General features: G+C 40.6%; 1 protein-coding gene and 1 pseudogene across 1 annotated transcript; both read right to left on the reverse strand.

Moving 5' to 3' along the window:
* Nucleotides 1-25,600: 25,600 nt before the first annotated feature.
* On the reverse strand, nt 25,601-25,749 carry LOC145533590 (small nucleolar RNA SNORA72; annotated as a pseudogene).
* A 4,541-nt stretch (nt 25,750-30,290) lies between these two features.
* LOC145532779 (ankyrin repeat domain-containing protein 26-like) lies at nt 30,291-95,265 on the reverse strand. The gene is given in 32 exon segments (XM_081558533.1): nt 30,291-30,533; nt 31,663-31,708; nt 34,765-34,921; nt 34,923-34,991; nt 36,235-36,437; nt 37,031-37,318; nt 44,586-44,673; nt 45,446-45,516; nt 48,423-48,551; nt 50,175-51,128; nt 53,447-53,480; nt 55,245-55,415; nt 56,533-56,592; nt 56,870-57,021; nt 61,544-61,626; nt 62,677-62,925; nt 65,347-65,452; nt 65,547-65,575; nt 66,183-66,281; nt 68,161-68,248; nt 69,537-69,595; nt 69,895-70,024; nt 77,805-78,001; nt 78,094-78,154; nt 80,638-80,707; nt 81,839-81,872; nt 84,380-84,447; nt 85,673-85,810; nt 87,581-87,687; nt 92,038-92,211; nt 92,375-92,489; nt 94,894-95,265. Coding segments are annotated over 32 exon segments (4,563 nt in total). The 5' UTR covers nt 95,127-95,265; the 3' UTR covers nt 30,291-30,432.
* Between the last annotated feature and the right edge of the window lie 12,038 nt (nt 95,266-107,303).

Below are 107,303 nucleotides of genomic sequence, written 5' to 3' on the forward strand. Positions count from 1 at the left end.
TGAGCTTTTCCCCTCTCCTCTTCAATTTCATCAAGAGGCTCTTTAGGTCCTCTTCACTATCTGCCGTTAGGGTGGTGTCATCTGCATATCTGAGATTATTGATATTTCTCCTAGCAATCTTGATTCCAGCTTGTGCTTCATCCAGCCCAGCATTTTGCATGATGTACTCTGCATGTAAGTTAAATAAGCAGGGTGACAATATACAGCTTTGACATACTCCTTTCCCAATTTGGAACCCGTCTGCTGTTCCATGTTTGGTTCTAACTGTTACTTTTTGACCTACATACAGACTTCTCAGGAGGCAGGTCAGGTGGTCTGGTATTCCCATCTCTTTAAGAATTTTCCACAGTTTGTTGTGAACCACATAGTCAAAGGCTTTGGCATAGTCAATAAAGAAGTAGATGTTTTTCTGGAACTCTCTTGCTTTTTGAATGATCCAATGGATGTTGGCAATTTGATCTCTGGTTCCTCTGCCTTTTCTAAATCCAGCTTGAACATCTGGAAGTTCACGGTTCACGTTCTGTTGAAGCCTCACTTGGATAAATTTGAGCATTACTTTGCTAGCATTTGAGATGAGTGCAATTGTGGGGTAGTTTGCACATTCTTTGGCATGGCCTTTTTTTGGGGATTGGAGTGAAAACCGACCTTTTCCAGTCCTGTGGCCACTGCTGAGTTTTCCAAATTTGCTGGCATGTTGAGTGCAGCACTTTCACAGCACCATCTTTTAGGACTTGAAATAGCTCAACTGGAATTCCATCACCTCCACTAGTTTTAATCCTTGTGATGCTTCCTAAGGCTCATTTGACTTCAGACTCCAGGATGTCCGGCTCTAGGTGAGTGATCACACTATCATGGTTATCTGGATCATGAAGATCTTTTCTGTATAGTTCTTCTCTGTATTCTTGCCACCTCTTAATATCTTCTGCTTCTGTTTAGGTCCATACCATTTCTGTCCTTTATTGTGCCCATCTTTGGATGAAATGTTCCCTCAGTATCTCTAATTTTCTTGAAGAGATCTCTAGTCTTTCCCATTCTATTGTTTTCCTCTATTTCTTTGCATTGCTCGCTGAGGAAGGCTTTCTTATCTCTCCTTGCTATTCTTTGGAACTATGCATTCAAATGGGTATATCTTTCCTTTTCTCCTTTGCCTTTCTCTTCTTTTCTCAGCTATCTAAATATCTTATTTAAGGCTTTATGTTCCTATATGAAGTTGGCCTATGGCTCATGTTGGACACTGTCTTTGTTTGATTTTCACTTCAGATTGGGTAGCCCTCCGTCTTCTCGTCTGTGATTTGGAAGAGGTATACAAGAAGGAAATAACTGCTTGGTGGTGGCTGATAGACTTGCCCATCAATCCCTTTTAGCCCGGACTCTTCTAAGAAAGGGTAGATCTTCAATCATTATTTCAACTTTACCTCCAGTGTTGGTCTATATAGGCTTTCAATTTTGTGAACAAATTTTTGGATAGAAGGCTTGAAAATGTTATAATTTGATGCAAAGAAAATGAAGGAATGTGCTGTTTCTTACACACCTGAGTCTGGAGTAAGCCTGCTGCCATGGGATGGCCATGGAGCCCCACTTAGAGCACCAAGGCCCCACGGACAGGGACAACCTCACAGTGGAGTCGAACGATTCTGAGACATTGAATGACTGTTACAGAAATGCATGTGGACACTCAAAAGTCACTGCTGACTTTTGGCATACCAGCAGATTCTGAAAAGAATTGTTGTTGCTCAGTTGCTAAATCGTATCCGACTCTGCAACTCCATGGACTGTAGCACGCCAGGCTTCTCTGTCCTTCACCATCTCCCAGAGTTTGCTCAAATTCATGTCCACTGAGTCAGTGATGCCATCCAACCACCTCATCCTCTATTGCCCCCTTCTCCTGCTCTCAATCTTTCCCAGCATCAGGATCTTTTCCGATGAGTCGGCTCTTCACATGTGATAAGAATATATTTTAGGAAATGTGAAAGGATGTTTAAAAATACTTGCACATGTAAAGAGTGGTAAGCAGAAAGCTCACAAAGGAAGAGAGCAAGGATGTAGATTTGTTTGAGTTTGCTAATGAGATTAATCCATGTGGGAGTTCTAGGGGAAAGTGAAGTGAGGAGCACGTTGCACTGTATTTCCTAACATGAATTTTCACAAATTGCCAGGAGGTGATGTGCAGACAGATTCCAGGAAGACTGAAATCCAGTTTCTTCCCAGTCAGACAGGAGGAGGGTCTTGTAGGCAGATGCCACTTGATTTTAAATAATACAAAGAAACGTAACATTCCTTTTCATCTGAGTTTACAGAGCGGGTTTGTACTTGCCTCTCAGTGAGCCTCAATAAGTTGGATGGATGACTGGTGATGAGAAGGCTAGTGGGTGGGTTTGTCATGACCACCTGCCCTCACCCTGTCTTGTTGTGTCTTTTATTCCTTTGCTTGTTCATTCCTTCTTCCTTTTTTTGGTAACAGCTTATTGAGATATAATTCACGTATCATACAATTCACCCATCAAATGTGTTCAATTGAGTGGCTTTTAGTATATTCACACTGGTGGTCCATGATCACAGTCAATTTTATAACATGGCATCGCTCCTCCCCAGAGAAACTTCAAATCCATGAAACGTTACTACCCCTTTCCCCCAGAATGCCCAACCCCTGGCAACCATCAATTCGCTTGTCACCATGGATTTGCCTGTTCTGGATGTTACATATAAACAGAATCACACAATCTGTGCCCTTTTGTGATCTGCTTCTTTCACTCTGCATCACTCTTCTTTCACTCCGCACCTTAATGGACGTATTTAAGGTCCATTTGTAGTGTAGCGTATGTCAGTGCTTCATTCCTTTCTTATGGTTGAACAATATCCTAGCGCACGGATAGATCACATTTTGTTTATCCAGTCATCTGTTTGTTGGTGAACGTTAGGGCTGATTCTACCTTTTGGCTACTGTGAAAAATGCTGCTATGAACATTCATGTACAAATTTTTCTGTGAATGTATCAACAGTTTTTCCGTTCTCTTGGGATATATATACCTAGGAATGAAACCGCTGGGTCATATGGTAACTCTGTTTTAACCTTTGAGTAGCTTCTCTAATAATCTCAATCTTCTAATTGGAGTCTTTCATCCATTTATATGTAATGTAATTACTAATAGAATTGGATTTAAATCTACCATCTTATTAGGGCTATCTACTTGTCCCATATGTTCTATATTCCTTTTTCTCTCTCACTTTGTCTCCTGTCGCATTGATTATTTTTTTATAATCCACAGGGCTGCCCGAGAGTCTTCATGACATGGCCGTTAGTCTTCCCCAAAGTGAGTGGTGTGAAGGGGAGTGTACCCAAAAGAGAAGCTGCAGTGTCCCTCATGACCCACTCTCAAAAGTGACACACCACTTCTTCCACAGTATTCTGTCAGTCACACAGACCAACCTTGGTAAAATCTGGGGTGATCCTAAGGGTGTAAATCTCAGGAGGGTTACTAGCGGCTGTCTTGAAGGTATACCACAATGTCTCTTATCTTCTTCTGTATATTTGTTTTCTACACTTTGATTCTTCATGCTTCATTCTAAATTATTTTTTGCGGGGAAGAGTTGTCGTTTAGGTACACGTGCGTGGTTATTTTTTTTTTTTAATGTGCACCAAACACTGCATTTCAAGGTGTTTGCCAAAATCATTTGAGGCCTAGTATGCGAGCATATTCAGCCAGCTTCTCTTGACATTTGCTCCTGCCAGGCACCTGGGAGCACTGGTGGTTTAGGGTCACATCAAGAGTCCAGGTTGGTCTGCAATCCTTGCATGAACTTGTCTAAGTACAGTTCATCCCTACACCTGGGATGCAGCCCTCCAGGGTCCTGACTCAAGGAAAGGATGCTTGCACCAGGCTTCTCCATGCCCCAGAGGGCTTGTCCTGAACTCCAGTGCGGACCAGTTCAAAACTAAGGGCAAAAAATATTCAGATCTCAGCAACCCAGCCTAGAATGGGCCCCCTCCCTGGGTCCCTGTCCTCCCCTACCTCTTGGCTCATAAGTCTTCACTATCTTTTTAGTTCTCTGATTCCTTCAAAGACATGTTTCCAAAATTTGGTCCTATTTTTCTAGTTATTAATGACCACCAGGAAAGAGATTAGAGTTACCTGATTTGCCACTACCAAAAGACTTGTCCATAATTTTTAAAATAACAAAGATTAATAGTAAATGGCTCATAGCTATGAGATGCTTGTACAGGTTATGGCTGTTTGGCCGAGCAGTGTACACTAAAAGGTGACAGAGAGTGAAAATCACGAGCGTGGATTCTGGAACTAGCCCATGCTGATTCTTCTGCTTTCTAAACTTTATGTTGGTCATGGACAGTAAAGCTAGTAAGGTGCATGCTGTGAATGATACAGCTTTGATTAGACCCCTGTAATTTGGTCTCCCCGTACACCTGTCATTGAATCCACTGTAAACTGACCCCACCCCCCCACCGTCATTACACTTAAGTCACTGCATGGCAACGGCTGGTTCTCATGATCATGAGCTCCTTGCAAGTGAGAGTCACTGGGCTTACACAATTGTTGGCATACACTAGGCATTCAAAAATTGTCTCACTGAATTGGTGCCAATAATGGAAGTATACTCCAAGAAGAGTGTCAGGTGTGAGGGATATATACTAAATTTGACTACATCTGAGTCAGGCTGTTTAGCACGGATGTATATGCAGGTCTGAAACAGGACTGGGATTGGGCTGAGGGTGTGGCTACTTGGGAGCCATCAGAAAACAGACGATAATGGGAGTCAGCGGAAGGAATGAGATTGGGGGGGTGGGGACGGTGTGTGTCGAAGGACAAAGACAGTGGGCTGATGCTGCGGCCCTGGGGAGCAGTGCAGTCTAATGGGCTAGAGGAAGAAGATCCACCACAGGAGTCTACGGAAGAAGTGTCAGTGAGAGAAGAACCAGAAGGAAGGGGAGGCTATAGGTGCAAACAAAGGAAAGCTAGAGTGTGAAGGAGAGAAAGGCTTGTATCAAGAAATGCTTCAGAGAAGGCAAGGAAGCTGAGGCTGAAAGTCAGGAGTGGCCTTGGCTCGGGAAGTGCAGTGGGCACAGGGTCAGGGAGGACAGATTCCAGGGCTCGTTGGGAGGGAGCATCCATGGACCATGGCTGCTGGCTGGGTGTCCTGAGTGGAGCCTGGGACAGCGGTAGATGGTGCCACTCACTCCTCCAGGGAGCCCAGGGGGAGGGGGGAAAGAGACGGGGGTTTGTGCAGACAGCTAATGGCTTTGGGGGTCCACTCGGCTTGAGATGCCTTGGGTTTCAGGGACATTTCCATGGCAATGTTGAGTAAGCAGCTTGACATACAATCTGGAGCTCAGAGAAGAGGTCTAGGAAGGAGCTATGGATTTGGGAGTCAGAGATAAATCCGACACCTGGAATTTTCAAAGATGGGTTTCATTCCAGTTCCCTGTCCCCAACCCTCTGTAACACCTGCAGGTATATTTCAGGGGACCCTCTTCCTGATATACCCATACCACCCCTAGGTTCATGCTCCCTCGTCCCAAGTCGCCGCCTACCTTCCTCAAGTCAGAGCTGACGCTGATGCTGTTGACAAAGGCATCCCCAAAGGTGACAGACTCTTCCCCAGTCAGCATCTTGAAAATGGTAGTTTTCCCGGCTCCACTGAGGCCAAGAAGACCAAAGCACTCCCCTTCTTGAACAGTGAAGGAAACCTTGTTCACAGCCAGTGGAGGCACCTTCCTGGAATAGACCTGAGAGAGCGAAGACAGAAGACAAGACACCCAGTGAGGAGACCTGGAGCCAGCAGCCCAGAGTTGCCAGCTGCACCCCAGTTCTGCCCCCAGGGCCCCAGGACTCCGAGGTACCCAGGCTGGGATCTGCCTTCTCATCCCAGCTGCCGCTCCCAGTGGGCTTGTGAGGTTTTCTCTCTTCCTGCCCCTGCACACTGAGAACATAGCTCTCTAAGATAAGCCTCTTACTGGCTTTCCTCGAAGCAAAGAAAACCACTTTGATTTTGCCTGAGCTGGTTTCTGGGGGCTTTTTAACCGCTGGTAACTGTAGGGAAACACCTCTCTCTGTCTCTGTCTCCCTCCCTCTCTGTGTGCATGTGTGCGTGCATGTGCGTGAGTGTGTGTACATTCTTGGCTGTCTGACGAATCTCTCGGCACAGTCCCCACGGGCTCTCAGGGAGATTAGCAGGCTTGCTGTGGGCTTTCAGAGCCCACACCCCCTCCTTGGCGCCTCCATAGACTGCTTTCTAGATCTAGGAGAGACTCAACCATGTCCAACATTTAGGGCTTCTGGGGATCCATGGCTCTGGGGCCCCTCCCATCCCAGGCCTCCTAGTCCTCAGGGGCCCCCAGAAGACAATGGGAGGCTGAGGTGCTACCTGCTGTCTCTGGGTGCACAAATGAGCTCAGATGCCATCTGTTCACAGAGGAAACCTCTCTTTGAGTCTTTCCCATCAAAACTCATCTGAATCCTCTGCCAGTGCAGTAGTCCCCTTATCCCCGGGGATATGGTCCAAGAATCCCAGTAGGGCTGTGAAACCATGGGTACCACAGGACCCTCTACTTACTATGTTTCTCCTATACATACCTACCTCTGACAAAGTGTAACTTATGAATTAGGCACCGTAAAGGAATATCCGAATTGCCAGCATCACTACCCTTGGGCTTTGGGGTAAGTAAAATGAGAAGTCCTTGAGCACAAGCACTTGATACTGCAATACTGGATCAGATAACTGAGCTGGCAACTAAGTGATGAAACAGTGGACAAGCTGGACAAAGGGACGGAGGGGGACGGTTTGAGTTAACCACACTACCCAGAACAGCGCACAACTTAAAACTTATGAATTGATATTCCTGGAATTGTCCATTTAATATTTTTGAACCATGGTTGACCGCAGGTAGCTGAAACCTCAGAAAGCGAAGCTGCTGATAAATGGGCACTACACTGTACTCCAAGTCAGCGGGCAGGGTCCTGGAGCCATGATGGCTGCTTCCCTACACAAAGGACCCCCAAGAGTAACGGGGATGAAAAGTAAAGTAATGCTTTTCAAGCTACATTGGACTTTACCTTAGATAGTTCTTTAAGGACCAGTGGGTTTTTCTTACACAGATCTTCCCAAGAGTCCTTGATCCTTTTTGCTTCCTCGTCCACATCTTGGTCTCCAAGCACAGACTCTGCATTCTGTAAAACCACCTGTTTCTCCCGAGATAAGGATGGCAGGTGTCAGCGCTTCTGCACGGCCAGGAGGGGAGACATCAAGACCCTTCCCCGCAGCGTGTGAAGGCACCCCGGCCAAGCCAGCCCCCGTGCACACACCACTGCCCATTCCCAGGGAAAGCCGCAGGCAGGACTGAGTGCGTGTTGGCACGACTGTGATATGCTGGACAGGAAAGCACTGGTTTTTAAAGAAAATAGAAACAGACTTGAAGCCCAGAGGTGTCAAGATACAACAAATCCCATTTTCTACATGATTTCCATGATCATGAGGGTGGGGGAGGTGCTTTGCCACTGGAAGATATTCAGGTCAAGAACTGACACAACAAACCTTTCTCCTATCTGGCTCTTGAATGACTGAGGGGAGAGGTGTTACAAGCTGACTAGTTTCAGGGAATCCACGGCTGGCCAGGGTCACAGGGCCCAGGCCAATGCTCTTCCCCCTTCTCCCCTCAGGGCCCGGGGTCCAGGGGACCTCAGTCACCCGTCTGCCCTGAGGGCGGGTTACACGATCTCCAGGCCCTCTGACTCTGAGAATCAAGGTCACTGCAGACTGCAGGAAGGAAGCCGTGAAGCCAGCCCCTTACCTGTCCTTACAGACTTACACTTGGACCCACTCACCAATTTTTGCTTCCAGTAGAGGCCAGAAAACCTGGCTTTCAGTTTCCACAAGACATTGGTTTCAATGAGGAAAACCAGGGTGAGGTACACGAACCCTGAGATGCCGAGGGCTGTCTGATACTTCCCCACCCTGAGAGACTCCCAGGCATAGATGTTCTCCTGGACCACATAGCCCTTTGCTACAAGGGGACAAATGGACACGATCAGATTATACAGAGCAGCTAGATTCCTACGATAACAAATGTCATTTAAAAGGAGCATTACTGTCACAGTGTGGTCACTTCACCCCAGCAGATGGGAAACATATACAGTATTCTGCTTTTCTTGCTGGAACCAATGTTTAGCAAAATTTATGCAGTAAAATAAAAGACTTCTCCCTATCCATATGACAGTTACTTGAAATGCAAACTATTTATATGTTAGATTCTTTTATCAATTATCGATCACCCTGTAATTTCAACTGACCACTCACGTAGAAACACTCAGCAGCCTCAAGTCTCCTATTTTAATCTGATTTGCCTTCAGATTTTCTTTTAAATACATGTATTTTTAAATTATACAATACATACTCAACGGAAAAAAGAGACACGTCTGAGGTAGAGTCAAGGTACTTCTCTCCCCACAGCTGTTTTATCTATGTATATATTATATAATACTTCCATACTTTCTGGATATAATCTTTTAAAATACAAATAGACTGATACTATGCATTATTTTCGCCAATTCATTTGTTTTGTTTCAGTTCAGTTCAGTTACTCACTTGTGTCGGACTCTTTGCGACCCCATGGACTGCTGCACGCCAGGCTTCCCTGTCCATCACCAACTCCTGGAGGTTACTCAGACTCACGTCCAGTGAGTCGGTGATGCCATCCAGCCATCTTATCCTCTGTCATCCCCTTCTCCTCCTGCCCTCAATCTTTTCCAGCATCAGGGTCTTTTCCAATGAGTCAGTTCTTTGCATCAAGTGGCCAAAGTATTGGAGTTTCAGCCTCAGCATCAATCCTTCCAATGAATATTTAGAACTGATTTCCTTTAGGATGGACTGGTTGGATCTCCTTGCAGTCCAACGGACTCTCAAGAGTCTTCTCCAACACCACAGTTCAAAACCATCAATTCTTTGGTGCTCAGCTTTCTTTATAGTCCAACTCTAACATCCATACATGACTACTGGAGAAACCATAGCCTTGACTAGATGGACCTTTTTTGGCAAAGTAATGTCTCTGCTTTTTAATATGCTTTCTAGGTTGGTCATAACTTTCCTTCCAAGGAGTAAGCGTCTTTTAATTTCATGGTGCAATCCCCATCTGCAGTGATTTGGGAGCCCCAAAAAATAAAGTCAGCCACTCTTTCCACAGTTTTCCCATCTATTTGCCATGGCGTGGTGGGACTGGATGCCAAGATCTTAGTTTTCTGAATGTTGAGTTTTACGCCAACTTTTTCACTCTCCTCTTTCACTTTCATCAAGAGGCTCTTTAGTTCTTCACTTTCTGCCATAAGGGTGGTGTCATCTGCATATCTGAGGTTAGTGATATTTCTCCCAACAATCTTGATTCCAGCTTGTGGTTTATCCAGTCCAGACCCTCTCATGATGTACTCTGCATATAAGTTAAATAAGCAGGGTGACAATATACAGCCTTGATGTACTCCTTTTCCTATTTGGAACCAGTCTGTTGTTCCATGTCCAGTTTAGACGGTTGCTTCCTGACCTGCATACAGGTTTCTCAAGAGGCAGGTCAGGTGGTCTGGTATTCCCATCTCTTTCAGAATTTTCCACAGTTTATTGTGATCCACACAGTCAAAGGCTTTGGCATAGTCAATAAAGCAGAAATAGATGTTTTTCTGGAACTCTCTTGCTTTTTTGATAATCCAGCAGATGTTGGCAATTTGATCTCTGGTTCCTCTGCCTTTTCTAAAACCAGCTTGAACATCTGGAAGTTCATGGTTCACATATTGCTGAAGCCTGGCTTGGAGAATTTTGAGCATTACTTTACTAGCATGTGAGATGAGTGCAATTGTGCAGTAGTTTGAGCATTCTTTGGCATTGCCTTTCTTTGGGATTAGAATGAAAACTGACCTTTTCCAGTCCTGTGGCCACTGCTGAGTTTTCCAGATTTGCTGGCATATTGAGTGCAGCACTTTCACAGCATCATCTTTCAGGTTTTGAAATAGCTCAACTGGAATTCCATCACCTCCACTAGCTTTGTTCGTAGTGATGCGTTCTAAGGCCCACTTGACTTCACATTCCAGGATGTCTGCCTCTAGGTGAGTGATCACACCATTGTGATTATCTGGGTCATGGAGATCTTTTTTGTACAGTTCTTCTGTGTATTCTTGCCACCTCTTCTTAATATCTTCTGCTTCTGTTAGGTCCATACCATTTTTGTCCTTTATTGAGCCTATCTTTGCATGAAATGGTCCCTTCATATCTCTAATTTTGTTGGAGAGATCTCTTGTCTTTCCCATTCTATTGTTTTCCTCTATTTCTTTACATTGATCACTGAGAAAGGCTTTCTTATTCTACGTTTGGCTCTAGTGAATAATGCTGCAGTGAAGCGTAGTGTCCACATCTCTGTTTAAGCCCCTGTTTTCAGTTCTTTGCAGTATATACCTAGGAGGGGAATTAGTGGGTTGTATGATAATCCACTGGTTAGCTTTTTGAAGAAGCACCAAACTATTTTTTCACAGAGACTACACCATATTATATCCCACCAGCAATGTGTAAGTTTTCCAACTTCTCCACATTCTAACCATGATTATCTTTTTAATGTGTCTATTGGTTATTTGTATATCTTCTTTGGGGCTCCCCAGGGGACACAGAGGTAGAGAATCTGCTTGCCAGTGCAGGAGATGCAAGTGACTTGGTTTCGATCCCTGTGTTGGAAAAATGCACTGGAGAAGGAAATGGTAACCCACTTCAGTATTCTTGACTGAAAAATTTCATGAATAGAAGAGCTTGGTGGCTAGGGGTCAGAAGGAATCAGACAGCTGAATGACTGAGGTTACATGCATATCCTCTATGGAGAACTGTTTATTCAAGTCCTCTGTCCTCTTTTTGGCTGTGTCCCAAGGCTTGCAGAATATTATTTCCCCGACGAAGGGTTGAACTTGGGCCCAGGCCCTTGGCAGTGAAAGTTCAGAGTTCTGACCACAGGACTACAAGGGAATTCCCACCTTTGTTCAATTTTAGTGCAATTGTTTGTCCCTTTGTTGTTGAATTCTGTTGTTGATGAGTCGATGTCTTAGATATATTAAATCCTTATCAAGTTATATAATTTGCAAATATTTTCTTTCACTCTGTAGATTATCTCTTTACTCTCTTGATAATGCACTTTAATGTAGAAAGATTTTAATTAAGATGAAATTCAACTTATTTAGTTTTATTTTTTTTTACTTGTGTTTTTGGTGTTATATCTAAGCTTCCATCAACAAGTAAGGTCGTGTGCATTTACTTTGTTTCCTTCAAGAGTTTTATGGTTTTAGCTGCAATATTTAGGTGGTTGCAATTTTTAATCATAGTTGTATATGATGTGAAGTAGGGGTCCAACTTCATTCTTCTACATGTGGAAATCCAGTCATCCAAGTGCCATTTGTTGAAGAGACTGCTCCTTCCCAGTTGATTGGATTTGGCATCCTTGTCAAAAATCAATGGGCTGTAGACATACAGATTTAATTCTAGAGGCTCAGTTCTACTCCATTGGTCTATATGTCTGTCCATATACTAGTATCACTCTGTTTTAAATACTGTAGCTTTGTTACAGTTTTGAAATCTGGAAATCTCAGTTGTCCATTTCTTTTTTCTTTTTAAGGTTATTCTAGGATATCCAGGGCTCCTTTAATTCCATATGAATTTGAATATTGACCTATACATTTCTGAAAAAAAGCTGTTGAAAGTTTGATAGAGATTGTGATTAATGTGTAGACCACCTTCGGCGAGATTGTCATTTTTGACAATATGAAGTCTTCCTCCCCATGGACTGTGAAAGTCTTTCCATTAATTGAGGTCTTCTTTAGTTTCTTTCACCAATGTTTTGTAGTTTTCCATGTACCAGTCTTTCACTTCTTTGGTTAAATATATTCCTAAGTATTTCATTATTTTAAACACTAAATGAAATCACTTTCTTCATTTCTTTTTGGGAATGTTCATTGCACAAGGATAGAAACAACTGAATCTTGTGTGTTGATCTTATATCTTGCAGCTTTACTGAATCTGTTTAGTAACTTTAGTAGCTTCCTTTGGATTCACTGGAGTTTTCATACATATGATCATATAATCTGTAAAAAGATATAGTTAAAATTCTTCCTTTCTGGTTTGAATCTCTTTAATTTCAACGTCCTATCTAGTTACTCTTATTAGCACTTCTAGTACATCTTTGAATGTCACTGATTAAAGTGGGCATCCTTATCTTGTTCTTGATCTTAGAGGGAAAGATTTCTTTTTCTCACAATTGAGTATAATGTTAGCTGTGCAGTTTTATAATTTTGAGGAACTTTCCTTCCATTCCTTGTTTTTGAGAGTTTTTATCATGAAATACATTGAGTTTTGTCAAGTTCTTTTTCTGTACCTTTTGAGATTCATATGGTTTTTTATCCTTTGTTCTGAAAGTGTGCTGCATTACATTGATTGATACTCTCATGTTGAAATACTCTTCCATTCCTGGGGTAAATCCCACATGGTCACGAGGTATACTCCTTTTAATATGCTTACTGAATTGTGTTTGCTCGAATTTTGTTGAGGATGTTTGTATATCAATATTTATAAGAAGTATTATCTGTAGCTTCCTTGTGATATCTTAGTCTGGCATTGATATCAGTGTAACATGGCCTCATCAGAAGAAAGATGAGGCCTTCCCTTCCTTTCAGTTTTTTAAAAAATAGTCTATGTTGTCTGTTATCAGTATAGGCACTCCTAGCCTCATTTGGTTAGTACTCATAGGGAGTATCTATTTCATTCCTCTTATCTTTCAATCTATTTAAGTCTTTGGATCTAAAGGGAATCTCTTCTATTTAGCATATAGTTGAAACATGCTGTTTTATCCATTCTGACAATATCTGCCTCTTGATTGCAAAGTTTAATCTGTTTAGATTTAAAATAATTGCTGACAAGGAAGGACTTACTTCTATTGTTTGGGTGTTTATATTATGTATATATTATAGCTTATTATCCTTCATTTCATCCATTGATGCCTTTTTGGGGGGCAAACCCAGGCCCCAGCAGTGAAAGCACCAAGGAGTGTCCTAACCACTGGGAAACCAGGGAACTCCTGATTTATGCTTTCTTCAATGTGTAGTTTCTGTTTTTCTAGTGAGCTGTTTTGATTGGTCATTTTGCTGCCAGTGATGCCCAAGTCCGCCTGAGCAGTGGAATCACATGTAGAAATTTTTAGACACATGGATTCTGCAACTTCTCTACAAACTGTAGATCAGAGTCTGCAGAGCTATGTTCCAGGATTGCAGGAATCTAAAGTTCTCAGACTCTCCTAAGTCATTCTGATAAACTGCTTAACTGAAGTCCTTCTTGGGGACTAGAAAATTTGCAAGTGTTTTCACTAGTGTTCTACATACACATCTTTCCTTCCATTGCCTGTTGAACATTAAAATAAAGCTCATTTAGAGCGAGTCACGGAGAAGGCAATGGCACCCCACTCCAGTACTTTTGCCTGGAAACTCCCATGGACAGAGGAGCCTGGTAGGCTGCAGTCCATGGGGTCGCTAAGAGTCAGACACGACTGAGCGACTTCACGTTCACTTTTCACTTTGACACACTGGCGAAGGAAATGGCAACCCACTCCAGTATTCTTGCCTGGAGAATCCCAGGGACGGGGGAGCCTGGTGGGCTGCTGTCTATGGGGTCGCGTAGAGTCGGACACGACTGAAGCGACTTAGCAGCAGCAGCAGCAGAGAAAGTCAACACAGCAACTAGTCGAAGTCAAAGCATCACTCTAGCCAGTAATATACTTCACTCCCCCCATCCTCTGAAAAATTCATACTAACAATCCAGAAACCTGAAAGAGGGAATAGAGCTAAACATGTCATATGTAGCTTTTATCCTGTTAATCTTCCTGATTTCAAGGTTCATCTGTGGTACTTTTATCTTAAACTCCTGTAAACCAATGTTGTTGCTTTAAGAAAGTATTGGTTGTAATCAAATTTTTTTCTGTAATCAAAACAAAATACTTTGTGTATGTGTGTGTGTATGTTGATTTGGGGCCCTGAGTTTAACTGATAACACCAGGAGTTTGAGAAAGAGTGAAATACAGACACACACAGCTGTTTTAATAAGAGGAAAATTTAGATATTTTAATGTGGCCTTGCATGAACAAGGTCTTAGTTATATTCTTGCTCTTTGGGAATCAGTAGCTCCGCTTCCATAGTTGATTTTGCTAGTCTTCAAACGAAACTTAGTTTCTCTCTTCTACTATAAGTTTCTAGAGGCAGTTATCATTTTTTTTTAAACGTGTATTTATCTATTTTTTAACTTTACAATATTGTATTTGTTTTGTCATACATTGATATGAATCCACCATGGGTGTACATGGTTTCCCCTTCCAGAACCCCCTCCCACCTCCCTCCCCATCCCGTCCCTCTGGGTCATTCCTGTGCACCAGCCCTGAGCGCCCTGTATCATGCATCGAACCTGGACTGGTGATTTGTTTCACATATGATAATTTACATGCTTCCATGCCATTCTCCCATATCATTCTGCCCTCGCCCTCTCCCATAGAGTCCATAATACTGTTCTATTTGTCTCTCTTTTGATGTCTCGCATACAGGGTTATCTTTACCGATTAACTAAATACCATATATATGTGTTAGTATACTGTATTGGTGTTTTTCTTTCTGGCTTACTTCACTCTGTATAATAGGCTCCAGTTTCATCCACCTCATTAGAACTGATTCGAATGTATTCTTTTTAATGGCTGAGTAATATTCCATCTCTGTTCGCTTCCAAGGCAAACCATTCAATATCACGGTAATCCAAGTCTATGCCCCGACCAGTAACGCCGAAGAAGCTGAAGTTGAACGATTCCATGAAGACTTACAAGACCTTCTAGAACTAACATCCAAAAAAGATGTCCTTTTCATTATAGGGGACTGGAATGCAAAAGTAGGAAGTCAAGAAACACCTGGCGTAACAGGCAGGTTTGGCCTTGGAGTACAGAATGAAGCAGGGCAAAGGCTAATAGAGTTTTGCCACGAGAACGCACTGGTAATAGCAAACACCCTATTCCAACAACACAAGAGAAGACTCTACACGTGGACATCACCAGATGGTCAACACCAAAATCAGATTGATTATATTCTTTGCAGCCAAAGATGGAGAAGCTCTATACAGTCAGCAAAAACAAGACCGGGAGCAGACTGTGGCTCAGATCATGAACTGCTTATTGCCAAATTCAGACTTAAATTGAAGAAAGTAGGGAAAACCACTAGACCATTCAGTTATGACCTAGATCAAATCCCTTATGAGTATACAGTGGAAGTGACAAATAGATTTAAGGGACTAGACCTGATAGACAGAGTGCCTGATGAACTATGGACAGAGGTTCGTGATATTGTACAGGAGACAGGGATCAAGACAATCCCCATGGAAAAGAAATGCAAAAGAGCAAAATGGCTGTCTGAGGAGGCCTTACAGATAGCTGGGAAGAGAAGAGAAGCGAAAAGCAAAGGAGAAAAGGAAAGATATTCTCATCTGAATGCAGAGTTCCAAAGAATAGCAAGGAGAGATAAGAAAGCCTTCCTCAGCGATCAGTGCAAACAAATAGAGAAAAACAACAGATTGGGAAAGACTAGAGACCTCTTCAAGAAAATTAGAGATACCAAAGGAACATTTCATGCAAAGATAGGCTCGATAAAGGACAGAAATGGTATGGACCTAACAGAAGCAGAAGATATTAAGAAGAGGTGGCAAGAATACACAGAAGAACTGTACAAAAAAGATCTTCACGACCCAGATAATCACGATGGTGTGATCACTCACCTAGAGCCAGACATCCTGGAATGTGAAGTCAAGTGGGCCTTAGAAAGCATCACTATGAACAAAGCTAGTGGAGGTGATGGAATTCCAGTTGAGCTATTTCAAATCCTCAAAGGTGATGCTGTGAAAGTGCTGCACTCGATATGCCAGCAAATTTGGAAAACTCAGCAGTGGCCACAGGACTGGAAGAGGTCAGTCTTCGTTCCAATCCCAAAGAAAGGCAATGCCAAAGAAAGCTCAAACTACCGCACAATTGCACTCATCTCACATGCTAGTAAAGTAATGCTCAAAATTCTCCAAGCCAGGCTTCAGCAATACATGAACCGTGAACTTCCAGATGTTCAAGCTGGTTTTAGAAAAGGCAGAGGAACCAGAGATCAAATTGCCAATATCCGCTGGATCATCGAAAAAGCAAGAGAGTTCCAGAAAAACATCTATTTCTGCTTTATTGACTATGCCAAAGCCTTTGACTGTGTGGATCACAATAAACTGTGGAAAATTCTGAAAGAGATGGGAATACCAGACCATCTGACCTGTCTCTTGAGAAACCTGTATGCAGGTCAGGAAGCAACAGTTAGAACTGGACATGGAACAACAGACTGGTTCCAAATAGTAAAGGGAGTACATCAAGGCTGTATATTGTCACCCTGCTTATTTAACTTATATGCAGAGTACATCATGAGAAACGCTGGGCTGGAAGAAACACAAGCTGGAATCAAGATTGCCGGGAGAAATATCAATAACCTCAGATATGCGGATGACACCACCCTTATAGCAGAAAGTGAAGAAGAACTAAAGAGCCTCTTGATGAAGGTGAAGGAGGAGTGTGAAAAAGTTGGCTTAAAGCTCAACGTTCAGAAAACTAAGATCATGGCATCTGGTCCCATGACTCCATGGGAAATAGATGGGAAACAGTGGAAACAGTGTCAGACTTTACTTTTTTGGGCTCCAGAATCACTGCTGATGGTGACTGCAGCCATGAAATTAAAAGACGCTTACTCCTTGGAAGGAAGGTTATGGCCAACCTAGATAGCATGTTTAAAAGCAGAGACATTACTTTGCCAACAAAAGTCCGTCTAGTCAAGGCTATGGTTTTTCCAGTGGTCATGTATGGATGTGAGAGTTGGACGGTGAAGAAAGCTGAGCGCCACAGAATTGATGCTTTTGAAATGTGGTGTTGGAGAAGACTCTTGAGAGTTTCTTGGACTGCAAGGAGATCCAATCAATCCATCCTAAAAGAGATCAATCCTGGGTGTTCATTGGAAGGTCTGATGTTGAAGCTCAAGCTCCAATACTTTGGCCACCTCATGCGAAGGGTTGACTCATTGGAAAAGACCCTAATGCTGGGTAGGATTGGGGGCGGGAGGAGAAGGGGACGACAGAGGATGAGATGGTTGGATGGCATCACCGACTCGATGAACATGGGTTTGGGTAGACTCCGGGAGATGGTGATGGACAGAGAGGCCTGGCGTGCTGCAATTCATGGGGTCGCAGAGAGTCGGACACGACTGAGCGACTGAACTGAACTGAATATTCCGTTGTGTATATGTACCACAGCTTCCTTATCCATTCGTCTGCTGATGGGCATCTAGGCTGCTTCCATGTCCTGGCTATTATAAACAGTGCTGTGATGAACATTGGGGTACACGTGTCTCTTTCAATTCTGGTTTCCTCGGTGTGTATGCCCAGCAGTGGGACTGCTGGGTCATATGGCAGTTCTATTTCCAGTTTTTTGTGGAATCTCCACACTGTTCTCCACAGTGGCTATACTAGTTTGCATTCCCACCAACAGTGTAAGGGGGTTCCCTTTTCTCCACACCCTCTCCAGCATTTACTGCTGTTAGTCTTTTGGACAGAGAAGGCAATGGCACCCCACTCCAGTACTCTTGCCTGGAAAATCCCATGGACGGAGGAGCCTGGTAGGCTATAGTCCATGGGGTCGCTAAGTGTCGGACACGACTGAGCGACTTCACTTTCCCTTTTCCCTTTCATGCACTGGAGAGGGAAATGGCAACCCACTCCAGTATTCTTGCCTGGAGAATCCCAGGGACGACAGAGCCTGGTGGGCTGCTGTTCATGGGGTCGCAGAGTCGGACACAACTGAAGCAACTTAGCAGCAGCAGCAGCAGCAGCAGCAGTCTTTTGGATAGCAGCCATTCTGACGGGCCTGAAATGGTACCTCATTGTGGTTTTGATTTGCATTTCTCTGATAATGAGTGATGTTGAGCATCTTTTGATGTGTTAGCCATCTGTATGTCTTCTTTGGAGAAGTGTCTGTTTAGTTCTTTGGCCCACTTTTTGATTGGGTCGTTTACTTTTTTGGAATTGAGCTGCAGGAGTTGCTTGTATATTTAGTAGTCACCTTTCTTGGGCTTCCCCGGTGGCTCAGTGGTAAAGAATCCACCGCAATGCAGGAGACACAGGAGATGCAGGTTTGATCCCTGGGTGGGGAATATCCCCTAGAGGGAGGGCATGGCAACCTACTCCACTAATTGTGCCTGGAGACTCCCATGGACAGAGGAGCTTAGTGGGCTAGAGTCACAAACAGTCGGACATGACTGAATCGACTGAGCGCGTGCACACACACACAGAGCATCTTTTCTAGAACACACATCTCTAGCAGAGGAGAACCACAAATATATTTTAGAAGAAGGCTTTCATTCTTTTTGTTAGCCACAATATATATTAAACCAGCTTTGACATACAGGAGATGTTTACGATTGTGTTTATGGCTAACTGGACTCATAAGTGGGTGAGAAGATACCTAGACATGGGCACGTTCATACTGCTTACTTCCATTCACGCTCCTTTGAAGATCAGAGTGGAATTAGCTCTTTGCAATGCTTTATTATATGTTTGTGGTTTTGAAAGTGCAGTCGGTGGATTCATGCTTGGCTCGTTGCATAAGAATCAACCAGTATAGCTGGTAACAGCACAGACTCCCAACTTTTCTGTCCACGCCTCCCCCCTCCGCATCTTCTGTTCAGTTGGTCTGGGTTAGTGCCTGGAAATTAAAGTTTTCCAGCAGACAGGCATGGGAAATATTGTGCAAGAGGGCTCTGAAGAGGTGTCCGAGTGAAGAATGTTATGAATTGCTGGAATTTCAGTATGGAAGCTACCACCACAAGTTCCATGACTTTTCCCTCCAAATTTACAGGTATGACTGTGTACGAAACAAAATGTGGGTCACAGCCTCTGGAGTCATTTCTGCTGCGTTGGCAGTGGTGAGTGGCTTTGGCCTGATGTTGTACATTGGGGTGCCATTTGTGATCATAGTTTCAAATTCACCATTTCTTATTCTAGGTGAGTAAAACAAAGCATGAGGCTGCACACTGTATATGTGGGGGTGTGGGGTGGGTAAAGGAAGAGTATTTTGTTAGATTAGGCAAAATAGTTATATATAGGTGACTCTACAGATCCAAAATGAGGAATCAGGAGAAAAAGAAAATCAAATGGAATTATGTGCCTTTCAGTTCAGTTCTGTTCAGTTGCTCAGTTGTGTCCAACTCTTTGCGACTCCATGGACTGCAGCATGTCAGGTCTCCCTGTCCATCACCCACTCCCGGAATTTACCCAAACTCATGTCCATTGAGTCGGTGATGGCATCCAACCATCTCATCCTCTGTCTTATGTGCCTTTAAGAGTTGGAAACATCTAATACCCCAAATGGAAAAACACAGACCAGGGACATGAACAGGCAGTTCACACACACACACACACACACACACACACAATCCAAAAAACTAATCATTGAAAATATAAGAAAGAAATATTTGACCTTTCCATTAATCAAGGGATACACGTTAAACCAAAAGTGAGACACCTTGTCTTTTTATTAGATTAATGAATATTATAGCAAGACTGAAGGTTTGGGGAAGGTTCTATGCAAATAAACACACATTCTGCTGAGGGAAATTTGTAAATTGGTACACATTTAAAATATAACTTTGCAACAAATCAAAAGACTTAAAAATTTAAATGGAATCTGACCTGCCAACTCTACTTCTGGGAATTCGTCCTAATTATTGGACAGGTGCTCACAAAATAGAATAAAGATGTTCATTTCAGTGTGATTTAGAATAGGAAAAATCAAAAACAGGCTAATTGTATGATAGCTTATGGTGAATGATGTTGGATTTGTGATCTCCAAAGAAGAAGATTTAGCTTCTCCACCAGGGACCAGGCTTGATCACTCAAGAGCTTCTGTGTAGCAGAGTTTTATTAAAGTATAAAAAGGGACAGAGAAAGCTTCTGACATAGACATCAGAAAGGGGAGGCAGAGTGCCCCCCTAGCTAGTCTTATCAAGGCCTTATATACTTTTTTCAGACCCACTCCCACAACATACATCTTAAATGAACAAGATTAGAAGGAACAATAGAAAGATCTTACCAGACCCACTCCCATAATATACATTTTAAGATGACAGGATTAGTCAGAAGGTTCTTGTTAAGGAGAAACATGTCCTCTAGCAAGATGCATTGTTATATTCACTAAGACAAAGCAATGTAGAAAAGACCGTTTGTCCTTTTCTCCTTGGGAGCCTCGACTCCTTTCTCCTTCTCGAGGGCTCCGGATCCCTTTCTCCTCCTTGGAGACCCTGGTCTTCTTATCAAGCTACCTAGGAATTGACTCTCTCGTTTCCCCCTTTTCTTTTAGGAGGATCACGTTGCCAAGGGAAAGGGCCATTGTTTTCATTCCATAACTACTTCTTGCTGTTGAGGGGCATTGTCCCTAAGTTGTTGAGGCAACATATTCTCCTAACCATCATATTGAGTGTCTCTGATCCAGGGGCCCCGAGTAATAGTTGGAGGAGGCTGTGGCACTCGTAGGAGCCTGGACAACCATTTGTAACTTAGAAGCTTTCAGATGGTTAGAAACAAACCCCATTTTACAGTTACAGATGTAAGGCAAAATACCCATTAAACGAAGTTAAAACATAATCAAAATTAAAAGCACATTATGTCCATAGTTACATCAGTCCATTTTAGGGGTGTTAGATGTCATCAGATCAAGATGAGACATCATATACAATTATTGTCAGTGCAGGTAGACACTGACAGAGCTGAAGAAAGTCCTTTCCTTGAATGGAGAAACCCACCATGCGAAGCCTTTCCCTGACGAGGAGGTTGAAAAGCTGAAAGCTGAGTCACATAGTTATTTCTAAGATTTCAGGATCTGTGATGATATCTCTGCATGACAACAGTCTTATAGAGACAGTCCCTTCTTCTTAGGGGCAGTTCAAGCCCTCGTTAAAGTCATGGGTAAAACTTTAAACCAACTGTCTTCTGTTTCCTGAGTTAGCTTACATGGATGTCCTTTAATAATGGCATGAGCCTTTTCAACCTTTCCTGAAGATTGGGGTCTCCAGGAACAGTGTAAGTAATATTCTATTCCTAGAACTTTTGACACCCCTTGAGTTACAGTAGCTTTAAGATGGAACATTGTTGCTCTGAATTTTAGAGTTTAAGATCCCACTTACATCATGAGAAGTCAGTACAGTAAGGTTTTGCCCATTCCTTAACCTCAGGCTTTAGTGGATACTGCTTTTGATGTGAAAATAGGTAAGGGGTTTTAAGCCTGATAACAACAGGAACAGCATTTTGTGCTCAACCCACAGTTTTTCCATCAGCCCACACTCTAGGATTTACATTTTGTTCACTTAAAAGAGCAGGCTCTATATTCATGAAAACAGAGGCCTGGATCATGTTCAGTATATGCCTCCCTAGAAGGGGTGAGGGAGACTCCAGCTCGATCAGAATCTCATGAGAAAACAGTACGGAGCCCCAGCTGCAGCTTAAAAGATGACTGAAATAATAGCGTTTGGCTCATCCTGACAGTCCCATTACAGCAGTGGATCAGGAGGAGAGCAGACCAGGGGCTTCCGTGAGCACAGAGAAAGTTGCCCCAGTGTCCAAAAGAAAATCGATTGATTGCTCCCCCCCACCCCCAGTTATTAGTCCCCAGAGTTCCACAGGTGTAATTAGAATGGGAGCTTGTGTGGGGACCCTCAGGCACTTTCAGTCCCGATTGCCTTGTGAGTCCAACCACTGGCGCCTATGTCTCAGAGGGCAGTCTCTCCTCAGGTGTTGTCATTTTATAGACCAGAGAGGGAGCCAGATGCAGCTTAGATGCCTGAGGGCAATCCAGCTTGAGATGCCTCTCCTTTCCACTGTAATAACAAGTCCACCCCTTTTCACCTGGGTTACTCTGGGCACTTTTCCTCCGTCTGTTTCAGAGTGGATCTAACAGCCATTGTTGGGGCTTCATTCTTTTGCCATGTTTTTTTTTTTTTCCCTACTTTCCTCCTCGTATTCTTTACCATGATATACCATCTGAACCAGCTGTAATAGTTTTTTAAAGGCTGATTTGGTCCAAACGCCTGTTTTCATAACTTATGGCAGATATCTGGAGCGGACTGAGTGAGAAGTCTATCTTTCAGATTATTCCATCCTCTGTACTTTTGGGATCAAAGTCAGTAAACTTGCGGAGAGCCTCTTGTAGTCTATCTAGGAATTTATCAGGAGCTTTCTTCTCTCCCTGTTCTGTGTCAGCCAACTTAGCATAAATTCTTAGTGTGCACTCACTTGAGTCCTTCAAGAATACACCTGGCAAAGTGGTTCTGATCACACCTTCATTTAGGCATGCTATAGTCTGGCACGTCATGGGAACTGCTTGGCTCCCAGGAGGGAGAAGGGCTATTTTGTGTTCCCTCTTTCCCCTTGTCTCATGCTCAAGCCATTCATCTCCAAAAGTAGTGGTTTCTCCCAAAACTCAAGCTCTTGAGTCAGGAGTCAGCATCTGTCCCAAGACATACGTTACATCCAAGTAAGGTCATCAAGTAGTCCTGTAAAGGCTTCTATGAATTGGGACTGTCCGAACTTCTACTGAGACTGAGGCAACCCCTTTTGGAAGGGTGCCCTGACTCAGCCTGTTTAGTTGGGAGCCCCAGATACAGGGGCAAAGTAAGAAAAGAGGAGGCAGCTGAAGTTTCACACCCAAATCTGCACCCTTAGGACATAAGTCTGGCATGTCTCACAGAGAGATAAAGAGTAACACATATGGCACTTCTACCCATTTCTCTTGTTTTCTACAGAACTGATCTAATTGTAAAACAGTATTATAATTGAGACCCTTCAGCCAACCAGTGTTCCTCATCTTCCAAAGGATATCATGGCCACTTGGTATCAAAGAAAAAGATCAGCCATGTTTTTTTTTTTTTTTTTTTTAAACTCTGGGAATCAAACTTGTCCCTGTTTTTAAAAATACATTTTAAAGAGGTGGTTCTGGATCTGCTAGCTCCCATCCGTAAGAGAGAAAAAAGCAGCATCCACAGCTGTGGCTTCTTTCCACCGGAGGCGTCCCTCCTTGCTCTAGATGGGGGTGTAGACAGACATTCCACCGAAGTTTTCCTTCCCTGGTTGGACTTAGTCTGTCCCTTACCGACACAGGTGACTTATCCATTCCTCCCGGTTCCACCACCGAGGTGGGGTGGAGATGCACCAGAAGTAGACCTGATGGCATCCCAGACTGATGTCCAGTTCCTCTCCATTAAGACCTTTTGACTGATTTTCGCTCCTCCTCTGATGCCACCTGGGGTGGAGCAGAGGAGCTTCCTGGAATGTTTCCCAAGCTAGGACTACTAGGGGAAGCATCCATGTTCCATGTGCCTGTGCACACTCCCGAGTACAGTCCTGACCACAATAGAAGCTTTCAGGTATAAGGTTACGAACAAAAAATCCAAGATGTCTCTTCTGAGTGTCTCCACACCAGTATATGTGATAGCAAAAGAGGGAGTGGAGGGTCAGCCAGCAAGGAAAAAGTGATTTCTGTCCTCAAGTTACTAGGGCCAATCCTTCCAGTTCATTCCCAGGGACTGGACCCATATCTCAATTAACCACAATTGAAAAACAAAAAGGAAAACAAAACCATATGTACAGAATTAACAAATATCTATTGTGGAGTTTTAAAGGGAAACAGATAAATACAAATGTATGTGCCTGCTCTAGGCCCTGAAAATACAGGCAAAATATATGTCTCATGTCTTCTAGATCTGTTCTAGACACTTCTGCCCATCTACAAATGTTAGATTTATTCTCCACATTCTTTACAATGTGCTCTTGATAATAAAGAAATAACACAAGTAAAATACACCCAACTTAATGTCAAAGTACTTAAGTCTACAAGAACTTCCTTAAAAAATTCACATTTCCATGTGAGCAATTAAATAGGAGTATATTTCTTCTAACAAAGAATTTTAACCAGAAACTGGTAATAGTGACTGTCCTGCCCAGAACCAAACTAGGAGGATAAGGCACAGAATTTTGGATCCTGAATTTCCCTATGGTACGAATACAGGAAAATCATTCCCTTACCGGACGAAGGCCTGTTCAGTCACCTCCTAAACAGGCCTGCAAACTGTTCTCTTTCCCCTAGCCTGGCTCACCTCTCCTGTCACCTGCATGACCACCATCCTCTCTCAGTCCCACCATCCACTATCCACATGGGGCCAGGGTGGTCCTTAGAACACAAACATGCCGCCACTGGCCCCACGTGCTTAAAAATCTCCCCTGGTGTCGCCCTCAGCCTGCTCACTAAGTTCCAGCCACACTGGCCTTCAGGAATGACCAGGTCCCTGGGCATCCCACCCTCTTTCAAGACTGAGGGCCTTTGCACATGCTGTTTCCTCCAACGAGAATACTCTCGGCCCACAATTACTTCCTCGCTAAAACCCACTTCTTCAGGCTCCAGCTGAAGAGTCTCTTCCTCAGAGAGAATTTCCAGGATTTCTCAATCTACCAATATTTTCAGCGCATTACCCTCTCTCCCAGGGTGGTGTTTTCCTTCATGGCAGGTACTCTGACCCGGTTTACCTGCATTTAACATCTGCCTTCTGCATGACACTGTTGAGGGCCACAGGGGCAAACCTCTTGATTCTGCTGTTTACAATTGAAAGAGCAGAGCCCTTTATCAACTCATAACTGCTAAGTCAATTTCTGCTTTATTGGCTATGCCAAAGCCTTTGACTGTGTGGATCACAATAAACTGTGGAAAATTCTGAAAGAGATGGGAATGCCAGACCATCTGACCTGCCTCTTGAAAAACCTGTATGCAGGTCAGGAAGCAACAGTTAGAACTGGACATGGAACAATAGACTGGTTCCAAATAGGAAAGGGAGTACGTCAAGGCTGTATATTGTCACTCTGCTTATTTAACTTATATGCAGAGTACATCATGAGAAACGCTGGGTTGGAAGAAACACAAGCTGGAATCAAGATTGCTGGGAGAAATATCAATAACCTCAGATATGCAGATGACACCACCCTTATGGCAGAAAGCGAAGAAGAACTAAAGAGCGTCTGGACAAAAGTGAAAGAGGAGAGTGAAAAAGTTGGCTTAAAGCTCAACATTCAGAAAACTAAGATCATGGCATCTGGTCCCATCACTTCATGGGAAATAGATGGGGAAACAATGGAAACAGTGTCAGACTTTATTTTATTTATTTATTTTTTTTTAAAACAAGCTCTGGCCAGTTTTATTAAAGAAAAATTGTACATGATTTACTTTTCACCAGTCTGTTCTGGCATGCTTCTAATAATATCAGAATCACCTAAAAAATAAAACACAGTAATTTTTACAACTCATTCAATGGCAACTGGTCATCATCAAACTAGCAATGGTTATCTTCAAAAGTTATCACACTAGCTGTGCTACCATTTCTCAAGGTTGATCAGATACCTAGAGTCACAGACATTTCCCACAGATGATGCATCATGTAAATCAGACTTGGTTTATCACCAGCATTTATAAAACCAGACCTAGGCAAAGAACTAGGTCTGGGGACACATGCATGGTCTTAATATAGTAAATGTTTTAGCCTGCCCTGATTCAGACTTTATTTTTTTGGGCTCCAAAATCACTGCAGATGGTGATTGCAGCCATGAAATTAAAAGACGCTTACTCCTTGGAAGGAAAGTTATGACCAACCTAGAAAGCATATTAAAAAGCAGAGACATTACTTTGCCAACAAAGGCCCGTCTAGTCAAGGCTATGGTTTTTCCAGTAGTCATGTATGGATGTGAGAGTTGGACGGTGAAGAAAGCTGAGCGCCAAAGAATTGATGGTTTTGAACTGTGGTGTTGGAGAAGACTCTTGAGAGTCCCTTGGACTGCAAGGAGATCCAACCATTCCATCCTAAAGGAGGTCAGTCCTGGGTGTTCATTGGAAGGACTGATGTTGAAGCTGAAACTCCAATATGTTGGCCACCTCATGCGAAGAGTTGACTCATTGGAAAAGACCCTAATGCTGGGAAGGATTGGGGGCAGGAGGAGAAGGGGACGACAGAGAATGAGATGGCTGGATGGCATCACTGACTTGATGGACATGGGTTTGGGTAGACTCCGGGAGTTGGTGATGGACAAGGAGGCCTGGCGTGTTGCGATTCATGGGCTCACAAAGAGCTGGACATGACTGAGTGACTGAACTGAACTGACCTCACCTGGCCCACATTTTTTTCTTCGTATCTCTGGTAGCTCTCTTCCTGGGCCAGCCCCTTCATCTAAACGGTTCAACAGTTAAGGAGGTAGTCAAAAGAAACACTTTGAGTCTGTTGTTTCTTAAAAATACTCTACCTAAAGTCATCCTCTTGACAAAGAGGCGCATTTTGGGGTGAAAAATTTTGCTTCCCTACAATGCCTTGGATCAGATAGAAAAGGTTAACATGGAAACCCAAGGAGGAAGCCACCTGCTTCCCAAAATAGTCCCTATAAGTTTTGGGGGACTTGCTTAGATGACTGAATCTAAGACTTGGGGGACTTCGGCTGAGACCAATTTCTTTTGCTAGGTAAGGGTCTTGCTGATTAAATGTTGCCTAAGACAAACCGAAATGGCAACCCGCTCCAGTGTTCTTGTCTGGAGAATCCCAGGGACAAGGGAGCCCGGTGGGCTGCTGTCTATGGGGTCGCACAGAGTCGGACACGACTGAAGCGACTTAGCAGCAGCAGCAGCAGCAAGACAAGCCAAGAGGATTTGGTGCCCATCAACTTCAGGTTTCCTTGGACTGGTTACAGTGGCTGAACTGCGACCTAAAACTCCTCTAGGAACAAAGGGGGAAATTGTGGGGAAATAAACTTCCCTGGGGTTTCTCAGAGGCTCTTGGTCTCTTACATCTCCAGCCATTCATCTAATTAATTGCTCCAACCTGAAAGGATTCATAGTCTCATCTCCCCAAGGAGACTAAATATTATAGCTCAGGGTAGGTCCCCCAAAGGCGCTCTGTCTCATTAAGAATTTATATTTCAAGAAGGGATGAGGCCAAGATCTGGCTCCTTGAGAGATGTTGTTACCAGCAAAGCCTATGAACAGTTACCAGGTTTAAAAAAAAAAAAAAAAAAGAAAAGAAAAAACCAGCTTAGGAATAAAAATACTAACCTTCTTTGCCTTGTGCTTCGTCTGATTTCTCTTGCTCACAGGGTGATACTTTCAGAGGCCTTGCTCCTGGCCCTTCAAACCGCAGTTCCTGGTGTGAACCAGCTTGGCTGATGCTCCTGATTGGGACAGGGGGGCCATGTGCGTTGACGCTGCATAGGACACCTTAATGCAAGATGTCAACGAGCCCTGTGCAGCTGCGCCTGTCTCTGCTCCCAGAACCCTCCAACTCCACCCCTGCCCCGCCGACGAGAGCCCTATGGAGCAGCCCCGGTCTATTGGAGAGCATGGGCCGTACAGGGGGGCTCCCACCTTTCAGGTCCTTTGCTCTCAACACAACTAATTCCATTGGCAGAGCGACACTGGGCAGAAGGACCCTTTTGGGGTGGGTACCAGCTTTACTTACATATCAAAGGCCAGAGTAAGGAGGAGATCCTTCCCAGGAGAAGAAAAGGCCCTTCACAAGCAGCAGGGACAAGGTTTCCTGCCGTGCTGCACCTGCTGGTGTGGAACAACTGACCTGCTCTCAACACACGGCCCCAGGTGCAGTCCTGGGTGAGGGGGCAACACCTGTATGTTTACTGTGAGATATTTAGTAAGAACTGTGTCTCTGATTGCAATAACTTGTCCGTGCCTTCAGGATAAAAGGAATGAATACCGAAAGCCCAGCCAAAAGAAAGAGTGTCTCCAAGAGGTGAGTGACAGTGAGTGCCAAGAGGAAGGATAAATTCAGACAAACAAGGACTGGAAAGGTGTGGCTTTGATTCAGTGACGTGGAAGTCATCAGTGACTTGGGAGCAGTTTTGAGGGAAAGAGAGGGAAGACAGTCTAGAGTTGCCAGAGATACAGGCAAACCTTTCAAGAAGTTTGTTGTGGGACCTAAGATTGTCTGGTACAAGTGAGAGGGGAAGAGCGGGGTGAGAAATTTATAGAAAGGAGATTTGAAATCATCATCAGAAGATACAAATTACTGAAATAAAGCAGCAGGATCACTGGGCAGTGCAGCACCGAGACGTGAGTCGCGTGGAGAGGGTGAGGGGGGAGGAGGATCAGCAGTCTCACATGAAACTGGAGCTCTGCCAAGTCAGACACCGAGAGGACAGGAGGAAAATGGGATCAGGATTAAGTGAGCATTAGTAACTTGTCAGCTCTTGGAATTGTGGAGGAAACCACTTCCTGCACCCTCTTAGGTTCAGTGTTTGGGAATCTGCAAATTAAATTGTTAAAAGCAGATAACCATGAGAAAAAACACTTAATAGCTTTCTAGCAGTCATGTACACATTTGGACCATAAGGCTGAGCACCAAAGAATTCATGCTTTCAAACTGTGGTGCTAGCAAGTTCCCTGGACAGCAAGGAGAATAAACCAGTCAATCTTAAAAGAAATCAACCCTGAATATTTTCATTGGAAGGACTGATGCTGAAGCTCCAATACTTTGGCCACCTGATGTAAAGAGCCAACTTATTGGAAAAGACTCTGATGCTGGGAAAGATTGAGGGCCAGAGGAAAAGCGGGCAACAAAGAATGAGATGGTTAGATGGCATCTTCGACTCAATGGATGTGAATATGAGCAAACTCTGGGAGATGGTGACAGACAGGGAATCCTGGTGTGTTGCAGCCCATGGGGTCACAAAGAGTTGGACACAGCGGATCAACTGGACAATAACAACATGCAAGCTTCATACAGAAATGTGACTTGAAGGGGAGGCTACATCTGGGAGATGACGCCAGCAAATGACAGGGAGTGGGAGATGAAGGCATCTTCTGAAAGACAGGTGACTTGGGGGAGGAGGGGCACTTATGCGAGAACAAATAACATTTTGGAAAGATAAATGGTACTTTAGGAGGATATATGAGAGATAAGGGAGTTTTGTGAAAATGTCTGTTTGTCTGGTGCTTGGAACTTTTCTCTAATTTTAAGACTTTTTCCAAAAATCAAACAAAAATAGATAGGTTGATAGGTAAAGAAAAGGTGAAAAGTCTTAGGCAAATCTTATTTATCTATGAGGAACTTTTCTCTAATTTTAAGACTCTCTCCAAAAGTAAATCAAAAGTCAATTAAAACTGACTCAAATGCATTCCTTTTTATAGCTGAATAATACACAACTTCTTTATCCATTCATCTGTTGATGAATGGTTGCTTCCATGCCCTTAAGAATGAAAGAAATACATAGACATTTTCAGGTTCTTTTAAAGCTATGGACATAACTGCAATGAACACGGGTACGTGTGATTTTTGGAATTTGCTGTATGATGCAGAGATCCCAAAGCTGGTGGTTTGTGAAGAACTAGAGGGCTGGAATTGGGAGGGAGGTGGGAGGGTGGTTCAGGAAGGAGGGTTCATATGTATATCTATGGCTGATTCAGGTTGATGTATGGCAGAAACCATCACAATATTGTCAAGTAATTATCCTCAAATTAAAAATAAAAATTAGGAAAAGTTAATTCATTTAAAAGGCAAAAACTCAGGCAAATCTTATTTCCCCATGAGGAAAGATCTATGAGTGTTTAAAGTTACATGTAGCAAGTTTTATGCCACTATTAATAGTTACAATACCTCAAAATATTGACAATAGCCATAACAGCAGTAGCTAAATCTTTAGGTCTATATATAGTGATAAAAACTGGAAAATACAAAAAAGCTATCAATGAACACCACTAAATAGTAATGACATGTTTGGTTTTATGGGTGCTGTTTAAACAGCTGGTATTAGGGCTCAGTTTGAGTTTGTAAAGGGCGTATCTGGTGGCTCTTATGGTAAACAATCCAACTGCAATGCAGGTGACTCCAGTTGATCCCAGGGTCTGGAAGATCCCCTGGAGAAGGGAATGTCTCCCCAATCCATTATTCTTGCCTGGAGAATTCCAGGGACATAGGAGCCTGGTGGGCTACAGTCCATGGGCTCGCAAAAAGTCGGACACGACTGAGTGACTAACACTTTCACTTTGAACATGGAAAACTCAACAGTCCTGATGTTTCTGCTTAAAAGTAAGTTAGATGCAGAGAAACGTGGCTTAAAATGCCATATAAATTTTCATGATACACACAGAATACAAAAATATTTTCCTTTAATAAAGATTTTCTCATCATGTTTAATGGGTAAGAACTAAAATGTCATGGAAACAGTCCAGTAGGGAAATTTTTACTATTGAGTTATCAAATCATATATTTTTTTCTTCAAAATCTATATATATCATTTTGACGTTTTCACAGGTAGGTCTTGATATAGATTTGATCCACCTGTAGATAATAGGGAGTAAAATCTAGAGAATTCAGATTCAAATTCAGCAGCACCTGGAAAGAGATAGAATTATATTCTTTATCTAGAATACTTTAGTTCACAAAGTATTAGCTAAAAAAAAAAAAACAAAAAAAAACCTGAGACCTTTCGTAGTGTTCTGAAAAATGAAACATATCTATATATGGCATGACACAAAATAGAAGATAATTGCATTATCTGCCCATGGTTGAATGTGTGGCTGAGTATCAGAGCTTCTGGTTTTCTCATTCTTCATTCATTTACTCAGTAACTATGTGCGAAGGTGCTGTAACAAGCACTGGAAGTAAAAGATGAAGGTGACCCAGTGCACCCTGAAAATGATATGCTATAAAGTGGAAAAATAGATGAACAGGCGATTTCCATACAGAGTCATAGATACTAAGACAGATACAAAAGACGGCACAAGGAACACTCAGAAGGAACGGCCTGCTTTGTGTCAGTGCTGCCAGCTTCCTGGTGGGGGCGCTGTGGAAGCAGAGGCCTGAAGGACAGGAAAAAGCACAGGAGACGGAGGGGAGAGGCAGGTACAAAGACCGGAGGTGAGGAAGCCCACCTGTGGGATCCTACAGTCTGGCTGGTTAGATGCAGAGCTGAGGGGCAGAGGAGGGGGGTAAGGAGATAAGGCCGACTACTGTGGCAGGACCCACACTGATGTGGGTGGTTGGAATTCTTCCTGAGGGCAAAAGATAAACTGGTGACAAAGTCAGTGACTGAGAAATTTTAAAGTCACCCATCAAGTGACAGTGACACAGACGTAATTGCTTGAGTCTGGGGTTCCTAGCCTTAACCACTACCAGACACTTGAGAAGCTGAACTCCATGTTTTCTGAGAATAGTGTCAGGGTGCAGGCTGACAGTTCCACAGGGATGGAGGAAGTAGAGGAAAGATATAGCCAGAAATGAAAAGGAATACATAGACCTTTTCAGATTTTTTTAAAAAGCTACGGAACATAATAAATAAATAAGGAATAAGGATATTTTTTACTATGATTGCTCATGTTTTCACATTTTTCATTAGCTATGTATAAGAAAAAGTATGTAACATAGCATTTGTTATACAAACAATGAAAAGAGATGCCACTTACTCTACACAGTATTTCAGAAATCAATGTCTAAATTTAATTCATACGTTTTGGCAACATACCTTCTTCTAGTTCTCTATTTATACGCTTTTCCACCTTCCGCTGCATCTGGAATAAGTCAAATATTATTTATGCTTAAGTTAAACAAGAGATATTATCATAGAAATGACATACAACTTACTACATGTGACATTTAAATAATACTTTTAGAGACTAGACCTAACTTGAAGATTACTTAGCAGAAAAATAATCACATAAATAAAAGAAAATGAATTTCTACTTACTTTGCTTTTAGATAACAGAGCACTTATATATGGAATGCTATTTAGATTAATTTCATAAAAGTACAATAAATGTCAGTCTATTGAGTACACATAATTTCAGAGGTTACGGAATGACCCATAATCCTAGTAATGACCCACAAGATTACTATCTTCTCCTCTAACAGCTCTTGCCCTAAATGTGTACTTCCGAGACCTTTATTTTGATTTCTAGGTAAGGGTCCGTGTTCAAATGGAAGAAGTAGTTTGAAGTTGAATGTTAACAAGGAAAACACATCTGCGATTTTCTTTAAACTTTTCCATTTAACGAAAACATAGAAAGGTGAGAAGATCATACACAAGAAAACAATGTACCAGCAAGATTTAATTTCGAAGATGTTTAGTGAGAAGAATTCTCCCATGAGTGCTAGTTTCCGAACTATGTCTCATAGAGGGGGAAGGTCCCACAGGGGTCACTGCTGGGTTGAGAAACAGAAGTCACAGCTGCCAGGGTCTCTGAACGCTCCTTATCTAAAGGGCTCTATACTTGTCTCCGTTTTACACAATACGGTTCCACGCAACAGTTTTTGTTTTGTTTTGTTTTAGTCAAAGTTCCTAATTCTACAAAAGTAGTAACAAAGCCAATGGCATTCTTACTGAGTCCAGAGTCCTATGCCAGCTACTTCCTCATATTAAGAAAAAACACATAAATCCTAATTAAAACATAGAGAAATTGAACATGTAAAACCTTATTATATAGTTCAATAATGCTTGTGGCATGACATGACATAGTAGCTTTCTAACTAAATGATATGTTTTAAAGGCATGAGCAAGAATAAATTTTTATCGAACTCCTATTTGTAGCAGTCTATATAGTTAATTTACACAGCATAATGGTTTATTAAACACAGGACAGGGAACTTGAAGGAGAAAATCTTGAGTTGAATCAAGCAGGCCAAAACTGAAGAGATTCATCCTTAAAAGGATGTTCGTTTCCTCCAGATAAAACCTGGCTTATTAAAATTTGTCAACAAATGAATTATCCCCATTTTGCATTATTTAGGACAAAATGTAAAACACAAAACAGATCTCTCTTTACTGTCTAGCATACTTCTATCCAAGCTCTCATCATTAGTTGGTATATACAAAAAAGTATGAGTATAATCTCAACTATAAATCTGGTCAGAAATTACAGTTGAACTTCATTTCCTCAGCCTGAAGTTTCGAGGGGAGGACTTATACTCCTACCCTCCTCATGAGAAGCGAGATTTACCTAATGGGTGAGTTTGGGAGAAGGAACTAAGAAGTGCTTGTTTGGTTCTGAATCTCTTCTTTGAAAAGATGTATGTGCCCACAGCACTGTGAACGTGGGTCTGCAGTAGGCAGCCTGCCCCAGGGACGGGGCTCAAACATTTGCTTTCACCTCTTAGGCCTGCGTGGGGAAGTGTCTGACTTGGGATGAAGTGTTCGGAGGCCCGCTGTGACTGCACAGCTAAAGCATGTCCACCAGGTTCATGGCTCTCAAGAACTAAGACCCAACACAGCTGCAGCGCTGTCAAAGAAACAGATTGCTTGTCTATGATGGCAAGAAGCCAAATGAGAAAACAGGTTGAGATTGCATTTAACAAGGGCTACTTTTCTCTGAATGTTGAGAGTTGGACTATAAAGAAAGCTGAGCGCCGAAGAATTGATGCTTTTGAAGTGTGGTGTTGGTGAAGACTCTTGAGAGTCCCCTGGACTGCAAGGAGATCTAACCAGTCCATCCAAAAGAAAATCAGTCCTCAATATTCATTGGAAGGACTGATGCTGAAGCTGAAACTCCAATACTTTGGCCACCTGATATGAAGAACCGAGTCATTGGAAAAGACCCTGATGCTGGGAAAGATTGAAGGTGGGAGGAGAGAGAAGGGGACGACAGAGGATGAGATGGTTGGAAGGCCTCACCGACTTGATGGACATGAGTCTGAGTAAGATCTGGGCATTGGTGATGGACAGGGAAGCCTGGTGTGCTGCAGTCCATGGGGTAGCAAAGACTCAGACACGACTGAGCGACTGAACTGAACTTTTCTCTGCATCACCAACATCATGAAAACACCATCAAAACCATAAACCTGTGTGCACTGACTGGATATTTTAATCATAATGATGACACGATGAAAACTAGTTCCAATTTAAAGACTCCCCTTCATTACTCGCTTAGTCATCATTCACCCAGGTGCTGTCAAGCAAAAGGGAGCTTCATTTAAAAATTTTTAATGTTTGCTTGAACTACAAATTTAGAAACATTCTACAATTGCTCAGAAAGATATTTGTTAGAAATTTATATAAAAAGGCTGTAAGTAAAATAGCAATTAAAGATGTATTCTTGTGTAAGAAAATGACAAAAAATGATAACCCAAAACGACAAATTAATCTTTTGATTTAGTATTACAAGTTTGTTTAATTCACAAAAAGGATTTGTCCAGGATTCCTTCCGATGAAAAGCACCCATATGTGGTCAGTGTTCAGACGCCCGTCAGTCGCTTATGCTGAGGGGCAGAGAGCCTGCGGTGGGAGCAGCGGAGCCTGAGGGGACTGTGAAGCGCGGCCAGAGTGAGACCATCAAAGAGGAGGCCAGACACCTGAGAGAACCCTTTCAGTTACCAGGGGATAAGAGTTCATTTCTGAAGTAGAATCTAAAGGCAGCTTTTCAAGAAATTGAAGAGGTTCATAAGGATCTCTTAAAAATAGACATCTAGGACAAAAAAAAAATCATAAAATTTTTGTCTCCTTGATTAGCACAGTTAATTATGGCTTTTACTTAGTGCCCATAAGTCAAATAAACAGCTCAGAAGTTCAAATTAAAAATAAGAATCATTCATATCAGAAATCCTAAACCCAAGGAAAAAAGATAGTAGAACTAACCTTGAGCAAGTAAGTCGCCGTGCTGTTATTTGAAGGGCGTGGAATTGAGGTAGAAAATCCTACGTTTGCTTTTGGAGAAAGATTCATATTGAACATTGAAGTATTATTGAAATTCCCAACGCAAGGGGGCTCCAGGACTGGCCTCGTGGTGAGTGTTCAGTAAAGATCTGTTCTGCTCTTTCTCCACCTCAACTTTGGTGCTCATCTCTAGCAGCCTCTCATTAGTCCTGGGGAAGATGGAAAACACCAATTTCATTCATGCTTCCCTACATGACTGGCATTTTTTAAGTTGCCATAGAGCAAATGGAATTCCCATTAAACTGTTTGAACACTGAAAAGACAGTGACACTGTAAACAGTGACAGTTGTAACCTTGCTCTAAAGAAGTACACATGTGTCTGGGGCTCCTCAAGTGACAAGTCACAGTGGGGAGACCAGAGAAAGGGTGTCAGAGAGAAAGGGAGGTGGGCTCACAGTGACCCCTGCTGCCTCTGGGACACACCTGCCTCAAGGAAACAGTTTAGGGATGAAGAAACACACCTCCCACAAAGCCATTTTCAAGTGCTTCCTTTCACCACCCTGGTACATACGTTTCACTCATGACCTCGGAGAAATTAAGCTTTTGGCTCTGAGGAATCACCTAGAGTCACAATCTCGAGGGGAGGACGAGAAAGTCAATGGGTGACAAAAGGGCTAAAACAGCCCCAGGAACAATGACAAGCATCCCCTGCTTTTCCAAAGCTCATTTTAGGTTATTTCACTTCTACGAAGGGCCTACATAAGGCACCTGCTTTTCATAATAAAAAAAAAAAAAATCTGAAGAGTACTTTTGTTTTCATGTAAAAAGGCAAAAAGCTGAAACGGCGTTCAATGCATGTTTTTACAGCGAGAGGTATTGCGCTCCACAAACAGGGAGACCAGCCCCTCCGGGATCCGTCCCCGGAAGCCTCACCCCACATCCCAGCATCAAGGTGCCACAGCCCTGAACCTCGTCTGGGAGCACCCGTGCTTTACTCGTGCATGTTCATTTCAGGCATCTACTAGCAGAATGCGTCCTCGGGTCCCTGCTTCTTTGCTCTATGCTGCTTTGGCTTATGAAAGGCTTCCTAGGAGTGCTCTGCTTTCAGATAGTAGGGAAACCGGGACTCGGCACTGCAGGTGCGATCTGCCCTTTCCATCGTCCACACACCCCCTCAGTCAGGTCACCATGTTATTTTTAGGCACTTTGTGAATTATCCTGCCATTCACCCCTATGTTTATTTCCCCCAATTTCACAACCATGCTTTTACATAGTGTAGGAAAACTTACAAGGATATAGTATTACTAATTTGTCTTAGGGTGCCCCTTTAGCAGTGACTATCTAGTTAGCTTTCACCGCCTACTAATTTCAGGACGCTGGCTCTATAAAAATTAGGCTTTAGAGACAAATTAATGAGCTAAATTTATTTTGTGATTATGTGTTTTGACTTACTCGTCTAGCTTATTTTCCAATGACTTTCTAACTTTTAGTTGTTCTAGGTAGAGTTTCTTATATTTTTCCAACTCTGCTTGAGAAGTTTTCTTCTTGGAGAGTTCAGATTCCAACTCTTCAATGCTGAGTTCCATCTGACTTTTTATGGAAGCATTATTATTCTCTCGTAACTGCTCTAAGTTTTCTTGAGATGCTGCTTGTACCTAAGTCAAATTTTAAAAGATTTATTTCTTTTGTTAATGATTATAACCTGAATAATTACATTTGTTCCTTTAGTTTTGAGTCAGTATTTCAGAGAGCGATTTTAAATGTGAAAAAAGAAAAGTGGAAACTTTAAAATAATCATGGTCAATGTGAAATGAATTAAATCTAAATTATAAAATTAAAGTAGAATCAATGGTATAGTAGTACTTATGTAACCTGATAATTCAAAGAATAAGAGGATCAACTTAAAATTTTAAAAACTGAACAAGACAACTTGAGAATAACTCAAGAGGATGGTACCCGTTCTAAACCACAGTATTTTTTTTCCTCCTCATGGTCTTGTTTTATACCAATTGGTCTTATAAGTAAAAGGATCCTCTAGTGAGAATCATTCTGAAAGATCAATTTAGTGATAACTGTGATGGAAATTGAAATATTTCTCTCTTCAGGGAGAGAAAAGGGCCCCCTTCCTTCCAGAAATCTACAAAACAAACTGCTCTAAGGGAAGCAGAGGAAACACATAAGCTGTATACATCCAAAATGTAATTTACAGTGAGGTGAATTCAAGGATATGACAGATCAACAAATTAACTTGTAAAAACATGTTTTCTTTTAATTTCTCTGACAGATCCTGTCTCATTCTTTCTTCCATCTCCTGTTTATACTGCTCTACTTGACTATGTTCTATCATATTCATTTCTATATGACTTATGAGGTTCACTACTTTTTGCTCCAACTTCTTTTTATTCTTCTCTAGTTTTTCACATTTCTTTTGCATTCCTTTCATAGATAACAACTCCTCTCGAAGAACTTGAATTTTTGCATTCTTGTGCAGACATTCTGAACATACAGTTTCCAGCTCTGCTGGAAGATCATCAATCTGCAAGAATAAAACAAATACCATTTGGTAATGAGGGAAGTGGACTGAGCCCAGCCTAACACAAACCGAGGATCAAATAAATATGATGGTATCTGTATTGTTGAATGTAGGACCAGGAATTACTCAGAGAATCAAGAAAGAAGTTCAAACCACCAAGAGTCACAAAATATATTCTTTACTGTTAACATCTTTGTCACACAACATTTGCACTTGATTTTACACTCTTTCATTGTTCTGTAATAAAACTTTTCTATCTTTCCTCCATGGAATGACTGCAAGTCACTCCTTAGTAGAACGTCTCTTATTACTCCTTCCCCACAACGTGTCCCATGATTTTTAATGAAGTTTGAGGTATACTGTATTGAGTTATCCAGGGCTGAGTTAATAAATGCCTCCCAAAAGAAGACTGTGAAAATAAGACTCTAATTAATAAATCTTGTAAATATGGATTCTAATCCAATAAGCCTTTTTCTGAACTAGAAATAGTTTTTGCTCATTTGAATTGCATTCCAAAGAGAAATGATTCGCAAGGCTAAAGATATCCCATCTCCTAAGAGTTTAGTGAGATGATCCATATATTTTTCTGAACAACAAAAAAAAGTCTCATTCTTGTAACCCTTTGTTACTTTCCACAGAATAAGAGAACATACTAAACAAAACAAACAATATTTGCTGGAATTTCAGTGACACAGAGTTGGAAAGAACTTTCATTTAGACAGAATGATTACTTGGTAGGTCGAGGTGAATGGAGCTGGTGGTTTTCAAACATGTCTACAAACTCTTTGACACTTTTGTCATGAAATTCCCTCCCCTTATGTATGTGCTGGCCTCAGTAACTGATTCTAGTGGACAGAGCCTGGGGGAACTGCTATGCGATTTCTCAAGCTAAATAGCTTCTGACTTTGGCTCCATGGGGAAGCCCACTCTTAGCATCAGTCACCATGTTCTGAAGCAGCCCAGGCCACATACTGAGCACATGTCAGTGTCCCCACTGACCACCCCCACCTAATGTCCCCTCCAAAAGCCAGCTCCAACTGCCAGACGTGTGCATGAACAAGTCTTCAGATGACTCTGGTCTCCACCTTCACGACACCCTGGCTGATGCGACTGGAGAAGAAATGAGCTGGGCTCACACTCACTGAGCCTTGCCCCAACGCAGACTTGTGAACAAAGGAAATGCTGTTTTGAGCCACTAGGCTTTGAGGTGGTTTCTAATGCAATTTGTTAACAGTAAATAACTGGCACGGATACTGATATTAAAAATGGGGTTCAGTGCAGTTCAGTCGCTCAGTCATGTCTGACTCTTGGTGACCCCGTGGACTACAGCACGCCAGGCTTCCCTGACCGCCATCAACTCCCAGATCTTGCTCAAACTCGTGTCCTTCGAGTCAGTGATGCCCCCAAATGAGGTACTGCCATTAAAAAAGAGCTGAAACATGTGAGAATGCCTTTGAACCTGGAGGTAGGTGGGACCTGAATGGATGCAGAGAAAGGAATGAAAACCCAGTGGGCTTCATGACAACTGTCCACAGAAGCCTGATGGCCCTTGAAGAGGCTGCCGGTGACGGCTTCTAGGCAAGAGGAGAAGCTGACACTGACACAGGGGCGGAGACTTCTGCTGCGAAGCAGCTGAAAGTACATCAGTGAGGGAGAGGCTGTCAGAACAATGAAAAGTGCTGTGAAATATAAAGGAGCCAGGACTCACTGGGTTCAGTGTCTGCATCCCCTTTACAGCACCTCCACATATCCAACTGTCACATGATGCTAAAGGACAGAAATGGCTTCTGGGCTAAGATCAAATCTAGGGTGCTGCCAGGAAAACATGGTCTAAAGGTAACACCTGCAGACTGTAAGTGGAAGACCCTGGAAAGACTTAAGGTGGTGCATCAGATGCCTTTAAGGATCTTAAGAGCAGAAGAATGTTACAGGTGTCATCCTGCAAAGTTTCACAGGAAGCCCAAGGTGCAGTGCTTCCTTCAAAAAGATTTTTGAGGGTAACTTTTCCAATGGCATGAACCCCAATCAAATTCACAGGACACCAAAAGCTTTAAAGAGAACCTTGGCAGCAAAAACACCGCTTGCTTGCTTGCTTGCCTGACCTAACAGAGACCAAGTGTGAGCCGCCCAGCCATGTCTGACACTTTGGGACCCCACGGACTGTGGCAGAAGGGATAGGCTACCCACTCCAGTCTTTTTGGGCTTCCCTGGTGGCTCAGCTGGTAAAGAATCTGCCCACAATGCGGGAGACCTGGGTTCAATCCCTGCGTTGGGAAGATCGCCTGGAGAAGGGAAAGGCTATCCACTCCAGTATTCTGGCCTGGAGAATTCCAACGACTGTATAGTCCATGGGGTCTCAAAGAGTCGGACACAACTGAGCACTTTCACTCTCACTTTCTCCAGGGGATCTTCCCAACCCAGGGATTGAACCTGGGTCTCCTGCATTGCAGGTAGATTCTTTACTGTCTGAGCCACCAGGGAAGTCCAACCGAGACCAAGACATACAAAATGAGAAAAGGCCTTTGGGATTTTCTCAGAAGTTTGATAAAGAGGAACCTGGCTTAGGAAACATGACTCAGCTACAGACAGAGATCATTTCTTATGAAAAGGACGGCACAGAGCTCAGAGTGTGAGCACAGAAATTTAAAAAAAAGTATTATTTCTCATGGGTTCATGAGTGATATGCATTTATAGTCAACGCAGTTTATAAACCTGATGCCAGTCAGGACAGACTTCAAAATGACTTTCCTTCAAACAGCTTAAAATAATTTTTCATCATTTTGTCATCTTACTGGAATTTAAACTGCCAACATTTATTTGTTAAAAATAGGGTATTTTACACATAAAATCGACCATCTGCTGATGTCCACGTGTAGAGTTATCTCGTGTTGTTGGAAGAGGGCGTTTGCTATGACCAGTGCATTCTCTTGACAAAACTCGGTTCGCCTTTGCCCTGCTTCATTTTGTACTCCAAGACCAAACTTGCCTGTTACTCCAGGTATCTCTTGACTTCCTACTTTTGCATTCCAGTCCCCTATGATGAAAAGGACATCGTTTTTTGGTGTTAACTCTACAAGGTCTTGTAGGTCATCATAGAACTGCTCAACTTCAGCTTCTTCAGCATTAGTGGGTGGGGCATAGACTTGGATTACCGTGATATTGAATGGTTTGCCTTGGAAACGACAGAGATCATTCTGTCATTTTTGAGATTGCACCTTAGTACTGTATGTCAGACTCTTTTGTTGACTATGCTGGTTACTCCCTTTCTTCTAAGGGATTCTTGCCCACAGTAGTAGATATAATGGTCATCTGAGTTAAATTCACCCATTCCAGTCCATTTTAGTTCATTGATTCCTAAAATGTCAATGTTCACTCTTGCCATTTCCTGTTTGACCACTTCCAATTTACCCTGATTCATAGACGTAACATTCCAGGTTCCTATGCAATATTGTTCTTTACAGCTTCGGACTCCACTTCCATCACCAGTCACATCCACGATTGGGTATTGTTTTTGTTTTGGCTTCGGCTCTTCATCCTTTCTGGAGTTATTTCTCCACTGATCTCCAGTAGCATATTGGGCACCTACCAACCCGGGGAGTTCATCTTTCAGTGTCCTATCTTTTTGCCTTTTCATACTGTTCATGGGGTTCTCAAGGCAAGAATACTCAAGTGGTTTGCCATCCCCTTCTCCAGCGGACCACGTTGTATCAGAACACTCCAGCACGACCCTTCCATCTTGGGTGGCCTGACACGGCATGGCTCATTTTTTCACTGAGTTAGACAAGGTTGTGATCCATGTGATCAGTTTGGTTAGTTTTCTGTGATTGTGGTTTTCATTCTGTCTGCCCTCTGAGGGATAAGGATAGAGGCTTATGGAAGCTTCCTGATGGGAGAGACTGACTGTGGGGTCTTATTCTGATGGGCAGGGCCATGCTCAGTAAATCTTTCATCCAAGTTTTTGTTGATGAGTGGGCCTGTGTTCTCTCCCTGTTGTTTGGCCTGAGGTCAACTATGGCAGGGGTAATGACGGTAATGGCCACCTCTTTCAAAAGGACTTGTTCATGCACTGCTGTATTCGGTGCCCCTGACCCCCAGCAGGCCACTGTTGACCCACCCCTCTGCAGGAGACACCTGGACACTCACAGGCAAGTCTGGCTCAGTCTCTTGTGGGGACACTGCTCTTTTCTCCTGGCTCCTGGTGCACACAAGGTTTTGTTTGTACCCTCCAAGAGTCTGCACTGGTCATAGCAAAACACCCTCTTCCAACAACACAAGACATGACTCTACACATGGACATCACCAAGCGGTCAATACAAAAGTCTGATGGATTATATTCTTTGCAGCCAAAGATGGAGAAACTCTATACAATCAGCTAAAAAAAAAAAAAAAAAAAAGACCAGGAGCTGACTGTGGCTCAGATCATGAACTCCTTATTGCCAAATTCAGACTTAAATTGAACAAAGTACAGAAAATCACTAGACCATTCAGGTATGACCTAAATCAAATCTCTTATGATTATACAGTGGAAGTGACAAACAGATTCAAGGGATTAGATCTGATAGACAGTGCCTGAAGAACTGTGGACGGAGGTTTATGACATTGTACAGGAGGCAGTGACCAACACCATCCCCAAGAAAAAGAAATGCAAAAAGGCAAAATGGTTGTCTGTGGATGCCTTACAAATAGCTGAGAAAAGAAGAGAAGCTAAAGGCAAAGGAGAAAAGAAAAGATACAATCATCTGAATGCCGAGTTCCAAAGAATAGCAAGGACAGATAAGAAAGCCTTCCACAGCGATCAATGCAAAGAAATAGAGGAAAACAATAGAATGGGAAAGACTAGAGATCTATTCAAGAAAATTAGACATACCAAGGGAACACTTCATGCAAAGATGGGCACATAAAGGACAGAAATGGTATGGACCTAATGGAAGCAGAAGATATTAACAAGAGGTGGTAAGAATATACAGAAAAACTATACAAAAAAGATCTTCATGACTCACATAACCACAACGGTGTGATCACTCACCTAGAGCCAGACATCCTGGATTGCAAAGTCAAGTGGGCTTTAGGAAGCATCACTATGAATAAAGCTAGTGGAGGTGATGGAATTCCAGTTGAGTTATTTCAAATCCTAAAAGATGATGCTTTGAAAGTGGTGCACTCAATATGCCAGCAAATCTGGAAAATTCAGCCGTGGCCACAGGACTGGAAAAGGTCAGTTTTCATTCCAATCCCAAAGAAAGGCAATGCCAAAGAATGTTCAAACAATTGCACAACAGCACTCATCTCACATGCTAGCAAAGTAATGCTCAAAATTCTCCCAGTGAGGCTTCAACTGTACGTGAAATGAGAACTTCCAGATGTACAAGTTGGATTTAGAAAAGGCAGAGGAACTAGAGATCAAATTGCCAACATCCATCTGTTGGATCATAGAAAAAGCAAGAGAATTACAGAAAAACATATATTTCTGATTTATTGACTACGCCAAAGACTTTGACTGTGTGGATCACACCATATTGTGGAAAAATTCTTCAAGAGATGGGAATGCCAGACCACCTTACCTGCTTCCTCAGAAACCTGTATGTAGCTCAAGAAGCAACAGTTAGAATCGAACATGGAACAACTGACTGGTTCCAAATTGGGAAAAGAGTACATCAAGGCTGTATATTGTCACCTGCGTATTTAACTCCTATGCAGAGTACATCATGCGAAATGCCAGGCTGGAGGAAGTACAAGCTGGAATCAAGATATCTGGGAGTAACATAAATAACCTCAGATATGCAGATGACAGCAGCCTTATGGCAGAAAGCGAAGAGGAACTAAAGAGCTTCTTGATGAAAGGCAAAGGGGAAAGTGAAAAATCTGGCTTAAAACTCAACATTCAAAAAATGAAGATCATGGCATCCAGTCCCATCACTTCATGGCATATAGATGGGGAAACAATGGAAACAGTGACAGATTTTATTTTCTTGGGCTCCAAAATCACTGCAGATGGTGACTGCAGTCATGAAATTAAAAGACCCTCGCTCCTTGGAAGAAAGGCTATGATCGACCTAGACAGCATATTAAAAAGCAGAGACATTACTTTGCTGACAAAGGTCTATCTAGTCAAAGCTATGGTTTTTCCAGTAGTCATGGATTCATGTGAAAGTTGGACCATCAAGAAAGCTCAGCACCGAAGAATTCATTCTTTTGAACTGTGGTGATGGAGAAGACTCTTGAGAGGCCTTTGGACTGCAAGGAGATCAAACTAGTCAATCGTAAAGGAAATCAGTCCTGAATATTCACTGGAAGGACTGATGCTGAAGCTGTAGCTCCAATGCGAAGAACTGACTTATTGGGAAAGACCCTGATGCTGGGAGTGACTGAAGGCAGGAGGAGAAGGGGACGACAGAGGGTGAGATGGTTTGATAGCATCACCAACTCGATGTACATGAGTTTGAGCAAGCTCTGGGAGTTGGTGATGGACAGGGAAGCCTGGTGTGCTGCAGTCCATGGGGTTGCAGAGTTGGACACGACTGAGCAACTAAACTGACACATAAAATACTAAATGCTATGAAATTTTTTTTAAAGTGTGGCTATATTTATATTTTACTTTCTAAAGATGCTCTAAAATAATTTTCATCAGTGGTTTAAGATATTCCAGGATAAATATCATCTTACTAAAGTAATCTTTGAAAAATTCCCATGCACACCCCAGCTCTTTTTTTAAAAAAAAATCCAACAAAGGAAAAATACATTCTTTCAGAAACACTGTTCTATACAGACGTAGTATTGATTCCTGGTGAAGAGAATAAGCTACAATATTAAAAATGATTCATTCTCAAAAATCTCACAGAAGGGTTAGGATTATAAGAGAAATTCAGAATTCTCAATCAAATCATTACTCAAATTTCTCGACTCTAACAGATGTTTGTGTACCAATGTTCAAGGCAGCATTATTAACAATAGCCAGAAAGTGGAAAAACCCCGACTTCATTGACAGAGGAATGAACAAACAAAATATTTTCTATATAAAATATTGCTTTGGGACTGGATTGTCACAATCTTTTAAATTAAAATCTTATCACAAAAATCATTAATTTTATGAATTCAGTTCATTCCTTCTATAAAGAGTAATTATGCTATTAGTAGCAAGCAGTATCAGTAAAAATACCATAAACTTTTTAATCAATGAGACTTTTCACATTGTCCAAAGTATTCTTATATATTACTATTAAAAAAATTAAAATTCTTCCTCAGTATGACAGAAATTAAGAGGTTGACTTACCAATCTTAACAGGTTTTTCTGAGGCTGTTCGATTATGCCGGCTTGCTTTTTGACTGTAGTTTGTAACTCAGCATTTTCAATTTCAAGCCTAAAATGCACATTTTAAAATAATGATTCTCACACATAGGGTTTTTTGTTTAAAGATTTTTTTGAATGTGGACCATTTTTAAAGTCTTTATTGACTTACTGCAATATTGCTTCTGTTTTATGTTTTGGTTTTTTGGCTGTGAGGCACGTGGGATCTTAGTTCCCCAACCAGGGATCAAACCCACACCCTCTGCGTTGGAAGGCAGAGTTTTAACCACTGGACTGTGATGGCAGTCCTTCACACATAGATTTTTAAAATACCACACTGTTTCTGAACAAACATCTGCAGGTTCAATCATGTAGGTTTTTAGAATTTTGAAAAGTAAATGATTTGGCAACTGTACTGTTTTTCTAGTTGTGTTTTGTGGATAATGGCTTCCCTGGTGGCTCAGACGGTAAAGAATCTGCCTGCAATGGAGGAGACCCAGGTTCGATCCCCAAGTCAGGAAGATCCCCTGGACAAGGAAACGGCAACCCACTCCAGGATTCTTGCCTGGAGAATTCCATGGACAGAGGAGCCTGGTGGGCTATAGTCCATGGAGTCGTAAAGAGTCGGACATGACTCAGTGACTAACACTTGCACTTTTCACTTGTGGATAATGTGCAAAATATGGAAATAATGGGGGAAAATTATGCATCCTAAAACAGCTCAAAGCTGAAATGTTACCCAGCTTCACAATGATGTTTTTATTATCATTACTGATCTAAGTCTCATATTATACTGTTTATCTGCTTTATACTTAAGTTCTTTTCTGTGCTGCTTTAAATCATACTTTTGGATGTGATCTTGTGTTTTTTCAGCACATCTCACGGCCTCTGTATGTTGATCCTGTGTTTCTTGCGACTAAAAAGAGGAAAAAAAAAAAGGAAAAAAAACAACTGTTTCAATTACTAATAACCTAGCGAATCTGCCAATGTCAGTTTCTGTCTCTTTCATCTGCATATTGCTTATGGCTGCTCTCCTGCCATACAGCAGAGTTGAGTTGTTACAATAGACACCTTACAGTCCATAAAGTGAAAATATTTACTGTCTGCCCTTTGTACGTTACTGACCTCTCCTTTAGCACTCAAACACAAAATCACGCTTTAAATTAGATTTTCTCAAATAAATACACAAATTCATAAAATGGCCAAATGGGGAAAGACAGAAAATCACCTGACGATAAACATATATATATATATATATTTTTTATTCCAAGCTCCACATCAGCCATCACTTTAAATATCCACATATGTGAATCACCATGGCTCTTCTAGTGATTACGAGAGCTAACACTGCTGTTGGTGACAACCAGATGCTTCAGCGCCTAGTGTGAGAGGCAGGAGCTACACAGGAGCTAGATTGCACGGGTCTGTGTTCCAGTTCCATCAGTTCTGAGCTGTGAGTCCTGGGGCAGATTACTTAACCTTTCTGTATCTCAGTTTCTCCATCCATAACATGGAGACAGTGGTAGCATCAACCTCAGTGGGATGCTGGGAAGATTAAACTGGGGACTATACACAATGTATTTAGAAGAGGACGTGGCAGATACTAAGAGCTGTTTGTAACTGGCATTATTACGGTCGCTGTATTTTATCTGCAAAACAATTTGATACTTCAGGCAGACGGCATGCCAATGGAAGTGGTCTTCTACACAAGTCACCCTGAAATCCCTCTCCATACCATTGCAAGTGGCAGTAAGGGGGAGCATGAGGCCCAGAACACACGTGTCCAGTACTTCAAAACCGTTCACTGACTCCACTAACCAACTAGTACTTATTTCCACTTAACAAAAATTTGTAACTTACTTCCTCTCTGTACTACTCAGTGGACAATGACCACCGGTTAATATGCAAATAGCACCTCCTGGACAGAGTGGTACAGAACTTTACATGACCGTCAGAGGAAGGGTGAAGTCACTGTCATGGAAATATTACCCGACTGCTAAATCAAAGTTCTGAGTCAATTCATTCCCACAACTGTTAATGTCTAGCAAGTACTCCAGTGAGAAAATTAAGGTTACGAGGTACGGACACCAGAGAAGCTATTCCCAGAACTTTACAGTTGGCGAAAGGCTAGAAATCTGTAAATCTCACTTCTGCCTACACAATGAAGGAAGGCAAATTTACACTTTTCTCCCAGAGTCAGGGAGAAAAATGAACATTTAATTGAACAGTTCTCCTCTATTAGACTAAGCACTTTCAATTGTGCATTTAGTTGCTTAAAATACATTTTAATAAAAGTTTAACTATACAAACATCTTCAAGAAGAAATAACTGGCATGGGATGAAGTACTTAGTTGTGTCCTAACAATTGTTAAGCTACACTGTTTTCCATTTATGCAAGACAAGTGCTGTGCATATCAATAAATAGTCCCTGTTAAACCAAGGTATACCTAGATCAGATTCTCCCTCATGAAAAAAAAAAAATGACAACAATGCAAAATTAAGGGCCAAATTGTTCTTCACAGACTAGATGACAGGGCTGAAGAGAAAAGGCTCGATGAGAGCTGGACAGTCAGGGAAGCTCTGGAGGAGGAGAGACTGGGCACCAGGTCTGAATAAACGGAGGACTACCCAAGAGAAATAGAAACTGTGAAACAGAAAGGACAGTCTGAGCAAAGGCAAGAAAAGGAGAAATCAGCCAGTGAACTCTGAGGATAAAATCCCACCACAGGGAAATAAAAACATGCCCATCCAGAAACGTATAAACCAATGTTCACAGCAGCATCATTCATAGTCACAAAGTGGAAACAACCCAAATCTCCATCAACTTATGAATGGATAAATATGGCCACGTACTGTTTATTGTTTGACGGTCAACAGAAATGGAAGAACTGATACGTGCTATAATATGGATGAACCGCAAAAACATGACATCAAATGAGAAAAGCTAATCCCAAAGGGGCATACTGCATGATTCCATTTATATAAAATACCCAGAACAGGCATGTCTACAGAGACAGATATTAGACTGGGGGTTGCCTGGGGCTGAGGGACATGGTGGGGGGGCCATAGGAGGTAGCTAAGGGATTCAGGGTTTCTTTTGGGGCTTGTAGAAATGCTCTAAAACTGACTGTGGTCACAGGTGACACCTATCTAGACTAAGAGATACTGAACTACACACTTAGAATGGGTGAATTATATGATACGTGAGTTATATCTCAATAGCTTTTTAAAAATCCAAAGGCACTATCTAGATAATGTTCTTAATTCTCTATTTTCGATGTATGTACTATACTCCATCTGAGTACCTCCATGCTTTTACAATGTATCTAAAATGAAAAGAAGGCAGTGCCTAACTTCAACCGGTTTGTATAATATACTTTCTGCACAAGTTATTCTGAAATGCACGAAATAAATATATACAGAACTCCACCGCCATTCACAAAAGTGAAGATGAGAAATGATAATTTTCTGGAACATTCCATTAAACATTATCCTCTGATTTTATCTGGCTTGCCTCATCATGGTTAATACAGGCATCACGAAATAAAATATTGTTCAATAGAAAAAAAGAGTCTCTCAACTTGTGTGAAGAATGATGCACATTCTCCACTTTCCTAATGGTATAAAATATACAAAAAAATACATATAATGCACATGGCAGAATGAAAGTCAGAGTTTAAGAAATGAGTGCACTTAAATATTAATAAAATTATAGTAAATTACTAGTAATGAAAATAAAAAAGAAAGCTGTCCATGAAAATCAGCATCCTAAAACACTTCATCCTACGTATTAACTGTTGACACATTCAATTTCACACATACCTGACTTGTGAGTTGATGTAAGTTCTTTAAATCCTGTGCCTCAACTTCAATGAACTGCAGGGACGCCTCCGACGCAGACCGCTTTTTGAGGTTGTCAGCCAGTTCTTGTTGAAGGTGTCTCACAACTGCCTAATAAGATGCTCTGTCACTGAGTTTATCAAATCACTTTACTATTACGCTATGTTAGTGATAAATGACTCCAACATATGCACTTTGAAAACTATCACCATGGACAGCAACTCACTTTCTTTTCCTCCTCCCTGAATGTGGTTATAGACCCAGAAGGGCTCCCCACCAGCCTTCCCAGTATTAAGTTCCTCAGATGAAGGAGGCAGCCCCACTGTCCACACCCTGCCCCTCCCGATAAACCTGCAGAGCTTCACCACCTCACGTCCAGAAGGAAACGGGTGTGTAGGTGGGACAAGCGATGGAAAATTCCACACTGTGGAAACATTTTTCCTATTAGAGGCTTTGATTAACATCAGAGATCTTCACATATTCAATCCAGTGCTCAGATCTTTCCAATAGATTCCTTCCTCAGCAGAAAAATGAGGCCATTCCCTTGCTGCTTATCTATTTTATATCTAGTTGTGTGTCTATGTTAATCCCCAAGTCCTAATTTATCCCTCCTCCCCACCTTTCCCCTTGGCTAACCATAATATTCTGCAGTCATCTACATGGGAAAGGATCTGAAAAAGAATGGATATATGTATACCTATAACTGAATCAATTTGCTGTACATCTGAAACTAACACAAAATTGTAAATCAACTATATTCCAGTATAAAAGAATAATGAAATTTAAAAAATGAGGTTGCTCCCATTCCTTCAAGGAGCCTCGATAACCTGGCCTCCACCTGCCTCCAGACCACAGCCCCTACAACCCTCTCCCTGACTCACTCCATTCCTGCTGCTCACGAATCCTCCCACCCTTCATTTTTATTGGGCAAACTGGTATTCAAATGACAGTAATTGATCCTTAAAATGAGAATTATGAGCAAATTGTTTGTAAAAATGTTCTAAGTAAATAGCATTAATAGCAGGGGGAAGATTAAATCAAGAAGAGCTTGGTTAAAGCTCACCACTTGAGTCCTAAATTATGACTTAATGACAAGTATATTTAAATGACTTGTTAATGGATTCTCAATTTAATGACAACTCTTTAAAGAGTTGAGAGGTCATAAGAATAAATGATTCAAGCCTGAAATGCGTTCCAAGTTAATTCAAATTTACATGAATAAAACTAAAATTATACCAACATATATGACAAAAAGGTATGACAAACTACTGAAGCCAAAGTACGACATATAAGTAATAGCATCTGGGAAACCTGGAATTGACTGTCAAGGTAATCCATGTAACCGAAGCTTAATTCCAAAATATTCAGTTTAGGTTTGAGCGTTTCTTTCATCTGCTTCATCATGATACTGACATGTGGTTACACAGAGATTAAAATTATTATCTGAATAGTAAAAGAGTAAATTACTAACACCTGTCTATATTAAAAATTTAGAACTTAATCTCTGAACATTTCATAAGCAACACGATGTCTCTACTCAAAGTGAAGTATCTCTCAGGTCTAATTTTTATTTGCTGGATACAAGGTGTGCTTTTTAGTCTGTTTTAGAGACCATAGATTCACAGCCTGTGTAGTTTTTATATTCAGCTAGATTCAACATTTGGCCAGAATTAAGAATCATTTTGAATTTTCTTTCAGGAAGTCTGAGAATTATTTCTCCTTCTGGGTACTTACTTCTCTTTCTGCTTTCTCATTTTCATACTGACACATTCTCTCTTTTAAATGATTCCTTTCGTTGACTAACTCCTTGTTTCTTTCCTCCAGCATCAGACCTCGTTTCTCACTTTCAGCAAGAAGTTTTCTCATGATCTGCTGAAACTGGTCTTGGATGCTAATGACTGTCTTCTCTTTACTGTCGGCTCTGTTTTGTGCATCATCCAGTTGCTGTCGGAGCAACACGTTTTCACTCTGGAGCTGAGATAATCTCTCCTCTAAGGATTCCTGCTTTCCAAGGTATTCATTCACTTTGCTTTGTTCGTTCTGATACATGTGTTCAATTTCCTGCTTTTGACACTCTGCTTGGCGTAGGTCTCTCTGGACACGTTCTAACATCAAAGTCTTTTCTCTGAGATCATCTCTCGTCTGATGCAGCTTGATTTTTAGCCTGTTGAATTTACTTTCCACTTTAGAAAGTCGCTGGGAAAGCATCTCATTGTTACTTTTGAGCTTAGCCATATCGAACTTCATTTGGTCCTGCAAGCGTAACCTTTTGTCTTTTGCTTTCTGGGAGGCAAGTTCCAGGTCTCTCTGTGATGTGTGACCTTGATCATGATTGTGTATGGCAGGAGCCAGTCTAGAATGGCAGGATTCCACTTCTGTTTCCAGTCTTTGTTTGCTTTGTTTTGCATTCTCCAGCTTAGAGTTTAGCATTGTATTTTCAGCTATCGGAACGTTAAGCTGGCCAGTATGCTGGAATATAGTCTTTGTCAACGTTTCCTTGTTCAATTTTATTGCCTTTTGAGGATAATCATTCTCTCCTTTTACAATTTCAATATCCTCAAAACATTTCTTTTCTTTTTCCTGGTTCTGATTTTTCACTGTGTCTATTTCTAGTCTTGGCGTGGCAATTTCATCCTGCAGGTGGTTTTTGCGCAACAGATCTTTTGCTTTTCTACCACTATCAGAAACCTAAGTGAGACAAAGGAGACTTTTAGTTAGTACTCAATAAAATGACATTTCATCACTTCCTCTGAAATGAAAGACTAACCTGTATGTTTATACAATGAAAAGACTGCACCAAGTGGGTCTCCAAATAGAAAAAGTAAGGTTCGTTACAAACCTCAGACCTTAGACAAGCAGAAATTCCCAAAGGTTCAAAAATTTAATTGAAGACAATGAATCCATCAAAGGAAAAAGAAAGCCCAAGGGACTTTTCAAGAAGCTCAGAACTGGAAAGGCTTTTCTCTGAATTACAACAAACCCAGAAAGCTTAAAATAAAAGATTTATAGATCTGACTACACTTAAAAATTGCATCTGATGTGGTATATTTATATAATGGAAAACTACAAAGCCATAAAAAAGAATGAAATAATGCTATTTGCAGCAACAAAGATGGACCTAGACATGATCACTCTAAGCGTAAGTCAGTCAGACAAAGACAAGTCATACTGCTTATATGTGGAATCTAAAATGAACTTATTTATAAAACAGAAAGACACCCACAGACATAGGAAACAAACTTACAGTCACCATATGGGAAAGGGGGTAGGGGAAGGGATAAATTAGGAGGTTGGGTTTAACATATACCATTATATATAGACAAGTGTATATAAAATAACCAGTAAGGATCTACTGTACAACATAAGGAACTACATGTAATATTCTACAAGAAGAATCTGAAAAGGAATATGTGTGTGTGTGTGTGTATGTATGTGTGTTAGTCAGTCATGTCCAACTCTTTGCGACCCCATGGACTGCAGCCCACCAGGCTCCTCTGTCCCTGGGATTCTCCAGGCAAGAATACTGGAGTGGGTTGCCATTTCCTTCTCCAATGCATGAAAGTGAAAAGTGAAAGTGAAGTTGCTCAGTCGTGTCTGACTCCTAGCGACCCCATGGACTGCAGCCTACCAGGCTCCTTCCTCCATGGGATTTTCCGGGCACGAGTACTGGAGTGGGTTGCCATTTCCTTTTCCAATGCATGCACGCATGCTAACTAGCTTCAGTCATGTCCGACTCTGTGCGACCCCATGGACAGCAGCCCACCAGGCTCCTCCATCCACAGGATTCTCCAGGCAAGACTACTGGAGTGGGGTGCCATTTCCTGCTCCAGGGTTTTAAAGTGTACAAAAGTATTTTTACGACTGATGTCGCAGTTTTTACTAATTGAAAAACTGTAAATGATATGAAAAGGCCATTGATAGGGTATTGGTTAAAGAAATGACAGAGGAGCCAAGAACGGACTCTGATTTAGACACTGAAGATGACGACGTGCATGGAGTGACCGACACGCTCGCTCCAGAGCAGAGGGACTTGGTCGGGTAGCGCACTCATCGGTGGAGTACACACGGTCTTCCTTGCCTAAACCACAATCAGGGTCCCAGCTCTGCGAGACAGTCGCAAAAATTTTGAGATCAATTCCTATGGAAAACATTAAAGGCCTCTCCTTGGATGAGGCCATGGTGTGTCCCTACCTAACTGCTGTAGACAAAAAGATTTGAATTACAGATACTACTTTCCCGAGCTCTTCCCGAGAGCTTTTCGTTGTGGGAGATCTCCTGCAAGGACCTCGGGGATGGGACCCGGTCCGTGTTTGAGAGGGACATCGGGTGGGGGAGTGAATTCCTCTGCTCTGAGATGCCCCTCAAGAACTCTGCAGAATGAAGGACAATCGACTTCAAGAGTGTCTGGTTTCTACCAACTGCTGGAAAAAATCCACGGGGAGCATTCCTGCACCTCTCGAGGACGCCAGTTAACACCTGTCCTTGAGGACTCTACTGTGAGGGAGAACTCAGCTGGGAAAGCTGGAGCCAGCGCTGAGCTGTTCATGGGGCAGGTGGACTGGAGGGCTGACGGGTACAGAGGGAGGGGGTCCACGACCCTCAGCCACCTGTCCGATGGCAACGGGGAATTCTTTAAGAGTAAAGCACGTCGCCATCCTCGGAAGCAGTTTCAGATGACTGAGTTAAGTCATCAAGGTCATTCACGTAATTAATTTGTTCTTTGACCTACACATAAATAATACTGTTTCACAATGTCCTTGAAATATGTATAAAATATACCAAGTGTACAAAGGTGATAAACATCTTTATCAAAGCAAAAGCAGAGGCTTCTTAAAAGAACAGGTTTTTATCAACAGGATAACTTTATCAACAGAGTTTCTAAATTATGTTTTCAAAGTAAATGTCTCTTCAACAAAGGAAGATTTTCTATTTTGCCACTTTTCCTTTTACAAAGTATTTTTTAGAGGATAATATTTTTTAAAGTTATTTTTTTTTTTTTACTATACCTTCTTCTTTTCATATGCTGTTTTCCTTGCCGGCCTAAAAAAAACAAATGATTCTTTTCAGGCTAAAATTTAATAACTCAAAAATATAAACAATACCTAAACATATGTTTTTTACATAACATCTTTGCATTCGTAAGTAATTTCTATAAAAGGATGAAACAATAAAAAAGAGTAGCATTAAAGGATAAAGAAAATATATCCAAAATATTAATAAAACATTAAATCAGGACAAAGGAAAAGGAAAAACATAACATTACTTGCATTATGTGATAGAAGCAGTATCTATCTACTAGGGTTTTTTGCAGTTGTCATTTTTAATAAGAACTAACTTTTATGGCACTAAAACCTATCTCAGAAGTATTCCTTAAGTCCTTATAAGAAAGAAACCCATTTTTGATAACCATGATAATAGGTTTTTGAGGGCTTATTATGCAACGGCTATGCATTATTACAAACATCTGATATGCTTTAAAGGCATTTTAATCCTCATGATCATTCTGGGAGATAGGTAATATATTAGATCCTTTACATAGGAAGAAATGGAGCAAAGAAAGGCTGAGGAACTTGCCCAAGCCTGCTCAGCAGTTCACCAACAGACCCAGAATTCAAACCCAGGCCATCTGGCCTGAACACTGCTGTTCCAAAATATGCGGAGAAAGTGATATTGAAAAGTCTTTTTAAGTAATATGGTATCAAATGAATCTATATTATTATTCCATGTCTAGCTATAACTACAAATGATAATTCTGAATCTTAAAACATATCTCTAACAAAACAAAAAGACTTTAGATGTAGGCAATATTGGAAATCTACTTTCAATAAAGATTTGTTTTTTATAAAGAAATTCATCAATATGCATTCATTCAACCATTTTGCTGTTTCTTTATGCATCTGACATACACGTATTGAGCAAATAATATGTGTTAACGACACTCTTAGTACAGAAAGCATGGTTTTTGTCATTTAGATCTTTATCATCCAAAGTAATAAATTGTAAAAGATTGTTAATTTTTTCTACTGAAAATAAGCAAAATCCCCCAACGACTATGAAGTTAATACGATGTGATGTTTCAGAGTACCTTACAAAATCATAGCTACCCATGATGATACTATCAACTAGAATCATCAAGGAATGATTAAATCCTATTCAGTATAACCTAAGTATTTGTAAATTCATGACTATATACTCTTCTTAAATCTATGTAGGATAGAATTAACTTAAGTAGTCATCCACATATTTATTTACATAAGAATATTACACTTCAGAGCCAATGAACAGCCCTTACCAAAACTACATATGAACAGAAGTATATATGTACATAATAATTATGCACAATTAATTTATTGTAATAGTTTAAAGATAATGTCATACAATCAATAAGCTTTCTAATATTGGAAATGCAAACAAGATGAAACCGAATAAACACTTCCTCTGCTGGCTCCTTTCCAATAGCATACACACTACAAGCTCCCCTCTTAACATAAAACAAGAAACTCCTTTCAACTCCACACCTCTCTTCAGTTACCATCCAGGTCTCCATTGCCTGTCCCAGTAAATATCCCCTACGGAGCTGTTTACGTGTATTCACAACAGTCCAGCTTCCAAGTGGACTATTTACTGAAACGACTTCCGGTCAAAGGCACGGGTCCTCCCCTTAACCTTTCTGCAGTGTTTGTCCAGCAGAGTTGAGGATTCTCTTCTCCTGGCCTGTATACTATATTATGCAGCTCTATTTCCAGAAGAAGTATTCAGTGCTAGTATTTCTTCCCCTAGAAATAAAGAATGTGTCCATGTTACCTGCCATCATCTTGATCCACTTTCCTTAAAATGCTGTCATCATTCACGTGCAGCAGACCATCAGTCAGTGAATTGGTCTTTTCAAATATTGGTGCAATCACACGTTCTTCTGGTGTCCATTTGTCATTGTTCTTTCTCTTTATCTCCTTCCTGGGCGTGCCAGGATCGCTACTTTAAAAAATCCACAAAAAAGCCAGTGTTTTCAAATAATTCGACTGATAAAGAATAAAAAAACAATTCTTGTAAAAGTCCAACTCCTACCCATTTTAAGTGATCGATTAATCCACAAAACAGTTATGAAGTACCAACCATATGCAAGAAAACAATTTCTTCCTTCAAGCACAGATATACAATTATGATATAATATGATATGTAAGAGTTGACATATGAAAGTGATAAGTGAAATAAGAAAGGCTTTACATAAGAAGTGAAGAGAGGAGATCAAAAGAAAGAGAAAAGCCAGAAATCATTCTACTGGGAGATTAGAATGTGAGTACACAGATCAGGCACACGGCATCTAGGTTGTTTCCTAGGAACCTGAAAGGAAAAGTACAAAACACATGGAAGAAAGTAGAGAGATGCATCTGTAAAGACACTGGGAAGAACCTCAAGGGCTACACTAAAAACCTGGAGTCCACTGGCTAAACACAATGATTCTTAGACATGGGAGTCATAATTAGATTTACACTATATTTTTTGTTTTGCTTTTAAATACAGTAATGTTTAATTTAGGAATTTCCCTGGTATTCCAGTCCTTAGGAATCTGCCTGCTAATGCAGGGGGCAAAGGTTCGATCCCTGGTCAGGGAAGATCCCACATGCCACGGAGCAATGAATCCTGTGCTCCACAACCACTGAAGCCAGCACCCTAGAACCCACACTCAGCATCAAGAGAAGCCACCACAATGAGAAGCCCAAGCACTGCAGCTGCAAAGAACCAGTGCAGCCAAAGAAATTAAAAAAAAAAAAAAAAACCTCAAAGAAAAAAGTAAGAATTTAGATGATTTTTAAAATGACATGTGACACATCCACCATGAAAGAAGAAATCAAATTTAGTGGGGTGGGGGGCAGTTTACTTGTAAACCACCCACATGATGGGGTGACGTCAGCATCATGGATGAAAGGCAGGTGCTTCATCAGTTCTCCTGCCACCAACAACAATTTGGCTTCCATCCACGGACATACTCAAAGTGGTAGGAGGAGAAAACTGCCAACCAAGAGTCCTCTATCCAGAAACGTTGTGTTTGAGAAATGAAGGAGAAATAAAAACTTCCCCAGACAAAGCAAACCTGAGGGAGTTCATCACCACTAGTCCCGCCTCATAAGAAATGCTGAAAGAAGTCCTCAAACTGAAACGAAAGGATGTTCATTAGTGACAAAACAAATTTAAATATACAACACACTGGTTAAGGCAAGTATGCAGTCAAATCCAGAATACTCTAATACTGTAATATGGTGGTATGTTAACAAAGTAACTAGTATTAAGGCTAAAGGACAAGAGTATTCAAAGTAACTGTATCCCTAGTAAAATATAAAATTTGTAAATCACAAACATTAGCTCAAGTTACAAATTATTTTACAAGAAAATAACAAATGACCTACTGCTAAACATTGATATAGGCTTACCTATCAGAATGTTTATTCTCCATAGCAGGAAACTCCTGCTTGTGATTTCCTTCACTCTTTCTCGGCTGAATCAATCGAGTCTCATCAGCAGCATTGCACACGCTGTCTGATGCTTCCACTTCACTACTTTTGTGCTTCTTTTCTTCTTCAACCTTTAGTGAAAGTTTGACACTAAGGATAATTGCTATTACTTACTTCTCAAGACTCTGTTTTCAATTTATTATTTGACTCGGCATTTGCCCTGATTTTAGGTGATAAAAATATTTTTGTGCTTACATGAATTTTATCACTTACAAGTCACTGAAATTTTTGTAAAATGTGCTTCTTTCTGCTTGAGGGAAAGAAACAAAATTCCCAAAATTTCAAGAAAGGCTTTCTTAACATGATACAGTTATTCACATCCACTCTTCCCCATCTGACTGGCAGAGATAGACAAGTAAAAACACACAACATCTGTCCTCTTCCGTCTTTACCACCTGGATTTTCCCTTCTACAGTCAGATGTAGGGGATGTGACACCTTAGTGCCTCAGAAACAGAAAGGAAACTTTCTTCTTTCTGCACTAAAGCTATTCTTTCCCCACTGCCTTTTTCAATTCTTTTTTTCATTTGGATCCAGGAGATAGCAAAAACCTGATGGTGTTCACTGAAATATATGAACCCAAGTTTACCAAAACACAAGGAGCAGAATGAAACTGAGGAGTTGTTAGTTAGCGTGGAATTCTGGAATATAAGTAATGCCTCCCAATTCCACATTCAATAACCATCAAATTTTATAGCTAGAGGGTATAGAAATAACTATCTACCTTTGCCCCACTATTTACCAATAACAGCTTTAAAATCAAAAAAGTTAAATGATTTGTTCAAAACCCCTAAAGTGGCATTCCCTAACATTTTATGGTACCAAAAGAGATGATACAATTCTGTAATCTTGAATCTGATCAATTACCAAATGAATTCCTCAAATGAATCAGGGAAGTTAAAAGCGTGACTTTGGCAAAGTAATTTAACTCGTTAGTTGGGGGTAGGGTTCATTCTCCTTTTTCCTTAAAGGAGAAGAGCTACAGACTTTTTTTTTTTTTATCTTACACAAAAGAGCAAGCAAGTTTAAAAACCTACTACTGAAGAAAGAAAAATCTCACAGCATCTCAAACCTCAGTTTTTTCCTTTGGAGATAAACATTTGATTTTTTTTTTTCTCTTTTTTTGCTGAGGGTTTATACTACCTATGGGCTTCCCTGGTGGCTCAGATGTTAAAAGAATCTGCCTTCAATGCAGGAGACCTGGCTTCGAAACCTGGGTTGGGAAGATCCCCTGGGAGAAGGGAACGGCTACCTACTCCAATGATATTCTGGCCTGGAGAAATCCATGGACAGGGGAGCCTGGCCAGCTACAGTCCATGGGGTCGCAAAGAGTCAGACACGACTGACCAACTCTCACACACATTACCTATGTGACAAAATCACACATGTCAAAACTTACTACATTTTAGTAAACAACATAATGAAGAGGTCTCTCTCAAAAGAAACATCTGAGAGTGGTGATTAAAGCATATGTGGGAGTACATGTATCTGTTATTAAAAACATCCTGAAGTGGCCATGTTGGATATCTAAGTGCCCAGGGACTGAGGAAAGCAGAGAAGATCACACATAGTCAACCACAATGAAGAGATTAGAGGGAATATGTGTTTATGTCCCTTCTCTCAGTTTCTGCTTTCTTCCCAGTCTATGGAAATGCAACTTATATTTAATCTAACAGAGTTAAAAACAACTGCAAAACCCTAGCTGATCATACTTCTTAAGCACTTTCCTTGGTGCTTATTCTGGCTCAGAAGGTTACATGGTATGTAGCTAAATGAGTTTCCCAGTCCATATGAAAGACTGACAGAGACAGAATTAGATTGATTGAAGGACAAAAGCCATGAAAACAGTTTCCTGAATTCCTATTATTTAGATGGCAGAAATAATCTATTTCTACACAATTACCTATTTAGATGACTCCACTTTATTCATAAGTAGAAAATCAAAATGGACCAGATCATCCAGAAAGGGAAAAACCAAAGCAAGAGAAAATGAACCTCCACCTCTTTTGGAAGCTGAATTTTCTCTTTTTCCAAAGCCAACAACACTACTTGTAACGTGTCTATTTCCTTCTTAAACCTCTGCATATCCTTCTGTAATTCTTCATTTAGATACACTTTGGATGCTCTGTGACTATTTGGTGGAGAAGAATTCCCATTTTCTCATTCAGATTCCACACTTTCATCATCACTAGCACTGCAATTATCTGCATGCAGTAGCTTCTGGAACCACTCCTGTATTGGTTTGCTTTTCTTATTAGTATTTGTAAGGACAGCAGGAGTACCGTGACTTTTTATTTGAATTATGTGTTTCATCTTACCGGAGCAGACAAGCCACAGACAAGACTGATGTGTCTGTCCGATGTCTAATTTCCGATTAGTGGGATTTTGCCTCACATTTTCTGACATGTGCATATCAAACTCTTGGTCTTCTTTCACTTCAAATGTAACTACCTGGTCCCCTACATTTTTATTTTCTGCATCATTATAAAAACCCTCCTCATTTTTGATAAACACATGTTCAATATCTAGTTTATCACTTTCAAGGTCTACTTTATTTTCACTGAAACAAAGTTTTGAAGATGACTCACAAGCATATCCCAGGGACCCATAGTTTATTCGATGAAAAAACATTTTTGAAACTGGGTTCTTTTTGTTCAGGACATACTTGGAATACTAGAGAGACAGATACTCCAAATGCATCTTTCTCCCCACAATCAGGTATATTGTCATGTTAGGAGGTATTTCCTTTCTGTTTGCTCCTTTTTAGGGTGATCATGTAGTGGCTCCTCCTCAGGACAAACGATCACTTTGTATTTCTCACAAATTTCACCTAACTTCTGCTTTAACTCATTTGTGATGGTTTTGACTTATCTTTCCATTCTAATTTGCCTTGTTTGATCCACATTTTCTCATACTTCTCCATACAAGGAGGCCCTGAGCATACAGATCTGTCCTGTCTACCACATTCCTTATTCATTTCTGGTTCTTGAGGCAATTTTTGCAGCTGCGAGAGTGGAAGATTAATTGGGTTGATTTGATTTTCAGATGTCTTTTCTGTCAGCGTACATGTGTGCAAAATAATATAATCCTTAACTCATCCAGTATGGATAAAGAAAAATCAGAAAATTATTAAAATTTCACTGTTAAACTTCTTAAATTATATGTAACTACTCACAAATCACCAGATCACAACTAAGAAGTGAAAAATAACTTGCCTTACCCGAAAATAGGAGAAAAACATCAACTCACAAACCCAATTTTGTCACTGTTTGATTGAATTAAACAATTCATACATGTTAAATCAACCAAAAATGAATTAGATGATTTTTAATGTTATAAACGCTTCTTCCCTTAAAAATATTTCACCTCACTATATCATATATAGGGAGTCCCTACAGCATGTCTGTTAAGGTTTTTGGTTTTCTTTTTTAAGGACTAATATCTGGAGAACAGACAAACTTTATATGACCAGGAGCCAAAATCAATGAACACCAATGAGAAAGAGGAACCAATTCCTACATTTTAATGCAAATTACATATTATGATAGTGTTATACATCAATACATATTACCTGTTTACATTCAGTTATGTGTGTGCTCAGTCCTGTCTGACTCTTTGCGACCCCAAGGACTGTAGCCCACCAGGCTCCTCTATCCATCGGGATTTCTCCAAGCCAGAAGACTGCAGTGGGTTGCCACACCCTCCTCAACCCATGCCTTCCCAACCCAGGGATCGAACCCAGGTCTCCCACATTGCAGGCGGGTTCTTTACTGTCTGAGCCACCGGGGAAACCCAACAATACTGCAGTGGGTAGCCTATCCCTTCTCCAGGGAAATGCCCCAACCCAGGAATCGAACCGGCGTCTCCTGCATTGCAGGCAGATTCTTTACCAGTTGAGATACCCAGGAAGCCCCTACGATCAGTTATATTATGTTCTAGTATTCACCAAAGAAAGTGGATAAAGCATTTTTAGTAATATCTACTGATTTCCCACCCTGAAGTGAAATAAATTAGAAAGTTATTATTTGCACCCTAAAAACAAAGGTCCAATCTAGAAGCTTTGATTCTCTTAATAAGCAACCAGGTTGATTCTGTGACCCCACTCTCTCCCTGAATGTTCATCCCTAAGTCAATTATGCCGAAATCACAGGCAGAATCAATCTTTCACTTGGCAGCAGTGACTGGCGATTTCAACCTTGAGCCACTGGGAATGATTTCTCTTTACACGTATCTAGGTCAGGGGCCATCATTGTCCTATTGTTCATAATTTCAACTGCTTAATCTTATGATTCAGTATTTGCTATCACCTTCTTAATCATGTAATGAAGTTATAAAAACGGAAGAAGTAAACAAGTCAGGAATTTTTTTTCCCTCAGTTCTAAAGATGAACTATAAATTATAATAGATTCTAACAGTATTTTAAGTTTTATAATTAAAGTGCTATAAAAACTATTAAATTATTATCTATCAATTCTAAAAGGGTAATTTTGAAAGGCAATTTTATTTGTTATGGACTCTGTTACACACTGTATTGTGTTGTTAAAGCATAGAAAATGGAATTAAACCAGAAATTTAAATGTATACTTTCACTTACCTGTGAATGGTTATTTTTATCTCCATCAAGTTTTTCTTGTTCTTCCTCCAATATCATTTCCAAGTCTATTTCTCCTGACAAATCTGCATGTTTAGTTAAAATTACTTAGAATATTTAGACAAAAGACATAATCTTGATTTAAAACACAGATTTAAAACATTGTATCAAATGACAGCTTCAGTTGATCTTAATCTTCAGATGAATATTTACTTCTTTAAGAAATACTTCCAAGGATCAAAAACTTCAACAAACCATTTGGGAAATACCAGATGTCACCAGGATACAGGCACGCAAACAGCTCAAAGATTCATTCATGAATTCATCCAAGCATCAGTGAAAAAACCATCAGAAACCAAACAAAATTTCAAAATACAGGACAGACCTATAAAGTCACAGTATACTCTCTTCACTACTTCATCATAGTACCTTTTTAACAACACGCCAAGCTTCAACTGCAACATTGTTCTTGGTTTACAAAATTCCTCTTACTTTTTATGCTTTTATCAATTCGTTAATCTGAAATGCTTCCCTGTACTCTTCTGACAAATTACTTTTCATCTTTTAAGACTCAACCTGCTTTGTGAAGTTGTCCTTGATTACAGCTATCTTTCCCCAGATAAACAGGTATCTCTTTCCTTGTAGCTACCTTAGGACTTTATACATCTTTCTAGTGTATCTTTATAGATTTCTCTAGTGATAGATATACATCTAAACTGTAAATTATTTCTTCACATGTCTATCCTCTTGGCTTCTAGACTGCAGAGGACAAGCTGTTAAAAATCACCTTAGTATAAATATTCTTTATTTATTTTTTTCAATAATTATTTGTCTACCTAGGTCTCACAAAGAGTCCCAGAGTTCTAAATATAATCCTGCTACCCACTCTCAGCTGTATGCTAAATACTAGCCTAAACGAACTTGCTTCCTCCAAGCTCTCTTTGTTATTTATTATATTACTATGGTCAGAGGGAGAATGCAAACACCTTGCGAAGAGGTATCGTTTGGCTGTAGGTTGCATAAAAGGAGTCAGCACAAGGTAGATTTTGCCACAAAAGCTAATTCGGAACCGTGAGAATGATGGTAAGGCCGTGCCCGGGTGGCGCATGGCTGAGTGCCCTGGGCTTCTGCATTACCTTGTTTGCTTTCTCTGTTTTCTGGCAGCTGAGACTGGCACAGGTGATGGGACATGGAATTCCCTACCAGAAACACTGCTGCATTTTTCATCTCTTCTCTATCTATTAAGGTCTTCTGTCTGAATTCTGTGGATCTTGACTGGTTTTTGGTCATTGATTGTGACAGCAACGGACACTGATCATCAACTTTCAAATACCCAGCTCTTTGACAAGTCTCATTATTGAGGCTCACACTAGTCGAATCCCAATCTGAAAAGTATGAAAACAAAGTCTCCATTTATCAGAATCTGAGTAAGAATACAACTCTTACTACCTCGTACAAAGTCTTTCTTCAGAGAATCAGTTCCACGTCCTCCTCTCCCCTCAAACTCACTACTCCTTCAGCGGTTACTCTATCTTACATGTCACTGTCATTCATGAAGAGATGTTAACTAGCGTGTCTCATTTCTTCTACTTTTTAATTTTCTAGTATTACTTTGATTCACTCAATCTTTATTACATACTCTGTATTTCATAAGAACTTTATTATTATTTTCCTTCAACATAGAAATATTTTATTAACAAAATTTATCTCTAACCTATTTTATGTTTAATTTTGCATGACAATAGTGCGCTTTCTAGAGACCATGGTTTTAAAAACACTTTTAATGAATGGTACTACTTTAATTAATGGTAGAAACCTAGACAACCTATTAAAAAGCAAAGACACCACTTTGCTGACAAAGGTCCGTATAGTCAAAGCTCTGGTTTTTTCAGTAGTCACATACAGATGTGAGAGTTGGACCATAAAGAAGGCTGAGTGTCAAAGAATTGGTGCTTTCAAATTGTGGTGCTGGAGAGACTCTTGAGAGTCTCCTGGACAGCAAAGAGATCAAACCAGTCAATCCCAAGGGAGACCAATCCTGAATATTCTTTGGAAGGACTGATGCTGAAACTGAAGCTCCAATACTTTGCACACCTGATGTGCAGAGCTGGCTCACTGGAAAAGCACCTGATGCCGGGAAAGACTGAGGGCAGGATGAGAAGGGGAGGGCAAGAAGAGAAGGGGGTGGCAGAGGATGAGATGGGTGGAGTGCAGCGCTGATTCAATGCACAAGAACTTGGGCGAACTCTGGGAGATGGTGAGGAACAGAGAGGCCTGGCATGCTGCAGTCCATGGGGTCACAAAGAGTTGGGCACAACTTAGCGACTGAACACCACCATCATCAACAACTACTTTAATTTCAACGAGACGGTCTTTCCTCAATGTACAAATATCTTCAGAACTCATTTTTAAAGCCTTGGATAAACATCATAACCTGGAGAAGGAAACGGCAACCCACTCCAGTATTCTTGCCTCTTGCCTGGAAAATCTCTTGGACAGAGGATCCTGGTGGGCTACAGTCCATGAGGTCGCAATGGTTGAACACAACTTAGCGACTAAACAAAAACATCATAAACTTATATAAGAAATGATAGTCTTGTGTGTCACTACTTGTTTCCACGTAAAAATAGGTAAGTCTAAGACCACACTGGACCCAAAGAGCACAGAGGGCCATGAGACAGGAATGAATACACCACAAAAATATTTTCCTCTTTTTTTAAAAAAACTAAAACTGTCAGATCTAAATTTCTTAAGAGAAGTCAAAGAAACAAGCAAGAAATGTAAAAGTGAAACTTAAAACCCTGTGTCAACACAAGGGCCCCTTTATCATTTCACATCCAACCACTTCAGTGGTTTAAAATAGTGGTCCTCAAGTGTCCCCTCAGAATCGCTTAAGTCCAGAGGCCCATTGGATCAGGGGGTCCAAGAGGTCAGAACTATTTTCACAACACCACTAAACATTACGTCCATTCTCATTCTGTTCTGAGGGCACAGTGGAGTTCTTCAGAGACACGATATGTGACATCATAACACTAACGACTAATGGAATTAGCAACTAGATTGTGTGTGCTTGTATTTCAAGTTTTCAGTTTTATTTTCCAATATAGTGAACAACAATAGACTTGAACAAAGTTCCTTGGGATTCTCAATAATTTTTAGAAGTGTAAAAGGATCCTAAAGCCAAAAACTTGCAGAATCGCTGTTTTAAAAGATTATGTCTATCGAATCTAAGGTATGATTACTTCCCCTACTTCTAATAATCAAAGACACAACACACACACACACACACACACAGTCTGCTAATCAAAACATCTGACTGGTCTACATTCATCTGTGTAACAACACCAAAATGAAATAATTATAAGCTGAAAAACAACTGACATATTAGCAAGTGAAGCTTTACTCTAGGTAAAGGTCAGAGTTCAAATAAGCATTTTTGGACACTGGAAAAATCTTAGGGTCTAATAATTAATCTCTGAGAATTCCTGAGAGTATAGAGATTTCAAACTGAGAACTTAAGGGTATCGAAACATATACAGAAACATCTTGAGTTCAAGCTTACATTTTAAACATTTCTTGTTCGTATGCTTATAAATATCTTAGAGCATGGATACCAACAATAACATTTGCCTTATGTACATCCAATTCTCAATTAAATTTGCAAAAAGAAGTCAGGAGTACGAAGAGCTAACATTTCAAATATTTCAGTGTCCCTCTTTCCAGAAGGGACTTCCCTGATGGCTCGGTGGTAAAGCGCCTGCCTGCAATGCAGGAGCCAGAGTTAAAGTGGGTATCGCAAAATTTACCAGAACTAAATGTTTGTGAATCCTTCACTCCGACTGTGTTATTAGGAACAGAATCCTTCATTCCGACTGTGTTATTAGGAATAGAATCTTTTACTCCGACTGTGGGCTGAATGGGTTTGGAAATAAGTTGATTAATAAATAATGTACATATGATACAATCTATACTTCATAATTCAAGATAAAAGCATAAATGTTTTTACCTTCAAGTTAGAATATTTCTCAGGAGAGTCTAAAAGGCAAAAGGGACACAGAGTTAATTACATGTAAATATGAAAGCCAGCTGTACATTCATGGAGAGTTAGTACCGAGCAGCATCCTCGTGCTCAGCCTTGACACTGAATACATTCGGTTTCAGTGTCTTGTTTTTAGGGGGATGTTAGGACACCAGCAAGACAGACTATGAATCCACTATAGATAGTGAAGAAAAAATAGGAATACAGGTTTACCAAAGCATGCAGTAAGATTTCAAAAGTAACATTATGTTTTCAATGACTTCAGAAAATATTAAAGAGCACATAGACCAATGTGAACATGCTGACTGATGGGGAGAAAATTAATCTTAATCAGAGGAGCAAATCGTGACCCCAAGAAAATAAATGTGAAAGCTGATGGTAAGATGCAACAGTATAAAATACAGCAGTAACATTTACACCATTATACTACAAGTATTTAACATGTTCTTCAATCTGTCCAGTCATTTAAGAAGTGCACAGTTGGGATGACAGTTCAGTTGAATGTATAATTCACTTCTCATCGGAGAAAGAGGAATGAACTGATTAGCTCGAATATACACTTATAGAAAAATGGTTCATAAAAATATTCATTTTTTTCCAAACCCATGTGTGCTACTGGTATGCCTGCATGTCTTGGCTCCTCTGGTTTAGCCATCTTAAAGTTTCTCGATCCACTCATGCAAGAAGGCAGATAAGACACACCTATGAAATAATGTACAATAAATCCTCAACATCAAAATACAATTATCAAAAAGGAAATAATAAAGTTAATTGGCACAGAATTATTAGACGTTAAAAATCTTGCACATTTTAAAATCAGTATAGTATTTATTGAAAATAACAATTCTAGCATGTAGAGAATGAACCCTGTCAATCTGTTTTGTTTCAAAACTTAGTTTGGCTGGGTACATCATGCTAATGCTTCAAAGGATTTCTGTGAAACAGCTGTCAAAAAATCAGTTATCTTAAAGAAAAAAAGTCATTCCCTCCATATTGAAATTAATCTAATCTGAATAACAAATACCAGTACAACATATATCTTTGATGCCTATAGTTACTTGGAGTAGCTGGTGTTGACCCTACTTCTAGCACCCCCTTCTGCCTCCGGTATTATCGGGAACAACAATGATCTTTTCTCTTTTCAGTGCAAATACACTGAAGCCATCCATCTAGAAGGAGTTCTCTCACGTTTCCTCATCAATTCCAAACTCACCTCCCTAAGGCCTGACTTTCCTCCCTTCCTCTTTTCACTAGATTCTCTCCTCTCCAAAGGGTAATCTGTGGATCTGTGGTCTTAATTCTTCTCCCTTTACATTCTTTCTATGGATCATCTCCACCATTTCTTTTTCCCTCTTTGCTTAGCAATGGTATCTTACACCTAGAATTGCTACTTCAACTCTTTGCTTCCCTCTGGCTATAACCACTCTCCGAAAGAAAAACAAAATAGTGCTTTTCCTTGATCCTGTTCTGTCCTGCACTATCCAATGCTCTTCTTCCAGATTTCTCTAAACGCAAGGCTACACCTTTGCTACTAGGAGAGCTCGTTAGAAATGCAGAATCTCAGACCTCGTGCTCAGCATGTGCACTTCCCACAAGGTCCCCAGGCAACTAATTCAAATTTCAGAAACTCTGGCCTACACGGAATCTGCTTCTACATTACTTCAACTTAATTTATTCTCTGAAATCTTAGCCTCAACTTCCTCACTCTAACAATTCCCTCCAAACTGAAACTACATTACAAAACTGGAAACCTTCCAGTGGACTCTCTATCAGGCTGTAGGTTCCTTGGTCTCCCTATCACGTCCCCAGCTCTCTCCTTCTTTCCAGTTCTCTTATTTTGGCCTATGTGACACCATCCTATAAAGCAGCAACGTTGTGTATGACGTCAATTTGCAAACATTTACAGCTGAGCACCTATGCCCATGTTCTTCCACAAAGGATAACACACAGCTCTGCATGCCCAGGGACCTCAATCCTGAATGCCTTCATAACAATGAGGAAAACAGAAAGAGGGGGAAAACTTTGCTGTTCTTCTCTGACAAGTTTTGGTGCTGGAAGCTCACTTCATATTCACTGTCCATGTCAAATACTCTCTCTTTTTCTAAAGACCTATCTTTATTATCTTATTGCCACCTTCCCCACAGGCCCTTGCTTACTTTTCCTTCATTTCCTCCCTGTACCATACGCCTCTCTCATCATCCATTCCCTCTTTCCTCTTATTTCTCGACCTTCCTTTGGTTGCAGAGTATCTTGAAACAGAACTAGTAGTTTTTTCTTTTGTCATGTGCCACGTGGAATCTTAGTTCCCTGACCAGGAATCGAACCTCCACCCCTGCACCAGACAGTCTTAACGTCTGGACCTCCAAGAAGTCCAGAAACTAACACTTTAGCTCCTTAAACTGGATTCTCAATTTAATCTGTGGCTGACACCTGATAAGATACACAATTTCCCTCCTCTTCTCGTCTTTTTCCTCACTACGCATCTGACAGGTGGTTTGTTTTTTTTCTTTGGCCTGTTAGAATATTCCCATTTTAAGTCAATGTTCTGTCAAATAACCTTTCTATAAAATACAGTTCTTACCTTCTACTTGTCCATTTAATGTATTTCTTCCACTTTGACCTCCAGATAAATGACCCACAAACTTCTGTGGAAGCCTCTCAGAGATACTCTGTGAAAATGAATATTGAGTTGCATGAAGATTTCCTAATGCCTTTTTAAGAAAATACCCTACTTTAAAAAACTGCCTACATTTAACCCAGTTAAGACAGGTTTTGCCAAGATCTCACAGCTGCTAAATGACAGAACCAGGATGCTGACTTCATACACTGCTGACTCACCAGGCAGTGGCTGCCAGCATCGAAGACATCAGGCCCTTCTCATCTCCTTCCATAGCTGCCACCTTCAAACAGGGCATCATTACTTTATGCTACTTCAAGTACGGCTGCCATAAAGGTACTCTGCCCTGCTCCTTAAGTTTAGTCGCTCAGTTGTGTCCGACTCTTTGTGACCTCATGGACTGTAGCCCGCCTGGCTCCTCCATCCATGGGATTTTCCAGGCAAGAGTACTGGAGTGGGTTGCCATTTCCTTCTCCAGAGGATCTTCCTGACCCAGGCATTGAACCTGGGTCTAACACATTGTAGGCAGACGCTTTACCGTCTGAGCCACCAAGGAAGCCCCCCTGCTACTTACACAATCCAAAATGGTTTGTACTTATTAAAACATTGCTAAAGCAAACTGCTGTTATTATAACCTCACATATTTGTCACTATTCCCCATGTTTTTGCTTCTCTTGAAATGTTTCTTCCAGATTAACCTGACAATCCAAACATAGTAACAATTTCAAGTTTCAGGCACTATCTTGTGGTAAAAAAACCACAATTCAAAATGTTTCTCTCTGACCCTCTCTAGCAGTTTTACACATGTATATGTACCAAAGAAACATACATTTGGTTGGGAAATTGGGATTGACAGATAACACCCTACACACTATCGTGTATAAAATAGATAACCAATAAGGACCTACTGTATAGCACAGGGAACGCTACTCAATATTCTGTAATGGCCCATATGGGAAAAGAATCTAAAAAAGAGGTGATACACACACACACACACACACACACACACATATATAACAAAGAAACATTTTGCCATAGACTGACCTGAAATAATGTTTCAATTTGCAGATAAATGCAACTTCAGAACTCAAAGGGATTCCCTACGACCTCTAAGCCTTGGTTTCTGTACTACACTGATTTCATTAGGTGAATCTTGCAAATGAACAAAAGTGTACTATGTGGTAGTATTTAGCACAGAATTATTTTACTCAGTATAGGTTAAAAGTAAGAAAAAAGTTTTGAGGGGGAAATGCAAAGGTGAGAAAGTCACACCATCTCCCGCTTTTATGTTCTTATATCACTTGGGGCTTACATTTCAAAATAATAATAGAAGACAGTACCTCAGAATCCCAAGGTGATTCTATATCTTCCTCTTCTCCCAATCCTACAGCTGACTTATCTGTAAAATGCAGTCACAGATACATTAATGAGAACATTCACTACTATGAATTTTAAAGACATATATAAGTCTGTCTCTATCCACAAATATTTCAATAAAATAAAGTAGTGGAAAAGAATTTCAGAGGGTTGAAGCATTTTCAGGAAGAAAAAGTTGGTCGTAGGTGGGACACTTCTGAAGAAGGAGCAAAAGAAATGTACTTAAAATGAAATGGATATCATATTTGAATCTATACCCTTTACATGTTTTTATATTCACTTTTAAGTATAGAAAAAATTCACAGACATTCATTAACTTACCACTTCTATTATTTTTGTGTGCTCTATCAACAGAAGTCAAATGGTCATGATTCGCTTGCTCTTGGGGAGCCCTTTCAATAATATGAGTATCACTTTCTTTTTCAACAAGTTCTGACTTTGTGGCTCCTTCCTATAAAAACAAGACAAAATAAAACCAAAACCCAACAACAGAAAACATATTCATTCATTTGGTCATTCACTCCATCAGTAAGACGACAAACAATCACTGGGTCTAAGAAATCATAGACGCTGTCCTGGGAGAAGTTAGAAATGTAAAGAAAAGAGTGATTCTCTTCTGTGTTAGGCAGAGACACATGAAAACAAACAAGAGCAGAAGAGCATCCTTCGACATCTCTGCAGCTGAAGTGGACCGAGCACAGGAAGGGCACAAAGGAGAGAGGAGGCAGGTGTACCTGCGAGGCTCAAGGAACGCGGTGACAAAGGGCTGTGTCTCAGAAGACAGCGAGTGCAGAGCCGGGATGTGAGGGGATTCCAGGAAGGGGGGCCCAAACCCACACATGAAGGGTGCAACAACGTTAACAAGTCATGGGGAAAACTAGATCACAGTTACTGGCAACTGTACAGAGAGACAAAACTGGAGGACCAGGTTCAAACAGGAAAAGGCAAGTGTCATCTTCTTCCTTCAAGTGAGGGGGATCTAGTAAACAAGTAAAGGCATTAAATCATCAGAAATATGTTTTATTTTATTTGGTGCCATGCTTTTATCCAAATGAAAGGGAAAAGGCTACACTGCACTAGGGAGTAGCAAGTTCAGTTCAGTTCAGTCGGTCAGTCGTGTCCAACTCTTTGTGACCCCCTGGATGCAGCAGGCCAGGCCTCCCTGTCCATTGCCAACTCCCGAAGTTTACTCAAACTCATGTCCATTGAGTCGGTGATGCCATCCAACCATCTCATCCTCTGTCGTCCCCTTCTCCTCCTCCCTTCAATCTTTCCCAGCATCAGGGTCTTTTCTAAGGAGTCAGCTCTTTGCATCAGGTGGCCAAAGTATTGGGGTTTCAGCTTCGACATCAGTCCTTCCAATGAACACCCAGGACTGATCTTCTTTAGGATGCACTGGTTGGATCTCCTTGCAGTCCAGGGGACTCTCAAGAGGCTTCTGCAACACCACAGTTCAAAAGCATCAATTCTTTGGCACTCAGCTGTCTTCATACTCCAACTCTCACATTCGTACTTGACTACTGGAAAAACCATAGCTTTGACTAGACGGACTTTTGCTGGCCAAGTAATGTCTCTGCTTCTTAATATGCTGGCTAGGTTGGTCATAACTTTTCTTCCAAGGAGCAAGCATCTTTTAATTTCATGGCTGCAGTCACCATCTGCAGTGATTTTGGAGCCCGAGAAAATACAGTCTGTCACTGTTTCCACTGTTTCCCCATCTATTTGCCATGAAGTGATGGGACCAGATGCCATGATCTTAGTTTTCTGAATGTTGAGCTTTAAGCCAACTTTTTCACTCTCCTCTTTCACTTTCATCAAGAGGCTCTTTAGTTCTTCTTCGCTTTCTGCTATAAGGGTGGTGTTATTTGCATATCTAACGTTATTGATATTTCTCCCAGCAATCTTGATTCCAGTCTGTGCTTCATCCAGCCCAGCGTTTCTCATGATGTACTCTGCATATAAGTTAAATAAGCAGGGTGACAATATACAGCCTTGATGTACTCCTTTCCCTATTTGGATATTTGGCCTTGGAGTACAGAATGAAGCAGGGCAAAGGCTAATGGAGTTTTGCCAAGAGAACCCACTGGTCATAGCAAACACCCTCTTCCAACAACACAAGAGAAGACTCTACACGTGGACATCACCGGATGGTCAATACCAAAATCAGGTTGATTATATTGTTTGCAGCCAAAGATGGAGAAGTTCTATACAGTCAGCAAAAACAAGACCAGGAGCTGACTGTGGCACAGACCATGAACTCCTTATAGCCAAACTCAGACTTAGATTGAAGGAAGTAGCAAATATGACAGCATTTTACAGAAGAGCATTAAAAAAAAAACAATGCTCCAGAGTGGACAGCAAGCACACTAGACACTGTACATAACCCAAAGTGTCCATGAAACTGTAATTAAAAAGCCAGTTTGGCTTTAAAAGCACCCAAATAAAAATGGTAACAGTCATTCTAAAACAAACTACAGAGCCAGGAGGAACGAAAAGATTGACAAGCATACTTTAGAACAATTACTCTGGCAGCAACATAAAAAAGAACATCAGGGTAGCAAAACTAGAAAAGAATATTTAAAGATTATAGGTGAGAAAGTGAGTTATGGTGATAAGATATGAAAAATGAGAAGCAGGCAGAAAATACTGAACTCCCTGAGTGACTGGAGGCAGTAATTTCAAGGAAGTTTGGAGTCCAGGAGTTTTCCTGCTGTGGCATTTCAGTGATGCTGTCTCCTGGGATGGGGAGCACAGATGAAGGGATAGCTTACAAAGAGTCAGGGATGAGGGAAGCGTCAGGGACAATGCCTTCAGTTTGGGGTGTAATAAATTATTTTGAGGCATGCAAGGGACTCAGAAAGGATCTGGGTAAATACATTTGAATTAGAAATAGGTAAACTTATTCAGGAAAAGCATATACTGTAAAGATAATTATTTGTAAAAGATACTCACCTGGTATAATTAATGCAAACCTAGGCAGAATTCTTAACTTTTGAAAATAAAACAATACCAGGTGAAGAAAACTATGAGATCAAAATTGTCAATTATATATTTCAACATGTTCCAAGGATATAAAAATAGACTTTTACAAATATAAGCAAATACTCATTTCTGTGATATTACCATAATAAGCATTTTGAAGTTTAATGAAAAGGTTTAATTGTAAAACTCCAATTCAAGATGCGACAAGAAGACTCTCTTTTAAAATTGATCTTAAAAGACAAGTTTTAATTTGTAGAAGAGCAATGCTTATGTGAGGATGGAATTATGAGGCATTTTAAAGTACTACTATGATGTAAGAAAGAAATAGAAAACCCTATTTGAGAAGATCTCATTCAAAATTGATGGAGAAATCAAAAGCTTTACAGACAAGCAAGAGTTAAGAGAATTTAGCACCACCAAACCAGCCTTACAACAAATACTAAGGGTACTTAGAGCCAGTAAACACAAGAGAAAGGAACGACCTACAAAAACAAACCTGAAACAATTAGAAAATGCCAACAGGAACATATATATCGATTATTACTTTAAATGTAAATGGATTCAGTGCACCAACCAAAAGATACAGAATAACTGAATGAATACAAAAACGAGAGCTATATAGGTACTGCCTATAAGAGACCCGCTTCAGACCTAGAGACACATACAGACTGAAAGTAAATGGATGGAAAAAGATATTCCATTCGAATGGTAACCAAAACAAAGCCAGTGTGGCAATCCTTATTTCACACAAAACAGACTTTAAAATAAAGAATATTATTAAGAGACAAAGAAGGACTTTACATAATGATCAAAGGATCAATCCAAGAAGAAGACATAACAAGTGGAAATATTTATGCCCCCAACAGAGAAGCACCTCAATACACAAGGCAAACACTAACAGGCATAAGAGGGGAATTCAACAGTAACACAGTCATGGTGGGGGATTTTAACACCCCACTTACACCAATGGACAGATCATCAAAACAGAGAATCAATAAGGAAACACAAAACTTCAGTGAAACATTAGACCCAGTGGACCTAACTGATATCTTCAGGACTTTCCATCCAAATGCAGAAGAATCCAGTTTGTTCTCAACTGCACATGGAACATTCTCCAGGATAGACCACATCTTGGGCCACAAATCAAGCCTCAGTAAATTTAAAAAATTAAACATGTATCAAGTATCTTCTCTGACCACAATACTATGAGCCTAGATATCAACTACAGGAGAAAAATAGCAAAAAAACACAAACTCATGGAGATTAAACAATTCATTACTAAATAATGAAAAGGTTACTGAAGAAATAAGAAGGGAAATCAAAAGATTCCTAGAAACAAATGACAACAAAAACACGACCACCCAAAACCTATGGGATTCAGCAAAAGCACTTCTAAGAGGGAGGTTCATAGCAGCACAATCCTACCTCAAGAGACAAGAAAAGCATTGAACAGGCAACACTCTACATTTAAAGCAGCTGGAAAAAGAAGAAGCAAAACCCCCCCAAAAGTCAGCAGAAGGAAAGAAATCATACAGATCAGAGCAGAAATAGGTGAAAAAGAAAATGAAGGAAACAATAGCAAAGATTAATCAGACTAAATACTGGTTCTTTGAGAAGATAAGCAAAATGGACAAACCACTAGCCAGACTCATCAAGAACAAAAGGAAGAAAAATCAAATTGACAAGATTAGAAATGAAAAAGGAGAGGTTACAACAGACAACATAGAAATGAAAAGGATCATAGGAGAATGTTATAAGCAACAATACGCTAATAAAAGGGACAACCGAGAGGAAATGGACAGATTCTTAGAAAAGTTCAACCTCCCAAGACTGAATCAGGGAGAAATAAAAATTACAAACAAGCCAGTTACAAACACTGAAATTGAAAGTGTGATCCAAAATCTCCCAAAAACAAAAGCCCAGGGCCAGATGGCTTCACAGGGGAATTTTATCAAACATATAGAGAAGAGCTAATGCCTATTTTTCCAAAACTCTTCCAAAAAATTGCAGAGGAAGGAACACTTCCAAACTCATTCTATGAGGCCACAATCACCTTGATACCAAAACCAGGCAGAGACAACACAAAAAAGAAAATTACAGGCCAATATCACTGACGAACACAGATGCAAAAATCCTCAATAAAATTCTAGCAAACACAATTCAACAACACATTCAATAGCTCATACACCATGATCAAGCCGGGTTTACGCCAGGGATGCAAGGATTCTTCAATATACACAAATCAATTTCAATGTGATACACCATATTAACAAACTGAAAGATAAGAACCATATGATCACCTCAATAGAGGCAGAAAAAGCCTTTGACACAATTTAGCACCTGTTTATGACAAAAACGCTTCAAAAAATGGACACAGAAGGAACCTACATCAACATGGGAAAGGCCATATAGCATAAACCCACAGCAAACATTATTCTCAATGGGGAAAAACAAAAAGCATTCCCTCTAAGATCAGGAACAAGACAAGGGTGTTCATTCTCACCACGATTATTCAGCATGGTTTTGAAAGTCCTAGCTATGGCAATCAGAGAAGAAAAAGAAATAAAAGGAACCCAGATCTGAAAAGAAAAAGTAAAACTCTCACTTTTGCAAATGACATGATACTACACATAGAAAACCCAAAAGAAACTATCAGAAAATTACTAGAGCTAAACAGTGAATTTAGCAAAGTTGTACGATACAAGGTCAATACACAGAAATCACTTGAGTTCCTATATACTAACAATGAAAAATCAGAAAGTGAAATTAAGGAGCCAATCCCATTCACCACTGCAACAAAAAGAATAAAATATCTAGTAATAAACCTACCTAAGGAGACAAAAGACCTATATATGGAAAATTCTAAGACACTGAGGAAAGAAAAGAAAGATGACATAAACAGGTGGAGAGATATTCCATATTCCTGGGTAGGAAGAATCAATAGTGTGAAAATGACTACACTACCAAATGCAATCTACAGATTCAGTGTGATCACTATCAAATTACCAAAGGCATTTTTCACAGAACTAGAACAATATATACAATGGAATATTACTCAGCCATAAAGAGGAACGCATTTGAGTCAGTTCTAATGAGGTTGACGAACCTGGAGCCTATTGTCCAGAGTGAAGCAAGTCAGAAAGAGAAATATAAATATCAAATACTATTCGCATATATATGGAATCTACAAAGATCCTGAACCTACAAAGGTACTGAGGAATTTATTTGCAGGGCAGCAATGGAGAAACAGACAGAGAACAGACTTACAGACATGGGGGGAGGGGAGGAGGGAGAGGGTGATATAGATGGAAAGAGTTAACATGGAAAGTTACAACTCCATATGTAAAATAGATAGCCAATGGGAATTTGCTGTATGACTCAGGGAACTCGGACAGAGACTCTGTGACAATCTAGAAGGGTGGGATGGGGAGGGAGATGGGAGGAGGGTTTGGGAGGGAAAGGACATGGGTGTACCTGTGGCTGATTCCTGTTGACGTTTGACAGAAAACAAAAACAAAATTCTGGAAAGTGATTATCCTTCAACTAAAAAATAAATGCATTTTCTAAAAATGTAAAATTTGAAAATTTCATCGTTTTCTTTTTTCCCTGTAAACAGCACACTAACAGCTCTAATTTTCTATCTATGCCTTCTGCAATGGCAGATAAAGATTGAAGGAACAATCCAGACGTAAAAAAAGTAGTAAAACTATGATTATCCAAGTTGGAGATTAAAAGTTTTCCAATACATCTATGATTATCAAGCAGGATTCAATATTCACATCGGGAAAGAAAAAACAAACTAAAAAAATCAAGTAACCACAATGACTAACTTTTCGTTACAGAAGAATTTACATGTTAGTTTCACATGTATCACAAAGAATTGACATGGTAATTTAACACCTATAAATACTGAAATTAATAAAGTTGCTTAAAAATAACATGGAATGTACATGTTGCTAGAGATATTTTTAAAAGAAAAAATACCTTCCACAGATACTTTTATAAACTCTGGTGGTAATTTTTCTTTCCTTATGATTTTGTAATAACAAGTAGTCTGTATAAGAAAAAAAGCATAAATCTTGATTTCATTCATTAAATGTATGTAATTACCCATTATTTGCTGACATTCTGAAAAAAGAAATCAGAATCTCTCCAGAGGGAAAAATATAGTTCTACATTTTTTCTTTCAGATTGTCGCAGCTTAAAATTTTCTCATGTCATGAAGAGAGTTTAAGAATCTCATTTATATAATTATAAATTATAATTCTAATAAAAATTTTAGTAAAAGACAAGATAAAATGCTTATTTATTTCCTCTTTATTTTCAAAAAGATCCAAAACCTCCACCAAGATTATACCAAACAGTAAGATAAATTAGTTAAGTACATTAAGTATGTATCAAACAGTAAGTTAGTAACCACAAGAAACAGAAGGGCCACAAATTCTTAACTCATAATACATCTGCTAAGGCCTAAAGCAAAGCTCATCTAGAATTGCCTATGAATGAAAGTTTTGCTAGATTAAATAGAAGACATTGCTTCATTAATTTCAAAGTGAGAATTTTTTTAAAAAGAGAAATCACTTCAAATTGAAATGAACTTCCACAGGGAACTATATTCAATATAGATATATACATATACAAGTGTAACCAAGTCACATTGCTATACACCTGAAACTAACACAGTATTGTCAATGATTACACTTCAATTAAAGAAAAAAACAAAACCACCACCAAAAAAGCTAAGAATCAAATTTTCTTTCAGTTCTTCATAAAAATCAGCTATATGTCTTTCAGAAGAGTGTAAGTATTGAGTTTTCACGACCTCACTTTCTCCTAAGTTGAATTTGAAATAATTTATCTCATATTTATAACATAGAGTACCTCGTCTGACTTACCCCCACCATTTCTGTTGTGTTTGTAAAATAATCTGTTTCATCTGGAGCTTCATTCCGTCTCATATTCATCTTATCCTTCTTAAATGAATTCTTCCCCTTCGTCGCCCTCCCCACCTTCATGTTCATCTAGCTGTTTTTCCTAATTGCTTTGTAATTCTTTTCTTTCATAATGTATGCAAACACTTACAAATCTGAATCATGCAGATATATTGCTCTTATTATCACACCGTTTTGTATCGTGACTTTGAAGCCTTCCATTTCCGCAGTGGAATCCTTTTTGTCATCATAAGGATCAAGGGAATGGTATGTGAAAAAGTACAGGGGGAAAAAAGAGTTAAAAACAAAACAACTTACCTTTGCAGGACCAAGGCCTGCTAGAGTCTCGAGTGGTTTTGGAAGAGGATCAGGCCTTGGGAAGGCAGGATGAGAGGAGCCCTCAAACCGGGGTGATGGTTTGGGAAAGGTTTCAACCACATCTTCAATTTCACTATCAGAATCATTGTTCTCAGAGAAGGTGGCACTCTCTTGTCTCACAATGCCACATTTTGCTTCTAATACAGTGGAAACAGGGGAGAGTACATGAGAACCTGTGTAATTTCAAATCAGTGAATAACACCGGGAGGAGAGTCTTCAAATAACTTACTGTTTCTCTTGGATTGCTGAAAAGCCTTCATTAGCTTTGCTAAGTTGGGTTTTGGGACATGCTGGAGAAGAAAATAAGAGCTTGAAGAATAACATGTATCAACTTGAATAAAAGAATAATAACCTCCCCCATTACTCTATGATCTAACACAAAGAGCACAGGCTATGGAGTCATTCAGATGTGGATTCACATCCCAGTTCTGCCACTGACTGACCTTCTCATGGAGTAAGCATTATGACAGATGACATCAGAAGCCCCAGATGTTCCTCTCCTTACCCCTAATTGACTGCTACACAAATACTGTGACACCCACTAGATTATTTTCTCTACCAAAATGTTCTAGAAAAAAAATTTATCCCTGGTAGTTTAGAGTATGATTGAAAAACTAAGACATTTAAATTAATTGCTATATTTTGAAATTTGCTTGTGTGATTTCTATATGCATGAATTATCACTTGGGAAGGGAAATATGAAAGTTTAGATTTTAGTAGAACCTTATTTAGATGGGTTACAAGTGCAAACAGTATAAGCTACTTCTATTCTGTTTGTTAAACAGCTAAAGACAAATGATTGTTTCAATTCAGCTCCTTTGAAGAAAAAGGGGAAAAAAACCCAAGAGTAAACCTGTAGGTAAATGATCATGAATGAAAGCCACAAACACACTAAACAGAAAGCCATAATCAAACATGTTCACAATAGAGGCAGAGAGAGATGGACTGAAAGAACAGACACTGAAGAAAAGTATTCTGCAAGGAAAAATTTGGTTAACAGTAAAAAATAAAAAAAAAAGGCAAGGGAGGAAAAGAAAGGAGAGAGACATTCCTAGTCAAGTACAAACTTAAGGAAAAAAAATAAGTATAATAAGGTTTGTGGAAAAACACATACATTGAAAATTTATATACAATAGATCAGTAATATATCAGTATCCTTAAGGATATACTATGAACAAAGCCTCTGTTTTATGTTTTTATTAATATATAAATTATGCATTTATATTGTTCTTCAAATTTTATGAAAATATCAACATACATTGTATATAAAACATATATTTAAGACAGAGGCTTTTGTTCATAATATATCCCTAATATAGTGATTTGTATTACTCTAAAACTTTTTGTTTATAAATACTACTGTATTAGAGTTTAATTTTGCCACTATAAAAAATGTCATTTGATTGGCTACACATTGTCATCTATCACTACCTGAATGTTGTAATGTATTACTTGAGAGAGAGAAAAATTGATAAAGAAATATTCCTAACTATTCACTGGGAAAAAGAACTGGTAATCAAAATTCTGAGGAGAATGTATGGCTTGAAAAGAAACATTTAATGGAACACAAGATGGGACTAAAAAGGTCAAAAATTTTAACTAAAATTCTCATCTCTCAATTGGCGGACATTGAAAAAAATACTGTAACCTTTGACTTTTCACGTATTTCTTCTTATTTATTTCCTTGTTATGCAGGACCTCCTTCCTCAACATAACTCAACTGAACTATATTGCCTGTAACATTATATAGGATACCATTTGTCTCTTCATTTATTCACATTCAAAACCTGTTAACATGGTTCTTACACTCAAGACCTATGCTACATGCTCCAGGAGGTGCACAATTGTTTCCTGAACTCCACTATCTTACACGGATACAGGGGCTATAAGATGAATACTTAAGCCACAATAACACAAAATGTCTGAAATCTGAAGTTTTAGAATGTGACACAAGGATTCGGAGTAGGTTTTTTTTAAAACTACAATAGAAAAAAAAAAATCTCAAGTTGTAAGTTTTATCTTACAGTTATCAAAACTCTCTGCTTCTATAGCTGGTTATTATTTTAGGCAAGACATGTATTCTTCAATGAGATGAAGAGTTGTGAATATACTCTTAATGGAATGCTTAAGAAAACACAGTGGAATCCCTTTATAATATGGATTTTTAGAAACAGAATTTTAATTTCTACATCTCCATAATTTCAACTTTTATTTCAGTCTTAATGCAGAGCCAAGACCGAAAAGAGAAAGAAAAATTAAAAAAAAAGACTCCCCAACAACTCTAAGAAACCAAAATAAAGTGTCCAGGGGTGGGGGGTAGTGAGGGGAAACTAGATGATATATGCTATATAGCTTGGGAACTGAAAGGCTCCAGAAAGACTCCATGATTAGTAAAATAAGTAATTATATCCACTAAAGATATCATTATGAGTATTGCAAAAGTCATATCCTTACGGTTTAAAATTCACAGTAAGACTCTTTATCCTTGACCAAAATTCATATTTCCTTCATTGTGGGAAAGCTTTTCCCAATACAATTCTCCTGTCACTCTGTATTTTCCAGCCCATCGTTCTCTTTACCCCACCTTCAGTATTTACCAAAGTTAAAAATAAAAAAATCAGCTAGTCATATTTTTATAAAATAGTTTGCTCTGAAGAACTTTCCATTACAAACATAAAACAGTGAGAGGGACACCATTGCTGAATTTAAGAGTAAATACTACATGAAACTAAATTCAGAGCACAAAAACTAATTTCACAAGAGTGCACTTTACCTTGGTTTCAAAATCTAAGACTTCATCATCTGATGCAAGCCATGAATCAACACCAGGTTTGTTGGAAAACCTTTAGAGCATAAACATACAGCAAAAATGAGTGAGTTCATTTCTTTAAATGAAAAAAAATAAGCAAGTGAAAGTTTGGCTATCCCTGTAGTAAACAAAGTTTCTTGACATAATTAAAATTTGGCCTCTGTTTTAAAAGTTTTTTTTTTTTTTTTTTTTAGATATTTTGATGTGGACCATTTTTAAAGTCTTTATTGAATTTGTTGCCATGTTGCTTCTGTTTTATGTTTTGGCTTTTTGACCCCAAGGCATGTGGGATCTCAGCTCCTCTGACCAGAGATTGAACCCACACCACCTGCATTGGAAGGAGAAGTCTTACTAACCATCTTAACCACTGCACCCCCAGGGAAGTCTCCAAAAAAGATTTTAGTTACCTATTTCTGCTTCCATCTCTCCCAACCTATGACATATCTAGGTAAGACTCATTCTTAGTTTCCATAACAAAGACTGACAGCCAATATATTGGCAGAGCCTGAAAACCATATGTTTTCACCAAGTCCTAATAGCTGAACTGAAAATCTAATTGATGGACCGACATAACTTTTGTTTGCCCAAACTGGAATAAATAAACCTGATGACTTAAAGCAGAAGGATATGCTGTTCCTTCTCCATTGTCTGTCTCTGGTTCAGAGACTAATCTGGGTCCATCAAAAATGGCAGTCTTGGTCCTTCAGCAGGGAAATCACTTATGGAGAAGGCCCCATTCCTCCCCTCTACTGTAAAGGGAGTACAGGAGTTCCCCGCAATGTCTAAAACTTAAAATGGACACAAGTCAAAGAACTAATTTATATGTTTCACTTATATGCTACACGGGTACTTCTCAATCTTTGCTGTGGGACACGAGAGTGGATGTTGGAGCCAGGCAGGCCCGCTGTCAAATCACAGGTCAACTCATTTTAACCATGGAATCATGGGTCAATTCATCAACCTCCCCGAACCACAGTTGCCTAATTAAGTAAAAGTAGGACACAGATACTTTACAAAGCTGCTCTGATGACTCTGTGAGGTCACAAATGTTAAGCACATAATGCAGTGTCTAACCCAGAGTAGAACGATCAACAAACGTTAGCTTCTCTTCTCCGTGTGTTCTCCTAGCAACACACACAATTGTTAAAAACCCGTCAAATCCTACCTGCTTAAAGAGTCCTCTTCAGAACTCTCATCCACTATTAAAGAAAAAAGTAAGACACATTTTAAATCCACAAAAGAAAAATACAGACTATTAAAACCTTTGTTGAAAAGTATTCCTTTGGGACCACACCTGGAGACCACACTGGAGGGAATAGTGATTGTACTCTACTCGTGGGCCATTAATGCCTAAGAACCACTCCTCTCCTTTACAGTCATCAAATGCAACACAGAAAAAAAAGAAGAAAGAACTGCTGTTTACAATGACCATAATCCTAACCAAACTCCAGGAGACTGGCAGAAAAGGATCCTACACCATTAATAGAATCAGTACTATAAACTGACAATAGCACACTTGAACAGCACAGTATTTCTGGACTTCCACTCCCTGGAGCAGTGAACAGAGAATACAGGTGTCTTGCTGGGACATAACACAACTTCTCTGGCTCTTCAGTTCAGGATGAAAACGCCCTATCACAAGGACGCTCGGTCTACAGGCGCTGACCTGTAGAGTGTGGTAAAACATAGGAAACAAAGTCTTCCTGGACCTCTTTCCAAATGCAAGAGAAGTATGAAAGATATAGTGATTCCAGGTTTATAAAGGATAATCTCTTGAAAGGGAGGTGGGGGAGGGTAAATGGGTAAAGGGGGTCAACTGGGTGGTGAGGATGAAGACTAGACTTGTAGTGGTGAGCATGATGTAGGGTACACGGAGGCTGAACATTTTTAATGTTTTAAATATATATATGTATACATACTAATAAATTTGAAAAGTACAATCTCTTGAGACTATCTCCTTCCGTTGTTCAAGAGTATCTGGACCACATGGGGCAGGATGGTCCAAACAGTGCTGTGTACTACTGAGGGATATATTATATCAATCCTCCCCATTATATGGCAAATGTTGATAGAAATCATGCTTTTTCAGCTTGGAAGGCATTCGTCATCAGATCCTAAGCTGATGAACAAGGGGAGGGAGGGAAGGAGGAAGGGAGCTACGGACTCTGGTGCTGTTGGATGACATTTCCCAGGGGTCGTCATGATCTGATGCTGGAGGGATGACTCACATGCAGTGACTCCACAGGGGAAAGGAGTCCTCCAAGCTCAAGCCTGGAGGGCAGGGGCAGTGATTTTTAAATGTCTGCACCCTGTGACATCAGCACAATGCTTGGTACATAAAAGACACTTGATAGTTATCTCTTTGGTGAACAAATGAACAAATAAATAAGAATGGTTTCTTTGAAAAATCTGTTTAGAAAGCTATAGAAATTAACCAGGGACAACTCTATTCTATTCTGAGCATACTGAAGACCAAGACTCTATGTCATCTCTGTATCTCCTCTAACGTGCAAAACCAACCTACAGAAGTTCTTTGATGGATGTTGTTGTTCAGTCACTGAGTCGCGTCTGACTCTTTTGACCTGATGGACTGTAGCTCACCAGGCTCTTCTGTCCATGGGATTTTCCAGGCAAGAATACTGCAGTGGGTTGCCATTTCCTTCACCAGGGGATCTTCCTGATTCAGGGATCGAACCCATATGTCTGGCATTGGCAGGCGGATTCTTTACTACTGAGCCACCTGGGAAGCCCCTTTTGATTAGACAGAGGTCTATTTTGGTATTCTCAGACAGCTTGTACAATGTGCTAGATGCCACATCGAGGGAACATAGTGCTGTTTTTGCTAATGTGAAGTGTTTTGGTTCTTTTATTAGAATCTGCAGAGTCCCAAATTGATCTATTTGAAAATCTATTATGATCATCTTTTAACTAATGGCAACAGAACACGTTGTTCTTACAAAACTATACTATCATGACAATTATCCAATACACAGAAGAAAACATCTGGTTCTAATCAAGTCAACCTAGCTTACTCTTTTTGGATCTGTAAGGAATAAAGTTGGTAATAGAGACCTTGTTGGTACAATAGGCAAAATAACCGGCGCTTCTCAACTTAGCGTTGCTTTTCTGATCTATACTACTGGAAGGTATCTTTCAAAAGTAATCTCTTCCTGGTATGATGCACATTGGCTCAGCATTGCAGTTCTTATTGTTTATCATTTCTCATCCTAACAGGAAGGGGTTGTTGAGGTTCCCAGTTTAAACGATGGTAACTTTTTTAATGAGATTAATCACTACACAGTAACTAATAACTATTCATTCACTAAATGCAAACTATTTGTAAAAATTAAAGTTCCACTTTTATAAGAAGTCCAATTTGCTATAATATGATTATAGATGAACTATATATCATACTAACTTAAACATTTTTTCCTAATTTACACAAAAATCTAATACAGGATTTTAGGGGCTGTGATTAAATACAAGGAATTCTTTTCAGACAATACTGTCTCTGATGTTAAATTACTTACAATTAACTTCTTTAACAATTCTGAATACTAGACTATTAAGAAATTAATTTAAAAATAAAATACACATGCAATTTACACTAATTTTATCATAGTTCTTTCATTATTGAAACTTCCTCACTCCTACTTTATCTATGGTAGAATCACCAAGAGTAATTCATTATTATCAGATCACGTACCTGGGTTGCTCTTTTCGGGAGGAGTTTTAGGCCTCTTTTCTTTATGTTCAGAGATCAGTTGGCAAATGCTATGTGTTAAAAATGTGATAAATAATATTTTAACACTAATATGAAAAACAACTACCAAATATGTTAAATTCTTAGATTATTTCAGACAGACAATGTCAGCGATAATATCAAAACTACAACTGTCCCATACATTTCAAGCTTCTAAGTTCTACAAAGTTTTATTTAGCATGTATTTAAAGGAAAAAGAAAAGGAAGATGAAGTAGTCATGAACTGAAGGCAATACAGCTCAGTAGATTAACTAGATTTAGCTTGGCATATGAAAACTCGTTCAAACTCGAAAATCCTAGCTCTGTAACCAACTGCTGTTTGTTCCTAGAGAAGTTGCTTCTCTTAAGTTCAAAGTCTTCCTCTAAACAACTGGGCTCTTACTGCCTTGTTTCACAAGGGGATTAAAAGGATTTAATGAGATAACATATTGCCAAAATGCTTGCAGAAACAGTCAAAGAATGGAATAATTTGTTCTTGAACGTTATTGCTGGAACTACTTTGGAATCCCCCCAAAAAACAATGTGTGTTTTCTTATACGTTTAACATTCAAGGCCTGCAGGAAACGGTTATTAATTATGGTGATTAGTTGTTCTTTGTGGTTTGTAATTTAGGGAATCTCAGCTCTTATATAATGTGTACCTAACTTTAGAACATAATGATCCCCCATGATTGCAGCTAATCACACCAAGAGCAGAAAACTAATCACAATCAAGACCTGGCCTGGACCACTACTCTTCCTTCTCTACCTGCTCAAACTCTGAACCAGATCTTTCTGACAGTGATGCTTAATCTCCATGTTCCTCTCCGATTCACTTGGAAGACATAACCCTACTCTTACAATGGATACTGGCAAGTCCTAGACAGGGCTTACCTCTCTAAATTCCTCTCTGAACTAACTTACTTGAGATCTAAGGATTTCTGGTGAATGGCTTCCTTATGAGGCAGACTCAGAAAATATTTACGGTTGAGGCAGATTTAAATCCTTTGGAAGATTTTCATTATTACAGGAAACAGATCCCATGAGGGGCCAACCGTAATTATGGAATCTCAGGCAAGCTGACACCCACTATTCTGGGAAGGATGACAGGGAACCTACGACCTAAGGAAAGGTGCCCCTACAGGATAGAAGCTGCCTGCACCAAACTGCAACTGTCACTGGTCATGTAACAAGTAACAGTTAAAATTCTTTTTGGCTGCAGTTTAGTGATAACTGGCATTTTAATGTGAACACTTACATATTAAAACCACTAGTAGAAGCATATTCTTCTGCAGTCCATCCAAAGATATCTTGAGAAAAGACGTCAGCACCTCGCTGAAGGAGAAGACTGACTATGTTTGCAGATTCATATTTGACAGCAAGCATGAGGGCGGTTCTAAAACAACAGAGAGATGATGTCATCCTCAGGAAGTTGAGTTAACTTACAGAAACAGCTCATTTGATATGCTTTACCAAGTTAACATCTTGCCCTTCCATGAAGAGCTGACCATTTACATGTGCATGGCCATTTAAGTGTACACCCGTATAAATTACCTCCAAGGCTAAAATGAAGGGACGGAAAAGAAGCCTCCTATCCCACTGGGGTGGCACGTAGCAGTGCTCACTATTTCAAAAGTCCCTGATGAGGACTCCCTGGTGGACCAGGGGGCCCAGGCTCCCAATGCAGGGGGCCCAGGTTCCATCCCTGGACAGGGAACTTCATCCCACATGCTGCAACTGAGAGTTCCCACAACTAGGACCCCACATCGCCAAATTAATAAATGCTTTTAAAAAATAATAACAAAGTCCTTGATGGACAAGAAACTATGCTGAGGTCACTTATCTGAGGGAGGTGAGTGTTTAAGGGACGAATCCCCCATTTCCTCCTTAGTCTGATATATTATGCTTCAAAGTCAGCTAGAGGTTGGGTTAAGCAAAGGTTATTTGCAGGCTAAAACAAAAATATTAACAATAATGGAAATAAAAATAGTCACCGTAGCACTTAATGATGTTGACAAGCATGTGCTCTTCACTAAATGAAATACTATATACACACACAGCCACCTTTGAAGGATGCATTACTATTAGCCTTTTTATCAGGAAACTTATTTGCTGATGATAAGTCATGTGCCCAAGGTCATAACCCTAATAGGTAGGAAAGCTAGGAGTTGAACCCAGTCTGAATCTAAAGCCCATTATTTTCGTCTGTATCATCCACCTCTGCCGAGAAGGCCATGGCACCCCACTCCGGTATTCTTGCCTGGAGAATCCCGTGGATGGAGGAGCCTGGTAGGCTGCAGTCCATGGGGTCGCTACGAGTCAGACACGACTGAGCGATTTCACTTTCACTTTTCACTTCCATGCATTGGAGAAGGAAATGGCAACCCACTCCAGTGTTCTTGCCTGGAGAATCCCAAGGACGGGGGAGCCTGGTGGGCTGCCGTCTATGGGGTCGCACAGAGTCGGACACGACTGAAGCGGCTTAGCAGCAGCAGCATCCACCTCTGACTTATCTTTGTTAAAGGAACTGTTTATCCAATTAAACCTATCATTCTTCCTTCTACCTTTATTTAAAATGAAAACATCAAAATGTACTAGAAATGAAAAAGGATAAAAACTGATGAGCCCACAGTATCTGGTGACAGTGATTACTAATCACTTTTTTGTTGTTGTTTTAGTCACTAAACTGTGTCTGACTCTTTTGCAATCTAATAACATCAGTATTCTTCAAAGAAAGTAATTGAAAGCAAAGAGTCATCCAAAAGACAAAATCAAGTCCTTTATGTTTAGTATGCATCTTTTAAGGAAAAATAGATACAAAGTAGAGGTTAAACAAATATTATAAAAGAATTAAGAAATTTGATACTGTCATAAGGTAAACTAAAAAGCAGAATCCATATTTTATAAAGCAATGAAACTAATATGAAGTCCCTCAGCTACTACAAGATCCACCAGAAAAAAGAACAGGTTGCATATGACATCACTCAATATTATAAAGGAATACGAATCCTGCTACATAATTTTTCACGATTCCCAGTCAGAATAATTGATTTTCTACCTAACTGATGATGTATTGATCACAAATGAAACCTCTTATTAATTTAATCTTGATGTTAGCACCCGAGAACAGCACAAAGGTTTTTAAAAAGAAAAAGAACAACTGTACCTTTTCGTCTTATCAACCGCATGTATATCTGCTTCTTTCTTTACTAAAAACTCCACCATTTGCTGTTTCCTTTCACTTATGGCAAGTAAAAGGGGTGTGAGGTCATCCTGTAAAACAGGAACAACCATTTCTAATGTACACAGTTAACCTATTTCCAAACTGAACTGAAAATCATGCAACAGATTCTCTGAACTTAAACATACAATTCAGAAAGTAAAGAAAAGGGAGCCCCTCCTCCTCATCCTCTGGCGCGCCTGCCTTCTATCTCTTCAAGATGCTCCTCCTCCTGGCCTTCCCTGGGGGCCCAGGGGCTAAGACTTGAGCTCCCAAGGCAGGGGGTCCAGGTTCCATCCCTGGTAAGGGAACTAGATTCCACGTGCTGAAACTAAAGATCCCACATGCCCCAACTAGACCCAGTGCAGCCAAATACGTCTTTTGAAAAGATAAATAATAAAAATACTCCTTCTCCACCTCTTCCAAAGATGAACCACAGAGTCATTCTCTAAAACTCACTTTCAACATTTACTGGTTCCAGGATCTTTGCTTCTATCGTAGTATTTATCGTAGTATTTACTTGCTCTATTACTACTCTCAACACTCCTCCAGGGAGAATCAATTAGCTACTAAATCAACTGCATATTTTAGGAACAATGCTGAGGCAGGAATATACAATATTATCTGTAGCATGCATAATCTATCCAAGGATCACCAAGAGTAACCTCATGAGGTTTACAGACATTCCAATGGGAATATTCTCCTCTACATGAACATGCAAAGAGAAAGGTTGTTTTGTTTTCTTTCTTCCAAAAAACCAACTGTGGGCACCATGTTTTTTGGCTTTCTCAGCAAAGTCTCCTGGACTTGAATCTTACTCTTTCTCCCTTGCTTGTTCCTTCCCCCACCCTTAAGTTAAACTGATAGGTCAGCATTAGTTAGATGCCATTTTGACGCAGAACAACACCGCTTATCTTCAAAGACCTTTCTTGATAACTCTCATGTGATTACCTCCAGACCTCCAGGAGGAAGCTTCCTTAATCCCAGAGTTCTGGTCTCTGTCTTGCTTTACTGTTCTTAGTTAAAGATTACAAGGTAAGTTACCAATAAATATGCACTCAGTGTTTTCTCGGGAAGTTGCTCTTCCGTGAACTCTCCCTGCGCTCTCTCTCATAATCCTGTGTGTTTGTGAGACTGATTCAGTGTGAAACCACCACAACCAACTTAAAAATGCTAATTTGAAAAATTCAATCCCATCCTTAAGAGATTCTTTTAAAATATGAAATCAATTATAGATTAATTAGACTGTCTTTAAAACCTTGAAATAGTTATCAAAATAAACTATAAAACAAGAATTGGAAACTCAAATGCTTATGAGGGAAAGCTGGTAACCTGAGTAAGTGAAAAGGCCAGGTGAGGCTGGCAAACCCGTGAACACATGCCCCATACAGAAGGGGAGGCCTCCACATGCAGACCAAACAGTAGAATGGGCTCAAGGGGGACCAGATTTAGTTCTCTGAGAAGCCTGAAATGCAGACTTCTGCATGAGTTTGCTAAATGTTAAGTGTTGACTCAGTCTGTGGAGGTAGGTAGGTAAGCTAAACATATCCAAGGACTACATTTGCTCTGTAACCCACTTTTGGTTTTATGTTTGCTGTTTCCAAACAGGTGGGTATAAAGCAAATATTTGTATATGAAAGCTTTCTTTTCTTTAGTATCATGTGTTTCACAAGAAAAGTGGGTCTCAATATGTAATAAAAATTGCTATTGACTTCTAATTCTATTAAAATAAATTAAAAAAAAAAGACTCAAAATTCCCACTTCAAGAATGTTTCCACTGCTTGTTAAAACTACAATCTATTTCCAGAATTCTCCCAGATTGTTAACCAAATGGATAATGAGTTCCTAAGACTGCTGAAACTAAATGATTAAAACAATCCCCATCTGTACTAACTTCATGGGTTTTGATGTTTAAAGCTATCATCTTGCTTATGCCAGGGCTCAGCAAATCTAACAGACACACTGCAAAAGTCTGTCCTGCTGACACCAAAAGAAGGCTCATGAATTACTATGACTGCAGTCAGGAAAACCCTGCTGCTAACAAACATCTGTTGACCTAATGACCTGGTTGATAACAGAAGGTGCAACAATCTTAAAGGGTCAGACTCTACAGATGAAGTAACTTCGCCATGAGCAAATCTCTAAAGACTCTTGGAGTGTCACTGAATAATTAGTGGTTGGAAGGAAAAGGAGTTATATCATTCGGGCAAATAGATATTGCCAAAAATATTCCTTTTAAATTCTCAATCACAGAGGCAGAGGAAAAAGTTAGGCTAATACTGTTGCAAAGGAGGGAGCTGATGGAAATAGCTAGCATTGATCAAACTCCAACTCTTCTATAGATTACTTATTTTTGAGATAGGTGCACTTAGAAATTATACTTAATCACTCCATAGTTCTTCACCAAGGATTGTATCAGAATCTCAAGGAAATATTTCTAAATACACATGTCCAGGCCCTCCTTTATTTATTCCACCAAATCTTCAGGGAACAGCCTAGGCTTGTAAATTTTTTTGTAAACTTTCTCAAGTGATTGTGGTTTTCACCAGCACAATCTAGCTGAGAATTAGTGCACCAAACATTCCAGTCTCCTCTCTCACCCACATGGCCAATTCCTTCCCTCACTTGAGGATTTGAAGAAAAAGAAAAGTGTAAGAGGTAAGAGACATCAAAACTGCATTAAATTTTCCTGGGTAAATAGTGGTAGAACAGGGACTAATAACCACAAAAGGCAACCTGATCTCATTGTTTATAAACCCCTTACTTTCCATCAAGACCTTTGAGATTGAGAGCAGAGTCTAGACTCTTATCTAACTGGCTGTTTCTGCCAGAATAGGATAATATTTCTGTTAAATGTTTGTTCTTCTCTCTTCTTTCCAACTTAATCACCACCTGTTCACTGCTGATCTGATTTCTGCAGAGTCTTCCTAAAATTGATATCTAGGCAAGTCTCCAATTCACTCAATCTCTTTCTCAAAACAACAACTTTTATCCCTGAAACTGAAAAGCACCTTACCGAAGTATATAAACTGAAGGAAAAAAAAACAAGAACGAAAACCTCGGGACTTATGTGGTGGTCCAGTGGCTGGGTCTCAGTGCTCACAGTGTAGGGGGTCTGGGTGCGATCCCTGGTCAGGGAGCTAGATCCTGCATGCTGAAACTAAGACCTAGCACAGCCAAATAAATAAATATTAAAAAAAAAAAAAAGAAAACCCTCTTCTTGGCATACCCCAACTGCCAAAATTTCAACTTGATCTGCATTTTTCACCTGCTCACTCCTCTGCCTTTCCTTTTACCCTCTGAAGACTTGGGCAATGAGAGAGAAATCATTTTTATATAAATCACTTTTCCATAAAATTGGAATGTGTTAACAGCGGCAAGACTTCTATTACGTTGTCAAATGCTTGTTTGAGTTTTAAGACAAAGTCTATTTCCAAGGCAAATTTTGCTTTACTGTGTTATTTTAGACTAATTAGAAAAAAAAATTTTTTTTCAGTAAGGGAAAAATACTTGGAAAATGTTTTACCTTTAACAAGTGCAGTGTTATCACAAATATCTGCCATAAACACAAAAAAGAATGCTTTACTCTCTAATGCCTCTTGAGCAATACCGTGATTTAATGTGACATCTTAGACAATCAAGTGTTTTCAAAATATTTTCACTCAGGGAAGGCTGGAGCTTCCAAACAAGGAAAACTGAGCCCGCCTGTGAGAGTAGGGGGCTGCAGCCACAGGAGAAAGAGCAGGAGGGGCAGCTTCGCCGTCACCAGCTCCCCACGCTCAGCTGCAACCCCGCCGAGCAGCCCCCAGGGCTGAGCGTGGGAGACCTGAGGTGTGTACCTGGCGAACCAAGTGGTCACCAGCACAGGTGAATGCCCTTGCTGGGCGTCAAACATGACTTGACCCACTTGACTGGATCTCAGAACCCGGGGTCCTGGAGGGCTTAGGGCTCAGGGCTCCAGGTCTGCTGCCGCCTCGGCCCACTTGCATTCCCCCAGCTCCCCCTCCTGGGCACTGGGTCTCCTTCCTCCTACTCCCATCCCCCCACCTGCAGCTGTGCCCATTCCCTGAGCCCCTGGAAGCAGCCACCCACCACATCACTTCACTTTCTCCAGGCCTTCATTTTTTGTACGACTTGAGCCTACCACCCACTCCTGAGCACGTTCTACTGGGAAAATCTTCCTTCTGGGGTAGAAGGGTGGCTGAGAAATAGAGCTTTGCCCTTTCTGTGGGCTCTGACATTTTCCACCGGCCCCCTGACTTGGCTTTGGAGTTGTTTCCATGGTAACTGGGCCTGCTGGACACTACTCAGTCTACCTATTTACATACTGTTGTAAATAAAACACTTCTAGTTTAAAAACATGCTTTGCAAATATTTTGTCAATAAAGTTAGTTGAGCTATACCTTGTTCCTGGCTTCTATATCGGCGTTGTAGCAAAGCAGCTTTGCTGCGAGTGATAAATTCTGGCAAAAGACAGCGTAGTGCAGAGCGGTGTTGCCATAGGTGTCCATGACATTGGGGTCAGCACCATGCTCCAGCAGAAGAGCCGCACACTCCTCCTCTTGGCATTCTACGGCCTGTCAGTGTTGTGCCAAGAAACAAGAGTGTAAACTCTAGGAATTCAAAGTAAACAGTCCACAAGCTTCACCAGTTTGCTATATTTCAATGAGATAAATTCACTTTTAGTCTCAGTAGCTAAATCACACCCATCTCACATGGACATGGTTCGCTGCCCCATACCTTCATCAGCGCTGTCCTGTTTTCATTATCACAGAGGTTAAGCAGGCATTTTCTCTCCAGGAGGAGAGCTACCACCGCTGAATGGCCATTGGCACAGGCCAAGTGGAGGGCAGTCCTATGAAAGCAAGAGCAGTTTTTAGGAAACTGTAGTGTAACTGTTTCAAAACGAACAACTGTTCATGTGACTGAAAACAGTAGCACGGTATTCCTATCCCTCTAAAACAAATATTTTGTTTTCTTCTGGAGAAAGAGCAGCATATATTAGCTTAGCTCCTCTTACACAGTAATGAAAGAACAAAATACTTGAATAGAATGCGCAAGACCTTGAGATTCAGCTCAACTTGGCTTTGAATTTGACTTTCATTCTGTCACTTATTAGCTGTCACTCAGCCTCTTTGTGCCCCAATTTCCTCATCAACAAAATGGAGAGAGAGTAGTAGTTATCTCACAGGACACCGCTGCGATGCTAAATGAGATCCATGCACAGGGTTTAAAACCATTCCTCGCACAGATAACACCTAGTAATTGTTAGATTATATTATCATACTTACTACTATTACTACTATCTTACAAGGACAACATCTGAATGAAGTCAAAGGATATTACACCTCCTTTGCAGATATGTTTTGAGGATTAGAGACAACATTGTACTTCGATGATTCTAATAGGCTCATTTTCTCACATTTTAACGTCTCTGACATTGGAATATAATTTATAATTCAGTCTTTACAACTACAAATTGTAGCATTTTTCTTTGTTCATTTCTCATTTTTCCTGTTGGTCTAATTACCAGGAGGTGTTTTCGTCTAAGTTTGCTTTAGAGGTGATGTATGTTATATATTATTATATAATACAGGTACACAACACAGCGATCCACAATTGTTAAAGGTTATACTGCATTTAAAGTAACTATAAAGTATTAGCCATATTCCTCATGTTGTACAATATATTCTTGTAGCTTGCAGGATTTTAGTTCCCTCACCAGAGATCGAACCCTGGGCCCACAGCAGTGAGTCTTAACCACTAGACTGCCAGGAAATTCCCAAGATTTCCTTGACTTCTGAAAAGACTGAAAGTTGTCAAAGGATAGCAATCCTCACAAAAAATTGTAAATAAATTGAAAGTGACAAATTATTTTTATCTGTGCCACGTTCCTATTAGTGTCAGCAAGACAAGCCCTGTCTGCTCATCTGGCTTCCCTACAGACAGCTTGATCTACAGAGTTTTTTAAATTTGGGGGGTTGCTAAATCAACTTTCAGATTTCTTTTCTTTTCTTTTTTTGGTGCTGAAACCCAGGAAACCCCAGAATTCTTGCCTTTGAAATCATACTTAGAAGGGTCTCTGGGGTGGGATATGTGTATACTTACAACTGATTTATGATGTTGTACAGCAGAAACCAATACAATGTGGTAAAGCAATTACCATCCAATTAAAAAAATATTAAGGTTAATGAACAGTAGAACTAGAAAAAAAAGGGTCTTTGTCAGCATACAAAAAATGTATAAATAGGAATTTCAGTTTTCTTCTGGTACTTCTCTCACCCTGTATATTTAAAATTTTTGATCTATACTGCATCTGAAACTTTTTGGTGAGATACAAATCTAGTTACTTTTCTCTAAATAGTTACCAGGCTATTTCTCCACCATCTACATAGAATTTACCTTTTCTAATAGAAAATGTCATCAAGCAAATTTTGATATCTATAAGGGCAAATCTTTGTCAACTATACAAAACTTTCAATTTCATCACAACAATTAAAGACAGCATGTGTAACCCAAAATCTTTAAAACCACTATATGTTTATTTGGTTTAAGTATGGAAAGATCATATATCCTAAGAAAATGTCTTCCTCTTCAAGGACACAGTCAGCTTCCTACTTCAAAGCTGTCTTCTAAGGTCCTTCAGGAAGGAACATATACACATAAGTGTACACTGATATAAAATGGATATTGAATTGTATTTGAAGAATTTTTAACCCAGAAGTTGACCTGTCATGGGGATTATTTTTCTCACTATGCAGTTTTCTGTAATATGTAACATTATGGTATAAAAATGTATACATTAAAAAGAAGATGCCGACAACATCAAAAATCTGTCCACTGCCAATATCCACAATGGACGATCCACGGGAAGAAGAGTTTTCATAAATCACATGAGAAAAACAATGTGAGAGCCAGGGAATTCCAGAAGATTTCCTGAGGGCTACAGAACTTGAGAGCTCTTACTTAGGAGTACATCATGTTAATGCATGCAAAATAACAAATGAAAAGGAGGAGGAAGAAGAAAAAAAGATGCTATTCATGTTTTGTTTCAGTTCTGTGATTACTGACATTCAGTTAAATAACTTTAAAACGATCGGTAAAGTGCTCTATAACGGGAATTATAAGCGGGTCCGAAACCAGCTAAGGCTTTTGCAGCCTATCAAGTCTGTGGGGCGCTGGATCCCACAAAGGTGTCTGTGAGGCTTGGAGGGGAAACTCACAGGAGGGACCCCATCAGCCCCTTCCTCCCCACTTACCTGTTCAGCTTGTCCCTGTCGTTCGGGCCATTCTTTCTGGAAACCAGAACCTGCTCCACTTTGGCTACATTGCCTACACTGGCAGCTTTGTGGATCTTTCCGAGGTCCTTGTCTCGGATGTGGTACCCGGACTGGAAGTTGGTTCTATGATGACTGCTGTCTCTCCCTGGGCTGACGGAGGAGCCGAAGGGCGGCACGGCCCTCTTACTCCTGTCGCCCCAAATCTTCTTCATCGCAGAGCCTACGGGATCCAAACACACCTCACCTCCCCCTCGGCTCTTCCCAGTCCCCTAAACCCAACACGAGCGCTACAGGTAAGCCAGAGCCGTCCTGCCACCACCTCCCAGCTGGGAAGCTCAACAGTTTGGAATCTTTCATCCCAGAATGATCGTTGCTAAGCGACACCTCTAAACACACTGCCCGCGTGCCAGAATGCCCAGTGTGCATGCGCAAGAACTGGAAGTGCATTTTTCAAAAGCAACAAACAATATCAATAAACCCTTACGTAAGGTAAGAAGGAAAGAGAGGAAACTGAAATAAACACAGAAAGGAAAGCGACTTTACAACAGATACCTTAGAAGTAAAGAAGCATAATCATAAGGGACCATTATTATTGATGAACAATTACAAATTGGAAAACCTAGAAAATATAAATTCTGAGAAACATATACCCTGTCACGACTAAAGCAAAAAATAGAAAAACTCAACACTCCGGTAACAAATAAGGAGATTCAAATATTAATTAAAAAAACAAAAACCCCCCAAAGTTAAAAGCTTAGGACCAAATGGATTCAAAGCTCAATTCTACCAACATTCAAGTAAGAATTAAGACTCTGCATAAAAAACACTTGACAAAATTCAAAACCCATTCATGATAAAAAGAAAATTCAACAAAATAGAAATTTCCTCAAAACAATAAAGGCCATTTATGAAAAGCATGAAAAGTGAAAGTGACAGTCGCTCAGTCGTGTCTGACTCTTTGCTATGCCATGGACTATACAGTCCATGGAATTCTCTAGGCCAGAATATTGGAGTGCGTAGCGTTTCCTTCTCCAGGGGATCTTCCCAACCCAGAGACAGAAGCGTAGCGTTTCCCTTCTCCAGGGGATCTTCCCAACCCAGAGACAGAACCTAGGTCTCTTGCAACGCAGGCAGATTCTTTACCAGCCAAGCACCAAGGAATCCCAAGAATACTGGATTGGGTAGCCGATCCCTTCTCCGGTGGATCTTCCTGACCCAGGAATCGAACCAGGGTCTCCTGCATTGCAAGTGGATTCTTTACGAACTGAGCTAACAGGGAAGCTAGTCTACTTGGGAAAACAGCGTCTGAGAGGAGGAAAAGAAGGGACCAAGAGGCTTTGACCAGGATGGCTGCCATCTTTAAAAACAAAAAACCCCTCTGTCCTGTGGCTGATTCCTGCTGATGTTTGGCAGAAACTAACACAATACTGTAAAGCAATTATTCTTCAGTTAAAAATAAATTAAAACAAAAAACCTCTCCCTCAACTCTGCTGCCCCCTTCACCTGCAGCCTCAACGGTGCTCAACCCACAACCGAACACCCTGAAGGAGCTGCCCAACCCCACTCTCTCCTCCTCGCCACAGCCTAGATTCTGTTCCCTCACTCTGTGGAATTGTTCTCCTCTCTGCCATCAGAGTCGAGAGAAGCCAAAATCCAATGGGTTGCCTACAGGTGAAGGGGAAGAGCTCTCAGCACTTCAGGTCATGGGTACTAAAGATGGTAAGGTTCAGAGAAAGCTGCCAGTGACGTTACCAGGGTATAAACATCACGTGCTGAGGCCAAGAGCTGGATCCTCACTGGAGGGAAAAAGAGCTCAAGACCCTCAGTCACTGATCTGTCCCCACAGATGGGGAGGGGGGCGGGTTGGCATGCATGCAGTCAAGGGCTGTTATCACTTCCCGGCGGGGAGGGGACGCCTGCCCTGTGTCTGAGCGGCTGACACCCTGTGCTCTGATTAAACATAGCCCAGGTGTGGAGAACAGCTGGAGCAGATGTTCAACCTGCCTCAGCCTGGCTCCCAAGAAAGAGAAATGAGCTTTTTTCTCTTCCCAGGTAGTGGCTAAGGCTGGGAAGAAGCAGGAAACACGCATTTGCTCAAGAGCACATTCTGATCCAAACTCACTGCTGCTGGTAAGTCGCTTGAGTCGTGTCCGACTCTGTGCGACCCCATAGACGGCAGCCCAACAGGCTCCTCCGTCTCTGGGATTCTCCAGGCAAGAATATTCGAGTGGGTTGCCATTTCCTTCTCCAATGCATTAAAGTGAAAAGTGAAAGTGAAGTCGCTCAGTCGTGTCTGCCTCTTCGCGACCCCATGGCTGCAGCCTACCAGGCTCCTCCGTCCATGAGGTTTCCCAGGCAAGAGTACTGGAGTGGGTTGCCATTTCCTTCTCCAGAGGATCTTCCCAACCCAAGAATCGAACCCGGGTCTCCTGCATTGCAGGCAGATTCTCTACCGACTGAGCTATGAGGGAAGCCCCTTAATTAGTGAAGTGAAAGTCACTCAATCTGACGCTTTGCAAAGTCTTACTCTTTGCGACAGTCCATGCCAGAATAGTGAAGTGGGTAGCCTTTCCCTTCTCCAGGGGATCGGGATCTTCCCAATACAGGGACTGAACTCAGGTCTCTCCCATTGCAGGCAGATTCTTTACCAGATGAGCCACAAGCGCTGCGACAGCTATCTAAACACAGAATAATCCCACGCGCCTCTGAAATGCCTTGGGACTGAACAGCGAGCCTCCCGCCCCAGAGCCCCCTTGCTGCCCGCGCTTCCCCGGCGGGGAGGGGCGGGTGTTCGCACGGCCGGCTCCCCGCTGGGGCTACACTCACCGCAGCCCTCAGGGCGCGGCCCTAACGGGTCTACCGGGCTACCCAGTCCCCACCTCCCCGGTGTAACTCGTACCTGAGCTCCAGCAGCCCGTCTCCCGGTCTCTCGGCGCGTCACCGGAGCGAGCCGCCCGCCGCGCAGCCCGCGCGCACAGCGGCTTCGAAGACGTGGGGCGGCGGGGGGCGCTGAGGAAGTGGCGGCGACCCCCGCGCGCGCAGGAAGCCACCGAAACCGACCTGCCCACAGCCACGGAGTGGAACCACAGGCACACACGCCATCCCGCTCGCGGTTGTGCAGCTCCAGATCAGCGGCCCCGGGAGGCGCCCTTCCCCGCCCTCACGGCGCCCCGCCTCAGGCAGCCTTCCGTCGGCCGTGCGGGGCAGCTCCCGGGCCGGCTCCACGGCCTTCTCGCAGAACACCGCTCACGCGCCGTGCGAAGGGAGAGCTTAGGCCGGGCCTCTGCGGGGGTCGGGGGCGGGCAGGGGTTGTGTGGGCGGTGAGCTGGGCGGGCGCCTGGGGGGCGGAGGTCATGTGAGCGGCGAGCACAGGCTGGCGCCTGGGGGCGGGGGTGGTGTGGGCGCCTGGGGGGCGGGGGTCATGTGAGCGGCGAGCACGGGTCGGCTCAAACTCACGTCCATCCAGTCGGTGACGCCATCCAACGATCTCATCCTCTGTCCTTCTCCTCCTGCCCTCAATCTTTCCCAGCATCAGGGTATTTTCCAGTGAGTCATCTCTTCTCATCAGGTGGCCAAAATATTGGAGTTTCAGCTTCAGCATCAGTCCTTCCAACGAATATTGAGGACTGATTTCCTTTAGGATTGACTGGTTTGTTCTCCTTGCAGTCCAAGGGGGTCTCAAGAGTCTTCTCCAACACCACAGTTCAAAAGCATCAATTCTTCAACACTCAGCGTTCTTTGTAGTCCAACGCTCATATTCATACATGGTTACTGGGAAAACCATAGTTTTGACTAGTAGGACCTTTGTTGGCAAAGTAATGTCTTTGGTTTATAATATGCTGTCTAGTTTGGTCGTAGTTTTTCTAACAAGGAGCAAGCGTCTTTTAATTTCATGGCTGAAGTCATCATCTGCAGTGATTTTGGAGCCCAAGAAAATAAAGTCTGTCGCTGTTTCCATTGTTTCCCCATCTGTTTGCCATGAAGTAATGGGACTGGATGCCATGATTAGTTTTCAGAACCTTGAGTTTTAAGCCAACTTTTTCACTCTCCTCTTTTCACTTTCATCAAGAGACTGTTGAGTTCTTCTTCACTTTCTGCCATAAGGGTGGTGTCATCTTTGTATCTGAGGTTATTGATATGTTTCCCAGCAATCTTGGTTCCAGCTTGTGCTTCATTCTGCCTGGCATTTCACATGATGTATTCTGCATATAAGTTAAATAAGCAAGGTGACAGTATATAGCCTTGACGTACTCCTTTCTCGATTTGGAACCAGTCTGTCGTTCCATGCCCAGCTCTAACTGTTAACTTCTTGACCTGCATACAGATTTCTCAAGAGGCAGGTCAAGTGGTCTGGTATTCCCATCTCTTTGAGAATTGTCCTCAGTTTGTTGTGATCCACACAGTCAAAGGCTTTGGCATAGTCAATAAAGCAGAAATAGATGTTTTTCTGGAACTCTCTTGCTTTGTCGATGATCCAGTGGATGTTGGCAGTTTGATCTCTGGTTCCTCTGCCTTTTCTAAATGCAGCTTGAATGCCTGGAAGTTCACGGTTCACATACTGTTGAAGCCTGGCTTGGAGAATTTTGAGCATTACTTCACTAGCGTGTGAGATGAGCGCATCTGTATGGCAGTTTGAACATTCTTTGGCATTGCCTTTCTTTGGGATTGGAATGAAAACTGACCTTTTCCAGTCCTGTGGCCACTGCTGAATTTTCCAAATTTGCGGGCATGTTGAGTACAGCACTTTCACAGCATCATCTTTGAGGATTTGAAATAGCTCAACTGGAATTCCATCACCTCCACTGGCTTTGTTCGTAGTGATGCTTCCTAAGGCCCTCTTGACTTCACACTCCAGGATGTCTGACTCTAGGTGGGTGATCACACCAGCATGGCTATTTGGGTCATGAAAATATTTTTTGTATAGTTCTTCAGTGTATTCTTGCCACCTCTCCTTAATATCTTCTGCTTGTGTTAGGTCCATACCATTGCTGTCCTTTATTGTGCTCACCTTTGCATGAAATGTTCCCTTGGTATGTCTAATTCCCCTGCATTGGCAGGCAGCCTTTAACCATTGGGCCATAAGGGAAGTTATCAGACTCTTTATTTTGTTCTATTGATTTATGTGTTTACCCCTCCTCCAGTACCATGCCATCTTTATTATTTTATCTATATGGTAAGTATTAAAATTGAATATAATCATTCCTCACACTTTACTCTTCTTTATCAAAATTATTTTTGCTATTATTTTTGCATTTTCACATAAACTATTGAATCACCGTGACTATATTATACAGAAAATCTTGCTGGAATTTTGCTAGGGATTGTGTGAAACCTATTGATTGGTTTGGGAGGATTAACATCTTTACTATGCTGAGTCTTCCAATCCATGAACATAGTCTGTTTCTTTCGTATTTAGATCTATTGGCTTCTATCATAAGCATTTTGTAAAATTCTGAACAATGTCTTTTGTATGTGTACCTAAATATTTCATTTTTTGGAGTGCTTGTAAATGGTGTTGGGCTTTTCATTTTATGATCCACATGCTATTTGCTAAAACACAGTAATACAGTAGAACTCTGGGTGTTACTTTCGGCTTTCCCGAGAGTTCAGTTTGGTAAAGAATCCGCCTGCAACGCAGGAGACCATGGTTTGATTCCTGGGTCAGGAAGATCAGCTGGAGAAGGGATAGGCTACCCATTCCAGTATTCTTGGGCTTCCCTTGTGACTCAGCTGGTAACGAATCTGGCTGCACTGCAGGGGACCTGGGTTCCATCCCTGGATTGGGAAGAGCCCCTGGAGAAGGGAAAGGCTACCCACTCCAGTATTCTGGCCTAGAGAATTCCATGGACTGTATGGTCCATGGGGTCGCAAAGAGTCAGACATAACTGAGCAACTTTCACTTTCTTTCACTTTGTATCCTGCAGCCATTCTAAAGTGAAAGTGGAAGTCACTCAGTCGTGTCCGACTTTGTGACCCCATAGACTATACAGTCCATGGAATTCTCCAGGCCAGAATACTGGAGTGGGTAGCCTTTCCCTTCCCCAGGGCATCTTCCCCACCCAGAGACTGAACCGGGGTCTCCTGCATTGCAGGCAGATTCTTTACCAGATGAGCTATAAGGGAATTCTCTATAGCAACCTACTCTCTGTTTTCAAATTCCCTCCCACTGCACAGACCCTGGCATTGTGCTGACAGTCCCATTTGTTGCCTTTCTGGGATCCTGAGTTCTCCCCACTATGTTGTTAGGAAGCCACAGGGAAAGACTTCCAGGTTCCAAGGTGAGGCAGAGGGTCTGTGCTCACCAGGACAATAAATGTTTCAGGGAAAACCCATACTGAGGGGTGGTTTGAAACCCAGAGGTGTCCTAAGATACGGCCTTGGGTCAAAGGCAGACGCATAGTAACTGGGGTGGGAGGGCCTTTGCTCCTGGGCTCTGATCCACGAGGGTGTCACAGACTGCCACTGGGACAACCTGTCACTGCAGCTCTGTCCTGCATTTTTATCTACAGAGCTGTTGCTTTTTAAACAGGTGAAATCAATTTTAACAATTTCAGTTAACACAACACAACCCAAATTTTACCACTTCATCATGTGATAACTGTAAAATATTTATTAGTTATGTGGTTTATGTTTTTGCTCATACTGATTCCATGAAATCCAATGTATGCTTTATACTTATGGCTCATCTCAATTTGGACTACACATTTCAAGTGTTCTGTAGCCAAGTGTGGATACAGTCTACTATATTAGTGCTGATCTAGAAGACTGTGGTTGTGGCTCTTCTGTTGTATTTTTAATAGGTGGAAATGCTCTCATTTCGCTTTGTTGTCATTTATTTATGGGCAAGACCAGAATGGCAGGGACAGGGTGCAGACACACCCACCGCCCTCTCTCTCTCTAAGAAGCTTGAAAGACAATCCCAGAAGATTAAAGCTAGCTCTTTCTGCCAGCCTGGAGGGATGGGGCTGAAAACAGAAATTACACTGAGTTTCAAGAAAATAATGAAGGATATATTTCTTACACACTCATGGGTTAGGACTGTACATGTGACAATTATTACACAATGATGTCTTCAGAGATAGCAGCCTGTTAATGAAATAATTATTTTAGAAAAGACCAAATTAGTACTCATTTCACTTTATACTGAATTATCTCTCTTTAACTTGTATAAGCAGCACTACCTTGCCAGGAGGCGTGTCTGGTTTAACAAAATGTGTTGGTGAATAATTGAAGTGAAGTGAAGTGAAAGTCACTCAGTCGTGTCCGACTCTGTGCGACCGCATGGACTGGAGCCTGCCAGGCTCCTCTGTCCACAGGATTCTCCAGGCAAGAATACTGGAGTGGGTTGCCGGGAAGGGCTACCCATTCAGGCAACCCACTCCGGTATTCTTGCCTGGAGAATCCTGTGGACAGAGGAGCCTGGAGAGCTGCTGTCCATAGGGTCGCACAGAGTCAGACTTGACTGAAGCGACTTAGCATGCATGCATGCATGGGAGAAGGAAATGGCAACCCACTCCAGTATTCTTGCCTGGAGAATCCCAGGGACAGAGGAGCCTGGTGGGCTCCCGTCTATGGGGTCGCACAGAGTCGGACATGACTGAAGCGACTTCACAGCAGCAGCCCTTGCCAAGGGATGTTCGCAATCCAGGGATCAAACCCGGGTCTCCCACATTGCAGGTGGATTCTTTTTTTTTTTTTTTTTTTATAAATTTATTTATTTTAGTTGGGGGCTAATTACTTTACAATATTGTAATAGTTTTTGCCATACATTGACATGAATCAGCCATGGGTTTACATGTCTTCCCCTTCCTGGACCCCCCACCCACCTCCCTCCCCATCCCATCCCTCTGGGTCATCCCATTGCCCCGGCCCTGAGCCCTTGTCTCATGCATCGAACATGGAATGGTGTTCTGTTTCACATATGATAATATACATGTTTCAATGCTATTCTCCCAGAACGTCCCACCCTCACCTTCTCCCTCAGAGTCCATAAAATTGTTCCATGCATCTGTGTCTCTTATTCTGTCTCGCATATAGGGTTATCGTTACCATCTTTCAAATTCCATATATATGCATTAGTATACTGTATTGGTGTTTTTCTTTCTGGCTTACTTCACTCTGTATAATGGGCTCCAGTTTCATCCATCTCAGTAGAACCGATTCAAATGTATTTTTTTTAATGGCTGAGTAATATTCCATTGTGTATATGTACCACAGCTTCCTTATCCATTCGTCTGCTGATGGACATCTAGGTTGCTTCCATGTCCTGGCTATTGTAAACAGTGCTGCGATGAACATTGGGGTACACGCGTCTCTTTCAATTCTGGTTTCCTCGGTGTATATGCCCAGCAGTGGGATTGCTGGGTCATATGGCAGTTCTATTCCCAGTTTTTTAAGGAATCTCCACACTGTTCTCCATAGTGGCTGTACTAGTTTGCATTCCCACCAACAGTGTAAGAGGGTTCCCTTTTCTCCACACCCTCTCCAGCATTTATTGCTTGTAGACTTTTGGATAGCAGCCATTCTGACTGGTGTGAAATGATACCTCATTGTGGTTTTGATTTGCATTTCTCTAATAATGAGTGATGTTGAGCATCTTTTCATGTGTTTGTTAGCCATCTGTATGTCTTCTTTGGAGAAATGTCTGTTTAGTTCTTTGGCCCATTTTTTGATTGGGTCGTTTATTTTTCTGGAATTCAGCTGCAGAAGTTGCTTGTATATTTTTGAGATTAATTGTTTGTCTGTTGCTTCGTTTGCTATTATTTTCTCCCATTCTGAAGGCTGTCTTTTCACCTTGCTTATAGTTTCCTTTGTTGTGCAAAAGCTTTTAATTTTAATTAGGTCCCATTTGTTTATTTTTGCTTTTATTTCCAATATTCTGGGAGGTGGGTCATGGAGGATCCTGCTGTGATTTATGTCGGAGAGTGTTTTGCCTATGTTTTCCTCTAGGAGTTTTATAGTTTCTGGTCTTACGTTTAGATCTTTAATCCATTTTGAGTTTATTTTTGTGTATGGTGTTAGGAAGTGTTCTAGTTTCATTCTTTTACAAGTGGTTGACCAGTTTTCCCAGCACCACTTGTTAAAGAGATTGTCTTTTCTCCATTGTATATTCTTGCCTCCTTTGTCAAAGATAAGGTGTCCATATGTGCGTGGGTTTATCTCTGGGCTTTCTATTTTGTTCCATTGATCTATATTTCTATCTTTGTGCCAGTACCATACTGTCTTGATGACTGTGGCTTTGTAGTAGAGCCTGAAGTCAGGCAGGTTGATTCCTCCAGTTCCATTCTTCTTCCTCAAGATTGCTTTGGCTATTCGAGGTTTCTTATATTTCCATACAAATTGTGAGATGATTTGTTCTAGTTCTGTGAAAAATACCATTGGTAGCTTGATAGGGATTGCATTGAATCTATAGATTGCTTTAGGTAGTACACTCATTTTCACTATATTAATTCTTCCAATCCATGAACACGGTATATTTCTCCATCTGTTTGTGTCCTCTTTGATTTCTTTCATCAGTGTTTTATAGTTTTCTATATATAAGTCTTTTGTTTCTTTAGGTAGATATATTCCTAAGTATTTTATTCTTTTTGTTGCAATGGTGAATGGTATTGTTTCCTTAATTTCTCTTTCTGTTTTCTCATTATTGGAGTATAGGAATGCAAGGTATTTCTGTGTGTTAATTTTGTATCCTGCAACTTTACTATATTCATTGATTAACTCTAGTAATTTTCTAGTAGAGTCTTTAGGGTTTTCTATGTAGAGGATCATGTCATCTGCAAACAGTGAGAGTTTTACTTTTTCTTTTCCTATCTGTATTCCTTTTATTTCTTTTTCAGCTCTGATTGCTGTGGCCAAAACTTCCAAAACTATGTTGAATCGTAGTGGTGAAAGTGGGCATCCTTGCCTTGTTCCTGACTTTAGGGGAAATGCTTTCAATTTTTCACCATTGAGGATAATGTTTGCTGTGGGTTTGTCATATATAGCTTTTATTATGTTGAGATATGTTCCTTCTGTTCCTGCTTTCTGGAGGGTTTTTATCATAAATGGATGCTGAATTTTGTCAAAGGCTTTTTCTGCATCTATTGAGATAACCATATGGTTTTTTTCTTTCAATTTGTTAATGTGGTGTATTACATTGATTGATTTGCGGATGTTAAAAAAACCTTGCATTCCTGGGATAAAGCCCACTTGGTCATGATGTATGATCTTTTTAATATGATGTTGGATTCTGTTTGCTAGAATTTTATTAAGGATTTTTGCATCTATGTTCATCAGTGATACTGGCCTGTAGTTTTCCTTTTTTGTGACATCTTTGTCTGGTTTTGGAATTAGGGTGATAGTGGCCTCATAGAATGAGTTTGGCAGTTTACCATCTTCTGCAATTTTCTGGAAGAGTTTGAGTAGGATAGGTGTTAGCTCTTCTCTAAATTTTTGGTAGAATTCTGCTGTGAAGCCGTCTGGTCCTGGGCTTTTGTTTGCTGGAAGATTTCTGATTACAGTTTCGATTTCCATGCTTGTGATGGGTCTGTTAAGATCTTCTATTTCTTCCTGGTTCAGTTTTGGAAAGTTATACTTTTCTAAGAATTTGTCCATTTCTTCCAAGTTGTCCATTTTATTGGCATATAGCTGTTGGTAGTAGTCTCTTATGATCCTTTGTATTTCTGTGGAGTCTGTTGTGATCTCTCCATTTTCATTTCTAATTTTGTTGATCTGATTCTTCTCCCTTTGTTTCTTGATGAGTCTGGCTAATGGCTTGTCAATTTTGTTTATCTTCTCGAAAAACCAGCTTTTAGTTTTGTGGATTTTTGCTATGGTCTCTTTTGTTTCTTTTGCATTTATTTCTGCCCTAATTTTTAAGATTTCTTTCCTTCTACTGACCCTGGGGTTCTTCATTTCTTCCTTCTCTAGTTGCTTTAGGTGTAGAGTTAGTTGATTTATTTGATTTTTTTCTTGTTTCTTGAGGTACACCTGTATTGCTATGAACCTTCCCCTTAGTATTGCTTTTACAGTGTCCCATAGGTTTTGGTTTGTTGTGTTTTCATTTTCATTCGTTTCTATGCATAATTTGATTTCTTCTGTGATTTGTTGGTTCTTCAGAAACGTGTTGTTTAGCCTCCATATGTTGGAAGTTTTAATAGTTTTTTTCCTGTAATTGAGGTCTAATCTTACTGCATTGTGGTCAGAGAAGATGGCTGGGATGATTTCAATTTTTTTGAATTTACCAAGGCTAGATTTATGGCCCAGGATGTGATCTATCCTGGAGAAAGTTCCATGTGCACTTGAGAAAAAGGTAAAATTGATTGTTTTGGGGTGGAAAGTCCTGTAAATATCAATTAAATCTAATTTGTCTATTGTATCATTTAAAGTTTGTGTTTCCTTGTTAATTTTCTGTTTAGTTGATCTATCCATATGCGTGAGTAGAGTATTAAAGTCTCCCACTATTATTGTGTTATTGTTAATTTCCCCTTTCATACTTGTTAGTATTTGCCTTATATATTGTGGTGCTCCTATGTTGGGTGCATATATATTTATGATTGTTACGTCTTCTTCTTGGATTGATCCTTTGATCTTTATGTAGTGTCCTTCTTTGTCCCTTTTCACATCCTTTATTTTAAAGTCTATTTTATCTGAAATGAGTATTGCGACTCCTGCTTTCTTTTGGTCTCCGTTTGCATGAAATATGTTTTTCCATCCCTTCACTTTCAGCCTGTGTGTGTCCCTAGTTTTGAGGTGGGTCTCTTGTAGACAGCATATATAGGGGTCTTGTTTTTGTATCCATTCAGCCAGCCTTTGTCTTTTGGTTGGGGCATTCAACCCATTTACATTTAAGGTAATTATTGATAAGTATGATCCTGTTGCCATTTACTTTGTTGTTTTGAGTTCGTGTTGAAACATCCTTTCTGTGTTTCCTGTTTAGAGAAGATCCTTCAGCATTTGTTGGAGAGCTGGTTTGGTGGTGCTGAATTCCCTCAGCTCTTGCTTGTCTGTAAAGCTTTTGAATTCTCCTTCATATCTGAATGAGATCCTTGCTGGGTACAGTAATCTGGGTTGTAGATTATTCTCTTTCATTGCTTTAGGTATGTCCTGCCATTCCCTTCTAGCCTGAAGGGTTTCTATTGAAAGATCAGCTGTTATCCTTATGGGGATCCCCTTGTGTGTTATTTGTTGTTTTTCCCTTGCTGCTTTTAATATTTGTTCTTTGTGTTTGATCTTTGTTAATTTGATTAATATGTATCTTGGGGTGTTTCGCCTTGGGTTTATCCTGTTTGGAACTCTCTGGGTTTCTTGGACTTCTGTGACTATTTCTTTCCTCATTTTAGGGAAATTTTCAACTATTACCTCCTCGAGTATTTTTTCATGGCCTTTCCTTTTATCGTCTTCTTCTGGGA

The sequence above is a fragment of the Giraffa tippelskirchi genome, chromosome 13 (assembly GCF_054371585.1).
Source record: "Giraffa tippelskirchi isolate mGirTip1 chromosome 13, T2T-mGirTip1v1.2.pri, whole genome shotgun sequence".
Classification (NCBI taxonomy): Eukaryota; Metazoa; Chordata; class Mammalia; order Artiodactyla; family Giraffidae; genus Giraffa; species Giraffa tippelskirchi.